The sequence below is a fragment of the Poecile atricapillus genome, chromosome 12 (genome assembly GCF_030490865.1).
Source record: "Poecile atricapillus isolate bPoeAtr1 chromosome 12, bPoeAtr1.hap1, whole genome shotgun sequence".
Taxonomy (NCBI): domain Eukaryota; kingdom Metazoa; phylum Chordata; class Aves; order Passeriformes; family Paridae; genus Poecile; species Poecile atricapillus.
In genome coordinates this window covers 16,573,558-16,717,736 of record NC_081260.1, presented here as the reverse complement: position 1 = coordinate 16,717,736, position 144,179 = coordinate 16,573,558, and the positions used below count along the sequence as shown (strand labels likewise).

Genomic DNA, 144,179 nt, shown 5'->3' with positions numbered 1-144,179 from the left:
TTGTTGTTTTGTTGTTGTTGTTTTGTTGTTGTTGTTATTATTGTTATTATATAAATATTATAGAGACCTCTCACTTTCCTATCAATACAGATTTTTAGAAGCAGTTTGATCACAGTTCTATATTCTCTTCTTCCTAGAAATATATGTCAATTTGCATTGAACCTTACTGGTCTCTGAGTTTTACAGCTTAACATGTGCTGATATTTTTGGCACTTTGTTTTGTCATAAGAAATACAATGTGTCGTGTATCTACTTGTATGAATAAATTTGTTTTTGAATTCTGTAGGAACCTTAGAAATCCCATAAAATTTTGTGAAACAAATATATTACCTTCTGTCCTCATTTCACAGTGGAATGGAGAATTAGAATCATAACTTTTTCTGACCTGAAAGATTTTTAAGAAAAAAAATATTGTTGAGCCTGCAGTATGGTTATTTCAAACAGAAACATTAATTTTATTTCTAAAAAATAAAAAAGGCAATAAAACTACCATCCACATCCACTTCAGTTTCCAGTGCAATCTTAGTAAGGATCATAATGCAAGCATTTAACTTCAGATGAGGAAATTTGGGCCGTGATGAGGATGTGGAGTAATGAACACTTATCCTGGCAGAATACTATCAGCAATATTTGAGGAGAGTTTTGTGTTCCATCCTGCACTGGATGTACGTTCATTTTCTTGTCCTTTACCTGCCGCAGCTGACAGGCCGAGCCACCCTGGCACGGCATTTTAGCAGCAATGACACAAATTGGATTTGCTGCCTGTCACCGAGCCCGCTCAGTCAGCCCATTCCACTGCAATGAGATTTACAGGACAAATCCAATTGGGACGGCTGTCCTTGGCCCTCAGAGGGTTTCCTGCACGTGGCTGCTGTCTCCTGGTGACCAGGTGAGTGAAGGATTTTGGGGAGGTGACCAAGGCGGGTGAATGGGGACAGATGTTCCACCATCCCCTTTTGGGGGACGCCACAGCAGGCCCGGCTCACCTCACAGCCCAGAGGTTTTTGTGCCGGGCCATCCTGATCCTCCACGATGGAAAAAGTCAACCTGTGGGTTCTCCTCCCCAGCACAGAAGGAAACAGCACAAAGGAGCTTTGTGGAAAAGGAAAACATGAGGAGATCGTTTACCGGTAACCGGCACAAAGTGGTGCCCTGGGTGCAAGGAGGTATCTGCTCCTTCACGCTCCCTCCATGGGCTGCAGGGAAATCTCTCTGCTCCAGGCATGGAGCACCTCCTTCTCCTCCCTCTCCCCTGGCTCTGCTGTGCCAGGGCTGTTTCACACACTCTTCCCCTCACACCCCTCTGCCAGGCACTGTTTCATCCTCCCTCAGAGTCATTTTCCCAGAGTTTTCCCTGCTGAAGCTGTGCCCTGAGTGTGGAGAGCAGGATGGAACTGTCTGGAACTGTGTCCAGCCCTGGGCATCCCCTGGCCTCTCCTCAGGGCAGTCTGCAGACCCCACTCTGCCAAAACCAGACCCCCCGACCCAAAACCATCTCCACTGCCATCAGACCTTGTCTGTGTTCCTGGCAGAGCTGGAATCTGCTGCCAAAGCTCTGCTGGAGCTGCCAGGGGGTCGGGGGGCTCTTGGGGGGGCTGTCAGTGAGGAACTGCCCTGGACCTTCAGCCATCGGAGACTTCACATCTGATGTGCCACTAACCGAGCCTCAAAAAAAGACAAAGAATGACAGAATGACAGAATGACAGAGTCACAGAGTCACAGAATGACAGAATGACAGAATCACAGGTGATGTTGAATTGGATGGGACCCATGAGGATCATCCAGCCCAGCCCCTGGCCCTGCCCAGACCCCCCAACAATCCCATCCTGGGCATCCCTGGCAGCGCTGTCCAAACACTCCCCTGGCAGCCCCGGGGCCGTGCCCATTCCCTGGGGAGCCTGGGCAGTGCCAGCACCCTCTGGGGGAAGAACATTTTGCTAAAATCCACCCTGATCCTCTCCTGACACCACTCCAGGCCAACGTGGGGCTGCTGGGTCCCGTTCTGAGGTGACCAGAGCGCCTTTGGCCTCTTTCATTAAATGTAAATTGACTCAAACGCTCCCTGAGCAAAGCAGCCCAGTTCTTGGCAGGCCATGGTTTGTCTCAGCTGTTATTGAATCCCTGGCCCTCGGCTAGAATAATTATCGTCTCAGGATGATTTTTAACAAAAGGAAGAATAAAAGTACTATTACAGGAAATGTAATACATCAAGGGCCCTGTCTTGCTGAAACTGCGGAAGAAATTAGGACCAGGTACTTTCCTGTGCTAATAAATACTGTAATTAAATAGAGTTTTCTAGTTGGGAATTTCAGAGTGGAAACTTTAAATTTATTTTAGGTTTATGTATGCTATGTGGAGAAAAAAAAGAACACTAGAATGCATTGCGGTAGTCACATATTTTCACTTGTAAGTTTTTTTTAAAAAATCATTGAGGTTTTATAGTGACATGAGTAATACCATTATAAACTTCTTTGTGAAAACTAAGTACTTTTGAAAGAACAGAAGGGAGAACATAAGCACGTATTAATATTGATGTTTTACTCAAATCTATTTTTGTTAGCAAGTCATAAGAAATGAATTGCTGTGAAACATTGGAAGTTCCAAACACTAGTGAGCAAGTAGGTTATTAATTGTATTTATTGGGGTGGAGAGATATTATGGGCAATAGAGAACAAAGGTTTTCATCCATAAAGAATGCATTGAGCTGCCTCCAGAGTGATTTAGTTAATTGATCTAAAAGAAGGTTGATTCATGATTAGCAAAAGGACAAATAAATCTCAATTTAGAGCTCTCAGAATGCATTCGCTCAATAAACTGCATCAGGAAACACAACTAAAACACCTGTTAAGAAAGTTGGAGTCCTTTTCTACTTGATGGAAGCAAGCACTGAAACACTTTTACTTTCCTTTTTTTTTAATCTGAAACTGATTTACTTGCACAGACTTTTAATTCTAGCTACACAAAATATTCACCTCTTGTGTTTGTGTAGAGAAAATAATCTATATTTTTACTTTAGGTGTGGGTTTAGCAGGTTTCCCAAGCCCCCAAGGACCACACAAGGATCTCTCAGCCTGGCACACCAGATTTGGGAAAGGTCTTTGACAGGTTTTCTAATTGCAAAAAAATATCATATTGTGGAACTGTAACAAAATGTAAATGATCTAAAAGCAAGTCCTTGCTGGAGTGGCTCAGACTTGTCTCTGTCTCTTCCCCTGCCCCTTCAGCCATTCTGTGTGTCCATCAAGGACGAGAGTGAAGGACATTCCTGCTGTCCCACCGTTGTCAGTCTGTCCTCCTGCCCTTTGTGTGCTCACACACCCAGGGAAAGGGAATGGGGAGGAAGGAGCCTTCTGCACAGCAGCTCTTGCAGAATCCCCCTCCCAGGAATGGATCCAGAGAATGGCCCCAAAACATTGTGAACTGCGGGGTCTTTTCACTCCAGAAAAACAACAGCAGGCAAGAGACAGACACTGAAAAAGCAGCAGACTGAGATATGTCCTTAAACACATTTCTCAGTGCCTTTAATGAGGGCCTGTGCAACCAGGGAATGGCACATCTCCTTTAATTCCCCCTTTTCTTCTGCCATTGCTGGCTCTATTTATCTAATTTTGCATTTGCTGACTGATGCTCTTGTGGCATCAAGAACATGGTTTCCTTTCTGGATACTTTGACAACACATTTTTTAAGTTTCCACCTGAAATTTGAACTGCTTAAATTGCACAAATCCATAGTCAATCCCTATTTTGACAAAGAGAAACTTGTTTTCTTTCATGTGAACTACCTATAAACACTTTGAGAGAGGAATTGAGAATATCCAAGAGGAAAACTCAAAATAAAAACATTTATATTTATACAGAGAAATGGTTGTTTATGTTTTGAGGGTCTTGCCGGAGAGTAGGAATGAAGATGGAATTTCCTAGGATTTAAATTGTCTGTTCCTGATAGTGGAGAAATTGCCTTATCTGTTTTCAAAATGTGACTGTGTCACTATTCCTGATGTAAGGATGGATGCAGGCTGGAACAACGTGCCAAGACAATAGAAATTACAAGGAATTATAATTATAAGGCATACCCTAAATGAAGCTACCTGCAGGAACACTTTGGAGGGGTTTAGCAAGTCCTGTTTGCAGAATTCTACACTCTCTTGTGTCTTTTAAACTAACTGTTGCCAATTAAGGTTATTAAATTCATTAATTCATTAAATTTTAATCTAAGTAAATCTGCTGAAGAGTCTTGATCTTCAAATTCTTAAATTGCTCGCAGTCCAAACAGAAGTGGGATGGCGTATCCTATACTATATGGAGGACTATATCAGAGGATTTAGAGTGCATATCAGACATATGTTTAGTTTAATTACGTTCCTTAAGAGCTGTGTCCCTTGCATAAATTCACCAGTTGCACCAGGGTGTGTTGGCCTCGATCTCATCGTGGGATTTGACTTTTCTCCTGAAGGGAAACAGTGCCACCTCCAGACTCAGCTGCTCCTTTGGAAAAGAGCAAGTTATTATTTCATTCCAAGGCATTACAGAAAACTGCTGGCTTTGAAAATAAGCCGGCATTTCTATTTTTCATAAATTGTGTATAAAATAGCTCTTGGAATAACTGCTGACACATCCTTATTGCATCTTTTAATGTAACCAGATGCCATTCTGACAGTATTAATGCTTAGTTCATTAAGCCTAATGATAGAGAAAAGCAATCGATATCTAACACTAGTTAATTTTCATTTGAAATTACACAAAAGTCAAGGATCTACAGCTGTAATTACTTCACAGGAAAACTGAAAAGAGCTATGTCATTTTCTTGACTTTATTTAAAAAGACCTTTATTGAAAGAGCTACTAAAAGGAAGGTAATAGCATTTTACACTCCTTTATCCTGTACCCAAGGGATAACTTTTCCTGTTCACCAGTAATTCTGATAATGTTAACAAGCCCTGTGGAAGACTATCATATAACTTGCTGTTCTAACAATAACCTTCAGCCACTTTTGGAAATGTGCTGTGGGTTGACAAGTATTCAATCATAATGTATTAACAGAATGAAGATATATATATATATACACACACTTTCTATCCTAATTAAATATAGCTGGGGACTGTGGTGCGTGCTGGGTTCGTGTGGCACTATCTGAGCTATCAAAATATCTGAGGTATTAATGCACTCCAGGGGCAGGGAGGCAACTCCCAGTGAACTCATTGAAAATGAGGACTCAGGCGTTTCCATTCCCTCTGCAACTTGTGTGTTTTAATCAAGTTAATGCAACAATTCCTTAAGATAAATCCAGGCAGCACAGGATGTTACTCAGCCCTGTGCCTGCCCCAGAAACTCTGTCCAGGGCACCTTTCTGAGGTGAGAGGATGGTGCCTCTCTAATTCCTGACCCAACACAGGGTCCAGTCCTCTGACCAACATGCTGAGCCTAAGGAAAAAAAAAATTGATGTCTTTAAATGCTGTGAAAAGGATTGCAAAATAATAAGGGAGTTTAAAGTACTTTCAAGTACTAAAGAGGAAATTTTAAGAGCATGAACATGTGTTAAAAAGTAAAGTTATCACATTTTTGAATGAGAATTTAGATAATAATTTCATGTTGAGAGTCATTTCCTGGCAATATAAATAAGGCCTTGGAAGTATACTAGGTAAAAGTGAGACCTCTCAAATGTGCAAATTTAGGTGTTCACAATTTGTGTACTAGAGAGGAGAATGTGATTTCTAAAGTTAACTTTGACAAATGAATTCTGGAAAATTTTGAAAATTACTTTCTGGATTAGATGTGAATTTCATCAAATAATGGATTTATTACATAAAAAATTGCATAGGATTTAATTTTGCCTTTTGGCAGCAAGCCAGTAATTCACATCAAGAAAGGATGCTCTTGGTAGATTATTTGAACTATTGGGAGGACCAGAGGAAACACGGATCAGAACAGGACCAGGGCTTTCCAACTGGAAATGAACCATTCCCATTATGCTGCTCTTGGCTGATAAAGCACCACCACAGAGATGAAAATACCATCATGGAAATGGTTTGTGCCTTAAAGCACATTCGTGCTGTGGGAAGAGGAGGGAACTTTTCCCCTTCAAATGTCAAATAAATTCCTTTAAATCATCTCACTCCTACTTTCTCTCTCATCCTCAGCCTGCTGATGTGCACCTGGAAACCCTGTGTGAGGTGACTGCTGGTGATTCCAGCAGAGCTCACCTTTGGGACACCCAAAAATCAGAGTGAGGACATCAGTCACTAAAAACAGCTGTACACAGTGATCTCTACAGGGAATCTCTGGGTGGTGAAACAGGAGTTAAAAAATAATAATAATAATAATAATAATATATATATATATATATATATATATATATATATATATATATATATATATATATATATATATATATATATAATGGTTAAATGGTTCCAATGTATAAAAATCATGCATTGGAATGAAGAGAGCAGCTGAAGTTTGTGTAGACCTGGAAACCTGATGACAGAAAAATACTTTCCCTCCTCTCCAGAGCAATTCATGACCTGCTCTCACATTGTATCCATGACAAATGTGTACGCTCCTAGAGGAACTAAGCTCAAAGCCACAATTAACTTTCTGTGCTGTTCTCACAGTGGAAGACAGAATGGTCTCATCACCTCAGTTCCCCCAAACACAATGAAAAACTGAGTAAAAATATCAGCCCACATATGCTGCCTACAGTTAAAAACCTTGTTGATGTGGCAGTAACTTGAATTTTCTATGTTGATTATATCCACACATTAAAGCTGTGTTTCAAATGCTTATTCACTTTATTCTGCTTTCCTACTAACACCTGATCTTCATAGTGGGAAATGCATGACCTACAAGGCAGCAGGTCAGTGGGGAATGATGAAGGGCTTAATTATTTCCCCCAGCTAGCATCAAACTATCAATTAGAAGCAACTTCTGGAAAGCCTCAAGCCCAAAGGGCAGAAAGTGAAGAAGTTCCTCAGGAGGATTTGAGTTTGCCAAGGGAGAAATATATGAGGGAAGCCTGTTGATAGTGAGGTGAGTGTTAAAATGTGTGGCTGTCGGAGAATAACTTCATTAAATTAGGATGGGGATGTTTAAAATGTCTGATATTTAGAAGTTGTTCTGAGGTGGTAATTCCCTGATGATTTATAGTGTTTCCAGTGAAGTGACTTCCAATATATTTTCTGGTGCTGTCTCAGTGATTTCAAGGTGTGAGAGATTTTTTTTACCCTAATATCAACAGTTTATTTATTACCTGTACTTTATTTGTTTTAAAGTTTCAAATATGCTAAGGCCACCTGAGTATTAAAGCGAGAGGTGTGTTTAATGTGATTGTTCAGCTGGCAACTGTATCAAATTTATTTTTGTCTTCCCAAATTCACATGGAAATCTGAGGTGCTATACTCTATCAGAAATGGCTATTAATAAACATTAGCTAGTTTGATGATTATGAATAGTGTCACCAAGCAATTAAAATTTAATTGAGCATTAAATAAAGTCCATTTACTGTAAAGTATCACCATTTGAGTTTGAAACACAACCTTAACAACAATTTTTTTCACAGAGCATTAATTGGCTTGTGGTTTCTGGTTTGAAAACAAAGGAAGGTATTTTCTGTGGAAGCTTAGGGAGATTATTAAAAGGAGGATGAGGTTAGTTTAGGCACTTTGGGACCCATTCTCCACTTTAGATGCAGTTTTAAGCTTTTCTCCTGTTTTGCACACCTCAGCATGAGGAGTGAAAATGAAGCTGGCAGGCCTCAGCACTGCAGTTCAAACCTTACATGCTCCACTCCTTGTTTCAGCTGTCCTAAAAAAATAACTGGTTCTCAAATTTTTCATAGACATTATCTAAGACACAAACTTGGCTTCTAAACTGTGAAGTGAAAGCACATGGGGGTGGACTGGTACAAAGTGCACCACCCACAGCAAAAACAAACATTCCTCTCTGTGGTGTTTGTTGTGATGATGCCTTAGGATTTTAGCTTTTATATTTTTCATATGTTTGTAATCCTGCAGTTCTTTAGTGAATAACTCTAAAGTCTATATTCAGAGTCAGCTGCTGCTTCCCCACTTTGGTCAGACACAGCAATTCCTCCCCAGGCCTGGCAATCAAGGACACCTCACTGCCCCAGGCCTGAGAGATGGAAACAAAAGTGAGTTTAGGGCAGCAAACTTGGGGTAAATGACTCCATTACCTGGAGCTGGAATTGGAAGATTTAGCCCCAATATGCAAATGGCACAAACTTATAAAAATATGAAAACTTGTGACCCACTGTCCAGTTTTTGAGTGCAGCCTCTGGGTGGGCTCCATCTGCCTTGAATGCACCTGAGGGCCCTTCAGTGACTAGAACTACTTTTTATTCCCTTTATTTTGTCTGCCCTCTGTTTCTAGGTAGCCCAAAAAGCCATCAGTGGGAGTCCCTCATTGTCTTCACTGCTCAAAGCAGAGGAGCAATGAGCTGCACCCTGATGCCACTGAGACCTTTCCTGTCTTCATCTTCCACCTTTATAAACCACCAGGGCTGGTGCACCTGTCTGGGGAGACAATTGGCACGTACACAGTGAAGGTGGACGGGCTCTTTCACTCTGAAAACTTGTGGGGTTTAAATAAAAACTCCAAGGCAAACATAAACCTAAAAACTCTGCTATTTAGGATATCTGCCAGCCGGCTTTCAAGGAGCATTTCTTTTGTAAAGCATCTCTTGGAATATGCAATAGGATTGGCTTCCTAGGAAGCTGCTAACTGGTCTTTTCTCCTCTGACTGTCCTGTTTCCAATACATTCCCTTCCTGCACAATAAATGTTTACTGAGTTGACTAGTAGGGTAGCAAAACTTAAATTGTCATAATATTGATTAAACCATCCTCATTTTCTCCACTGTTGGAGGAAATAGCATACTCTTACTGCTACTGACTTTATTCTGTGTGCAGATAAACTCCAAAGCCAGGTTTGGATTGCACATTAATTGACTTTTCTCTTGTAATAGACGTTATGGCATCTATACAGAGCTTTACACACAGCAGTCCCTTCCTGTAGCATATTTCAGAGGAGAGGCTGCTGAACTCTTGCAGACGTGTATTGACTGCTTTGGGCCTCACAATCAGTAAATTCTTGTTCTCCATCTTGAAGGAACACAATAATTCATTCTGGCACAATCCCCTCTGTTACTCTTTTTAGGAGTAATATGCGAATTTTTCAAATTTTCTCTTGAAACTTGTATTATTTCTGCTTGGTAGTTGAAAGACTTTAAGGATATTGGACACATTCCATTGATTGCTGCAATATTCTTATCTGCTGATGCTAGGTGGAGCATCTTGCACCAGTATGGGCTGTTTGAGATATTGGAGGGGATTATTGTGCAGCTGCCAAGCCATTCTGTTCACTCTTTAATTACTTTTCTGAGCAGAAATGACATATCTTTTCTTTTTTCCCAGAGTATGTTTAATATTTGTTTTATGATAGCTGAATAAACTGGGTATTCTCTCTGCTTCTAAAGGTTATTAACATTGTTTGAGATGTATTACTATCCTAATTGCATTCTTCCATCTCTTCAATATTTATTTTTCTGAGACTCACTGGGGTGAAGGTCCCCATTCCATTGAGTCAGGTGTCCTTGTTTTTACTGTGAGAACTTTGCAGACCAGGGCAGAGTCCTCAGGGTCAGGGACTGATCAAGCACAGAGGTTTCCAAAGCCTCAGGAAATGTGCAGCTGGTGCAAAGGGGGGTGAGAAAATGGAGTGTGGGTGTGAGGGGGCCTTTAGGAGCACCTGAGCAGAGACTTTTTTATAAATGAGCTCCCAAAGAAAGGTTTGTAAATTAAAGCAAGCAACCAAGAAATAACAGCTTTCCTTTTGAAGCATGAACTGGCATAATTAGTTATTAGAAGACAATAGGCAGGTTAAAAAACTCCGTAGACATTTTACTTTTCTTGTTTTGTTCTCCTTTAGCCAGATACTACAAATTTAGTTGTTCATAAGTTTTAGAAGTCAACTGATTCTGGTATTTTTGGTTTTCATCTTTAAAGTTCATTTATCAATAAATGCAACCATTGAGTTGCTTCTTACTGTTCATTCTCTCAGCTGACCCCCAAAAGAGGCAACTCATGGTGCCACTGATTTCTTAGGGTGGAACTGTGCTCCAGGTGAAGATAATGGTGGTTGTGGTGTTTTCCCAAGGACACCTGGGATTTTGTCTCAGTTGTGGAACTGTCAAATTTCTATTCTGCTATTCTGTTCTGGTGGGGGTTTTTGTACAGAGAATTTAAAACTGTTTTTCACCAATATTCTCAGTTTGAAAAATTCCATGAAAATTAATTGAAGATTTTGAAGAGGATTGAAATTAATATCAGCTTAATATGAGAAGCAAGTGCAGCTTCATTTTGGATGGCTTTTTCAGAATAGCACAAGGGATGGGTTGGGTATTTCTGGGCTTTTTAGCAACACAAAGATAAACTTTTGATCGGTTATCAGAGTCACATATGACTAGTCATGTCTGAGGAATGAGAAAAGACATGTGAGGGGTGAGAGACTTCTCTGAGTAGTTGGTTGGTAATCTGTTGTTCAAAAATAAAGCACATTTTTTGAATATACACAATTGCACTCGATATTGATTTTTGTCTCCCTGTGAAGCCCAGCTTTAAATCATCTAACCAAGCTTCTGATAAAAGAAATAATAGTCAAAATGAATGGTTACTTTGGCTAGTGGATTCCAAATTTTTAAAATGAACTGTATGTTGTAATGACTTTCGTATCTTGTATTGATATAAAATTAATCAAGTTTATGTCTCCTGTCAGTACTCAGCCATAATAAATGACAGGCTCTCGTGGTGCCAAACCATCCAAGAAATTATTTGATATAGGCTTTGTCAGAAATCTGCTGACATTCAATGAGTTCTTGACTATGGCTCAGATATGAAATTCCAGTTTTGTGTCATATATGCATGAGTTCTTCTTTCAGGCTGTTTTGGCTTTCTGCAGCTGTTAAAAGGTCAGAGGTAATCAGATAAGCCAGTAGGATGCTATCTGTCATTATAATTGACTTGAGCCATCATACAGAGGAAATCATGCTGAATAACAATACTGACATTTAAAGTGATGGTGTAGTGGTTGTATTATTACAAATGTAGCCCATGTTTAGTCACAGCAGATCCTGAAATTTCTTCTGTGCAGAATCAAGTGCTGGAAGGTATTAAATTTTTATGTCTGCTTATCTGAGAAGCATCTCAGCTCTCCAGAAATTATGTTCCCAGAATGATGTGATTTGGTTAATTCAGTTTTGAGATGTTGCCGTGCACAATTTATTTTATTTTCAGATGCATAATGGAAGTATTAGTAATATGTAACTTTTGCAGCTGGCATTTTGAATGTTTCTGCCAGTGAAAAATATTAATAAAGCAGTCAAAACTTGTTTTCCTCAACACTGTTGAATGTTTGTCATATGTCTAATTGAATTAACTCCAGGTATTCATATCTCTTGCTCTCTGGCGAACACACTGCTTAGAATTTATGAAGTAAAAAGTCAGGGTTCTTGATAGTGATTCTGTATTTTCTCCTGCAGAGCAAACTGAGTGTGTACAAAATGTCACGTGTACCTGTATTTTAACTGCAGAGACGCTATTTATTATTATTGCTATTTAATATCATTATGTAAATTTTAGTGCAGAGAAGTACAGCTGAAAAGTATTTGCAAGAATCACTTGAGGAAAAGCGCTGAATTTCCTTTTGATGTTCAAGTTTCTCTGTATATTTTTATACAACTGAGCATTGTTGATGAAAGGATCAGAGTCCATCCCCTTGCCACTGCCCTTGTCAATTTAATGTGAACACAATTCTATATGAGAAGAGCTTGGAGCAGTGAAATGTTTAAGAACCAAACCATCAGATATTTTGAGGATTTCTTTGGCTACGGTGATAGAGGAATCTTTTACTTATTTCCATACAAAAATGTTGATTTCTCTGTGAGTGTAACAACAGACACATGTCCTTGCACAGTGTATCAGCTTTTTGTGACTTATTCTTTGTGAGTAAATTAAATATTGGATTTTCATGGTTTGCTATAGCAATCAATTCTTAAACCTGAATTATATGCAGGACATGCAAGCAATTTTAGGATGTTGGGCATAACCTTCTACTGCTCTCACTTTTAACTGCTGCTCACTCATAAAAGGTCAAATAATAACATTTATTTAAAAAAATATTCAGTTTTTGTTCTATAAAGCTGATTTTATACAAATGTTTCAGCAAAGCAGCTGAGCTTTTACATGAAATAAGAACCTAAGCTGAAACAAATTAAACAAAATTTCAAATTATTGCTACCAAGAGTGACAACATAAGGTATTTAAAGAGTCATTAAGGTAGCTTGTCTGGAAATCTAATCCAGGGGCTTTGGTCTGGAACAGTGGCACAGTTTTCAGTATTGTCAATTACCCACCTTAAAGGATGTGCTTGCTGGGCTGTGGTGCATGAGAACAGGGATCTAGTAAAGCTTAAATAAGGAGCTGCTCATTTTCTCTTGGAAGTGGCTTTCAAATTGTTCTAATTTGTCATTCAAACTTTTCTGCATTGTTAGGAAGGTGTATTGACATGTTCTGCAGAAATTCATGATTTTATCTATACATCCTACTTCACCAACTTCATCAGTGGATGACTGGCATTTTTTGACACTGGCCTTTATCTTCTCCCTAGCAGCTCTGTGTGCTTCTCATGGAAGGGTAACCATACTGGAAGAAATCATAAATTTCAGTGTGACTCACTAAAAAGAAAATACTGTCCTTAAAATTTAGGTTTTTAAATGACAAGTCACATCACATTTCCATTTATGCAAGGCCTGTACCCTCCTCCAAATTGGAAAAGGCTCTCCTGTGTCAGTTAAATACCTCACTAATTAATCCCTAGGTAAAACAGGCTTTAGATGACAGCATTTAGCTGCCACTGTCAGAGCAGCTCTCAGCTGTGTGGTTTTTCACTGTATTCTGTGGAAATGAGAATGGTCTGTACTCCATGTGTGTGAATAATGATTCTGGATGGCCCTTCTTTACCATGGAACCATTCAGGCTGGAAAAGATCTCCAAAATTACTCAGTCCAACCTTTGACCGAACCTCCCCAGACTGTTTCTACAGAGTTTAGGACAAATTGTGAGATTTAGGCCCAGGGCTAAACTAATTCCAGTTTTTTCTTGAACATCTTCTTTTTTTTAATCTGGGCAAGATTAATGTGAAGACTTGTAAGGAATTTCATAGCTCTGACCAGACTTGTAGCAGCTTCACTTGAGCAACTGGTCTGCCACACTACAACCCTTGAGCATCTGCTCTCTGGTTCTGGGCAGGTTAATTCCAAGTCTGTGGAAATAACAGGTTTCCTTCCAAGGTTCATTTGGGGGGCCCCTGATGTCTGAAGGTCTGAGTGCATGGAGAATCAGTTTGGAAGTGTTAATTAGCATGAATTGGAGACATATGTATCAAAACATCCAGTGATCTATGATGTGTATGTATAATCTGACACTGAAAATATGCAAGGGCCACAGATCACTGACTGACTGAAAAGTGCTGTAAAACACAGCAATACACGGGTTAGTATTATTCTGTCTTTGCAGAAAACAGGGTAAAAATAATAAGGCTTTTGTTTGTTTGTTTTACATGGTTCAAAAGCAGACTTTGAGGCATACTTTCCTACACAGTTATATTTGAAAGTGCCATCAGTAAAGCTGAAGCCTCAGTGATCTGAGGTCATCGCAGTGGCCCGGCGTCTGTTCCAGCATACGGCAGCAGCTCTGAGCGTGGGGCAGGACATTTGGACATGAAGTTAAGAGATTTTCTATAAACAAATCAGCATTGTTCCTGCTCTGCCAGTCTGGGGGAGGAAGATAGGAGCGGCTGCCTCAGCCCCCTTTGCCTGGGTCAGCCCAAGCTGGGCTGTAACGTGGCAATACCAACACTGCAGCCTGCTGATTAGGCTGAGCTTGGACACTGATGCACTCCTTTGCCACTACTGAGCACAACAGTTGATAAGGGCTTTCTTTTATTTTTCTGTTTGTTGTTTCTTTTTTTAGTTATTTTTGTGCTCTTTTCCCTCTAAATATTAGCCCTGAAAACAGCTGATAAATTAAATGGCCTACCAGTTGGTGAATCAACATGTTGATAGGCAGCAAGAGCCAGAAACAATCTGTGTGAGACATAGCAATAAAATATGTTGATCAATTCATAATGAATATTCAGCCAGAGACATAACAACGGAAATTCATGAAGACAAATATGCGCTGTGCTTTGTAGCGTCATCTTTCCATCTGGAAAAGCCAGCTACTGCTAGATAAACTAAAAATAAAAACCTGCATCCCAAACTCCTCACAACTCAATAGTTAGGACATTGGGGTTTGTATTTCTGTTAACTTCTCACGGAGAACAAGCTGAGGTTGGGAGAGGTAACAGAAGTGTGATGAGTGGAAGGGGCAGAGAGGAAGTGCAGCTTTGAGAGTGCAGAATTTTCCCCCCAAAATGGTGGACCAGACATGAAGGAGTAACAGAGCAAAAGGGAGCTGATATGATCCCCTTGTGCACCACACAGCCACTGAAATGCCTCAGTCATCCTCATCAATAAGTATTTAAAGTCTAGCAGACCTCAGTATGAGACCTCCCTGACTTTTTTTAATGTTAAATATATTTTATAGGAGAACAGGGAAGATTACATGAGTATTGAGCTTTGAAGTTCCATAATATATAATTACATTGCTGCCTTATAATACCTGGTAATTTAATTTGTGAACTCTGTCTCGGCCCCATTTGTTCTCTTGTCCCACTCCTTCCCAAGGAGCTCAAGACCACAGTGATTGTCTGAAGCTTTTTCATGAGGATAAAGCCAAAGGCTGAAGAGTGGCAGCTCTGGGGGGCTGTTTAGAGTAGCTGATGGTTTCTTGAATCATCCATTAGCACTGATCAATTAATTTAATACCTAGGTTGCAGAAGTCAGTCTTGGAATTAAAGAAAGTTGTTGCTTGAGCCCCTATTTAAATATTCTTTGTCAATAAAGACCTCAAGGATCAGCAGATACAGATTGTGAATAGCAGTTATCACTGTAGTAAAGGAACAGATTTTTCATAAGGAAACAGTGTTGAACTCAACAGAATACATCAAACTCACTTCAGAATCTAATACTAAGTATCTTAAAAATCAGGCATGGCATTTGCTGCCCTGGTCATCCATGTTTTCTGGCATTTGTATGAGGAACCACTATTAAGTTGTGACTTCATTTCATGTTCTGAGTGGAATTTTAGGCTAGAGGCAAATCGAAACCAATGTCTGCTTCCAGATTTCATTATATTGAAATAATGAGGTTTTGACCTTAAATGAAAGAAATGTCATGGGATCAGCTGACTGCAATGTGATTTACATCCCCTCCCACCCCTTGTCATGGATTACAGAGAATTCCCAAAAATTCATGATAGATCCAACATATAATAAAAAATATAGTCCTTCTTAATTATTTTCTTGCAGTAATTGTTAAATTTACATCTTGAGGTGGCAGCTCTTTGAAAAGAGAAGTTTTCAGACCTCCCTTTTTGCCTGTAGGAGTTAAAGCTGGACCTTGCAGTGTCACTGGTGGTGCTTTCCAGAGGGGCACCTGAGGCTGCTCTGGGACGGTGGCTCAGCCCTCGGGTCCCTCCAGCCTGTCCAGGACACGAACTGTCCTACAGCAGCACGAGCTCTTTGCTTTATCTTCCACTTATTGACAGCTCAGGACGTGTCTGAGAGCTCTGCTTGGAGCCTGCTTTGAATTACTTCAACTTCCTAAGCCCAAATACGCAGAGATAACGCTCAAAGGCGTCGGGTGCGTTCTCAGCTCCGCTGGTCCCCCGAGCCACAAGTCAGGACTGTGGAATAATGAGGCTGCTGGTGCAGCTCTGCAGCACTGTCTTGATGCACATCCCAGCCAGAATGCCCATTCATCGCTTCTATTTGATGTGGGAATGTTTGATATGCAGAAAACATTTGCAGTATTTGCTAAAAGCCCTTGTAGGTGTAAAGATGATGTTATACTGCTGTAATAAATCACGTGTGGAAGTTCGGTATAAAAGGATGTAAAGTGCTTAAAGCCCAAATCATTTCTTCACTTGTTACTTCACCCTTCATGTTTATACACAATTTGCATCAGAGACTTTGCAAACCCTCCTTATTAGTGATTTGCATACTAAATAGGGGGTTAAATGAGGATGCATTTGTCTCCTTGTTATTCTATTACCAATTTAATAAGCAAGGGAGGAGTTCAGTAGGTATCCTGCATCTTGCAGTTCAAAAATACTGTGGTATACATCTTCTCTAATTTAAATTTTATTCAAATAGAATACTAAAAATGATCCATTAATTTTATTCCTTAACCTCACCTTCTTCCAACCTCTCTGAAAGACCAAGGCATACCCTTAGCCTTTGAATTCATGGGGCTTTTCCTTTCTCTTCTTTTTCCCTCCCATAAGAAAATAGGAAAAAAAGGTGTTAGAATGAAATAACCGTCCATGACTGAAGCTGATGTGATGATGCATTAGAGCCCTGAACTGGAACACAGGCATTGTACTATTTCTTGAACAGGACAACTATTTGATATCCTTTATTTTTGGTGCTTGCCACAAAGGCAAAATCGAGTAGTAAATAATATGCCAAGGTCATTGTGGCAAACAAATAGTTCCTAAAAATCTTTATTTCTACGTTGTTTCTATAGCACATTATGGGGATATGAAGCCATATTAGTTAAATTATTCCTTCCAGGAGAATGAATTATTCCTTCCAAGAATTTATTTCATTGCACAGGAAGCGCAAAGAGACCCTTGAACACAGTTTATGGCTGATGTCCCGTGCTCAGTACAGACAGATGCAAACTGGAACAGACATAAAATGGAATTTTATGTAAACAGCCTAGAAACCAACAATTTCTTTAGCCATGTAAGATATGACTCCTTGTCCTGAGTAGCTTAGAAGCTCAGAATAAATGTTACTGATGAAATGAGAAAAATAAGTGGATTGTCCATGTACAAAATCTCACTAGAAGCCAAAAGATGTTTCTAATTGATTAGCAGTAAGGTTCTACAGCTTTCCACTGGAATTAGTGAGAGCCAAAATCCAATTACCTTTGTGTTAGTCCATGGCCAAATGGATGATGCTACTGCAATAAGGCAATAACAGTAAGGAACTAGATTAGGTATATTCTGTTTTCGTGAATTTTCACTGCATCACTTTCCAGGGAAAGGTATCAGTGGTATTTTGCTGATACAAAGAGTCTTTTGTAGGACAAGGTTTGTAGGCAGAGCTAATGTCTTTGATTACACCTGATGTAGCAGGGAGGGTGGGGGGAAGAAATGCTAAAACCAAATGCAGACATAAAATCAAAAAGAAAAAAAACATTTTAGTCTGTAAAACACAATTTTAAAATTAATTAGAGTGAATATCTTGAAAGCAACTACGATCTAAATAAAGACTTAAATAGTAAGAAAGGTCAATAAAAGATCCAAAATGGATTCTGTTGTATGGTTGCCTGTTATATCAGCAGAATGTTTTCAGTGATATGTATCTAGAATGAGCCACTTAGAGATCCACATCTGAAATTTTCATTTCTTTTAGATGATATAATGATCTCGGAATTGAGTCAGGAAATGAATCGCTTATAATAAGCTCTGATGTAAGGTTTATTGCCTTGCTTTACAGCTGTTACACGTGTAATCATTACTAACTCAGGGCTGGACTGAAAATCCTGGGATGTCTCCTGGCACTCTGTGTCTGGGTATCTGTGCAGGGAGCCTGAAGGAGATGTGTGTGTCTGGTGGTGCTTTTCTCAAGTGCTCCCCTTCTTGTCAAGCACTGGGTCTCTTTCTGCAGTAAATGCTGCAGCTGCAGTGCCAGAGTCAAACCCGTCCTGATCACACCAGATGACTTTTTCAAAGTCAAAGAGAGTTTTCAAGCCCTTTTGATAGCAAGTGGCCAGGAGGCAGGGAACTGTTTTTCAGACTGCTTTGATTTGCCACCATATAAAAGTTTACCGGGGAAAAGAGTAGCTTTGTGGAAGAAAAATGAGGCTGCTGCCATCAGGACTGGTTCCTAATCACCTTTCATCATTAAAACAATTTCTCCAGACTCTGCAGGTTGTGTGCACTAGCACTAGTTCTTGCCAGCTCTCAAAAGCTGAATCTTAAATACCTTATTTCCTACCAACCAGAAACATGCCTGGAGCAAATGGGTGTTCAGTCACCTGAAATCAAACTCTCTCAATCATTCCTGTCGAGGTTACACAGCTAGTGAATCTGAAAAAACCTACAAATAAATCTTTTGCTTAATGACCTGAGCATGCAGGCTTGACTGAGGTTCTGTTTCCTGGTCCAATTAATGTTTAGAACACACCTCAAACGCAGGTTCTGTCACTGCAACTTTCTCATTCTTCTTCTGTAATACATTTTCTTTCCCTTTAACCAATAAATCAGTCTTCTGCTTCATCTAATGTTTCCTGCTTCGCTTGGTTCTTGCTGCAAAGGTACAGAAAAAGAGTGGAAACGAACACATCTTTAATCTGAGGCTGAGGAGAATTAATTCCATGTGACCTCTTGAGGTAAGGGCAAATTCAGCGAGCTATAAGGACTAGAAAGGTCACATAGCAGGGATCCCAAACAATGCCACCACATATATACAGGAGTAATGAGGAAACCGTGCTAATGACTTTGACTAATAAAATGAAGTGTGTTTGCACTTCAGTCTTTGGTTTCCCTTTCGTTATTGAGTGCATAGAAATAGGAACTGGGAATCCCTCTCAGTGGGAGCTGCAGAGGGAGGGTTGATATCATTTGGGGGGAAAAGTGCTGAATCTCACTGTACCACCAAAGAAGTGGCACGTGGTTCATCAAAGAGACAACCTAAGTGATATTCTTACTGAGAGAGGTTGTGGAAATACAACTTGTTAAAGCAAAATTTTAATTTAATTATCCCTTAATTTCTCTAATGCACTGATACAGTTTACTTGGCTTTGTGCCTTGTTTATTTAAACATTACTTATATACTGAAATATAATACAATATTGCCATCTAGTGAAAGGAGAAAAAATATCCAGCCAAAATGATCCTTTGATGCATAAGTGTTAATATGCTACTTACAAATTAATACCTAAACACTGGGATTGTGCAACTTTGACAAACCCATGCTGATAATTTGTAGTTTGATTTTGTTTCCTTGGGGTTTTATATTTTTGCATTCAGTGGGATTCTTTGATGGTTTTGTCACAAATTTTCACCTTTCTGTGTTTCCATGTGAGTGTTTGTGTTGCGTTACCTGCTAAATCTCCCACATAATTTCACTGTAATTCCATGAAAACACATTAATATCCACACTCACATCAGAATAGTTCCAAACCATAAGCAAACAAAAATTTCTTGCAGCTAATCACCAGGGTTACTTTGTTTCATAAGGAATTTTCCAGTTCGACAAAACTGTGCATCTGCCCACAATAACCACGAACACCTGAGTCACACAAGGTTTCCTCCCGAACAGATCCAGGCTGGGATTCCTCACGAGCTCCTGTTGCATTCTCCTGCCATGAAAAAGTTGCTCAATCTTTGTTGTGTTACCCAGAGCCTTCAGTGATAATCATAACATTCAGGAAGAGGCTGCAAATGTCAGATGATTTTTATACCACACAGAAAAATCTAAAGACCCTTTAAAGAGGAGAGAGACACTTCCTGCAAGGGAATTGCCAAGTCCTGAGGCTTGCAGTGTCACCCTGACTTTTGCCACATTGACTTTTTAACTGTTTGGGGGAACAACCATGACCTTGCATTGATAGTTTTTTTCTTTTTTTAGTCCACTAACAAAATATTTAAGGGCACATCTCCCAGTTACCCCAGTAATTTACTGCAAAAGGGGATACAGTAAAGAGCAGCATGAGAGAAAGTGCATTATTGGGGATTTTTTTCAGTGCAAATCACCAAAGTTTTGTCGTCTTTATCACCACTGTTGCCTTCCATGCAGAAAGGCCTTTTTGGGCCCTCTATAAATATGTTGGTGCTGATACAGAAGCCATAAAGAGAAAGTTTCTATTAACTGCAGTAGGAGAAGTAGAAGCCAAGTGTAACTTAAATTACAGCAAAGTAATATAATTAATTGTGTAAACCACACAAGGTGAATATTAAATGAGTTTGCAGTACAGGAGTACAACATTGCCCCTCTGCACTCCTCCAGATTCCAGTCCCAGATGATGATTTCACTGATCTCAGAGAAAATATGGGACTGATAGCTTAAATCTTGATTAACACACAGTGGACTTGCAGGCACGTGCATTATTTATTTGGAGCTCTGTCCTCAGGCCCCCAGTTTTGTCTGTTTAGACCAACCCAAAATAAATGTAAGATGACATTAAAACACATGTTAATGTGGTGCAAATGATTTTCCTTTTTTCCTGAGTACAGAAATCATAGAATTTCACATGGTTTGTGTTGGAAGGACCTCAGAGCCCATCCAGGGCCATGGCAGGGTCACCTCCCACTGTCCCAGGAGCTCCCAGCCCCATCCAGCCTGGCCTTGGGCACTTCCAGGGATCCAGGGACAGCCACAGCTGCTCTGGGCACCTGTGCCAGGCACTGCCCACCCTGCTAGAGATGGAGAGAAGGTAGTGGGAACAAAACCAGGTGGAATAAAATGAGTTTGATAAATATTAGTCAAGAAGAGCTGTATATTCTTGTAAAGAACTAACTTCTTTATAAAGATGCCACTCGAAAAACTATTTTATTTTTATTTCCCAAACAAAAACACTGATCCATCTTTTGAAACATTCCTTCCTTCTTCAGATGATTTTCTATTTTTTTTTTGCCAGAGGTATTCATATTTTGAATCTGGATTTTATAAAAGTTTTCAAAATAATCTATAATAAAGATGATAAATAGCATATACCTTTCATGTAATAACCATCACTTTTCGAAAGCACTGATTTTTTTCTAAAATTATGGCTTTGCATTAAGAAGTGAAGATGTCATTTCTTGAATTACACTGCATATGTTGGCAATGTTTTTTAATGTGAATTTAAAAATACAACAATTTGTTTAGAGAAAATGTTTCTTGAAAAAGCTCAAACAATTTTTGTCAGATGCTGACCTCAATTGCAAAAGACATTTTCAATTAAGGAAAACGTTTATATAGTTAGCAAGCTGTCATTCAGTAAAACTCATTTTTTTAATTAAACAGATGGTGATAACAAAGAAATTAATGAACACATACTTGCTTGCCTGCTATCCTAATTTGCATTTCTAAATTATTCAGGTTATGCAGCAATTAAGCTTTAATTGCTTTTAGACAAATGAATATCTCAGAATGAATGACAAATTATGATGAAATTGTCCAAGAAGCACGGTGTATTCTAACGCACACGCTATTTTATTTTTGTGGCAATTTTAGAACCTTGCAGTGCAGATTTCCTGCGCTGGCTCTTTGTTCTTTGTGCCCCTGGCCTGGGCAGGTAAGGGGAATGAATGTAAGATGTGAAATTTCCATGACTTGCTGCAGAAGGACGGTTTGGGTGGGGGTTTAGTGCCTCCAGTCCTCTGCTCAGGTAGGGAGGGTGAGGAAATGACATCAAGTGATCGTCACAACTCTTCCAGCTGGGTTTGTGCTACTTGGTTTGTAAGCAATACTTGAAAAATTATATCTAATTTACCAAGCTGGTTTAGAGGGGGAGTGCACCAGAAGCTGGATTTAAGACGGGGAACTCGTACAGTGTGAGAGTTAGTCAGGGCCCAAAGAAATCATCCACAATTACAATACCCTGGTCTGCTTCTTTCTCTCATTTCTGACTTCCTGCCTTTTCCTTGGGGCAGCTACATGAGCCATAAACACAAATCTTGTGATGCCATTGTAGTTCTTCCTCCGTTACATTTTTATTGATGAAACCAGCTAAACATCCAGCTCAGCCTCAGTGGGTATGAGCTCACTGCACAAGAGGGAAACAGATGATTTTATGGCTTTTTTATGCCCTAAATATAGCAGATAATGGCTTTGTGCATTAAGTTTTCAGGCTGGACAATTTAGCTGGTGGCTTGGAACAAGAGGCTGTTTAAGGTGCTTTTCAACCCAAACCACTCCATGGCTCTGTGGTGACTGGCACAAGACAGATATGTGAATGGATTTATATGCAAAATATAAAAGAAAAATGCTACGATTGTTACATATCCTATTCCTTGCCAAAGGCTGGGGGACGGGGACTTGACAGTACTGGACACAATATATGTTTCAATTACTTTATTTTCTATTTTAGTCACACTTTTAAACAGTCTATATTCCAACCTTAAAGCCAAACTGGAGAAGTGTCTTGATACATTTAGTACAGACTGTATTCAGAATTTTACTTTAGGGCATCTTCTTACCAACCCCTAAGCATTTAAATGGGGCAATCATCTAGGAAAACTATTCACTCCATATTTTCATTATATTTAGTGAAGAAAAGCATGAGCTGATCTAGCCAATGCAATTTAAATAAAATGGAGACTACCTGAGAGCTGCTGCCTGCTGATTACAGCACCATAAAGCTGAGTGAATCAACACTGGGTTTTCTGTTAGAAGGAATAAATCTCATTTGAAATCACATCAACAGGACAGCTGCCTAAATATCTAGAAATAATCAGGTATTGGTTTAGGCCTATGATTCTGATGGAGAGTGATAGCTGCCAGAGGGGTAACAGCTTAGAAAATGTGATAACCTGAATAAATTGGGTACTATAATCTGGACAGCAAAGCAGTGTAAAAGGACTCGCAGCTTGTCACTTAAAAAGAATAGCATTGACACAGCAAATTATTAATTTATTCTCTGTACATCATTTTTAGAATAGGAATCGACCTCTTTAATCAGGGCAGATAATGAAAAATAGAGGGGAAAATTAAGTACTCAACGTGACACGGACGTGTCTTCCTGTTTAGTTTAGTAGTGTCTAAATTAAAAATTAGGCTTCTGTCATAACATGTATGTCAATGACATTGAGTGTAAATTTCTGTTGCTCAAAGTCACAATATTAGATGTATCAGGAAAATTCAGGCTAAGATGTAGAGGACTAATGGTGATGCTTTTTTTGGCTAATTTCCATTCAGATCACAGAGAACTGAAGAACAAAAAAGTATTTTAACTGTTGCCTTATCTTTCTTATTTAAAAAGATTTATGAAACATGAAAAAACCTGACCTTGCTATCAATATCAAGGAGTCATTAATTATAGCATGCCAAAATAGATATGTTCCCTGATTTTTCATTTTGAATATGAATTCTGAACTTACTGGAGATCTTATTTCTCCTCTGAGTAGATACTCCTTGCCTAACTTTGAATATTACATTTTTTCTTCCCTTTAAGATCCTGAAGCAGAATCCATGAACTAATTTCACTAAGGCAAAAATATCTAATGATTGATTTCAATTAGTGCAACGCTACTATTTTTTTACCGTCCCTTCTCAAAGTTTTTTATGCACGCCCTGTGCAGGGCACCCATCCATCCTGTAGATATCCTCATCCAAAATGATGTACAATATTATTACCTCATCAGAAAAGGAGAAAATGATCTCCTTCTTGAAAAACCTTATGTCTCTTAATGGTTTTACATGATGGATGACAGGGAGTGTGTAGGGTTGGTGAAGATACAAAATGTTTAAGATTTCTTTCTCTTGGCACAGCCCCCACAAGGCATTAATAGTATGCATGTTTTTAGAGCTTGAAAATATTGCAGGCATATATTTATTTAAGAGCTGTCTAGAGAAACAGGAAATAGCCTTTTTATATTATATTAGCACTGCTCTGTACCAGGACAAGCCTTAGGAGTGTGGCTGCATTTCACGTGGCATCGTGACATTTGTCCACGTGCCCCAGCCTGGCCTTTTTGTGACTCGAGCTCTGAGGATCAGCTGCTCAAAACCATCTGGAAACATCTGTGATGTTACCTGGAAAAATCATTCTCAGGATCTGGTCTGAGCCCCTGAAGATGCCCAAGGCTGATTCTTGTGTCTCACACTGAGGCACAGCTCTGTTGTAGTTCATCATCAGTTTTCTACAAAAAGGTCTCGCCTGTTTTCTGCACCCAGCTTTGTTTGACAAAAGCATTAAGTGCCTTGAAAATGAATCTCTCAATTTCCCTCCAGCAAGAATTCCTACATCCACTTTATGTATAAAACTTTAATGCAAGTGTTATATAGTGAGCACTGCTCTATTTCTGGTATGGCTTTCCATTGCTTCTTAATAACAAGCTTTGTTAATAACATTTATTAAATCACCAATGCTTAAAATGGGCTGGGTGCACATGTCAGAGTAGCAAACATCTGCAGCTGCTTTTCAGAATGTGAAATCAAATATCAAAATGCTAAATTATGGCAATTCTTAGTATCTCTTTATTGCAGAGAGTTTTTACCTCTTGATATTGACGACTAAAGTAGCTTCACATCTAGAGTTTCCTTGAAAAATATTAATAAAGAAGTTAAGAAATTCCAGTATTTTTTTTCCCAGATATTTTAGTATTTGGATGCAATTAAGCTAGTCTATATGCTTAATGTGAAATGAAAATTAAATATTTGTATTAAGCACTAATTTTCAGCTGGATATTAAAATTATGGTATTAGCGATCAAAAATGTGGCTGAATTAGCAACACATGAAATGCAAAACAAGTTATTAGATTTTAGTTTTTCCACTGGTTTGAGTAAAACAACCTCATAAATCTTACAGAAAAGATAAATGACTGACCTGGATAAATAAAGGAAAAAGTTGTTGGAGTCATAATGAATACTTTCCCATCAGCCATTCATTATGGCTCAAACACATGTTGCCTTTAACAGGAGTGCATGATCTTGAATATTATTAAGGTTTAAAGAAATTTAAATGTGACAAGCTCAAGATTAAATGTGGCACAGAAATGAGTTTAAACAGCTAATTAGGTTCTGTTGGTCCATCCTGTGTTTGACAGATATGTAAGAGCAGAAATACTAATTAGGGGGACCGTAGCACCCAACAGATATCAATTTTATCATGGAACTGCAGTTTGTGCCACACATTCCACAGGAACCACTTCACCCTCTTTGAGGCACTTTGAAAACTAAAATCTGTGTGTTTCAGTGTCACAGTGAGCATCACTTTACATGAAGGTCTCCTCTCTTTAAAAATCTAAAGATGAATTCTTCACTTTTAGAAAATAATTCCATCAGATGCATAATTTGTCTAACTACAAATCTAATTTTCAAGTGAGGTTTATTTTTCCACTATATATTTTTGATTTTGATTCCACAGTGCTGAATATGAGCATTAAAATTAGTTATCATTTACAGTGCTGATTTAAAAAATAATTGGGATAGAAACTGTGTTTTCAAAAGGTGATGAGGTATCATAAAGACTATTATGTTAATATATAATTTATCTCATACAGTAATGAAAATTCATTAATGCTTGGTTAGTCATCTAATCAAATATCTCTCAACTGGTATTTATAACTAAAACCAGAAATTAATTCACTGGGTGATAAGAATGGGAAACATCATCATTTTCTTTTCAAACGATATTCTTTTAGTTAGGGTAACCCAAGTAAAAGCTTGTAAAATCCATCCCACTTTAAGTCAAACATTTCCAAAGCTCATATTATATAAAAGTGTAAGTACAGACAATGCAATATTGAATAAAATAAAATAAATCTAAATCCTGAAGTAGTCATGAGGCAATGTCCTGAGTCCCAGAGACATCAAGGTGGTGTCCATCAGCCCCACGCTCCAACACAAAGCAACATCTGTCAACAGCACAACGTTCCAGCTTGGCACAGGGAGAAACTGCACCCAGTTTCTCTGGGTTTTGGTTGCTGAATTGTATCTTAAGCAGAGAAATCTGTTCCTTGGCAGAGGAAAGAGGCAGATGAATTTGAAACTTGTGTCTTATTATCCAATCAAGCTTCAGTCTTAAAAGATTCTGCAGAGTAAAGCTCGAGCCATCATCACTAGAACAAAAGGATGGAGGCTGAAACAATCATATTAACATCTATCAAATCCTTGGACAAAAATTGACTTTCTGACACAAAGCTGCACAGGTTAGTGAATGAGCAGATGCCACGGAATGAGAGATTGATGCCTCAACAATAGCCTGAGGTCTGACTAATAATCCAGAACCAATTTGTCACAGATGCCAACTCTAAAGTATTGGTTAAGCCCTGAGCAAAGAGTCTGCATTTCAGCACCTCAGCGAGGTTTTATTTTGGCTGTATTGTTGTAAGCAGCTATTCCCAATGCTCCTTTAAACCTTCTGTTCCTGGTGCTTCCTTTTAGCCTGTAAGTGAATTTATTAAACTAAGAGCAAGCTCTATTTCCTCCAAAACAGAAATAGAAGTAGAAATTATGTACAAGCATTTCAAAATCCTCTGTTACTCCAAAGTGAGCTTTGGAGAATAGTGCTTCAGAGTTTTCAGGTACCACACTCAGATCAGGATTTCCTGTCTTAACTTGTCTTTCATATTTCATGACATTAAAATCTCATCACATGAGATTTTCGTCTTTTCATTCCAGACTGTGAAATAGAAAATAGTAAGGATGAGGAAAGATCCATCATTTTCTTCTATCTCCTCCTCAGAGTGACTAGATGGAGGTCAGGTGAGGAGAAACTTCACTCTCCTTTCAGAGATGTAGTGATTTATTTATACCCTTTGCTATACCATACAGGCCTTAACATATTTTTCATTTCTGCTTCCTGTCTGTATTCTTTCTCTTCTGAAATGAGTGTAGCAATTTAGAAATTGTAATCATCTTTCTTCTTCTCTAAACCACGAATAAGATATTCCTTAGCAAAGCACTGGTTGCAGAGCACTGCCTCGGTGCTCAGTACCACTTGTGATAAGAAATCAGGATACTAATTCTTGCACATTACTGTAGCCTTAATATATTGATCTAATAAAAATATTCTTCAACAAATACATAGGAATATACAGTGAGATTTTCTTCTCCTAACACAATTTGTTCCTAGGAGACTGATTCAATAAAGCTAGAATATCTATGTCTTCTAATGGTATTCTATTAATCTTCATTGGCAAGATATTTTTCTATTAATAATGTAATTTTTAAATGTAATTTTATGTTAATAAATGACATTTGCAACTATTTCCAAGTTTTAAAAAGAAATACATCTGGAACCCCCAGCACAAGATTCCAGACTTCTGTACTCTTTATCTAATCAGTAGATAATTACAATTAATAGCACTTGGAAGAGGAAAACAAGATAAAATAACCATAAACTAGTTAATTGGTTTAAAAGCAATGATTCAAAACCTCTGTTACATCTCTGTAGCACAAGGATACATCAAAAAAAAAGAAAGAGGGGTTATTTGTTAATGAAAATAACCTTAGTTCTGCTGTCTGGAGCAGAACTTTATACTTTATATTGCTCAGCACATGACTCAAAAATGCTTGAGTTGAGTGGCTGGGCAGCACTCCCCGTGTCTGCCAGTGGGATCTTTACATTTGATTTGATTCCATCCATGGAAATGCAGAATATTGGCACTGAGCCATCAAATCCAGTTTATTGATAAAGTTGCTGATGCCTATTTAACCCTGCCTTACATGGCCTGTGCTAAATTCTTTATCTTTTAGTTCTCACACGATTCCCACAAAATACTGACCCTGAGCTCTTCCTCATGGGATCTGCAGCCTGGAAATCCACTGTGCCTTGTCTGAGGGAGCAGAATGGGGCCGTGTTCTTTGAAGTTTTTGCTTGCAGTGGGTGAGATTTACCATGAATAATTCACTTGACAGATTTTTACCCCTTTAACTGTTCAATTATTGATCACAGAATGAAAATCCTCCAACGTACTAATTATTTTAAATGATTTGTGAATTATTATGGGTGTATTTTGCCCACAGATTGTGAGGATTGTTATGAATATTCAAAAGTTTTAGTATGAGTTGCATAAATCATGTGGGATTTTGAAGACTCATACTGTAACAGACAGTATGGCCTGAATTACAATCTGGCACTTGACATAATCATGTAGCTACACAATATGATATTGCAGTCAATAAACTTAACTTAGTAATAAATAATAGTAAACTTAATTATTTGGCCTAGAATTCACTTTTTACAAGCATGGCCACTAATAACTCCCAACTCCTGTGGTGAGCTTAGGAAGTGAGAAAACACAGGGAAAAAAACCCAACAGATTTTGAACTTTTCTGCAGGGAAATGACTGTAATAAATTGAATGCAAGATCCAATGAAAAGGAAGTATTATACAAAATCTTTGGGTGAGCTGATTTTACCCACTCCATGCACTCTACATGTACCAGGGTGGTTTATGCATAGGAGGAATTTAGGAAGGATAATTTAATTGAATAAGTTTAATTGAATAAATTGAATGTAAGATCCTGTGAAAAGGAATTTGATCTCTACAAAATCTTTGGTTGAGTTGATTTTACCCACTCCATGCACTCTACATGTACCAGGGTGGTTTATGCATAGGAGGAATTTAGCAGGGATAATTTGTTGACACCACAGGGGACAAGGGACACCAACTGGCAAGTTCTTTGCTGGACAGCTCATTTATATCCCATGGGAATCCAGCTGGGATGGGTGGCCCTTCCCCTCTGGAGCTTGCTTACTTCACCTTTCAGCAGGCTGCTGCAGTGTGTGTTTTTCCCTGGCTCAGACTGGGGGCTGAGTGCTCCATCTGCCATCTGCTCCCCTGGTTTTGACATCCTCTTGCACCTCCCATGCTGGAGGTGGTGTCAGAACGGAGGCCACAGCATGGAAACGCCTCCAGTGTTATTTCTGAGCAGTGTGAATGTCTGGAAAACACAATGGGAAATCATTTTATTGAAGGAGGATGAAAAGTTAATGAATCTATCTTGTCAAATGATTTTTCTTTCAGCTACAGCTGACATTTCAACTGTTATCTCCATTTACAATTTCAATATCTGAAATTCTTCTCTCCCAATGCTTAGTCTGAGCTGGGAATGTGCATCAAGAAGGTTTTTCAATACATATGAGAGTATTAAATGTCACAGCTCTGTGGGAGGCTTGAGCTTAGAATCTTGCAGAGGATAAATTGCAGTAAATGCCCTGCAGAGGAGCCCATCTCTCTGGAGACCAGGCTGCAAGGCTGGCACGCTGGGCTCTGTCTGAAGTCCCTAAAGTTCATAGTTTAAGGTACTCCTGGGGATATCTGTCACTGACCTCTCAAGTTAAATCTCCTTTACGAGCTGTTTTTGTAGACCTGCTGCAGTTCACTGATTTCAGGAGAAGTGGAAACCCATCCCTGCATCAGCCCTCTCCTGTGTTAGAGCTGTTGATTGCTTTGTTCCGGACAGGGATTCAGCCTTCCCCACAAACATTTCCAACGTCAGTCCTTCCCAAGGGCTGCAGTCCTCCACAAATTGCTCCAGAATTAGTCTCCACGGGGTCTTGGAGCTGGCTGACCTGAATCTTATCAGACACAGGGATAGCTTCTGGCAGCTCCTCTCAGAATCCATCCCTGGAGCCCCCCAAAACCACCCCAGAAAAACCCAACCCCTGCAGCAGCTCCAGCTGCTGGCAGCGCTCGGTGCCGTGCTCCTTCACCCTCTGATGTTCCCTGAATGTTGCAGCCTAGTCCGAGTGTTTGCATGTCCTTTTCACTTCTTGCTTTGTTTCCCATCAAATATTTACAGCTTAAGAAAAGCAAATTTGCTATAAACAAGTGCACAAAAATAAATCTGGTTAAAAAATACAACTAATCCCATGCAGTGTGGGCCAGGAGCTGACAATCGATCTTAGGCTCCAATGCCAGGGAGAGCAGATTTAAAATGTCAAAATGGTGCAAACACCATTTGAAAATTAATTTGGGTGCCTGTTGTAGCTCCCCAAAGTACAGAGAATTTTGCTTTAGTTTCTTGACCTGTTCAGCCTCTAAAGACAGGTGTAATTCACACAACATCTGGAAAGTTTTTTAGGATTCTAAAAGGCTGAACGTGTTTTGAGATCCCTTGAGAGGGATGTGCTCCTAAATATCGCTGATATACATGAGCAATGATGAAGTCAAAGAAATAATACTTTTTTTCTGCTTACATTGTCATCTTATAACTTATCAGCTTGGTACAGTTAAGTTGTTCTGGTCATTTTTATTTAAAATTTGTTATTTAATGCTAAGCAAATCCATTTTCTGACTGGCAATTGGAGCAAATTTGTGTGTTATTTAATATCTCATTTAGCACCTACATTTTACCTCTCTGCAAGCATTTATTGGAATCAGCTGTAAAAAATTTGGCTTTAAGAAATTGCTAGAGTGAAGCAAAAGAAGCCTTGTCTGCAAATAGTGATGGCATCACCAACAGCCCACTGACAACTGCTGACACTTTTTTCTTTCCCTGCTTGAACTTTGATATGCTGAATCAATAAAACACCCCAATGTATTAACAGAGACTATTTAGAGAGCTCTTAAATAAAAACAACTCTTTCCAGTGAAATCTTTGCAATTTCCCTACTTTATTTTAAAAAAAGATTCTTCTTTTTTAGCTTATTACCCGTTCCTTGGTGTATATCTAAAAATAATTTTATCAGGATTATTATTATTAGTATTATTAACTATAAATTGAGATATTTTCCCATGTTTCTAACACAGCATCTATAGAGACATTGATTTGTTTTTTTTTAAAAAAAAACAAACAAAATAAAACCCACCCAACCCTCAATGTCTTGCTGGTGATAAAGGAGCATGCAAACTATTAATTGCTTTTGACACAAAGTGACACAAGCACCTTTGATATATAATTGGGGAGCGATGCAATTTAACAAGTTTTAATTTCTGGTGCAGCTGGAAGACAATAAAGAGAAAGCAGGAGAACAAATTAAACACTATATAGGTCAATCATTCTATTAGCAGTCTTCAGGGAACACACATCTCATTTACATAATTGTATTTCTGCTGCAACCAGACAGACTGCTGTGCTAATACGTGTTCTTGGTGAGTCTATAAAAACACTGAGGATGGCCTTTCCTACATTAAAGTATGGATAACCAGGATTACAGGAGCAAATGCATTATTAATTTTATCTAATCAGTATTTCAAGGTTAGCTTGACCCAGTCTACAAAGGACTCAGCAGCTCCACAGGTAGTGGTCTTTTGAATATTTTCCCTTACAGCAAAGATTAAGTTCCTACATTTCTCACACTTCTATGCAAATAAACCAAATTTCCAACTTTTTGGTTTAAGTCTGGGAGAAGATTCTAGGTCTTCTGATGAATTTAAGCATCCCTCAACTGGGAAACTTGGTTGGCATTTACCTGTTTGTTATGCTTTCAATTTCTCATAGAAGATCCTCCAAGATAGAACTTTACGAGTCAAAATAGTTTATTTCTATTATTTTTGTGTTCAAAGCAGCAGGCTTACCACATATGCCATTATTGAAACAAATTAATCTTAAACTTTTAAGTAAACTTTTAATCTTAAACTGAAAAAATTAAAACTTTAATCTCATGATTAAAGCTACAGAGTGAGATTTTTGGCTAAAATTTGCTTTTTCGTTATTACATCTTGAGACAGAAATGTAATAATGAAAAGCAAATAAATGAACAGAAAAGGAAGATTGAGTGGTACTGCTCTGACCATTAAATAGCTTTATGTTAATTTACTTAACATTCTTCAATAACACCTTGGTGTTCAGGTTTTTTTTTCTTATATCTTACCTCAGTGTGCTGGATATGGTCTCTGTGTGCAAGCATTTCCCCCTAAAATGCATAACTTGGGGCTTTAATCTTCAGGGAAATTTATTAAGAGAAAAACACATTATAATCTCAGATTTAAATTAAAAATTAACTATAATCATAATATCATGAAGCATACACAAGAAGCAAAGGTTTCTTTCCAATCAGCTTTTCTAAATTCATGGGGGGAAAGTGTAATAATACAATATCAACCACTTCAGTAATTCTCAAAATCAAGGCAGAAAGCTAAAGTTTTAATTCAGACATAACAATTATCAAAAGATCTTAACAAAGATCATTTTCTCTATTAAATCTCAACACTTAATGCTTTTTGGGATAATTCATTAAAAACATTGCCAAGATATTGAATTCATGCATTTAAATGCACAAATAAGAAAAAAAAAAAAAAAACCATGTTGCAAATGTATTAAAGAGAGAACTGCTGAATGAAAAATTACTGAATTCCATTTAATTGCCACAGAGGTGAATCAATGCAGGGATAATGTTGGCTACAGCTCGCATCATCTGGGGTGGTGTTGAGTTTCAAACCACATGGCTTTGCTTAGGGATCAAATTTCAAATCAGATGGGTTTTCTCTGATCAAATTTCAAATTTCAAATCACATGGGTTGGCACAGGGATCAAATTTCAAATTTCAAATCACATGGGTTGGCTCAGGGATCAAATTTCCATCACAAATCACATGGGTTGGCACAGGGATCAAATTTCCATCACAAATCACATGGGTTGGCACAGGGATCAAATTTCCATCACAAATCACATGGGTTGGCTCAGGGATCAAATTTCAAATCACATGGGTTGGCTCAGGGATCAAATTTCAAATTTCAAATCACATGGGTTTGCTCTGATCAAATTTCAGATCACAAATCACATGGGTTGGCTCAGGGATCAAATTCCAATCACATGACTGTTCAGTGATCTTTCATGGCATAAGCTGAGTGTGAGCAATGAAGAATTGTTTTGTATTTGATGTTCAGCTCCAGGTGTATTCCCACATTAATGGTGAGTTTACACTCTGCAGTATTTGGCAAGCTGATCATTTCATTGTTTGAAAATTAAGAGCCAGCTAAATGTGCCCAATTTATGAATTGGACAGATTGAATGTCGTGTATTGAAGAGTAAATCTCTTTTGGGTCTGGTTGACTCCTTGAAAAGAACTGAAAATGACCCTGCTGTTCCTCTCTGGGCCATGAGGAATCAGATCCATGCACTAAACTGAGGACAGACAATCATTATTAAAACTCCTTCCCTTGGAGGTAGAAATAACCCTTCCATTTATTTGAGCAAGTTACCAAAAGCTGTTGCTTTAAAAAATAAAAATGGCACAAGCTACCCAATTAGTACCACTGGTGAATTTTATAATTGCATTTCCTCAGTAGAATTTTCCATGTGGAATTTAGTGTGCGAGGCTACCAAATAAATTAAAATCCTAATTACCAACAAAATAGCCTGGAGCAGAAACACTGGACAATAAGGTTTATGTTTTAATGTAGCACTCTGAAAAAACCTGCTGGTTATACAGTAGAATCTTTGCCCCAATATTTTATCAGTGCATATTTTAAACCAATTCCAGAAGCTTTTATTTAAAAAAAAATGTTAATGTGCAAAGGATTCTTGAGGGAAAAAAACAACAAAAACCAAACAAAAATCCCACCCCATCACCTTATGCTCCAAGTTTTACTTAAATATTATGATTAGCGAGAAATTTGGTGGCACTCCTCTTTTTAACTGCAACTTCTGGTAAATATAACAAATTATTTCCAATTAAGGGCTAGCAGAGCTCATGACAAGTGATGTTTCTATCAATTTATTACAGCAAAATCTCTCTACACTGGAATAAACGGGGTAGAATATTAAAATATTGTACCAGGAGTGTATGCTTAATTAAACTTACATTACCTAGGTAATTCTTTATAATTTAATAGTACAATTTTTCTTTTTTAAGTAGATACCAATTCTGCACTTGTAGAAAGGACAGACTTTCAACAGATTCCAGTATTTCAAATCTGGATCATTTTAACAGCTGAATGAGTTGGAGTCTTTATTGGGTTTTTCATTATTATTCACTCATTATTAGTGGTTAACAAGGAAATTGGCCTAAGACAAATCTTTGCTGTTTGTTCTGTTATGTAATAGGCAACCAAATGTCTCCATTGAGCTGGAATTCAGTGGGATTTTAAGCCTTTGTGGTTTATGAGTAACACTAAACATCTGGATTTGCAAATCAGTTTTATTTGTTGGAAAGCGAAAATAAATCTTGTGCAGATGATCATCAGCATCTTGAGCACTTTGCAGAATGAAGCTTTGTGGCAGGGATCTGTCCTCTGAGAAATAATGAGTCAGTCTGAACCCAACAGAAACAGGAAAGCTGCTGAGCTGAGTCATGATGTTTTAAAAGGCAGAATTTTCGTTAGATTAAAAAGAACTGATTTTAAATACAGATTTCTTGCTTACTGCTCACGTTGGGAAGGTTATTGTTAATAAAAATAGGCTACAGAGATAACAAGCACTGATTATGATTTAGCTGTTCACCTAATCAAGTTCTAAAGGAAGTCTGGTGTAATTTGTGTGGTATCATCTTAGGAAGATTACTTTTGGACTGCTTTTCTTGATGAAGTGATGTTAAATATTGTATCTGATTGTATGAATTGGTTTGCACACAGTCTTTGCCCTAAAAGAACACTTAATCAAAAAAGAAGTTGATAGTATATAATTTTCTTAATGTATGCATAACTATATTTTAAAGGAGTATTTTCTAAAGTGGCATTTCTTTTGGAAAAGACATCACACTGACTTTTCTAAAATCTATGGCTGTTTTAGAGAATGTGAAATGTATAGTGCATCTGACAGGTTGGAGGCAGGGAAATTTTTATTCTTTTCTTGAACAGCAAATTGTGGTAAAGCTGCAGAGATCACTTGTGCCTTTCTATACCCAGGCAAGGAGGAACTGCAACTTTCTCACTGGGAAAATGAGATTACTGAAAAAAATGGTGACAGGAATTTCAATGGAGACAAGTTTTTGGCAATTCTTTTTTTTTTTTTTTAGTATAGAGTTCTAAACATGTGAGTTCAAACATAATTTTCAGTAAGTTCTGGGGATGACTTAGCACTGTCAGTTTATCCCATAGCAGTGAGAAATTCAGCAATGTGGCTTTTGCCAATGTGCCATTGGACTTGTTGCCACTCCAGACTTGGCAGTGTTTGGAATTCCTGTGCTCAGCCTGGGGCAGTCACGCAGGGGCTGAGCAGCCAGCATGGCAGAACACAACATTTCAGACACAGATGGAGATTTGTAGTCGAGATACGATTACAACATCCATACATATTCATATAGATAGGTGCTATTACTGCTTTTAGTCAATATGGGTACCTCAGATTCCAATTCATACTTTTTTTCCTAAGATGCTTGGATAAAATAGGGGAAATATTACAAATAAAAATGAATAATTAATTTGCATCAGTAGCAGTAAAAAGATCTAATTACTGTTTTTCCTGCTCATGTGTTTAAAATCAGAGCATTTTCTTCAGTTCTTGGACTATAAAACACTGATTTTACTGTGCAGTTGTAGTGGTGAGCATGGATAGTGTAAAATTAAATGCAGCACCATTTATAGAGTTTTTCCTTAGGCATCTAATGAAAGTTCAGTGACAAGACCAAAAGCCTGATACATGATATATGTCAAAGAGAAAAAGTATTTGATACGAATGAAATATAGATATGAAAGTTACTCCATGTAACCCAGCTTCTGCAAGCCTGCAGAATCCACCCTGAGACATTTGTGAGGAAACATATGAACCAAAACCTCCCTGTGAATTTATGCAAAGTAGGAAATGTCACATATGGAGCTCCCAGGATGGGATGCAGGTTATGATAATCACTGCAGTCCTATCAAAGAGAGACTTGGAAATTTGGCATGCTCTGGACTTCCACAAAGCAGGGGCCATGCTCCTTCCTTAGTGCCATGTGCAATCCTGCTAATCCTTTCTGGATTTCCTCTGGGTCCCCATTTTCTCCCCCATAGTGATGATTCTCAGTCTTTACCATATTTTTCCAAACTATTGAAAGTGACAATGGTTGTGACAATGGCACAGCTCTTTTCCTTTTTACTTATTATTTCTTCTTTTGAAAGATGTAAGAGTGTTACAGGGCAATACAGGACACACCTGAGATTTATTGAAGGTCAGAGCTGTTGTTTTGTGGTTTTCATCCCTGGTAATAATCCTAGTCAGTACTGTGACAACATTTGATGTGTTAGGAAAATTGGTTATTGCAGAGAAATGCTTTTCCTAGCATGCTGATGTTTTCCAGGAGCAGCCTGAAGCTGCCATTTCTGGTTTCATCCACAGCCCCTGTTAGTTGTACAAGTTTTTGAATCTCTGGTATTAAATCCTAGCTAGCTGAAAGCAAGCTCAAAAATGCAATTGCTAACTTTTGCCTCTATTAATTGGTCTTTGACCAATTTCCCCAGTGCAGCATGCAGGATCTCCCCTGTTTAGATTTGTGGTTATGCGTTTAAGCAATGACTGCCTGAATATCCTGTGGAATGCTCATAAGGAATAATTTGATCATAAGAGGGTGGAAAAAAAGGCAGTGAGTGACAAGGGAAGGAGAGAGATCAAACCCAATGGACAGAACAGGAATCAAAGGTAAGAAAGGAAAAATATCCAGTCATCAATCTAACAGATGAGCTCTAAATTGCCATGGGAAGACGTGGGTCATCACAGAAATGAGGGCAGCAGCCCCTTTCTGACCCAAAATTTAAGTGGAAATACAATCTGCCTCCAGCTTTAGGCCCACTCTTAGTATGGCTTCATGCTCATCTTTCTGGTTTTTATTCTTTGTGACCTTCTGTGTCAGGTTCTCCACTAGAAAGCAATGTGGCTTCTAAATTTCAGCATCTTTATGATGTGCTTTAAAGCCTGCAGGCCTGAGCTCTTGGTTCCAGAAAAATACAGATGGAATAGCAAGAAGGGTACCTGTGAGCTTGGACAGCAGTTTTACCACTCTGCAATGTTCTGGAGTAAATTATCACTCCTGGCCCTTGTATCCATCACTGACCTGGACTGAGGCAGCAAGATTTTCAGTTTTGGTGATTTTTTTTTTCAACTGAGCCATGTCTAATTGCACATGGGGTAAATTTTTCTCCCACCACTACAAAAGGCTTTTTCTCATTAATGTTAATGAGCCACATGCACTTATCTGGGGGAAAGGCCTCTAATTAATTTCATGATCCTTCTTTTAACACACCGAGCAGAACTTCCTCTTAGAAATGGGGGAGGACATTTTGTTTTGCAAACTCTTTTGTGGTAGTTCCTCTGTTCATCAGAAAGGGCTTGTGCTGGGACAGGAGCTGGTGCTTTGGATTTGTGTAAAGGGTAAAACAGGAATGCTTTTGTTATTATATTTGTATTTTGAGGTGTCTATACATAAAAGAAGATAGAGCTTGTCTCACCAGCAAGATAATTCTATCCAGGAAATCTCCTTGCTGTCATGTTTGAGTCTTCCAAGGCTTAGGTTCCTCCTGCCCAGCATGTTAAGAAGTACCCTGAGAATTTGCACTACTCCTGGGATTCACCTTCAATATGATTTTTGCAGTTGAGTTGGAAAGAAGGACAAGTTCGTTCCCTTTCTTACATTTTCATGGAGTGTAGTGTTTCATTAAGCATTACATGCATATTTGTTCCTTTCTTGTTTTGAAGATTTTGAATCCTTTACAATGTTTTGGTTTTCCCATGAGTAAGTCTTTTCATGAATGGATTCAGAAAAGAGCCCCTAGGAGACCTTGTACCATCCTCATCTCGCTGTTCAGCAGGAACTGGCTTCTTATGAAAATGCAAATAGGATTAAAGCAGAATGCTCCAAGAAAAATGTCAGCCTCCTCACTGAATTTAAATTATTTTGTCCTAATTCTCAGATGAATGTGTACAGCTGTAGGAACAAGCTCTCTACCCTGTCTGGAAATCCATTTGGTGACAAATCACCTAAAACACAAAACAAACTGCCAGACATATGGAGGAGACAGCAGACTGTGAAAAAGCTCCTGACAAAGACTCCTTCCTTCTAATAGCAATCAGAATGCAGTGAGGATAATGAGGAGAAGTGGAGGGAAGAGCTTTATGAAGTATCAGTGCTGGGCTGAGAACAAATGTCTGTAAAGTGGCCACTAATAACTGCAGTTTGGCTGCCTGACAGCATGGCCTTTGTAGAAACAGAGGGGGAAGAACCTTCCTCCAGTTATAGGAAACTGAAATTTGAGAAAGGGATCCTGCAGCTCTTTTAAGGATGAACTTGGTAAACAGGCAATTTTCTAACCTGTAGAATTTCATAGAGATGTTCCTGCCTCTTACAGATGCAGGAATAATCTGTTTAACAAGAAAAGAGTAAAAATGCTTTATTGTTTTAATCAAATTGTGTAATTTATTAGATAATTTTTATTATAGAGAAGATAAAAAAGAAATGAAAAATGATGAAGGTTACAAATCAAATCATAATGACCCTCTTCCACTGATGTTCCTGCCTCTGATGGTTGATCAAGATACTGTCATGTTTTAATTAGAGGATCAGTTGGTAATATGTCAGTGTAAGGATTGATTAAACACCGGAATTGCCATATTAAACTCAGTCTTTCAAAGTATTTCTTTTATTTTTTTTCTAATTTGAGGATTACTTTTGTAGTCCAACAGCTTCAAGATAACTTTAAAAGAAGAGTTACTCAATCTGAGGTAGTACAATTTTTCTCACATTTGTATATGACTAAACAGAGTTCACAGAAACTCTGGAAGATTATGAACTGTATTGTCAGGTTTTATTTTGTTTTTTATTGTTAAAGGGTTTCTCAGTTTCTCTGGTGCCGTCATTAAGCATTATTTGATCTTCAGTGGCTTCCCTTGATTTGGAGGTTAATTATATCTTTAGCTATAAATATCTGTTAGAATTAGATAAGATTCGTAGGATGGTCATGAAAATGGGAAGTAAATTCTTCTGTGGGGAGAAATTAAGGAAGTACTATAAGGAGACAAGCAAAAGAAACTTAAAATATTTTCTGTTGTACTTTCTAAATATTAGGGAAAGGATCATTAAAGTAACTAAAAATCAAAATTAAATTTTCAAGAACTTATTTCAAGGCTCTGCACAGTTTTTAGGAATCAGAAGGGATGGCACATGCACTTAACAGCATCAGAACACCTGTGAAGTCTCATTCCTTCACTATCTAATGAGTTTCTTTCTTCATGACTTTGATATAGAACACTTTATTTGAAGTCACTTCATTAATTTTAAGTAGCCCAGCCCTGAACATATAGGACTTTTGAGAGTTAAAACCAACTGCTGTAGAAAGTTATTATCTCCCAGATAAAATAGCAGATGCTGGCTGACAAGATTTTCAGCTTGGATGTGTTCTGAGAGGGTCTGGTTTTCTCCCAAGGATCTGGATATTGTTGTTTTCACAGAGGAGAAAACTTTTATATCAGAGGGAAAGAATCAACTATGTCTGGTCATGTTCTTGGGCTGCTAGATGATGCTGTAAGGAAAATAAATCAGTGTACAGAGCTAAAGGTGGCTGGTCAGAGGGAATAGTCTGGCAGCTCATCACATGAGTTTTGCAACATGGATATCTCAGGTATTAAAAGAAAGTGGTGACAAACAAGTGAGGATGTGCTGTCATAAACAGGAATATCTGAAGGCCACATTCTGGACATGATTCCTGCACGTCTTTCCAAATATTAAGAAAGAAGGGGAAACAAGACATAAATATTTAATGTCATTTTAAAGAGAGGATGCTACAAAGCTCTCTCTGCTGTCATCTCAAGCTGTAGGACTGATGAGATAATACAGGCACCATGGCAAGTGACAATATTGCAATTACTCGTACTTAGCAGAAAAAATTAAGATCTGACCCTTGCAGTGGTGTCACCTGAACCAGCAAATATTTACTGTGGTTTGCACAGGCGGCAAGCAGAAACACATTGCAAATTTTAATATGTTAAGGATCATTAAGTTGATATTGTCAATTTGTTAAAGTGCCAAGTAATGGTTTTACAGGTAATTAGACTTTAACAGGCAGAAACAAATTAATGTCCTGCTTGTTTTTATGATGTATGTAATGATAGATATACCATCATCCAAGCTGTTGTTTTTAGGTACACAACACTTCTTAATGTCCTAAAGCAAATGAAATATTTCATGTCAGGGACTGATCAGTGACTGTATAAAACACATTAGTAGCTTTGCTTCTTTTAGCTCCTCTTAATCGAAGCTCATTGCTCATGTCAGGAAGATGGAAAGTCTCAGGTTATTCCTGCTGCATGGAGAAATGGCAGTGAACCTTTAAGGTCAGGGGGGAGGACAAGAGTTCCAGGTTATTACAATTGTTTCTCTCTGGCTGATCCTCACGCTGCCCTGGCAGATTTTGTTTGGTTTATTTTTCAGTGTGAAAAGGGAAAAACACACCTCAGGACAGAGCTGGAAAAGGAGTTTGTGGTTTAACTGTGTTTGCAGAGCAATTTGTCTGTTTGCCCTCCTGTACCAGGACCACTGCAAACCACTGAGGGATATTTAAGAAAAAAACTTAAGAAAACTTTAAGAAAAAAACTCTTCTATTGGTGAGAATAACCAGGGGTTTCTGCTGCTGCTGTCTCAGTTTCACACCCCAAGTGATGATTGCAGCTTCTGAGCTCTAGAACTCAGACTAAGGGGAGCCTGCAGCAACCATGGCATAAATCTGTGGAGATTCCTTTGCAGGTTGTGCTGGGCTCAGAAACAGCAGCTCACAAAAAAATGCAGCCTAGAAATTGGCCAGTTCTTATTCTTTTGCAACAGCTCCTACTTGGAGGTTTATTACAGATGAGGCCAAAAGGCTCTGTGGTTTTTAGCTGTGTTGTTATTTTTTCCTGCAGGAATACAACACAAGGAGAATGTAGATGGTCCATACATTTTTTTTATTGCTTGGAGAAAATCAGTTTTTTTGTTGTTTGTCTTTTAATAGCATCGAGCTTCCTGTCAATCAGCTCGATTGTTGGTTGAATTGATTACTAGTGAAATGTGGAGCTGTAGTCTGCAGGATGCTGCCTGTTGTCTGACACTTCAGAAATGAGATGTTTACTTCAGTGAATTCTCAGATGTAATTGCAGCGTTGCTATTCATGATGATACTGTTAAAATTATGTCACACCACTGGAACAGCAATTTTAAGTGGTGAATGATGATTTATCTGTGGCAAGAACTAAGTAAAATTATCATCTCGGTGCCATCCCTTGACAGCTACAAGACACCCACTCTTTTTCCTTTATGAAATTCAGAGCCTGAGCCTGGAAAAAAATTGTTGATCTGCAAAAGAGAAAAAAAAAAGAATAAACCAGAGGTTTTGTGTCTCAGCCCTGAAAGGATCTGCATCTTTAGGATGCTTTTTCTCTCATCCTTTTACAGGGCCCTGATTTGGTTGTGCTCTGCCATTCAGCTGGAATTAAATGGTGAAGCAGACCTTGTACTTTCTTGGTATAGTCAGTTTTAGAAAAACCTCATTATTGTCCAACACAGACATAGCACTGCTCATTTTATGGTGCAGTTGTTTTTATTGCATTTTAAATAAATCAGTGAAAAATAAATGCAATTTAGGCTAATGCCAGGTTTTGCATATCCAGTTACAAACCAGTGTGAGCTGAGCTGTGGCACTGGTCAGGGGATGGTTTGCTTTTAATGAAGAATCTAGGAATACAGCCTGTTCTCTATCAGATACTGAGTAAACATGTGCAAAATATGGCTTTCATTACTTGCTTTGGAAAATTGGGGATTTCAGCAATTTCTCTTTGAAGCTGCCCTATCCTGTGGCTTTTTCAGGAAATAAGAACAGAATTCACATCTTCAGCTCACTCGAGCAAGGAGATGAAAATTATAGCAATAACTGAGGTTTTGTTTAAACTTTTATTGCAGCAGATGATGGAGACATTCTCATGAAACAGAAGTGTGTGATAACCTTTTTACAAATAGTAATTGAGGAGTTGTTTGTCTTCACTATCCTTAAGCTGGACAGTAATTTTGCCCACAAGAAAGGGCTTACATTCCAAATTAGGGAAAAAAGTGCAAAAACTTGACAAAAATTTTACCAGGGTTCCATTATGAATAATTATCTCTGGGATCTCAGCCTGCAGCTAAATTCTGCTACCAAATATTACTCAAGTCCTTTTAAACATCTTATTTCTACTGTTTTGAGGCTGCTCAGGTGAGTCTGTCTCCCAATTAAAATAATTTTACTCTACTTTTGATCATGCCTCACCTGGATGTCACCTGATAATATTCGGAGTAGTTACAATGAGATCCATTGTTTTCTAGTCAAAAATTGTTACATATAAATAAGTAGATTTGTGGCCAATTACTTTTATAATTTAGATTCTTCTGTGTTCAGAGCCACCAGATCTCAGTACATTTATGTGACTCTGAATTAATTTATAGTTTATTATAAAATAAATGTAATTATTATATAATTATAATTATTATTATAATTTATTAGTATTTATTAGTATTAATTAATAATTTATATATGTAAGATAAATATTCAATGCTGGGTCCAGTGCCAGTCTTCTGCTTGTAAGGGGCATAAAGCCCTCACCAACCAGCTGAAAATTCAGTGTCACCCTTCCATTCACTAACAGGAAAATTTGGTCTCCATCAGAATGATAAAAGATAATGTTCCAACAAATTTGCCATGTTGAATGTCAAGATTTTACTCATCCTTTAGCTTTAATTACGAGAGAGACAGCACAGACCTGTCGTCGCTTGCATCTGCAAATTGCAGTTTGAGGATACAACACTTAACCTTTCATAATTCAGAAATAGTTTCAAAATCCTGAGGGAATAGGATGAAATAATTGTGCATTCTTGGTGGTGGGAAGAGGGGAGAAGCTTCCAAAGATGATCACCTTGTACAAACATCAAGATGCAGCGAGAATCAGCATTTGGGCACCAGATGCCTCCAAAAGCTACAGGCTGATTTTCAGAGTCAATTTAGCTTAAAAAAAAAAAAGAGGAAAAAAAGAAAAAGGAAAGGAAAAAGCCAGCTGCCTTTGGTCACAGTGCAGTCAGGCACAGAAATGTAAGGAGGCTGTGCTATCCTGCTTTAATTTATGGCTTTCAAGTTGTAATTGCTTTGTGAGTGTGTGTTTAGCATTTTGCTACAATACAGTGTTCCAGTATCTTCCCTTGCATCCTTGACCTTTGGGCTAACAATGAAGCATCTCTGAATCATGAACTCCCTGCCCTTATCTGACAGGTCTGACTTATTTTCTCCTCCAATATTCTTTTCTTCTAGCTGTTACAAATTGTTGCATGTCCTGGGAATGTCTGGGTTCCTGGCATTTAGATTTTAATCAGGGCCTTCTCCCTTTTTCTGACAGCACCATTAAGGGAAGATATTCTTCTACCTCTGTTACTGCTGCCCTTTATAAGTGTTTTTTGTTTCCTGATTGAGGGAAAAAAGGTGACCTGTGTTTTTATTTGAGCTGACACTTCAGTGTGTGTTCCTGCTCAGACACCTGTACCACCAGATCCTCCCTGACAGGCTGCTGCTGCTTGGCATGAAGTTGAATTTGTAAATTGGTGCACACAATTTCCTCCTGGTTTGGGGAGATTGTGGAATAGAGAGATACATTTAAATGATTTGAAGTAAAAATTTTGGTGCTTTATTTCTTGCACATTTGGGGACACTTTCCTCACTAATAATTAATCTTATTCTTTATTGTGCCCATTCTTAAGCACAGTGCAATCAAAACATTGTGTGCTGCAGGATTTGTGATGATACAAAACTTTGATTTACTGAGGACATCAGCTCTTTTTTATAACCTTTAAATTGAAGAAATCTATGGTTTATAGCAATCCAAATTTTAAAAATATAAATTTCAATAAATCCTTTCATATTTACTCATATTTTCGTATTATTTTGCTCAAGTTCAATCCTTGTTTGCTATTTCAGATAGCAAAAATATTTGGTGAAAAGGATAGTGTGAAAGTGCACAAAAGATGGTACAAGAAACTTCCACATCCAGTACAAAGAGCTGCTACTACCTGTAGCAAAATTGTGGTTCATATTGAGCTTTTGTGTCCCCTTTGGAATGACTGGGTTGTTGTTTTTTCCCCCCTAAGCTTATGAGAGTCACTGATTCTGTGCAGTTACAGACAGGAAAACACAAGCAGGGGATGATCCACGATCCAGTGCTTTGCTGGCTGAGATTCCTGACTTTCTCCATTCCCTTCATCCACAGCCTCAGCCTAAACTCCCAGCCAGAACCGAGGTTTTTGTTTCCTCAAGCCCAGAATAAGAATCTGCAGCTGTTTCTCTTTGCTGAGTCCCCCAGGAAGGGTTTTTTTATAGGATTATGGGGCATGGTCCCTGTGCTGTGCTTCAAACATTTATCACTGGTTCCCAATAAAGGGAAGAGAGGGAAGAGCCAGGGAATCATCTGAAAAGGGATTGCTGTTGTGTGCTCTAAAAAGTGCTGAAAGTGGGAATGAAAAGGTAGAGCTGGAACCAAAGAATAAGATCCAGGATTCCTAGAGGTTGTTTTCTCTGTTTGGACTTGAATTTGTGAATTCTTTTTGATTTTGTAGTTGCTATGCAATTAACAGAGGCACTTCAAAAGTTCAATGATTTTTAATTGTGAACAGTTCTCAGTGCCTGTGCAGAGAATCACTGTGTATTCACAGAGAAGCCATAATAGCTCAGAAAACAGGATAATGATTTCTCCACAGTGCTTCCCAAGGATAACAGATTTCAGACTTACAAATTAGAAATTGTCTTCTGGATTGCCTACTGGATATGAAATAAACTGGTCTTAAACGTTTCATGTCACTAAAATAACCATGATGACAGCTCTTACCAACTGACTGCACGTTTGGCAAATTAGTTATTTGTGAGATTTGGCTGAAATTAGCATCAGATTCTGACACCTTCAGTATATAAAGGGAAAGTTTATGAAGTATATAAAGGGAAAGCTGCTTCCCAGGAAGGTTCTCACACGCCAACTGCATCTCACCTGCAAGTTCTGCACATAATGTTCAAGGCTTGATCCATTGTGCAGTGCAGCTTCAATACCTTGTGGTCACTGTGGAGCTGATCTGGATTTACCAGAGATAAAATCTGGTAAATCTGGTAAATCCCACAGAGCTCCTGCTGCTTGTCACGGTACCAACACCACTGGCTTTGCATCAGTTGGGAAAAACAAGATTTTAAAGATGAAAAATTGTATTTATATTTATATAAAATTTTATTGTTATTTGTTATTTTAAAGATTTTTTTTTTTGTCAGAATGCTGAAAGAAAGCAGGGAAATCCAGTCCATTAATGATACAATATTGTAAGATGATTTGATGTGATGAAGGAAAACAGGAAAAGAGTTGTTTGCAGGAATATTTTCTGCTTAGGTACTGGGGCAGAGGAGTGGGGATAGGCATTTGAGATTTAGACAATTCAAGATTATTGAAAATTAGAATATTAATTTCCTGCTCTTAAAATTACCTGAGATTCTTGCCACAGAGCCCTCTAGAAGAATCGTCTCGAATAAGCCATTCTCTATTTATCACTTGTTAACAAAATATGCATTTAAATAATTAGAGAACACTGTCTCGAAGGGGAATATGACACCAGATATCAGTTAAATTTGTTGAGGGAAAAGCAAGATGCTACATCCAGAGACTATTGCAAGTATCTCATTTTCTAGATATTCCTGCTGCTAGAATTTCAGAGAACTCAGAGCTTTGTTATCAGGAATGGATGGGATGAACTGAAGAGTTGGCACACACGGTAAATGTTACATGAGAGAACATTCCAAGCTGAAATAAAACTGGATTTCCATGTTTTATTGTCACTGAGACCATGTGTAAATCTGAACATGGGAGCAAGAGATATGCTGTCCAGGAAATAAAAAGTATCCCCTTTTGAATATGGCTGTTGTCTCCAGGTGAGAGTGAGTTACCAGGGGATCTCAACTAAAAGCAAGAATCACTGGGTGAGCTAAAGCACATTAAAGTTCTTCACGGTGGAAGGGCAAGCAGTAATCCCCAAAGAGTGCTTCCACAGAACTGCAACATCCATTACTTTACAGCAGTCCCACTCCCATAAAAACAGATTCATAAAGTGAAATGTCATTTCTTTAGGTAATTCTTTTAAAGTATATTTTAAAAGACTCAGCTCTTCACAAGTCGTGCTTTTGGCATAATTAACAAGTGACCTTATTTAGCACCTGAATACTGCAGACCTGCTGCTTTAAATCCAGGCTGAGCTGTGAATTTCTGGCACCAAAAGTGGAAATGGGGGGATTTCACAGCCATCAGATGTCAGAGCTGAGGGAAATCCCTCAATCCCTTATGCCTGAACCCTTGGAGCCCCATGTAGACCTCAATATTTCCTCAGCCTCTTTGCAAAGCTTCTCACAGGTTGTGCCACAGCCCAACTGTGGATCCTTTAGAAAAGAGAGAGCTGGATCTGAAAAACATCTCAGAATGGTGGGGTGGATGCATTTCTGGAGGGAGTCTTTGTTACAATGCTTAAAACAATTGTTCTTTTTTCATCTGGGTCATATATTAACCAAAGCACGGTAAAACTATTAAATCAGGCATTTACTAAAAGGCCCTCAGAATTAGTTTAAAAATGGAGTAATTAGACCCATGCTGCGCTGGCATTACTTTTCTGATATTGCTTCCAACTGAAGCCCAGTTTCACTGCAGCACTTTCATTAGCTGCTCCATGGAAATTAGCTGGGAAAGAATGCCGTATGTTTTCAATTATATTTTAATAGTAAGGAGCAAGTTATTTTCTTCCAGACCCTAAGAGTTAGCAGTAGAATGTGTAGCATGCATAAAATCAGCTTTGCAATCATTTTCATCTGCAGAAGATTGGTTTGCAATAATTTATCTTTGTGAAGGGCTTATAATCAACTGGAATTTAGATTTACATAAGATTGGAGTTATTTTAAAAAATACCTGTGATACAAAGTAGGGCCTAGCACCTTTTGATGAGCACTATTAGCTGGATTCTGTGACTTGAATGGGAGTTGCAAAAAGACTCTAATGAGAAAGGTACTATAAAACCAAATTAACTGATGTTAATGACTGACAGCAGCTAAAAGAGCTTTCATCTTAAATCCGTTTACTTTGGTACCACATGAAGTACTGAAAAATGTAGCAGTTAAATTGTGTTTATGTTCAAATTTTAAAATTACAAAGGTAATAAAAAAGCCTAAGGAAAAATAACTAAATACCAGAACTACTTGTGGGTATACAGCTGTCTGAGGGGGGGGTTACATAAATAAAATTATACTGCAGATCAGAAATAGTGATTAGCTTCTCTGAATTTTCTTTATTTATATGCACTAACTACCTGTTTTGTGGATTTTCTTGATTAGATTGTGGATTTTTCCATTTCTAATGTGATTTACTCTCAGTGAATATATAGAACTTTGAATCATTGCTCCATTCCTTTTCTCTATCCACAGTCTGTTTGCAGTGCAGGAGCTGGATGGGGTTTGGAGTTAGACAACAGCTGAAAAACAGTTCACATCCAGCCCATACCTGCATTAATTTTGATAGATATCTCACATTTCTCAGTCAGTTCATGAAATTTACTGTCAGCACTGGAATGCACAAGGTTCTTACAAGGAGGAGGTGGCAGGTGAACCTGTAAAATTTGGTATCATTGCATGCCAAGGTTCCCATCCTGTGGCTGCATCAGTTTTCACATGGTCACATATTTTTACTTGCTGACACAACAAACACGAGGATCAGTGAAGCTTCAGTGGTTTCAGATTTACATGTTACTTTTAACACAGCACTCTCCCTATAAAGTCACTGGATTATTTTCTATTTTTCTATACAGCACAAATTCAATTTGGTGTCAGAAAGAGTTCACTGGGTAACTTGAGGGGAACCACCTTTGTGCTACCTCATTTCCCGCAGTTATCACCTCTTGTTTCTCTGTTCCTCTACATCTGCAATTCCTGTAATCCTTTCCAGCAGGCTCCTTCGAGAGATTGGAAATGTTTCTTCACTCTAAAGTAGTCAAATGGAAATACTGGCATTTAAAATGAATTCTGCATTCTCTGTCCAGGAACTGTTTAGTACCACTTGAATTAACGGCGGAGAGCGCTTGCTGTGATTATCCCACAGCCAACAAAAGGAAAAAGAGAGAGAGAAAACTGCAGCCCTCACTCAGGAGGAATTACTGGAATATTCAGGGAGATGCAGCCACTTTTTAGATCACTTTAGCTCTTGGGGGGATAATAAACTCTCAGCATTTAAGCACAGGTGACAGATTGCACATTTCTGGCCTGGGATCGAGGGCATCACCCAGCACGTGTGGGGAAACAGCATCCCCAGAAAAATTCTGTGGGACTGACAGAGTTTAACAGCTGCAGTGCCAGAGAACACAAAGATGAGGTTTTTTGTAACCTGAAGAAATATTAAATATCAAAAAAAGAAGTATTAGACTGGTCATTCAGTGAAGGTAGGAATCTGGTTGTTTTAAGAGGAAAGTAGCAAGGTTCGCTTGCTCAAAATATAACTGGGCAAAATATTCTGATTTTGTGACAAGAAATAAATCCAGGTAGTACAGAGCTTTAAAACTGAAGAAGAAACTGACAAATAACATTTCACTTTTGAATTCTTTTTGATAACTTCAGTGGTTTGGGAGTTACCTGAGAAGGTCTTACAGCTGCCAGATATTCTCAGTGTTTCACTTTGAGAGACATGTTTGTGTAAAGCCCAACTATCTTAGATTAAGAGAAATTTTTAAAAAGCTCTTTTTTACAGTACCAAAATTAAAATATAGATGTATGTTTGCAGGTGTGCATGCTTAAACAGACAGTCGTATCATAAATAAAAATAATGTCTAATCACTTCTCTTCTGCAGTAGCTGTTGCTCCTGGAGAAATTATTTCTTTACTGTGGATTTGTATTTTGAAAAACTACATGTGATTACTGTGAATGTGCTTGCTGTAAATTAGCCTCTCTTGCATGGCTTTATCAGAGAAAAAAAGACAAATTTGGGTTTTTCCTGCTGTCCCATGAGCTTCTGCTCCTGTGCTTGTGGGCTTCTGGGAGTCCACCACCCCACAGTGGCACAAAACTCAAATAGCATTGAACTCTCATAAGAACAGCTTTTATAACCTATTCCACCTCTACTTTTAAAACAATTTGCAAATAAAACATTATTAAATAATTTAATTCTTCCACCCTGCAGTAACTTCGTTAGTGGAAATGTCATTCCCCAAAGTTATACAAAGGGAATATCTGCAAAAAAAAGATGTGCCAAAATTTTAGGGATGGAAAAAGATGATTACTGATAATACCCTTGGCTGGCTCCCTGTCAACACACAAATATTTCATCAGAAACTTGCCAGGGTTTTGTTACATCTCACTGTAAATAACTCAATGAATTGTTTTCCCTCATGGATTGCTAAGGAGGAATTCCACACTCCAGGGAGCTGAATTTACTCTTTTTGTTTAATGTCATTGAATACATGAACTACTGGCTGTAAATATTTCCCAGCTTGGAAAGATTTTAAAACACTTTCACTGTTGTCGCTCCACTCTTTATTCATTATCACCTGAGCATTTTGAAGGGGTTCAGTATTTTAGTTCACAATAATTTTTTTTTGCTCTCACTGCATTTTATTTTTTCTTTTTAGTTCTTCCCAGTGTTGGCTTTAGGGTTTTTTTATTTAATTTGTATAATTCTTAGTTGTTTAAATACATCATAAACATTTCATTTAAAAGTATCAAAAAAATTCCACCATAACCACTCTCTGTAAGCACTGACAATATAATTAATTCTCTCAAGGCTGTTAATCAGAATAGAAGTGCAGACTTGTATTCATTTTCATGTATATATGGGTAGATGGGGGTGCTTGGAAGAAATTTGAAGAATTAATGGAATATCACTGATTTGGCCCCTTCTAAAGGGACATTCCTTTCCTTTTATGTTTTTATTGCATAATTACATAGTAACAATGTTCAGAGCTCAGCCCTGATAATGGAAGTAATTTGGGGAAAGTCTTAGAGGAACTGAATTTCTTAAAAACCATGGCATTTAAAGCCTGTTTCTCTAACTGTGCAAGAATCTGTTTGCAGACAATGGAAATGGAAGTGCAGCACAAGGGCAAACCTGAAACTTGTGTGTGTGCATCACATTTCATTATTCATTATTGCATGAACCATCTGAGAACAGCAATGATGGGGCAGGATTAGATTTTTGCATCCTGAGAGACATCATAATGCTCTCTAAGATTATTTTGTGGGACTTTGTGGTAAAGGTGTCTTGCCTTTAGGGAGTTTTGTTCATGTTTATGAGAATGTGTGTCATATCTTAATTTGTGAAGAGGCTTAATTGAGCAAAGACTTTTATTTTAAATTTGAACAGTTCTGTGGTCCTGTGGAAGTGAATTATGAACTGTAACTCTGACAGTAAAACTTTTTTCTTTCTTAGATGAGTGTAACTAATTGTTGCAGGTAATTCTGTGAAAGGGAAATCTGGGGCTGTTTGAAACTTTGGAGATATTGCTTTTTAAGAACTCCTGAACTAAATACTGATAGAGAGAGCACTGCTTGTGTGGTTGCACAGTGCCTTGCCTTGCTGAGCCCACCAGGAATCTCAGTGCCTGTTCACAGCAGGTTTTTGCTGCAGTGTTCTTTACAGTGAAGCTTTAGCAGTTTTTGCTGTGAGTGACAGAGACAATGGATGGGCTTGGTTCCCATTCCCACTGGCCTCCAGGACGCAGCACCTGCAGTTATTGGATCCCTCTGCAGCTTTCTGACAGATGCCCTGACAAACCCTGGTGGGCTCTGAAAGCTCATTTTATCTCCACTTACATCTCATCTTGATCCACCTAGGCAGCACTTATTTAATTCAAGAGCCAATTTTTCCTTAATATAGGGAAAACCTGTGTGCTCTTTACGGGATTCTGGGACGGATGGTGACAGAGCGCTGCTTTTGCTCCAGTCCCACCAAATCCATCAGTTCCTTCCCAATTGCTGCGAGTCCGAAATGAAGAACAGTAAATTGCTTTTGTTTCTCTCACTGTTCCTTGGTATTGAAACAGGAATGATTTATGAACTGCAGGGTGGAACACAGTAGAGAAAATACCTGCAGCAAAGTCCTTTGGGTGCTGCTGTTGTTCCTCTGGCCTGTGCCAAGGCAAAGCTGCCCCGTCCTGCTGATGTTTAACTCTGGCTGAGCCAATCTAACAGTGGTATTGCCCTTTTTAAATTATTTCTCCTGCATTAAATGCTATAAATAAATAACAGACTGATTAATCAGGAGTCTTGAAAGTGAAGGCTTTTTGATTCAATAGAATTGCAGTGTAAATATTAGACCAAAGAACATGAAAATTAATATTTGATGGAAGACAATAAAATACACCTTTCTCTCCAGCTTTAAATGAATGGAACAAAGACAGCAATTGCAATAAGAAGAACAAAGCAGAAAGAATCCTGGTATCAGATAAAAGATCTGAAGTCTCAGGAAAAACAAAAGCTGTCATTTTATCACAGTTGCCATCTTTTTATAAATTATTTCAGTATTTTAGCTTATGCCACCATCTACTGGTCACCAGCTCAAAGTGTTCAGCTCACTCTCTAGCAGATTCCCCAAGGTTTCACACAGATGTCTGCTCTTGACCTGAGCTTCAGGAATAGATTTTTTAAATGCCTTTTTGCATTGGCATAAAAATGAAAATTGGATAGAATGGTAAAAAATTGCTTTTTGATTAGACACATGCTTTTGAAAACTTCAGCAACTCATATTTCTGTGTGCAGTGTGGGAGCTGGTAAGAGTCACCTGTTGCTAGAAACTTTGGTGGAAATGTTAAAATTTAATTAATGTCTCGCATTGAAGGTTCCCATGGCACTTGCTTCATTTATAATTCATAGGATTTTTATCCTTTGGCATGAATTCATCTATTTCATGAGCCACATCTAAAGAACAGGGTTCTGGTGTTAACAATCTATTTTACCCTCACCTTCTGCTTTTTCAATAAGCCGAAACAGAGAAATGCCAAAACATAGATCTTGAAATGTCAGGCCTTTAGATAAATTTCTGCAGAATTTACAATCCGTTACTATGAATTTGGGGTCTTGGCAAGCATTTTCACTCTCTGTGTGAAATGTATGTGAGAAATGGGATGATGCAGCACCGAGTTCTGCATGACTGGGGAGGGAATTAGGTAATTCTGCTGATGTATGGATGTATTTCGTGTAAGCCATGAAGTTTACATACACACACCAAACAAATATAAGAGCCTGTGGTGTGATGGCACTTCATCCTTTTGACTGGTGACCTAGAGATTCTTCCCCAGCTCTGGCTTTCCTTTTCCTCCCTCTCCCAGAGACAAACCTCCCTTCCCAGCAGGAGAAGCAGGAGCAGGTAATCAGCCTTCTGGAAAATCTCTACCAGCAGAGCAGTTTGTCACTTTGGAATGTTAGCCAGAGTGAGGCAGGAATTGTGGCAGGAATCTCCCTCCTGCCCCACCTTTTGGTGGCTTCAGCTTGATCAAAAGGAGTTCTTTGCCCCAGCACAAGTCCTGGGTGCTGTTTCTGTGCACAGCCTGGGACATTTGTCCTGAAGGCCCTGAGTCTGAGTCTGAGCTTGAGTCTGAGCTTTTTCCACCTGGGAGGATGTGCAGCACTTCACAGCCCTCCCTGAGTTCAAGAGTGGGTTAAATCACCACCACAGACAAAGCCACGTTCACTTCAGAAGACCCCCGTGAACTTAAGCCAGTAATTCATTAATGGAAATGGAAGCCTTTATTACAGACTTTAATTTCCATGCAGCTATAACCACAAATGAGTGTGTGAGAGTCCATCCCCTGACTTCTCCTGAGTGGCTCATCCACCTCCCATCCCCTGGCCTGTGCCCTGGCAATTTCTGAGGTGACAGCAGCACCCAGCCTGTTCTCCCCGTGCCACACTCCCCATCACAGTTTCTATAGCAATAACTTCAGGGCTTCCTGCTAATGGACACAGCCAATTAATTTCCTGCCTGTCCTTTTTTTCCTTGCTTAGCTTTACTAATGCCAAAACTAAATGTCAAGTAGGAAAATCTGTTTTGTCCCTCTAGCTTAGAAACAGTAGATAAGGATAAAATCTAAGCCAAACACTGCGTCTCTGGAGATTTCACATATGACTAATTGCAATTTGGAAGCGTATATGCTTTTAATTAAGCTCTGTTTTTTACAGGCAGAACATACTCGGGACTGCAGTGGTGAGCACCCCTAGGGCTGTCAGGCTGTGAATTTGACTTTAAAAGTTGATCTGATAAGAGAGGGGGGCATTTCCTCCGTGCTGTCTTTTCCAGGCTTTACCCAGGGGAGAAAATAATCCGGTGTCAGGTCTTTAAAAAGCTGGGGGATATCCCTGCAGTCACACACCTCACTGGCAATTTGTCCTGCCGTGAATCACAAAGGTTTGGCACGATAATGTCCTGTCCAGGAGCAGCTCTGGGACTGTGCAGAGGGAAATCAAGGCAGTCTGATGCTGAGCCAGATTTGTAGCTAAATTGTTATTCCTTGTGATAAGTGCTTTGCCTCCTGCTTGTCACTGCGCCGGGCTGGGGCATGCATCATTCTGACAGGTGCTCTGGAACTGGGTCAGGGAGGTTGATGGGTAATTTGTGCTTGGAAGGCCAGAAAGCAGGATAATGGGAAGGGAGGTGATTTTGAGTGGTTCTGTCCAAGAGTTCATTGATCTGCTGGTGTGGATTATGATACAGCACTTTCACAGGCACACAGCTGCCAGCCCCAGCTTACACTGCTTTTTGTGGAAGAAAAACCCTGATGTATGACTTGAAAATAATGTTTTGTTTTTTAACTTCCTTTCTAAGAAAATTCAATCCTGGTTGGCTGTGGGGTTTTTTGAATCACTAGGCTAAGCCCAAGATTTTTTTTCTGAAAAATCATTGGGATATATTGAAAAAAAAAGGACTTTGCTTCATTACTGTGAATTTAAGCATTCATTATGGCTGCAATAATAGCAGAGAGATCACAAAGTACATGGAAATGGCTTTAATGACCCTCAGCAGGAAACTGCACTGTAAAGGTGATCAGGACCTGTGAGTGATTTGCATAGAAGTGCCAGTCAAGAACAATGGTAATTTTTCACTAGCAATTTTGGGATGAAATGAGTAGAATTCACACAATTAAAGCTTTAAGTATGCGGTTGATTAAGAAGGATCAGCTTGCAAACCCGTCTGTTTAAAGAGATCAGGTTTGAAGAATGAAGCCTTTCATCCAGTGGTTATTGGATCATTTGGAATGGCACCAGAGGTGGCTGGAATTTGCAGTTTAAAGCACTGAGATGCATGAGAGGTTTAGAAGCTGAGGGATATTCTGGAGCCTTGCCTGCCTGCAGGGCTGCCCAGTGACCAACCTTGCTGGCTCTGTTCCACACCACCTCCCTTTGTGTCACCTTGGCCCCAGCCCAGGGAATCCTTGGGTGAATCCCCCTGGCTCTCCTAAAGCTCCAGGGATGATCCTCATCCTGCAGGGAGGGCACTGGGGCAGCCTGCAGTTAAATATGGGCTCATCACTCACATCCTACACCAGGATCAGCTCATCCTGCCTATTCCTGGGACAGTAATGGAGCAGAAATTCACTGGCCTGTCACTTCTTCCAGGGCTGAGCATCGGCACAGGCAGGGTTCAGCTGCTCACAGAAAACTCCTCTCGTTTCTATTTCCTTTTCCCTTCTCAGGTCTCAGCATAGGCTGTGAATTAAAAATGTTACAGGTCAGAAGATGTGGACCAATGTCTTTTACTGAGAGTGATTAAAATTCAGAATGATTCTTGAAGATAAAAGTAGCAAATGCTTTCTGGGTTCTTTTTCTACAGCTGTTTCTTCCCTTCTTTTGTTTTCTTTTATTGGCTGCCACTGACATGAGGTGAATTACCAAGTTAGGCATACAACCTTGAAACACTGCTAATGAATTTCTAAATACACCAAGAGCATGATCAAAAGTGTGCTATAAACATAAAGAAACGTTCCATGGAGGTATTGTTTTGTCTTTCAAACAGCATTTTGGCTCCTGGGGAAACTCTGGAGGGAAGAAAAGCTCTCAGAGCCCTCAGAGAGGGAAGGAAGAGCCAGGATTTGGGGGGTTCTTGTCCTGTGTCACCGCTCTCTTGGGAGCTCAGGCGTGCTCCAGCTCCACTGTCACCTGCTGAAGGTGCCAGGGCATTGATGGAGGTGTTTTATCCCTCTTTGGAGCCCTTTGATTCACCTTTATCTTTACAAATCTTCTGCAAGGATGTCTTTATTAACCCTGGGCCTGGAGAAACGCCAGAAGTTGTTGGGCAATCCTAGAGCCGGGCTTTAAGGATGCCCTCTCTGTAAGAACCAAGTGCTGGAATAATTCATGATCATCCCAATCACCTGAAAAGTTTCAAGATTGAAGCTATAGATTTATTTAAAATGGGAGCTTGCACTGATGAAGGAACATGTGAGCAGATAAAATGCTTTAACACACTAGATTTAAAAGCTCTTTCACATCTCAGTTTAATTGCACTCACTTTACTGCAGGTAAAACTTCAATCTCCTCTCAGATTTCTAGTGCTCATAAGAGTCTTTTTTGTATTTACTTCATGAAGTCATAAATATTTTTATGAAAAAGAAATATCCTACAAGCAGAATCACCGTTCTGCAAAAGAAAAGCTTCAGAAATTGTTATGGAGGAATCACAGAGCATATTCTGGATAAGGGAAGTGGAATGAATTAATCTCTCTCAAACTCTGGTGATCAGAAACTACTTTATTACATCTGGGACATAAAGTATAATGCATGTCAGAACAGAACATAAATTCCTTTGACATAAAATTACAGTGTTTAATGAAAATAAGCTACAGATGGATGGAACTCCTCCTGAATCCTCTGTCAACCCCATACAATTCTGAGAATCGTTGGCAACAATAAATATGGAGAAAAAGTGAAGATCTTTTACTCAATTTTACACATCATTTACTGTTCCTGTAGAAGTTTCCTTTTAAAAATGGCCATTTTCCAATGTCACACGCAGTGGTTTGGAGGAAAAGTTACTTTGGGAGTTGTTTGGGCTGTTCAGAGTGAGCAGCTTGGGCAACACTGGGCCAAATAAATCCACAAGCTCCCTTCTCACAAACAGCTGCACACCTTTCTTCATGAGAATTGATATCATTTACTCTCACTCTTATTATTTATTACAGGACACACATGGAAACCTTCTGTTCCATAAAGGGACTCAATGGAAGAACTTAATTTTGTTACATAAAGAAAAAATTACCAGTGAGGGAGAGCTCAAAGAGAATCAGCAAGGTAAAATGAGCTCGTGGATCTGCCAGGAAGGTTTTGAGTACATGAAATAGATTTTTGTGCCTATTAAATCTTGTTTTAATAGGAGGAATCTTAAGGCACTCTCACTGCTGTTACAGGCATGGTGTGGTAGGCACCAACTGGGTGTGCTTGAGGTGTATTCCTAATTAGAGTTCCTATTTAATAGCTATAGATAGATTCTATCTGTAGCTGACAGAACAGCATTACGTGGGCAGGAAAGCCAAAATCCTGAATTTCAGATGTCTGCACTTCCTCAGAGCCATAAGATGGAGTGCACATGAGAATATTCTCACATCTGAGGAGCATTTCTGGTTTCACACACAGGCCAAGGGCTCAAAGGCAGCTTTTGACAAAGCACCCAAATACATTTCCTTTCTTCTGATATCAGACATTTGGAGTATTAAAAAACTGAAATTATCTCCATTTTTAACTGTTTAATTTCTGAAAGTAAAAATGTCAGGATGCAACAAAAGAGAGGTGTTTTGGGGAAGTTCTGTTGTGATTTGGGTGCATACTGATCCCATTTATTGTGTCATAGTTTTCCCAGAACTCCTTGAAGCTTTTCTGAAATTTTATTTGCACTTCAACTCAGAATATTTTTATTTTTTAAAAGGTTCCAGTAATGCCAACTTTATATCTGTATCAGTGCATACTTAATGAAATTATTGAGCAGCCTTGTTATTATGAACTTGAGATAAATCCTCTGCTGTGTCTGTCTCTGTGTAGGGACATGTGGGCCAATAATTAATGAAAACAAAACTGCTACTGACAGGTGGACTTTGAGAAGCAATCTTGGCAATAAATGCAAACTTCAATAGATATCTCACCATTGATTCATAAAGTCTTTGTGACCAGCAAAAAACATTTGCATGAGCCCAAGAGGATTTTTACACCTTGGCATTGGCAGGTTGCAAAATCTATTTACATATGACATTTATTTGGAGATTTAGAAAGCTGAGAAAGATGAAATATCCTGTTGGATTTAGTCTCTCTGTGTTTGTTGATTAGATTTTCAGTTCTGTAGTACATTGTTGGGGAGCAGAGGGAAGAGGTTAAAGGGATTTTTAACATTAATTCTTTCACCATGTTCTCCTTCTTAAAATGGTGATGCAACTGCCACTTGGGGTTATATTTTTCTACTGAATTTACTGTTTAATGACCAGAGCCTGGTTTTTTTTCTCTTCTTTCTCCTGTATGATTTTGCAAGTGAACTACTGAAAGCTGAAAATCATATTGGTTTCCTTGCTTCAAGAAGTTTGATTTCTGGTCATGGGGGATTTTTAAAAAAAAATAAAAATAAATAAATTTGTAATCTCATCACTATTTATTCATCTGAGTATTTTCAAAGTACTTAAAGAGTTAATGTCATATTTTAATTCACAGATTATATTTACACATTGTATTTATAGCATAGGGCTCTTAGGTAGACAATATTGCATGGTATTCTTCTGATTTTGTCCATCAGTGTTGTTCAGAATATCGAGATTTTGGGTTCATTTCTATTCCTAAGAGAGGAATTGGATCACAGCTTTGCCCTCCATAGCAATTTCTGCACTGAAATTCAAAGCAGTTGATTGAGTTTTGTTCAAGCAGAATTCTCGGCGTGCAGTTCAGCTGAGAACTGAAACTGGAATTTCGAAGCGTGGCCGTTCCTGTGACTTTACAAAAATCCCCCCTGAGCTGGGAAAGCATCAGCTGAGCTGGGAGCTTGTAATTGATGCCAATAGAAGGTGTGCATTAGCATCAGTGAGCTGCTGCTGAGTGCTAAGGTCAGCTGTGCATTTCATACTTCAGCTGCAGAGGCAGAATTTTATTGCTTTTCACAGTCATGGTGCAGTGGAAAAGGTGCTTTATGATGCCACAGACAATTAATTGAGGTACATTACCTAGAAACTAAAAAGGTCACACGTGGAATGTAATTGACACCTCATAACCCCTATTAATGATTACAGAAATGCAAATTAGTACTTTTCAGTTTCCAACAAGTAGCATAATTCTTCTCCAGCTGTGAATTATGTTTCCATTTGCTTACAATCTTTACTCTTTAAAATGTTTAATTTACCTTTCCTTTTAAAGTAACCTCAGTCTACATTAAAAGTTATACTCTATATAAATTATACTATTCAGAAGAAGTCTATTAAGCTGCAATTATTTTTCTGTGCAATAGGCATAGAGAGAAAGGACTGATACAAATCACACATGTAATGCTTCAGCAACCTCCCTTCAAGGCTACAACTGCTAAAACCTTTATGGGATTGCAGAAAAATGTTTTTCCTTCCTTATGAAGACAAACTTGAGAACCAAAGAGAATTTAATGTACTAAAGAGTAAATTACAGGTTTATTTAAAGGTGTCTTGTTGTTATTATTATGGTGTACAAAAGGAGTAATCCTAGCACAGAGGATGGGGAGTTGATAACTAAGAGTTAGGTACTGGGTTTGCTCCAATCTTTGTGTCTGGTTGTGTGTGGTCACTTACACACTCAGATCCTACTGATTTTACTGTAAATAATGTTACAGTTTATTGCTGCTTCCTGGTGACTGTTGAAACATCACAACATGACGTTAAGGTGTGACATCACTGAACTGTGAGATTTCCTTTCCTCGCAGGCTGTAACATTTTTAGTGCTGGCCAAGAGCAAAGAAACACTCAGTGGAGTGTAAAAATTCTTTAAAAAATAATTTTGTTTCAATTATTTAATTTTTTTTTGGGTGTAGCTGAAATGTAAATCCTCTGCTGCCTCTCTGAAATAAAGTGTGAGGGCTCAGGGCTCTGCTCACACGTGGTGAGACCTCATTGCACCAGGTCTGAAGCTGCTGAGCCACACTCAGCCTCAATAACCAACAGCACTGAGCAAATCCCCACTGATATAAAAAATAAAAAAATAATCTCCAGCAGCTTCTGACCTTTCCAAATCTGACCTTGCAGAAGAATTTTAGAACAAGGCCATTGATTTATCAGCTTTTCCCTACTGGTATGTTGATTGATAAAGTCATTTGATGGAAGAATTTCTTCTGAGGATGTCTAAAACTCAAGGTCATGCTGGAAACAATTTTATTGGTTTGAGTTTTAAACATTGCACGTTTATTAAATGGTGCAAAACCTTCCCCTCAGTTGTTGATAAATAGAGCAGAACCACCATGGCTCATTCCCCATTTGATTCATTGTGTTGCTTCCCCTCCTTATTTAGAAGTCACAAAAACTTCTCCTTTTGTCTCTTCTTTTCCTGTAAGACCACAAGAAGTCTGTGCTTGCACTGCACAATGCAGGAGCGTGGTGGTGATGAAGTCAACTAAAGAATTTCCCTAAAATTTGAGGGTTTAGAAGCCCTGCAGTTCCTACTGTCCTGTAGCACTGGTATTTCTTCATTTCTCTTTCCAAAATAAAAGATTTCTGAAGTCCAGCAGCCATTCCAGCCCTGAACATGTATTAAAATTAATAAATACCATGTTTATGTCATTGCAATACTTTTCCTATTAGCAGGCAACTAAAAATTAATTTCATTTAGTAAACCTGACAGAGTAGATGACAATTTGAATTGAAGCAGTTATATCATCGAGTTGCTGTCAGTCCAAATAAATGAATATGCACTGAAAAAAACACTTTTTCTTAAAAATGTTATGCATTTCAGTATCCTAATTAGCATATTGAGTTTTAGTGGTTTTGGAGTAAATGGTCACTGCTTCCATCCCCCAAAGAAACAGGAGTCCCATGTAAAATTACCACATGCAGACAGTATTTCCCTTTTGTAAGGGCAGTATTGCATATTTTTTTTTCCAGTAATATAATTTTCTGTTAAATCTGTTACTGTTGAGACACATAACGAGCTTTCAAACATTAAAAATACCATAAAAGTAATGGATATCTAGTCTAGATACACCACATCTTTCTTTCTTTCATTTAAAATGTTCCTTCAGCTCTATTTTGAATTGTCTATCCAGTGCAAAAAATAATTTCTTTGGGGTTGAAATGCAGTTTTTTCCCTTTTCCTTTCCCTTCCTTTGAGCTATCAGCCAAACACTTTGCTGTTTAGGGTATTTTTTTCAAGTCAAAATTAAATTAGTGATATTGTAACTCAATACTGTATATAAAAATTGATTTGTTTTGTAAAAATAGCTTGGAGTGCCATTCCAGCTGCACTGGCTAGACTGGGTGACTTTCTGAGCTATCACCTGTGGCAGACTAAACATGAAATATATCTGTACTGAAATTCAAGTGTTGTCTCAAATGCCACTGGGCAGGGAGGACATGCAGGAGGCTCAGGGGGTTTATATTCCAAATGTGGATTATCACCCTTTGGGCTTTGATCCTCCTCAAATAATTTGTTTGCTTCTTTGTTCTCGTTTGATCCTGTTTGGTTCTTCACAGTGGGAGTTTCAGATTTCTTCTCCTTTTATCCTCTCACTTCTTACCTGGGAGAGGAGATTGAGCCTCACCTGCCCACAGAGCTCCCTCTCCTTCCTGGGTTGTGCTCTGAAAAACTGAGAAATAAATGATCTCAGCATTCCTTGCTGAACATTCCTTAGTGACCACATTAGGATAGGAGTCTGCTTCATTTTAAAATGAACTTATTGTTTTATGAAGTGCATCTGGACTTCTCATAGGTCGTGAAACATGGAAAATAAAATCTGTTTACAGAAATAAAATCTGTTGGCATGAGAAGATGCCAACACTGTAGTGGACCTTGCATTATATCTGTCTCTGGAGGGCTGAATAAACTCAACAGTCATAAGATAATTATAAGAGTTTTATGATGACAACCTAGCAGAGAAAATAAAAAATAAAAAAATAAGTAAAAGAGGCTTGACCATGAAAAAAAGAGATGAAATACAAGGAGGTACCAAACAAAAAATATATATGTGAAATGAAGTTCACACAGGTTGATGGTTAAAATTTAACATAATTACATTGTATTTTAGATTTTGTTGGCTTTTAGCCTTTTTTACAGGACCCTCAATTCTCTAATGATATAGGAAATAAAAACCTCTTTGGCATTTGATCACCATGAATTTTAACTCCATTGCTATGTCTGCATGCTAGATAATTGAAATGTGAATTTATATACAATTGTCATCTCTAAGTTACTAAGTATAGAGTGAAACAGATTCCAAATAAAATGTTGCTTTCTGATCTGACAATTATGTTGTTGGAGGGAAGAAAACAGGAAAGCAGTCTGTAATAAATGCTCTTGTATACACTTGGAGCTTCATCCCTCCTGCTTTGCTTCATGGCCCTTTTCACTTCTCATAGTAAAGCATCAAATGAGACTTTTATATTTGATTGTATTTTAAGGTTCAAATTAAGTTTGACAAGTTCCTCAGAGGAATTACTTTTTGGGTTTTTTTTTTCCCCTGCTCTGCAGTGTCTCTTTTAGCTCCTGACCTCTCCAGTCTTCCCCAGTTTTACAGGATATTGTTAATGAAGTGTGTACAATGCTGCTCGGGAAGAACATGCCATAGTGATTTTTCTTTATTCTTGCAGCGTGTTTGATTCCATCTAGCAGCTGCAGGCCCCTTTTCCCACAAAAGAATCTGATTACAGAGTGTGATTAAAATGAGTTTTTCTTTATATGGCACACTGTTTTCCCCAAGTGAATCAGGCAAGCACATGTTTTTCTGAGCATCGTGCAATACTTAAGGTTGTAAAGACACAATCATCACAAGACTTTTTATTTACTATTGTTCAGCACAAACAGTGTAGAGTGAAAGAAACTAATGAGGTCTTTGATAATCAATTCTTATCAAAGATGCCTTGGGCAGAATGGGGTTTTACAATTATCATCCATTTTTCAGTAGCTGTACATAGGCTTTTATTTTTTTCATCTAGAAGTGCTGATTTTATCTTTATTTTAAGAAAGATTAGCTTACATTTGAATGCTTGAAATTAAAACTGTTCCCACTTGGACTGGTTTCGTGACAATTGGCATTATTTTCCTGTGCCTGATCTTACATGTGAGCGCTGTCAGATAAACTGAGCTTTAGGAGGAGAATCTCAAAGGCAGGAAAGCTTTTGGCACGTAGAGGTTTGGAGGATTTGAGGGCAGGATGTTTGTTTTCAAGGAGGCTGTGAGAATAGAAGGTAGGTAATGCACAGAGGAGCCTCTAGGGAAGTGATATTTCCAAGCTTTTTGGAAGAAAGCTCCTGTTTAGTGAGGAGAGGGAGGCAGGGAAGGAGCCGCTGAGACTTGTTATGTAAACAGCTGCATCCAGATACCAGCTCTGCCTTTTAAATGGACCAGTTGGACACTGAGGGGTTTGGGAAGCTGAGGAAATGAATCCATCTGGGGTTTTGTCTCTCTTTCCATCTCTACAGCTTGTGCCACAGAAACAAATAAGTTTTCTTTTGGAGTTTCTTTTGCCCCCACGGTTGTAATTATTGAGGAAATGTCTTTGGTGGGGGGGTAGGTGTGCTGAAAATACAAAAAAAGCAAAGTTTGCCACGTAAAAGTGGTGGTTCATAACAGATTATTAATATATTTGTGGTGTTTTAACTTCTCTACAGAGCACAGTCAAATGTCTCTGAGCTCAGACTTAGCTTGAGCTGGCAGATGGCAGTGAGGAATAGTTACCCCTTTAATAAAGTACAGCAGAGGAGAGGGTCAGTTTCAAGTGCTCTAACACTTCACTTTCCCCAACATTTTTTAAATTACTGTTTTTTATTTAGAGCTGTCTTATAAAAAGTATCAAGCTGATTGTAAATTGGTCTCTGTTTTCTGTAAGAAATAATTAATAAGCTGCCTTTTTGTAGTGTTGTGCTTGGGAACCTCTTTCTGAGTTCTGGAAGTGGTATCATTGAATTGTCTATTAATTTGAGGTGATGAGGAGAAATACATATAAAAGCAAATTGCAGCTCTGTGTTTACAGAGAGGTAAGGTGAAATGAATCCTGAATCCTGGAAAAGTTGCATCCAGTATCTGGGAGCAGTCGCTGTTCCCTGCTGCAGGGGAAGGATGATACTGTGTTTTATCCCTTGTAAAAAGCAATGGCAGGACTGTGTGAAGTTTCCTTATCTTTCATGTAAAGCACCCTGAATTCACCTCTGGCTCTGTTTCATGACTATCCCAGTACGGAAAATGGGGAAACAGGGAAAAACCCATTTTATATTTTCTTTATGGTTTAACACCTATGGATGTGTTGTGTGCATTTTCAAAAGGGCAGAGCTGAACAGATTTACCTCTCATCAGGAACTGCAGCTTAAAATTGTCTGTATGAAGCCAGAGGAGGCTGCTGTGGGCTGCCTGGCTGGCTGGTGGCCTAAAGGACCAAAATAGAGCTTTCTCTTCATCCACTGCCCACATCACTGGCTTTTCATCCCAAGCCTTTGCAGCCAGAGAAATGGGTGCTGTGATTTGAGCTCAGCAAAATCAAACACAAACAACTTTTGATTTCCATGTGCCAAAACCCAGGACAGGCAGCAGGGCAAGGATAGCAGATGCTGCTTTGGGAATATTCACAAAATATTTCTGTATCTCAATAACTTTGGTTCCAATATTTCCTGAGAGCCCAGCAATGCCTGTGTGTGTGTGTGGGGAGCGTGTCCGTGAGGCAGTTCCATGAACAAATGGAGGAGGCTCTTGAGAGTATTAAAGAGTGGATTTATATTTTAAGGATAAATATTACTACAAGGCAGCCTCGTGTTTTCTTAGAAAGAGCCAGGATTCTCCAAAAATTGTCGCATAGCTCCATCTTCTGAGCAGAGCCTGAATGGCAAACCGAGATGAGCTGAGCTCGAGTCTCGCTCAAACCCCAGTGCTCAAGACTTTACAAGGACTGGGGGATGAGAAAACTTCTTTTCACTTTGCTGAGGAAGAGGACTCATTATTAAGAAATGGGTCTAAGCATGTTGTGTCTGCCCTGAGTTCAAAAATCATGGGCAAACATCAAGCAACTGTAAGGAAATTCAGACTGAAATATCCTACGTGGAAAATGTAGTGTGTGTGACCCTGTCAGGGAAAACATCCCATGTTACTGCCTGGATTGGATAAATCCCAAGTTCCCATAAGATTTGAATGTAGGCTGTTCACTCCTTGGTTTGTACAATTTGCAGACACCCAGTACTGATCAATTGAGATTTGGGTTTTAGTGTAGCTGTGTTATGCAAGAAATTAAAATTTATATTCTATCAGGAAAATAATTCATTTTCATTGTGACAGCTGTAAATAGCTCTAATTTTGCTTTCCTCCAAGTATCACTGCTAAAGTTATGGGAGTGGCTTTCTGGGCTTATGCTCTTGGCCTAAAGATCTCCTTCTAGACACAGACGTGGTTAAGCTGCATCTTCAGCCTTTCCCAGAACTGATTTCATGGGTCAGTGAAATCCCTGCTCCCCATACATTATATTTACATAAAGCATCATTGCTGCTGCAGCTCATGTAGAGATTATCACCCAAACCTTCAATTCCTCTTGCTTTCTTTGTTTCCACCTTCCTGTTTAGATCCCAATTTCCCTTTGTGGAGTGTTGGTTTCCTTTCACATGGTTTTTCACTGCTGTACAAATAATATGGAAAAACCAAAACAAACCACTTAAAGTTCATTACTAAAACCACCATACCCTTCCCATCCTTTCCCTTTTCCCCAAATCTCTATTTATTTTGGTGTTGTTTCCATAAAAAGATGCAGCCTTAAACTTTTAATTGAAGAAGTGCAGTTGCTACTGCAGCCTTGCCATAGGAATGAGACCATCTCATAACACACACATGCAAATATTCACATGCTCTGCCTCAGAGACTGTGGTTCATGCTAGGAAGAGCTCCTGAATTTATTACCCTGGTAATGGAGCAGCTTCCTGCAAGATAAAATCATAGCCTATTTTTTTCTGTCTTATTTTTTACATAAGCAAAGTTCATGACACAATTTCTTTAGAGAGCTGTAAAGAAATACAGGAAGTTTTCTAATACTCCTTCCGAGCCTTTATTAAATTACAGAGATGGCAGTGTGTATTTCCAGAGATATTTAAGGGGATTGTTTATATCTAAGTGTTTTTTTCCCTAAGTGTTTCATGTCTTGTTTACTGATTTAATAAAATTTGCAGCTGAGGAGGGGACAAAGGCAGGGGAGTTCTGTGTCATCTCTCAAAGATCCCGTGTGTTTGGATTAAGGTACCATAGGCTGGAACAGTTTTTTGGTGATGGGTTTGTATTTATAAATATCTTTATTGGCTCAGAAGCTGCTTTCCCTCACTTGAGGCTTCTGCCTTCTTTTTCCCAGGAGAATTCAAATTCCTGGCAAGGCTCAGTGGGTCAGGCCCATTGGCACTGGCAGTCTGTCTGTCTGTCCTGATGTGCTTCTTGGCCTCAGTTGCACATCGTTTGTATTATTTTGTGCTGGAATTTTAAAAATGGGCATTCAATGCCAGTGCTTTCCAACCAAGAGTAAAACATATGAGGCTGTAGTGGTCACTGGCAGCAGTGGTGTGCAGCTCTGGGAGAAAAGCATCATCTACAGCCTGGGTGGAAAACAGCAGGGAGCTTCTCCCTGCATCCACACAAACCCTTATTCATATGAAAGATTGCATGTGGCTGTTCCAGGACCAGAGCAGGATGACAAAAATAGGGGGGAAATGTTAAAATTTTTATATTATATTTGATATATATATATAGATATATAGATATAGATATAGATATAGATATAATATATATAAAATATATATAATATATATATAATATAATTTATCACTGATAATATAAAATAACTATATAAAATAAATAAATAGGAATGTGTAATAAAAGTTATATAAATAGATATAATATAATTATATATAATTATATATATCTATAATTTATCACTGATGATAAATATAAAATAAATAAATAGGAATGTATAATAAAAGTTATATAAATAAATATAATATAATTATATAATATATATAATATAATTTATCACTGATAATAAATATAAAATAAATATATAAAATAAATAGGAATGTATAAAAAGTTATATAAATATATATTATATAATTATATATAATTTATATATTTATATGTATGTATATATAATACAGATAAATATGGTAATAAAACATTATATGTTAATATATCTTATTATGTATAATATAATTTATGTAATGTTTAGGAGTTAGTGTTTGCTGCCAGATGTTCTGGGTGGGTGTTCAGACAGCTTCCCTCTGGGACAGGGAGAGCAGCACCCACCTCCCACTCCCCAGAGCATCCCTGGGCAGATTCTCTGTCTGTGCTTGGCCCTTTGTGTTCGCTTCAGATTCTTGATCTGCTGGGAAATTAAAACATTTCCTTCTTCTCAGGTGACTTCTGGAACCCACGAGCTGGTTCAGGGTTCATTCCCCGTTTGCTTGTCAGGGAGGGTTTTGTGCATCTTTTGTTATTTCAGATTTTAAAAAAATGAGATTGATGCTTCTGCGTCTTCTGGATTTGAGAGGATGTAAAATAAAAACCACAAGGTTCTAAAATACAGTCCAAATTTTCTTAGCAGAGAAAGTAAAGTTTATTTGAATGTAGCATGCTATATATAAACATAATTGATTTTTAAAGTTAAAAATGTTCTTTTTTTATAAATATGCTTATGAGATTTTGTTTATTTAGAGGCATTCAATAAGTTTAAGACTATAAATTTGTTTTAAAATAGCATATTGCTAAAATCTGAAACCACAGTATTTATCAGGAAAGTTGGCCTACACATTGAGAGATTTTTGTCTCTGTCCTGAATTTTCTGATACTGACAAAACAACAAAACAAACACTGAGGTGGATACTGACCAAATATTGTGCTTTACAGCATAGAATATCTTACATACATTCTTTTTTTCTAGAATACACTTTCAGCATTTGAAATTATAAAAAAATGAAATTAAAGCAAAACAGTAGAAATTGGCACACAAGAGGAAAATATCATGCATGTGGAATGCTATGTGCTGTTTTCAGGCGTTCCTTTTCCTGTTTGTTCTTGATTCTTATCATTCCACTAATTCCAGATAAAACATAAACATGATTACATAAACGGTATCTAATGTTACACAGTGGGTGTGGTTTATTCCTTACCATATTTCTACTGTACATGAGAGAAAGCTGGTAATCTTCAGCTGAGGTCAAAGATTGTCATATCAATATGATATAAAAATTTCATTCTGTAAGTTATATTCAAGGAATGTAATTATGTGATTGTTTTAAAATTTAATGCACAGTTATTATCCCAAGAATAGTCAGATTAGTTTAACACATACTGACAGATGGTTAGTGGGCAAAGAGAAATCCATGAATAACCTGAAACACAGAGCAGCATTAAAATATCACACATCTACGTACTGAAAATGATTGCAAATTATGTTTGCATTATGTTTTGACAAAAGAAATTTCTTTTTGCTGGCACACAATAGCATAAAGGTACCTTAACCCTACCACGACTTAACTTGCATTATTCAATCCAATGCACTGCTCAAAATGGATATTCTGTCACAGTTCTAGCAGTGCTGGATGCTAAATAACAAATAAATTATTGGTTTCTCTGATTTGATTTTGAAGTTAATTTAGGAGTTTAATTTCTGAATATAGAAATTAAGATGCTTCTACAGGGAATATTCTGTTGACAGTAATATTTAACAGCAAATATTTCTTTCTGTGCAGTTCCCTGTTAGAGGTGTTTCATAGTTATTTTCATTTACTTAAAATAGAAAAGCTTTTTCTATAAACTTTAGCATTCCTGACAACATAGAAAGGAAAAAAAAAGTTTTTGAAATCTTATACACATCTCTCACTGCTGCATTTTATAAATAAAACATACACTTTTGTAACAAACCTAAGCCATTCAAACATTTTAAACCATTTTACTGGATTTTGCTTATTAGGCATAATAAAGAAATTCACTTCTGCAAAGTTCTCTGATTTTTGTGATGCAGGAAGACACTTCTGTGCTGTATTAGTGTGACGGCTCAGGGATGAATATTGTCTATTCAGGGCTGCTGAGGGGTGTGCAGTCTGTGCTGCTCCTGGAAATGTTTCTTGTCCTCTGAGACTCCACTCAGCTCAGTTTCACGATAATTTACAGTCCTCAGGGCAACTTCACAACAACAACACATGCTCCAGCCCTCCCAATGTTGACAGGAACTTCCTAGAATGGAAAAGGAAAACAGAAAAGGAAAAAAGGAGGAAACATTTTTAGTAGCATCCTATGGATAGGACAAGAAGAAATTACTGTCAGATTAATAGGAAAGCAGCTTGTTTATTCAAACTGATGTCACGCTAAAAAAAAATTGGGTTTAACTAAGGTATGAAAACACAGTTTTGTTGCCGCTGAAGATGAATAGATCACATGGATACAGGTCGAGGTGTGGTGAAAGAAAGAGGAAGTTTATTTTTCCCCCCAGGATTTATAGGCTCCTGACCACAGCCAGGGATGGGATGGTCAGGATAACACTTTCTCACTGCACTGGCCATGAGAGATGCCCATCACAAGACGTGTAACAGAAAGAATGTACACATATCTATGTTTACAGTTACTGTCCTGGGAAAGTCCTTAGAAAACCATGTCAGCAAGCTCAGAAGCTGAGTTTTCAGGGCGACACAGTTTGGGCTTTTGGCAAAATCCAGCAGCCCCTGAGTTACAGGGGTGTAGCCTGGTGTTGTTCCCTTGGCATGTTCCAAAGGCCTTCACATCCAATGCTCCAAAAGCCTGGACTGTGTGGCTGCACGAGGGTCTTGGCGCTCCAGGTGTTTCCTCTTGGTCTCAGTGGGGAGGGCCATAGATATGAAAGTTTGAAGGTGCCTCCAGAAGAGGCTATTGCTGACAAACACACCAGCCCTACCAACAGCGAATTTAGGCACTTCAAACACAAAGTGGTTTGTGCAATCTGCTTTGCTTGGCCCCACGCATTTCCTCCACCACTGAAAAGTTTCAGGTGGTTATTTTACAGGAGAGGAAGATGACGTTTTGTTCAAGCCCACCTCCAGTATTGCTGCATCCCCACGTTTTTCATGTCGTTTTTCGCCAAAGCGGCGACAATTTCACAGCTATTTGGACAGAATTGTTCCTGGCTGCAGGAAGAGCCCCTGAGGCGTTTGTGTTCCCATTACCTCTGTCCACTCGTTGTTCTGAGCATCGTAGGACTCCACGGTGTCCAGGTAGGAGTGCCCATCGTAGCCCCCCACCGCATACAGCCTGTCCCCCAGGGGACAGATCCCCACCGCGTCCCGGGGCACGCTCAGAGGCGCCACTGTGGTCCAGGCGTCTGTTTTGGGGTCATACCTAGGAAATGTGGTGATCAAAACCCATAAAAATGCATGGTGGAGACACGTTTCAGATAAAATTGCTGACACACACTTGTTTTCTCCTAGGCTGCTGTTCGCTTTACACCAGGAACGAGCAGAACTGAGATGTGATTTGGTTTTTGGTTTGGCCACTAGAGGGGCCTTCAAGCACATGGAAAATGCTCCTGTTTTAATTTTTTGATTACAGTCTCATCACTTCAATTACATTAATCCATCAATACATTTTAAACACTAAATGGGACCTGAGGGAATGATAGCATGGCCACCAGTTGACTCAGCAGAGTTAATTTCAATATATTTGTATTTTCTCCTTCCATTAAACTTTTGGTTTTCTGTTTATTGTCAGAAATAATGTTTTCAGAGAAGTTTACTATAAAAGAAGTTAAATAACTTGTGAAGTAGCTCTAAGTTTTTCACATGAAATACATAAAATCTTACATTAATATTGATTTTACTTCTGAGCTATTCCAATATAAATTTCAGTGAATTCCAGGTAGTTCCTGCTTTACCCCATCAAACTGAGAACTGAATTTGGCCATTGTTGTTCACAGCAGGGTTTAACACCTGAAAACTGAAAAACTGAGCAGTTTTCCTTTCTTTTCCCCAAATGACAAGACTTTGTGATGTTTCTTATATTTTTACAACTTTCATCAGCGTCAGTCAAATTCTTGGAAGAACAACTGAAAAACTATTTAATTCCTACAGTACGTGGCACAAGCAGCCTAAATCTGAATTCTGGCACTTGAGAAATAGAAAGGTCACATGTTGAATTTGTCTCAGTACTTCAGTTGCTTCTGTAGCTCAGGCAGAAGGGAGGAATTTGTTGCTGGGGTTTAATTCTCTTATTATCACAAAAGTATTGGAAGCAAGTTATTCCTGCTCCACGTATAATTTTTTTTAAAAAGGCGGAGTATGTTTTACAAACACAGCATTCCAGTTGTGAAGAGAATTTTTTCTATAATCCCTTCCCAGAATGTAAACAGAAATGGGGGGGAAAAAAACCAAAATAATTTCTTACCTCTCTACGCAGTCGGAGAGGCGGGAGCAGTGGTTGGAGGCGGGAGCATCGTGGCCTCCCACGGCGTACAGGAAGCCGTTGTAGGTGGCCACGCCGACACCACCTCTCCTCTTGGACATGGAGGCACACAAACTCCACTTGTTTGTGTGAGGATCAAAGCACTCCATGGATTTCAGGCAGGAGCTCCCGTCTCGCCCACCGACTGCGTACAGCCTGGGAGAACAACCCACAAGCAGGCAAACCATTTCAGACTTTATTCTCCCACTGATAAGAATTTTATCTGGCTGGCTTCATTCAGACCTCTTTAAAGTTGTCATTACACCCGTTATTTGTTGTGCTCGGGGACTTCCTCTGCTCAAAGGCTTTGTGTGTTGTATGAAGTTATGTTCTTCACTTACAATGGAAATGTTCAAGCAGACACATACGAAAATTAAGCTTAAGAATTCATGTCAGGTTCTCTAAATGTGAGCAATAGAAAGAGTTGAATTGAAAGATGCTGCTGCATACGTTTGAAATATATAGTAGCATTCCCTGGGACAGGATTACAGAATAACTGACATCACATTGAAAGTCTTTCCCATGCAGTTTACTTTAATAACTTGAATAGATATCAAAAACATATATAAAACATATATTAAATATATTTTCTTCTGAGTCTGCATTTCAGAAAATCTTCTGGACACCTTGTGTCATCTTGTCTGTTCAGCCCAAAGGCACTTAGCTGGAGATTTAAACAGCTGATGTCAGGGCAACTTGTAGGAATAAATTGTGATAATCCATGTTAAAAAACATCAGGTGTTGGGTGTGCTGGTTTTTCTGCTCCCTTTCAGACTCTTGTTATTATTTTCTGCCATGGAATTTAATTTATTTAGCGTAACTTATTACAGACCTAGGGAACACGTGGATGTGCCCAGAGTAAATCACATAAACCAGATCTGCTGAATTTTCCTTTTGAAGTGCCTGTTTTATTTCTAGAGACTTACAAAGCTTTCAGACTTCTCTGGTGCATATTTTAACTAGAAGATTCTTGACCCATTGGAATAATAAAAAATCCCCATCTCTCTCTCTCTCCTAAGGTTTGTTCACTTGGTAAAATTGAGTTTGGTTGTGCAGTTTGTGGCCTGAGCCATATAAAACTTGAGGCTTTGCTTTATTTTCTTTCCACATCATGCCATTGATAGAGTCTGCTTGTTTACACAGCTTTCACAGGGCAAGGAAATCTCTGTATATACAAAGGGATTGGTTTGGATCCTTTGTTTTCCATAACATGTCTACAAACACGGTGGTGCTTCCCATTCTCTAAGGAAAAGACCAAATATAGCATTATTGATTGATGTTTTCAATGGAGCATTTATTGGTCCGAAAATGTTGGTCCATAGATATGTAAAGACTTTTCTGGTGGGGTTGAACAGGAAAAAATATGGTGTGATTTAGGGAAACAGGAAAAGGAGAAGCATTCTCATGGCTGGACCGCAGCAGTAGCACTGAGTAATGGACATTTGATCTGGTATGCCAGAAATTACATCAGCAGACTAACAGACGTGATTTAAGCCCTGCTGGAGACAGTTTGTATCAGCAATGATTGAGAACAGAGTCGGGATCGGGCTGATTTCCTCTTTGACAAAGCAGTTTCCTGCATGTTGCTGCTCTGGAAGGCACCAGCAGGAGTTTCTGGTGGAGTTTCTGCTGAGAACATTTCCTCTGAGCTACAGCAGGGACCTGGAGAGGCGCTTCTGCCTCTTGTGGACTTGTGAGCTACGATTTGAATCCTGCCTTGTATGAACACAAACCCCCAGTTTGCATTTACAAATATCCCTTTGCTGACATCTTAGTTTCTGCTTTTATCCTTCTCTTCCCTGGGAATTTACAAGGTGATCAGGGAAGCCAATGGCAAAGGTTCCAGGTAAATGCAGTTGCCTGCCTGTAACTGAGTGTTCCCTACAAACTGCTAAGAGTTTCCCACAGGTTTAAACAAGAAATGTTGGCTCAAACCATATTCTCCATAACCTGAGGCCTTTTACTGTTGTCTGCTCCCATGTAAAAGGGTTTGAGTGGCTTTAGCATCTTAGCAGAATGGTTGAACACATTCATACTTGATTTTGTGTATTTAAGCAAGAGATGGAGGGCAGAACAAATCTGGCTAGGATAAGATTTATAAGAGACTGTTTATTCTATACCTACTTATTAAACTTGTCTTCTTTCCCTTAAACACACCATACACCCTCAATATTTTAAAAATTGGCTGTGAATTTCTATGACAAAGGAAAGGCTTTGTTTCCATACCCATTAAGTCTATTTAGACACAATAAAGTGTAAACATGAACTTGGAATATTTTTTAAGTAGTTGATTTTATATCCCCATATTCTAGGTAAAATTTTGATGTGCATGTAATAACATTTTCACATTGCTACAATTTAAAAGGGCTGAAATGCATTTAAAACCTGACTGCAAGTTTGAAACCAATTTACCACACAGCAGAGGAAAGACTTTCTTTTCTTATTTCCATGCATTATATTTTCTCTTTTTTTTCCTTGAGGTCATTAATAACCATAAGCCTGAAAATATAATTTAAGAAGCTGCATTTCCAGGGAAGGGAGCAAATAAAAAGCCAGGGAGAGGTTTTCCTGGTGCCATACTTGCTGTTGAGTGCTGCGACCCCGACGGTGCTCCTTGGCGTGGACATGCTGGCCACGTAATTCCACTGCCGTGCCTGCGGGTCCCAGCGCTCCACTGTGTTCAGGTAACTCCACCCATCGTGGCCACCAACTGCATACATTGGTCCTTCCAGCATTGCTACTCCTTGAGAGACAGAATTAGGGAGAAATTATCTCCTGGTTTCAGTGACCGGCGGCGTATTCATTTCGTACGTTAATTCCCTGCGTGCAGATAAGCAATTTCAGCTGGTATTAAACGGCCTGAAAGCTGCCTTTTCATTTGGAAGAATAAATAAAGATAAACAAGCACTTCACATGCAGTGTTCTTCTAAATAACCATTATCTTTTGCCAAAAGATTAGAGGAAAGCTGCTTTAGTTCTGATGTTCTCTTCTTGGACTTTTATCTCTTTCACTTCTGGTGACCTTGCTCTGAAACGAATTTGAGCCCCTAACTGGGAAATGATGTTATTCTCCTACAAAAAGGCAAAACTTGAGTCAGACAACGAAAAATATGCCCAAACCAAAAACCTCTCCAAATTCTGGCCCAGCTGAAGCTCTGTAGAGCTGCCAGCACGAAGCCTGGGTGGGTGGGTAGCTGGCTGTCCTTTCCAGCTGAAGCACCACAACATTTTAATGCCTTTTGGATAAGAGCTGGCTCCTATCTGCTGTCCTTGAGGCACAGGAGAGCCAGCTTGGCTGTCACTGCAAAGCTCTGCGTGGACAAATCCTGGGCCATTGTGCTTCTCCAGAGAAGGGCTTTGGTGCCTTCACTCTGGGAGTTGCTGCTGCTCTTTGCTCCCTTTGTTAGGTGAGGCAAAATCTTTCAATCCAGCTGCTTAAAAGTTTTCTAAATCTGTCTTTCAGGCCTAAATATACATGGCCTGATTTCTTCAAAAGCACCAACTCTGCACAGAATCTCCCTGAAGGTAATAGGGGCTGTAAGTGTGAGGCAGCTTTGCAAACCAGGCACAGATTGAAGTCAAACTTTGGGCACTCAAATTTATGGCTGTGACCTATTTGTTGGGGAGAATTATGCCCCTGCAATCAGGAATTTTATAGATTTCAAGGAAAATTATTTCATCTGTTTGGTCTTCTTCCCCTTTGCCACCTACTAGTATTTGGTTTCATATATTTTGTGCTCTGGTAAGAACCCTACACTACCCTTTCTCTGCCAAGCAGTGGAGAAGGTGACATAGGCCACAATGGTTTGCCAAGTAATTCTGGATCAATCTTCCTTTATTTTCCATAAAACTAAAAATATTCCATGCCATTTGAACATAGTGATGATTTCAAGAAATACCTGTTTCTGTGCCTTAAGAAAAAACAGCTTTTTCATAAGGTCTGGGATATGTAAATGGTTCAGAAATCATCATATTCCCTCTGTTACAGTCTACTCATCTGTAAACTTAGCCTTATTTTGTATAGTTCTGTAAATTAATTCTAGATTTCATATTCATATTATTCCTTCAGTGTGAATAATATTAAGGATTATTTTGCAGTAAAAAAAAAACATAGATACTGAGCTATGTCAGGGCTCTGGTAAACTTCTTGTAATAACAACATTAGAACTGGTGAAGTTGTACTAATTTCCACCCATTTTTCTTCAGTGCAGGTAATGCCCTGAACTGAATTACAGAGGTTATTGATACATCTGGGCTTAATTCATAATTTAGTAAAAAAGATAAATTATTGTATTGTAAATGTATGCTTTGACCATTAAATCAGGTGAAGAGTTGATTATTTTCACTATGGCTTATATTTTGGAATTTCCTAACAAGCAAAATTAACTCTGGAAGACCAGTGCTAGGTGAATACTAATAAAATCATAAAATTATGACAATAGGCAAACCTCGCCTTGAAAAATACCCTGTGCAAGTATTGCTGGGTGTTACTAAACTCTGTTAGAAGTTTTCTCAGCAGTTTTTGAGTCAGCCACACCCCATCTGTGTGTGCCGGGAGGCGTTTGCAGAGGCAGAGCCCCTCTTACCCAGGCCGTGCCTGTGTGTTGACATCGGGGGCATCACGGTCCAAGCCTTGGTGACAGGGTTGAAGCACTCCACGATGTTGGAGGTTTTCAGCCCATCCCTGCCCCCCACGATGTAGAGCTTGTTGTCGATCACCGCAACCCCAAACTGCAGCCGCCGGCCGTTCATGGTCCCGATCTGGATCCAGCTGTTGGTCCTCAGGTCGTATTTCTCAATTGTGGTGGTGCCTGGGGGAAACAGAGGAGGGAAACTCCATGGAGGGAGCAGTCAGCAGCCAGCTCAAAACACGATTAAATGATAGAATATTGAAATTCTGTGTGTGAGATTTAGCTGTGAACTTCAGCTCTCAGGTGAGCCTAGTGAGAAAGCTGCATTAATTGCACACGTGATTGGCGAGTCTAGGAGAACATACTGGTGGCAAGAAAGGAGGAATTAAATTGCAACAATTTTTGTAGCACTGCAGATTTTGGATGTAAATGAAATCTGTTACTGTAATACTGTGAGAATAGGGGGCTGTGAGTTTGTTTCAGGGTTTCTTTATATTCCTTATGAATACAGTGCCTCACAACAATCTATTCTTTTACCATGTTTATGCCTAAAGCATTAGAATACTAAAACCAGACTCTGTGTATCTGTTCGAGGAGCTGGACAAGCATCTCCAGGAATCCTGTGGGTATTTTCCCTTTTGGGATGGAGTCAGGCAGAAGACAGGGCTGTGTGTGAGTGCACATCTGGTTCCCACAGGTATCCTCCCCGAGGCTCACCTGTGCAGCTGCTGGGCTGCTGGAACACATCAGCCACATTTCCTATTTCTCTCAGGTCTCTGGACCTCCAGTAATGTTTCTACTGGAGCTCTTCATAAGGCAGGAGCCCTCTGCCATTCAGCACTGACACTTCCCCGTGCACTGGCTCCCATCACCGCTCAGGAGCCAAAATTGCTCCTCTGAGAGCTGCACATCACAGCGAGGGCACGGCTCAGGAAGAGCCGAGGCAGAATTGCCAGTGCACCCTGGAACTCCAATTCAGCTCAGTCAAAGGCAGCCAGATGAGGAAAACAGAGCTGATTTCTTGTTCCTTGACTGGGATGTGAGAGCAGACAAGTGGTGTTTTGAAGATAACAACAGGGAGCTTGTGGCTAAGAAATTATTTTTACAACAGGAAAACAGCCATGCAATAAAGCAGAAAAGAAAGATAGGATTTGGTTTAGAGGTCTGTTAGAGATCACCTGATGTACTCCAGAAATTCAGTGAAATAGGAGTTTATCTCTTGCTATCTTTTCTCTTATCTATGTGTTTTTCCTCGTGCATAGGTTGGGAAAGAGACTACCAGCTCCATCTTCAATAAAAGACAGAAATTCTGCTTTCTCCCCTTTATTCAGAGCAGCTGGGTTTCTTTGCCTGCTCTTTCCATCTTGTTATTCTGTTTGCTGCTCTTTGCTTTGATTCTTTCTCATTTATTCTATGCTAATATGTGAGTGCCCCAAAGTTTTCCACTTCAAAGGAAATCTCTCACACTGGAAAGCAGGGAAAATGCAGTCAGGTTTAAGTGTGTTCAGACATACCCTGTGGGCTGTAATTCTTACAGAGGCTGGAAGATTTGAAAGTCTCAAAACTTAACGTGGTTTAGGCGCGTTCCCATTTTTCAAAATTCCGCCCCAAAAGTACCTCTTTGATCTTCTTTTGATCATTGGAATTTGAGATTTGTCTTCATACTCCACCTGAGATAAGCAGAAAGGCAAACCTGGCGTTGCCTGAGACGCCAAGCCTGGTGTCTGCCTTTATCACAGGCACTGTGTTATTGCCAGGGGTGGGAGTCACTCCCTTCTCAGAGCTGCTCCTCCAGTGCATCCTGGCCTCTTTCTGCTGTTTCTTTATCTCCCAATCCAGCCCAGGCTCCAAATCTGAGTCAGAGCTGGGGAGGATGGCAGGGAGGAGCGGAAGTGCTCTTCCTCTTACCCATCAAAAGGCAAGAAAAGTTCAAACAATTGGCTTCACTCCAAGGTAAGAAGCGAGAGGCACCAACAGGAAGTGCAGATGTTGACTGAAATAGCCCTTTCTTTGCATAACCTTTACTAGGAAAAACATGATTGCAAAATTGTATACTTATTTTAGGGGAAGATCGTTTAAAGATTACCTGGTATAATTCATAAATACTCAGTATCGCTAATGAATCTATTTAATTGCACCAGATTAACTCCAATTTGCTAAATTGTCCTAGGAATGAGTGTTTTCATGTTGTGCTGGCGATGGATGTGTATTCTGCTCTTGATTTGATTGCACAGAGATAGGGAGGGAGCTCTGCAAGGTCTCTCATACGGGGAAAAATCAGTCGTCAGCAGCTTTTTGTAAACCATGAAATGGATTATCTTCTTTGTGATTCTATTAAAAGTGAACTCACACAGCTAAAAGTAATTCTGTGCAGCAAGTCGCTAGACTTTAAACTAATTAGAGTTCTCTGGCTCCAAGCTGTGGGTTTGAAGTTGAGGTTCCTGGAGAAAATGATTTAATATTCTGCCTCCTAAATAGAATAGTGCAATGTTTAAAGCTGTAACCTGATTGCAGCTGTGAAAATCAAATAATAGAAACTGGAATATGTTTATAATAATTAACTTTTGACTACAAACCTGAAAAAACCCCGTGTATGAAGTCCTGGAAAAAAGCTGCGTTCATGAAAAATACAAATCTTTCCACCAGAAATGTAATAATAAGGATTTATAAGCATTAGGGAAGAGTTCTCTGCAGTTCAGTGATGCTTTTTGGTTTTATTTTTCTGCTTCTTTGAAATCTTAGCTTATTATTTTGCCAGAATATAGACTACAAGGTTCAATATTAAACAAACCTTGAAGCATTTTAAATATTCACTTCTTCTTCTGATTTGTAAATTCAACTCTTTTTCGCAAAAATTCATAATAAGCTTTAAAAATTTTAAATTTTTTAAAAAATAACCATATGAATCAAACTTTAGTCTGCACCTAAATATAATTGCATTTTTTCCAAGTACGATTCCTGCAAGAGGAAAGAACTTCTGACACATCTGATTCCGTCCTGTGATTTGCTTTTTCTTCTTTTTTACCCCTAAACTGGTCTTTTCCTAGGGGAAATATTTAAATAAAGGTCTGGGTGTCTGTGATGCAATTAATTAATCCAATCAAATTAACTCGTGGGCTTACCTTTAGTGGCATCCATGCCTCCCACAGCATAAAGGGCTCCCACTGTGGATTTTCTGGGCTTGGTTCGAGGGCTCTGCATCATGGAGCGTCTCTCTGGGAGCAGGTGATACTTCATGGCCTCCATCAGGAGTTTCTGACACTCAAGGTCATCTGCAAACATTGGGCTGTTCTCCAGATCAGCCAGTAGCTAAGAAATGGGAAAAAAAAGCATCTTGATATATATCTAAATCATTAAAATTACATGTACTTGAATAATTTAAAGTATTTGTAGCTACAAACACTCGTTTTAAGCTCGCCACTCACTTGTGCTTTGCTGGGAACTCTGCTTTAATGCAAGCAAAACTATATAAAGTTGGGGGAGAAAAGTCTATGAGTGTGATGGCTTTGATTAATTTTTTCCTACCTCTTTTTTTTACCTTTTAAAATGGTTTAAATCAGTAATTTTTTGTACTTCCCCCTCTATACCAAAGTCCTTAGGTGAGTAAATAAATCTACCACAGAGCACTGAACATCTCTGTTAACATTAGAAAAATATGAAATGTATTTAAAATTAAGTGTGCATAGTACTTTTATACGTTATTCAAGGTAGAATATTTACAGCACCAGTCATGTTGATTCAGAAAGTGTCCTGACTGACAGTCTTGATATTCTCTATCCATTTCTGATGAGACAGAAGGATTCCTCTATGACACAGACACAGCAATGTCACCTTTCTGTGAAACAGGGTGTCCAGCTCTTGGAACCTGATGGATGAATTGTCTCTTTCAGAATTAAGGGACAAGTAATGTCAGTGCTCAGAATTGCCAGCAAAAAATTTAGGCCATTTTATATTTGTCTGTTTTTTATGGCAATAAAGGAAGGAGCATTGTGGCTTATCTGTCCTGCAGTTTGGTAAATCTAAAGAAATATCTTTGCGTGGTATCTAAATTGCTGTGCTGGAGGAGAACTGTTACAACCCAACAAAGGAACACTTGGCTTTTGGAATAGACTGACATTTTTTAGAGGTAATTCTGAGCCTGATAATTACACAGGCACTGAGGGATTTCTTCTCAACTGTGTTTAAAAACAATAAAGATATAGTATAGTGTAGCATCTAAAAAAACAAAAAGGGTGAAAAAATACCAATAATCTCCTGTCCAAACCAGAACCTTTCCACAAAACTCTCCTCTCTGCCTACAGGATGCTCCAGACAAGCGTTTCAGCTGGCAGAGTTCCCTGTTACCCTTCCTGTTCCCACCTGGGGTGGCAGCAGGGGCAGTCTGATGTAGGAGAGGAGCATCCCCAGGTCCCGCTGCCGGTTTTGCAGGTCGTGCCTCACCCACATCATCAGGGCCTGGAAAATTGCCTCTTCATCTGGCACGTTGATGTCGTCACTTGACAAGAGCTTGGCAATTTCATTAGCTGGGAGCAAAAGAAATTCCTGGTTTTTTATTACTTCTATGAAGTGCTCCTAAAAATAAAAGAAGATTTCAATGCACTGGTGATTTTCACAAATAGAAACAGCTTTTTCTTAGATAACGTCGGCTTTGTGAATATTTCTCTCCAGTTCCACAATACAGGGAAATGCTGTGGGTATTCTAAAGACCCCTGAATGTCCTTCTACCATTTGAGGGAGATTTTGGTTGCTTTTCTGCTGCTCTTGCAGAACTGAGGAATAATGCTCATCCTCACAGCACCATGCTGCAGATGTCTTTGTCAGGGTTCTTGTCAGCCTGTGCTGGCTTAGGGATTTGCCACTGGCATTTTGTAAATCAGTGTGATCTTAGCACTGGGGCTTGATAGAAATACTGTTTGAAGGTATAATGTGCATTTTAAAAATGCCAAGTGGGCATTAAACTAAAATGTGCCCCTTCTGTTGCAGATTCAAAGGTTTTGAGCCAATTGCACCGAAACCTTCCAATCCTTTTGCCACGAGCTGTGCCAGCTGCTGGCTCTGTGACTCTGCTCTTAGGGCAAGAAAATACAGCAAAGGAAATTCAGCTTGCTTTTCTAACAGCACTATTTGGGCAATACAAAACTGGAGAAATCCCAATGAAAGGATCTCAGCCTTTTAGCTGCTGCTGCTGTGATAAAACTCCCCAACTCCAGAAGTGACCACATGTATCTAGAGTCTTTCACAGAATTATTTTTTCATTAAAAAAAAAATGTACAATTGAGTTACAGCAATATCAGAGTGGATATCAATATATATATAATATCAATATATATATATTTTCTCTTTCCTTATCAAATTCCAAAGGAAAGAATAAATCTGGTGAAGACAGAGAGGGGGTCATGTTGCTTGCAAAGAGATGCATGTAGGAATTCATGACTGCATTTGAAATATAATTTCTATTTATGTACCTAGAATTAATATATCTTCTTTAGGAACCAGGTTGAAATAGGGCAAAGGTTAAAGAAATTATAGTAACTGATATTTTATTGTTTGTTTTCAGCAGTTTCTTCACTTTCTGTGTGACTCTTTTGAAATATAGCCAGGATGCAAACCCAGAAGCATCGCTGATTAAAGGAGATGTCAACTTTGGTCTGTTATGCATATCCTGCTTTAATACTTGTGACATTCAGAGAGCAGGGACAGGAAGGCCAGTCCACTTCTAGTTACAAATATAGCACAAGTTGTTTGTCAGAACAAGCTCTATCTGCACGAAAAGATACCAGGCAGGAAATTGTTAATATTCTACCTCAGTGGCCAAAATATTGAAGGGGAAGGTCCCCTTTGTGTCTGGTTGTACTGAGTGGATCTGGTGTTTACTGAAAATGTAATGGGCTCTGTATTTACAGGACAGCTTTCTGCTCTTTCCCCCAAGTTACACATTTTCACCAACACAAAACAAACCTGAGTGTTTTACTTATCCCCCTCCACAATTTGTATGTGCCTCCACAATTTGTATGTGTTTATGTGTTTTTATGATCTCCTGCTCTCCAAAGGTTTTCTGTGATATCACTGCAAGGGTTTGGAACAGAATTTTATTTCAGAGGTTCAGGTTTCCTCTTCTCTTTCGAAGCTGTCAGGAGCAAATGTGGTGAGTTTTCAGTCTGTTCCATGCATGAACTGGAGGTGGTTCTAGAGGTGTTAAAAGTTGTTTTCAAGGAAAATAGTATAAAACTTATGCCCAGTGCTGCTGAGTGTCATAGAGTCATCATGATCCTTCATTTTAGGACATTCTTAAGCACTCAACTCTTAAATCTGTGACACGTGCCTTCAAAAAATAATAAAGGTTTAACTCCTGGGAAAGACTGGGGGATTCAAATGGTTTAAAAAAAATCTATAAACAAAAATTATTGTCATAATCTCTTCGTTGTTTACTGTCTCAGCATTTCTCACTGTCATCCTAAATCCAACCATGTGATTTTATTTCAGTTTTGCAGAAATCTGAACCACAGTTTTAAATGCCTGAAGCTGCCGCCCCTGTTCTCACGCTGGTGGGAGGAAAGAGGCAACAGTAGAGGGGGATTTCCCGAGTTTGGATGAGTATAAAAAGGTTTGGAGCAGCAAGGACAACACTGTTTTACACAGGCTGAGCAAACCTCTATCTTAAATGCCCCGTTTCACACTTTGAGATGTAAAGGGGATGTAATTGCTGCTAAACAAACCATTGCTGTGACAGGGAGGAGCACAAGCAGTGCCCTCCATCTGCACATGCCTCTCACCCCTCTCAGCAGCTGGACATGCACAACCCCTTGCTGGAGTGTTTCCAGCATTATGAAGCCTCTAAACCACTCCTGACATCCTCCACTAATATTTCAAGCATAATTCTGCCATGGGTCTCCTAAGCAGGAGTTCTTTTTAGATCTATTTATCTGTAGCAGTTGCCGTTCTTTTTGTGTGGTTTAAGCTGTGATAGCACATCTTGTTGCCCTGAATATTTATCCCTCAATTTGTTTTCATAGCAAGTTGTCTCGTTTCTCTGTTTCCCATGCTCTGAATATTCATTTCTTGCTTTGAGCCAGAGCAGGATTATCTTCCAGTCAGGGACCTGCTTCTTTTTAGCATTCCAAGTCTGTCCAATACATTCTTTATTTTGACTCTCTTTATGCGTGTCTCACCTTAAAATCAGCTTTAGAGTTTTCTTTGTGTGGAACCAAAGGCAGAAGGATGGCCCATTGCTGTTTGTCTCTGGAAATGAGCCGTGCTAAGGCCCTGTTACATTTTTTGGCAGGAGCAGGTACCGCTCGTATGCAAATCTAAGTTCACTGAGGACGCCTTCCTACAAGGCAAAACTGTGAAATGGGGAGCACCAGAAGTGACTCTTTCTGCAGGTAAAAGGACTATTTCTGTGGCTGCAGAGCTGTCAGCTGTTCACCTTACCATGGTGTAGGTGTGGGCCACCTTCAGGAGCTCGGAGCAGCCCTGGGCGTCCCCGAAGGAGCGGATCCCCAGGCAGTTGGAAGGGTGGAGCTGCTTCATGAGGAAATTGCAGCACACCTCAATGACCTGGGAGAGCTGCAGAAGGCATGCAGCAGCCAGCAAACTCTCTATAGTGTCTTCCTTTAACTCCAGGATACCTGGGCAGGTTTTATTTAGGAAAAAAAAAAGAAAAAGAAAGAAAGCTTTAAGTCATTTCCCTTGTGTTTTCATTATTTGTCGCTCTTTGGCTTTTCTCTGAGATGCCCTGTGGTTCACAAATTCATTTTCCTTTCACGCTGAGGGATTCTTTAAACAGATATTTTGACTTACAGGATTTGGTGGATTTTGAATACAGAGATTGGGACATTTTTGTTGAAATTTTAACAGCTGTAGAACCGATTTGAATGATAAAAAAAAAAAAAAACCCAAGAAAAAAACTGTGATTAGGGAAAAAAACCTTTCCCAAAACAGGGCTCTGAGGAACCTGATCTCGTGGAAGGTGTTGGGGCTGGAGTTGGGTGTTTATTTTAGACTCCCTTCTAACCCAGAGCATGAAAATTCACATATTAATGAACAAAAATAGATGCAGTATTTCTAGAGGAAGAAAGTTTCTATTTCTATTTTGGTGTGAGAAGGCAGGAGGCAGCTCTGGGGCAGGGTTACCTGTGTAGGCGTAGCGCACCAGAGCCTTCAGCGCCTCGGGATCCACTCCCTCCATCTTGATCTCCTCCTGCTTCGCTTCCCGCACGTCGCTGGTGAACATCGCAGCAAAATAATCAGAAACTGCACTGAGAACCAGCCTGGAGGGGAACAGTGTTAGCAGGACAGCAAATTATTACATCATCATCCCAGTACCAGGCAGAAAATCCAGCATTACTGTGTTATAAATTGTGTGTACAATGGAAATGATTAGCATAGGACTCAAATCTTGCAGCGGCGAGCAGTGAAGTTAAAAGAGTAATTAGTAATCTAATTTTCTCCCAGAGTGCTTATCTGGGCAGATTTTCTTCCCTGATCTTGCTATGGTTTGACAGCAGCGAGAAGAGAGGGTGGACAGTGCCAGTAGTTTGCATTTGAATTTCATTGTGTTTAAAATAATAGCTCTAAAATGTTGATCACGTGATTTTATTCCACATTAGCCGGAGTCCTAATTATAGTAACTCCTCATTCATAACTAGCCAGGATATTCATAAATTGAGGCCGCTTTTTTTTGGCAATTTCAGGCTTACAGGGTGCTGGGAAGTGTACCTGTGGGCTGGAATCTTTTGGTCTCCGGCGATCAGGAGCACATCACAGAGCTGCTTCTGCTGCAGGTAATTCTCCATTTTGCGGAAGGTTTGCTCCGCATGGTTCGTGGACTGGAAATACTCGTCAGAGCCATTGGTGCTCATCCCAAGAGAGCTGCTGGTGGTGGACAGCCTGCCAGGGACAGAGAGAGTGATGAGCAGAGCGTTAGGAATTCATTATAAATGCTGATTACGCCGATTTTTGTACTCAAAAGGCAGCACGGGAATTTTTTAAATGATAAAAGTCCCGCCATCCTGGTCTCACCACGCCTTCTTCCAGCTTTTTCTCTTTGGCAGCTGGAAGTTTTCATTCATAAACCTGCACATGGGCTGTGCTTTACTACAGTTGTGTGTGGTGGGTGGTGCTCCTGATTTGTCTGCTTCCATCAGCTTGGAGTGGATGCAGCACCAACATGATCAGTGCAGCCTCCTGAGCCCCCACAAGCAGAATCCTTAAAAAAAATCCTCTTTTCCTGTGGTACTGATAGCTAAAACACCTCTTGGTGTGAAATGCTGGATATTACATCTTTAGGTCTTATTTCTCATCTCTTCTTACTTTGTCCATTAAATTATTTGACTCAATAGTAATGAATCTGAAGAGAATTTAATGAGCACCCTCGTTCCAGAGACATTTCCAAATTAAAAGCTCATGGAATCTGGACATTACGTGGCCTTTAGGATCTGAATGTAAATAATGGAGACAAATTAATTTCTCTGTCTTTCACAGAAATGTACAATATAGATATATTCCTCCCACTCCAGAATTCTGTTAGCTTTCCCTCTTATAGAAAACCCATTTTGTTTCAAAACATCATTCCTCAGAGCCTTTAAATATGGATTTTGATGTAGATTGAAACTCCTTTCTGACACTTTTGTTAGAAAAATCTTTATTTTTCTATTCATCTGTTTTTAGTAAATAATAATGCATTTGTTGATATAAATGTATATCACACAGCTTGAAAATGCTGAAATATTTAACACTACTTTAGCTAAAGATTATTTAGAAAAACATTTTCTCAGCTTAATAGAATATTTTTTTAGAATGTCTAGCACCTGTTTTTTTTTTAATTTCCAGGCCCAACAGGGAAATAATGACAGCTGGTTGACTAAATTTCCTGGTTATCTTTGATATTGTTAATGCAAATTCATAAATGACTAGGAGAGATAAGATTTCTTCATTAAATTAGTGTATTAAATTTAGCAGAATATTGGATTACACCCACAATTTAACATCTAGTTCAGAAAACAGAGAAATAAAAAAGGGTTGAATTGGTAGTGTCAGAAAACAGAGATGTTAGATCATGCATTTTCCAAGACCATACCTCATTACACAGCTCTCAGAATTCAAGGGAAATAATTAAAAATCAAATTATAATGTAATATTGAACTGGGACACAGCAGTTTTCCATCCCCTTTGCAAAATGTTTCTGTCTTTATTACAATTTCAAATTCATTTTACCTTAGCTTAGTTTAGTTTTAAAGAAAAAGGAGAAAACCAAGTTCACCTCTAATGTGTTTCTTTTGCCATTTAGGACTTACAAAAATGAATTTGTCTCAGGGTGTTTAATGACTCCACTTTCTTATTTGCTTTCTTTCAATGCTTCACAGACAATGACAAAGCTGCAAAATTGGATTATATGCTCATTAGTTTTATATCAGCTACTGGATGCCAAATTCATACCCTGGGATATTTTGCTGTTTACCTCTTAAGTGTCCTTTAATGGTTTTCAGAAAACTGTTTTCTGGAAAAATCTTTTTTTCAGATTCAATATATCCACTTTAAGTGATGCATCTTAGTACATTGCACTTAGCCTTGATGTTTGCAGAAAAAAACTCCAATAATACTCAACCATCCCTGCTGTAAATAAACAGTACTGGTCGTGTGAAATAAATAATTCCCCATAGCATGTATTTATTTGTGGTTAGAGAATCATTTCCAAGGGAGTGAAAGTCTAATTATTTCATTTAATCTTGGGTACTTTTCTCAGAAGTTAAATGGAGTCACATTTAACTACAGCATAAATACCACTAATATAATTAATTATTTCAAAGGCAAAGGTCTTCAGAGACTGAAAAATACTGGAAGCAAAAGCAAGTTCACCATTAAAATTAATAATATAATTTCTGGTTTATCTTCAGCAGCGGATTCAAAATGGTAGATATATTATGGAGGGGAAAAATTAAATTCAAAGCTAAATATTTATATATTTTCCTTAGTGTATGACTGTCAGACTCAAATATTGACCTTCAGAGTGTAGTACTGGGTAACAATGAGCTAAAGAAGTCAGAGATCAAAATATCCTAAAGGAAGGAATCAGGAAAAGCTCTCTGGAGTCTGATGTGGAATTCTGGCAGAGGATGCTGAGGGTGTAGCACAGGTAAAGATTTATTCTATAAAATGTGCACAAGTCTGGACAAACAAAAGCCGAGTATTCAGGAGTAAAGGTTTCCAAAGGTTCATTAGTCAGGGAGGAAAAATATCAATGTTTTGGTCTGAAGAATCAAAAACCCAAATTGTTTCATGTCATTTTTGTGTTGGTGTTCACTGGGACAAGGAGCTGTAATTAGCATTCGTAATAATGGCTTAAAAAGTGGATTAGCCTGGAGAAATAAACCTATATTGAAATTATTCTGAAATCACTGACTTGTATGAATTTCATTTTAGGTAGGGAGCCAAGTGAAATCATTCCCGAGTTTTCCTGTAAGGATTTGTGAAGGACAGTCAAAATATGGTCCCATATTTTAAAAGAAACATGGAATTTTGAAACAGACAACATAAACTGAAAACCTGAAGAAAGAATCAAAAAGCATTAAGTGTCTCAATGATACGAAGGACATAAATACCAGCCAGCGTGGCTGGTCAGAATGAATCATGTCAGAACATTGTATTTTATTCTTTTTTTCCAATGTACCAAAGCTTACTGGGAGAAAAACATGAATTGTCAGAAGTCATCTCGCCTTTTGGATGACTTCTGACACTATTTCCCGTGACATCTTGAAAATCGAGCTGGGATGGCAGGTTTTAAGTGTAATAAATACAGGAGATATGAATAACTTGTTTGGCCACGCTTGAAATCTGTCAGGGATTCAGTTCCAAAGGCAGAAGAGCTGAGAGCATTCCAGGCAAATCCTGCTCCTGATGCTGCTACGTGATTTTATTGCAGAAAATCATGTGGTGGAAAGAGAGTTTAATTGTTATTCATATTTATTTTATTTTATTTTATTTTATTTTATTTTATTTTATTTTATTTTATTTTATTTTATTTTATTTTATTTTATTTTATTTTATTTTATTTTATTTCATTTCATTTCATTTTATTTATATATTATTTATTTATTTATTTATTTATTTATTTATTTATTTGTTATTTTTTAAATTTATTTATTTTATTGCTATTTAATTATTATTGTGGGTATATCATCGCAAGACAAAAAAGTTTTTGGGAACAGAATTTAAATTCAGAGAGGCATCTTTGTCCTCATTGAAATTTAGGGAAATTTTTACTTTTTAAAGAGCTGCTTACACCTCTCTTCAAATAATGACCTGAATGAAACACAGGGGAGGAAATGCCAGGTAACAGTGAGATTGTACTGGGTCCTAAGAAAGCCAGGACTTACAAATGGTGTGTGCAGGTAAAAATTCATCTTTTCTGTAAGTAGAATTGAGTTTTGTGATTCATTCCAGGCCTGCAATTCTTTAAATTTCTGAATTATGTTAAATTTCTTTTCTGTCATAATGAAGAACTCTTCACATTAATCAGCAGAGCGCTCTTCATTAATCAGTATATAAAAGCTAAATCCAGATTTCCTCATTATTGGATTAGAATGCGATAACACATAAATGCCATTTATTTTTGCCGTGCCCTTTTTCAAAATTCAGAGTTTTATTAAACCTCATTCAGTGTGCCAGTGGCCAAAACCAGGAAGCAAACCTGATGATAATGAAGCTTAGAAGAATAATATTGCAAGAAAACAAGGTTGTTTATTGGAGCCTTTATAATTCTGTTGATATTGCTGATGCTATTATTTATTATTTTTATGGTGACCATTTCTCAGGTGAATGAGCCTATTTAAGGTGCTGTGATAGTTGTGAAAGTCAGTTTAATCAGGTTCAGTTTTTGGTGCCATTCAGGGGTTTTGTTTTGGGGTGCACAGCCCATCCCAGCAGTGACCAGCAGCAAACTGGGAACCAGCAAAGGGCAGCGGCACGGCCCGGATCTCTCACAGCCTGGAGGGCAGGGGGCTCCAGCCCTGTGAGCAAGGCAAAACTGCAGCTCCACCACTTCACCTGCTTCGTGCAGCTTATATTTTATTTCTTTTTTAATATTTCCAGTGCAGCTCATCATTTTCCTTTTCTCCTTTTATTTTTGCTGATTTAAGAGAGGTGCAGCTCAGCCCCTTTCCCCAGGCAGCTCCGTCCTGCTCAGCCATCTGAGCTCTGGCTGCTGAGAAAAACCCTTTTCCCACAAAAATCACAGCAGCTGTCACAGGCAAACCCCAGCAGCTGGCTGAGAAACGAAAATATTTCAGTTAGGAAGCCATTTCTGAGCACAGATAAAATAATGATAGACTTGATGTGCTTGTATTAATTGATGCTGATAAAATTGTAGCACATCAGTAACTGATGTCCCAGCCTGTGCCTTGAAATTTCTGCTGCAGTCATCTTCTTTATTTTTTATTATTTTTATATTTTTATATTTTATTACATTTTTTTTATTTATTGTGAAATTTTTAGGGTATGGGTTAAAACATTTTTCCTAAAAGAGGATGGGAATTGTTGATGACTGATGAGGTTGTAACATTAACATGAGGTTTTAATAATGACAGAAAAGGATGTAGCAACGTGAGTTTGTAATAATGATAGAAAATGAAGAAATGAAATAATGAAATAATGATAGCAAATGAAGAAATAAGTAATTAAAATTTATAATTTATTTCAGTTAAGGGAGAAACTCCTGACTTCCCAACTAATCTGAAAGCTCTGACAATTCCTTTAGAACTTGGAGCTCTTGAAACTGCCTGTTTTGAGCAATTTTTTTATTGCTAAGGTTAAAATAAACCTGCCACTTCTCTCAGTTGGTGTAAGTTAAAATAGCTTTTCCCATTTGGGATTACGAGTGTAAATGTGCATATCATCAACTGCAGGAGCTCCAGCAAAACACTGAAACCATTTCAGCTGGTTTTGGGTTTTGTTCTTCCCCCAGACATGACAACGTACAGACAGATGTCATCATGATTCATATCAGGATGAATTTGGGTTGTGACATTTTGAATTCTCCTAGGAACAGAAATAAGGGATTTGTTGGGGTAATTCCACTGGAAAATGGAATTTTGTGCCTTCTCTCAGCCATGGACACATCGTGATTTTGAGGTACAAAGATGAGTTAATCCAAACACTCTCTTCGGTCTTCAATAAACTGTTTCCCTTGGGAAATTGTATATCTATTAATTTTTTAACAGAGGAATTACAAAATTATTTTCCAGTCTCTGCAGATTAATGTTTGAACTCTCTTCATTGCTGATCTTTTTCTGCTTTTCCTACTCTTGAAGGATCTCGTGTCTACAGAAGGGTTTTGTGCTCACTGCTTGTTTTATGCAGATAATTAAGAAACTGAATAATCCTACATACATAGAAAGGAGTTTCTGATGGTTCTCTTCCTGGTACAGAACTAATCTGAACATGAAACTTTGCTATAAACATTCTGATGCATGACTTAAAAACACTTATTTCTGTGGCATAGAAATTGGAGCTGTAGCAGCATCAGCCTGGAGAGAACACTGCCTATTTTATTTAAAAGGTATGTGCCTGTATTCAGGGATGAAATGAGTGTCTCACAAATCATTTCAATTAATGCCAGTTTAAATCATGATTCAGGAACATTATCCTCCAGGAGAATTAACACTGTATTCCTTCACGTTATGTAATAAAGAACAACTGAGTGAAACCTTTCAGGTACGAGGATAAGAGTATTTAATTTATTACCATCTTAAAATTACCTTTTGTTCTGATAATGCCAAGTGGTCACTGCAGTGCATGAATTCCAAACTCAACATGATTGTGTTGGAGGGAAATTAAAAGTGAAGGAGAAGCTCAGGGAGGCTGAGTACTTCTTCCTCAACTTCCTGGGAGCAAGTGATAATCTTTCTAAAGAACAAAAAATGATGTGACCAGAAGGCATGATATAGCACGATTTGAGCTGTCAGAATGTGCAAAATGAAAAATAATAGCTTAATGCTGGATCTGGGCCCGTGGCATTTTTCTTTAGAGGACGTAGAAAACAAAACACAGGCCAATGGCAAAAAGAACTGGTTTTCACTCCAAGCAAAGCTATTGCCAGATAAAACTAATTAACTCCATGTTTGTTCCTTCATTAAGCACTTTTCAGAAAGACCCCTGCTGGAGAGAGGGAGGGAAGAAGACCCTGCTTTATTATTTCCCTTTTGACTATCACTGGAAAAAGTGGAGCAAAGGGGAGCAAGGGGAGATACGAGTACGAGCCAAAACCAAATGTGAAGTGGTTGTGCCTCCAGTGAGCAGAGCTCTGAAAAGGCAGAGTAACAGTCTCAATAGCAATTATCCCTCTCCCTACCAATCTGAGCCTTGCAGCTCATCAGATATGGATCCTGCTGGGAGATTTTTTTAGGATATCTTGATGTATTAAACCTCAAACCACTGCCAGAATACCTTCATACATGCTTCTCACTTCTTTTTTGATTTCCATCAAAGGCAAAGGGACATTATTTTTCAGCTTCTCATGACCATTTCATTTTTTACATTTTTCCTTTCCTACATTTATCTGGATCCTAACTAACAAATAACGAGACTTATCACGTTTTCCCTTTCAAGTGAAACACGATCCCCTAGATGAAGGCACCACTTCAAATTTCATTTTGCTCTGTGAGACACCTCCAGTCACGTTAAAATCTCCAGGCTTGTTCCAAAATATCTCCTGACCTGATTCAGCTGATCTGCTGGATACCTCATTCAAAGCTAAACACTGCTGCAATGGGGAGAAAAAGTGATTTTTAACCTATTTAGCCAGAGTGCCCTGTCATAATTACAGATTTATTAGAAATGAGGGAGAGAGGATGTGTATAAAGGTCTGGGCAGCCTCACAGATAGAAATCACAGATGAGAAGTAGACTGAAGTTTTCTATTCTGTTTGAAGGTTTTGTAAGGCACAGAAATTTATCTCTGATCAATTCTCTCCTTCTCTTAATTGTGCAATTACACCCTGAGAGAGTTTCCCTGTGTTAAAGCAAATATTTCTATGTGTCCCTAGGTACAGATATGCTGATACCAAAGTACTCTCCAGCCAGTTGTTATCTTCTGAGCTTCTGTGTCAGAAAATATAATTCAAACCTACATCTGGAAAGGAATTCAAATAACTTAACCTGCTGTATTCATTTCTGGCTCAATTGAGGGCATGTTTTTCCAGGCACTACAACCAAACCAGCATATTGTGAATGCCCTTCCATATTTGCTGGAAGGAATTTTGGATGTTATGAATTATGGAGACTGCTGTGCCTTAGCTCCTGTTCTGACCTTTGGTCACTGACTTGCACTTTTCAACAACTGAGAAATATTTTATTTATTATAATATATTTAATTTATAATATTTATTATATGTACATCATTGCTAATGTCAGAAATGAACACCCACTGAACATCTCCTGTGCTTGCTCAGAAAAGAAGGGTGTTCCTTACAGGAATCTTTTACTGAGGAAAGCTCTTCTCATAAGCCCACAGCACCTTTGTAAGACAGAGAGAATTGTCTTTACATTTACAGACAGAACATTAGGTCTGCTTTAATTTGACAGAATAAAGTGTATTTAACAGCATTTCTGACAACCTGGCTTACTCAAACCTGTTCTGTCCATGCCATTAGTGACTTGGCATTTATCTGGAGAGATAATAGTGATAACTTGCTCCAACAAGCCAGGGTCTGTGTCAGCCTCACTCACTGCAATTGAATCGGAATAAAAATACAAAATCTGAACACATGCAGCACATTAAATCAAATGAAAAACAAGGAAAGGCTAGAAGTGTGTAAATGATATGAATTATGGAAAATATTGCTTTTATTATTAAGCTTATTATTATGACAGGTTTTTTCCTGGAGTGCCAGTAATATTCACCAGGCTGCAGAGAGGCAAATTTGCATTGTAATGTGGTTATACAAAAAATAACACAGCGATTTTATGCATTTATTCAATAAAATATTGTCCTTCCACTCCTGACTTTGTTACTTTATTGTGTTACAATCAGGTTTGAATTCACTTTAACACCAAGTGGGAAAGTATAAGGATACTTTAAACAGCTGAGGAGTAATTGGGCTGCATTTGAATGAGGAAGTGAGAGGAACATTTGAGCTCTCCTGCTTTGTGGCATCCCATGGGAGCTTCCTCCTGAGCAACTTTATTGGCTTTTTGTATCACCGAGCCACTCTGCATCTCCTTTTTTAGCAGAAATTTGGATCCTTTAACCAAATGAAAGAAATTAAGGCGAAAGAAATTAGTCCTGACTTACAGCCTTGTCCTTGCTGTGCTCATCTCAGCAGTTCACTGTGTTGTGGTGGATCTCCTGCAGGATCACCAGGCTGGAACCTGCCAGGAGCTTGTCTTGCTCTGCTCCTACATCCCCTGTGCCAGGCTGCACCAGGGCACTGCACAGCTGGCAGATTTTACTGGGTCAGGCAGCGCAGACAGAAAGGTCAGGAAGTGCATCCCAAGCCACTGCAGCAGCACACAAAGAGGAATGGCACAGGAGGGGATTCCTGCCTTCAGGTGTGGTTTTCCATAAACTGGATAATGAGCTGGAGAGAATCTTTTGTGAGTGACTTTTGTGAGACAGTAGTGAGAGCCATGACCCAGCACCAGCATTTTTATCTTTAAATGATCAATATTTATCTGCTATAAACATGATAGGGCACTCCAGGGTGTATATTTTTGTTCAGGGTATGTATTTATTCTCTGCCCTGCTCAAAAGGGTGGCCAGAAATGGTGGTGGCATCAGAGCCATCCCCTCTCCTTTGCCTTTTCACTGAGCACATGGCAAAGCTCCTGCTCTGCAAAGATGAATGTCTAAAACATGAACCCCAGTGGATCAAAACCAAATGTTTGAACAAATATTCTCTGCAATCAGAGCTTTTATCTGATGGTGGTGGCAGAGAGGGAAAGAACGAGCTCCCACCAGAGACGTGGAGCATGACTAAGGTGAAATTACTGAGGTATTTTTGCCTGCATGTGTAAGTGCCTCTCTGTTTCTTCTCATTCTGCAGCGTTCTGCAATGGTCTGACATGGAGACAGAGCTTTCCTGAGCATCTGTGCTAAGTGAACACTGTAGAAGAGGTTTCCCTAGCAACTCAAACCATATGTAATAGCTTAAAATAGCTTTTCTCCAACTCCTAGGATTTCTTAGTGGTTTGCTCACAATTTCCATTTAAACCAAGGTATATTTGCCCAGTTCAAAAAGGTTCTTCATTTTTTAAACTTCTTTTAAAATGAATGGGGTTTGAAAATGCTCATTTCTTGCCAGAATGCCTCCCTTCCTCTTGACTTGTAACTTATCAGGGAAACTGAAGCATGGCAAAGGGTGCAAGGCTGCCCACTTTCTCAAAATATTGCCTTTGTTTGCTGTTCAAAACATTTTATTGGAAGTATGTTGATCTCTACTTATTGTAATGGGAAGCTCTAGCAGAATTTGATTTCTGTGATGTCAGTACAATGAGAAGATAAACTGTGCAACTATGAAATATAATGAATCAATCATAGTGTACATGAATTCCACTTTGCATTGCAAAGCTGTTTGCAGGCAAATCTGCTCCATTCCTGTTGTGTCCCCAGGAAAATGCTCTTTTACATGAGTGAACTGTGATACCAAGAGGCTGGGTGGTTTTTTCTGAGGTAATAAAAGAAGCAGGCAACAAGTCTGAGGCATAACCCATACACTGATTTTCAGGTCCTAGTCATGAAGCTAAAAATTTAGGCTGAGAGCACTTGAATTTGATTAAATCAAATGTTAATATCCAGGTAAGAAATCTAGATTCTTGTCCCCAGGTTTTCAAAACATGTACAGCAAAACTTTCTTTTCCACTAAATATGTTTGTTTGGCCTAAATGGGTTTTATTGGAGAATGTGATGAGGAAAACTTTTTATACTGTAAAGCAACATGAGAATACAGTGCCTATTTCCTGACAAAACACTTTGAAACTGTATTAATTCAGATGCTCTAGCATATATTTGAACCTGAAATGAAGGCAGGATGTCCCTGTAAAGACTTTTAGTTATCCTCTTGTTCCCTGTGAGCAGCAGACAGGTTTTAGTGAAATATCCGGGCTTGTCACATAGGATGGAAACAATTACTACAATGAAATCAAAGATGTTTTAAGCTAAGAATTATTGGATGGGCAGAATTTTTGTAAAGAGCCAGGCTCTCTGGTCTCATTCTGGCTATTTTAATTTGCTTTGAATTGAGTTTTGAGTGTTAAGCATTTGCTTGAAAAAGGAGGGGAGGAGGTGGTCTGGGAGCAGATTTGCTGGCACAGCAGGGTGGGAATTTCCAGTGCTGGTGTTTCTCTTGATGGAGTCACTGAGGGGGAATCTGATGTCACAGAGGAATAAATTTGGTGATAACTTTGTTTTAGAGATTATTTTCTTTTTCTTTTATGTCCTATACTTATCTTCAGCTCTTTCTGTCACTCCCAACAGAAGCTCAGCTCATTTTTAAATTATTTTACCCTGCACACCAACAAGTGCACAACAAATAGACCAAAGTCTTATTTAATTGCCTGATATAATCATTATCTAAATAATTCTCTACATCTATTAGAGAATTATTTTATTCTAGCAGAATGAAAGAAGCTAAACCAAACTGGTCTGGTTTAGTTGGGCAAATTTAGCTGTTTGATTACAGCAAACAAATCCCTTTATTTTTTAAATGTGTAAGATTTTAGTAATTTTCCCCCTTAAAATATTCCAAAGTAAACAATTCAGCCACAAACCAAGGGTGAAAATAAACAGTTTCTTTCTTTTAGGATCCTGTCTGGCTAAAACTTTGAAGCCAAGCAAAACCTTCTCCCCCTTTTCCCAGAATTTTTTCGCCAACCATCTGATTTCTTGTTGATCTTTCAGTTGCATAATCTCAGTGTGTCTGTAAAAACTGCTCTGCATGGGGAACATGTGTTTAATCATCTCCTTAACTTTTTCTGGAGACATTAAGAAGTGATTTTAAGAGCAGTAATAACTCTTTAAAAAGTCATTTAACAGCTGTCTTTGCAGAGAGCAAGCTCAATGGAGTGAAAATGAGAAGATAATTGAATCATAAAAAAATTGTTTTGAAATGACTGGAATTATCCTAGATTCTTAAATTACTATTAAATGGTATTTTTTTCCCTTGCCTGTAATAATTCATCTTTGAAAGCTAGGCTTGCTGAATGTAGGCCTGTAAAATATTGTGTATTTTCTAGTAAGTCAGATTATTTCTCATTATAGACTTCTTGGTGGGTAGACAGGGTTAGACTTGATGACACCCAGAGACCCTTTTCAGCTTAAGTATTCCTATTATTCTATTTATCTAGCTATGGAAAAAAACAAAACAAAACAAAACAAAACAAAACAAAAAGGAATAAATATCTAGTCTTTCCATTGGGTGAATATAAAATTAATTTCAAAATAAAATTCTACTCATTCCTTTCACCTTTAATAACTATTTCAACCCACTTCAATACCCGATTTTTTTGCTTTTTCAAGTTCTTCATAATAGAAGGTGAGAGTAGGAATTCATCCCAAGGATGCCTTTGAGACATTTTGATTCTAATTTCTGTACCAAACGCTCCTGTGTGAGGTCACAGCATTTGTTTAGTCAGAATTAATTCATTGGTCACTGTTGATTGCATTTGCACTTGGCCTCAAAAGGCCTGTTCCTCTTCATGAATTATCAACTGCTGGAAAAAAAAGTGATTTTCCTCTTAGATTTTAATCCTGCATCAGAGACCACTTACTATAACTGTATAGATTTTCCACACTTAGCAAACATTAGACATCAAATTTTCTTGGCTACCCCCAGCTACCATATTTCAACCAGTTGTGAGTGAATTTCCATAAAATGCTGTCAACTTCTGTCTCCTCTCAAATCAGCTACAAACATCTTAAACAATATAGTTTCAAACTCATATTTTGACCTTTAGCTAAAGATCATTGGTAGAAGAAAATCACTTTCTGCTTCTCCCTGAGGTAACAAGGAAACATTTTGGTTATCCACTGCAGGCCTGCAGAAAATCATCTTTTTAAAACATACTGCTGGAATTGATATTAAATTGTTATAAACGCGAAAGAAACAGAATAATTCTCCACAAAACACAAACATCATTTCTCTTCCTTGTTGCTACTTCTTGCCAAATTATACCATGTAAAATTCCTGTAATTATTATTTCTAAGCACTTAGAAGTAAAACTTCAGTCAGCAAGAATTTGCCAAGAATAACACGTCAAAGTAAGCTGAAGTGCCTCTAACAGGTTTTACTCGAAATTATGGAGAACAGAAGAATTGTCAAGTATACCCTGAACATAAGAGTATTATTTTTCAGTGTTTTATATCAGATAATGTAAAGTTCTACCTCAAGGACTGGCTGGAGTAACCCATTTTGGAACAAGTGTGACACTGGTGTGAAATCGTGCCATTAAATTATCAGTGGTTCACTGAGAAATAGGAAAATAAATCAAACTGGGGTCCTAAGGAACTTAGCACTGAAGTTCCTCTATAACTTCTCATAAATTTCCTAAATTACTTGTAAAAATAAAGAGAAATCTTTGATATTATATATTATAATTGAGGATGCTGCCAAGCTGAGAAGAGCTGTGGGTATGGTGGGGTATTGGATCAAAACTGAATATTAAATCACTAAATCAGGGTTAAATCAGAACTGAACATTAGCTCAGCCGGTTGGAGGCATTATCTGATAAACACAAGATGGAATTTATTCATGCAAAGTGCTGGTTTTAGGAACAAATAACTGCAAAAATGTCCAGATGGTTTGGGAACAGGTCTGTGGTACAGAGGCAGGAGTTTCACATGAATCACAAGGCAGGCATGAGCAACAGCACCACGTTGTTGATAAGAGAAAAACAACTACTGAGGACATTTAAACAGATTTGAGTCAGGATGACACAGAAGGAATCCAGCTCTCCACCAGGACTGCCAGGAACACATCCAGGTCTGGCCACTGAGCTGCAAGTCCAGACAGATCAGCAGTGAAACATCAGAGCTGCCAGGACAGGAATTCTGAGACAAGACTGCAAGAATCACAGCTCTTTACACTGACAGCAATTTTTAAACATATAAAAAGGGTGTAAAGAAGAAAAGTGTGGCAATAAGAAGAATAAGGAGACCAATATGGTACCTATACTGATGGGGGAAGACCAAGGCATTAACGAGCTTAAATTGTACTGTAGACAAGCAAGGAAGCTCCTAAACCTGGTTGGGCAAACTTTGGCACAGAAGGATTGAAATGCTGTCTGACTACATGTCCAGAGTTCTTTATCATGCTTCTAAAATACTTAGCTGTTAAGATTTTCTGAAAGTACTTTTCAAGATGCTGGAGGTTCAGTGAAAACCAAATTGGAGTAGTTCTGTTTTAAAGAAAAAGGCCGCTGGGATGTGAGATTAGGAATTGTCATTTCTAAACTTTACCTTGGGCATCAGAGATTGTTCATGGAACTGAATTCTTACCCAGGACAGGGAAGCAGTGCTGTGATGTCCCCCCCTGAATGCAGCCCTTTATCACCTCCCCTGCACAGGGCACATCACCATCCTCCCTTTTATTCCTGCCATTCTCAGTCATTCCTGTGCTCCTCTGTTTATTTGGGTACCCAGAACTTCACTGGCAGTGCCAAAAGCTCTCTCGATCTGGTTTGACCAGAGGTTTGACAGAATAACTCATATTATGTACCATTTTCACCAGGAAAATTATCACCTGTTTTCTTTTTCTTTATTTCACACTGGAATGGGAGCCAAGGATGTCGTCTGCTACTGGATCTAAAAGCAGAACTCGAGGGATAACTCAGATAGGAGACAACATCTGAAATAGTCATGTACACATATGTGTGTGTTTATATGTATGCCAGAGACACTGAAGAAAATAGTCTGATAGCTATTTCCATATGTCTGCCAAAAAACTGTGAATTTTCAAGTCTTAAGATGAATGATCAAAATAGCTGTACATCAAAAATAGCCACCACAGAAAAGGATTGCCTTTGGGAGGATGCACCTCCCAAGTATCTGTTTCCATGTGCATCAGTAATGACTAAATGTTTAGATTACGACATCTAAAGATTCTATTAAAATGAATTAGAAATATATTTTATCTCATGTGGGAAATTAGAAAACACTTGTCCTTAACAGAACTAGAATTTGTCCCAAACTAGAGTTTGTCAGCATTTTTTCAGCCACATAATTAGAAAAAAAATAATGCAGAAGAGAAAAAGAAATGATGAATGGATGCTACATTTAGTACTGAAATCTAAGTGCCTTTGGGCAACTAGGAAATACTTAACCAGCACACGTGGTCTGCAATAGCACACTTGTGGAACCAGAGCCCTGGCAGGCGTGCAGGAATGGATGTGGCAGTGGGGCATAAATTCAGAAATTAACTGGGCACTGTGCTCCCATGGGGAAGTCAATATCTGTGAGTCCAGAAGATTTTTAGGGAAGTGATTGAAGAAATTCAATATCAAAACTCTTCTTTAAGGAGGCTTCAGTGCACATAGGTGTTCATGGGGTGCACACAAAGTTTCTGTTGCCTGTCAAAATCCAACAATCAAATCCCCCAGTGTGTGCTGATGTCTCTGGATCACTGCCTGATCATTTTCTTTGAAAGAAATGGAAATGCTTCCCTGTCCCCCTGGCAGAAGAGCCTGAACCTCACAAGATTCCAGACAGGACAGATCAGGGGTGTCCTGAGCAGCTCGAGTGCTCAGCCCCCCCAGCCCTGCCTGCTGAACCAGCAGCCACCCACGGTGATTTCCCATGGGTTTTTACAGAATTCACTTCAGCTCCCTCTTCAAGCCAAACCTGAAATCTCTGGAGGTGTTTGCTCTTCCCTGGCATGGCCATTTTCCACAGGTTTAGCTTGCTGCTCACCCCAGTAATACCAGAAAATGCTGTGTTGGGAAATACACTCTACAAATAAAATAACTTGGTGGTGATGCAGGCTTTAGCTGGTTTCTTTTCACCCATGAAGAGGTCCCTGTGCTCATTCAAGGAGCAGATTGGTGAGAATCAGATGAGGTCAGTAAATACAGATTGTTCACTGTTCATCTTTTTCCCAAATTTCAGATGTAACTTCCATAAGGATCTTAGAGCAGCAGGTCAAGGCTGCATTTCTGATGCTCCTGGGAGATTTTGAGCTGCTTCCCTGAGCAGCACTGGACCAGACAGCCCCAGGATGCTGAGATGCTTTCCTTACCCTTGTACCAATAAATAAACCATTTGTTTATGGCTCGGAATGCATTGGTTGACCACACATTAACTGGTTATGATTAGGACAAAATTAATGAATTTTAGTCATTTGAGCCTCATTTATTTTGTCACTTGTCATGGGATATGATTCAGAAGGAAGCCCATGGATTAGAAGGATTTCTTTAAGGCTTGCACTCTTTAATTTGGGGACAGAAATATCAAAATGAATTGAAGAAAGCAGAAATAAGTGTATTGATGATCGTGTATTCCAGATGGAACTGTTGGTTGGAACTTTATTATTTAACCTTCCTCCTCATTAACCAACTTTATTTCATCAAACCCCAGAGTGCTCTCTGTCCATCCCTGACAGCATTCAGTCCTGAGGTTTCTAGAGAAAGCTCAAATTTATTCTAGAGAAAGCTCAAATTTTTCTGAAGAAATTCAGAATATTGTTTTTACTTTTCCAGTTTTCCATGGGAAGCATTAAACTCTTAGTAGAAACTGCCTTCAAATTCTGCCCAGGGTTGAGGTATTGGGCAGATTCTCTCTAATCTATCTATAGATTTTCTACTATTTTGGATGTCCATGTGACACTCAGCAGAGTGCTGAGATCCACCAAAAAAATGGGATTTCTCCAAGCAGAGGAAAATACAGTGGTTTAGAGACAGCTGCTTTGAAAATGTGGTGCTTTTGTGCTCCAAAAGGCAAATCTGGTGTGCTCAGGTGTGGATGTGAAATTTGGCTGCAATACCTGAGCAGCTCCTGCTGTGCTGGCTTTAGTGAGAACATGGGCTCAGGGGATCCTGCAAACACCTGATTTTCACCTGGTGATCACCAGCAGAGCCCATTGATTACCATTGATTGGGACTATCTGGAACTTCTGAAGGAAAAAGAGAATTGGAATGATTTAATGGCATCATTTCAAAGATGAGACATTGTTTCAAAAATATATCAGGATATCTATCAATATATATGTATATCGATATCTACATCCTAGATTTAGGTAGATGTAGATAAAAGGCTGCTTCTCCTTATTTCTTCTCAATATCTCATTTCTACCCAACCAATTAATGCATTAATTAATGTCTGGCCTGTGCTGGCTGCTGTAGGGGAAGGGAACAGTGTTTTACTTAATGATTTCTGTTGGTACATATTAAAGAAATTTGAGCTATGTTGTCCTTAATGGCCAGCTTTATTTTCTTGAAATAAATTTTAATTATAGAGAAACTCATAGTCATGAATCACTCTACAAACAATCTATTATCAAATCAGCTTTTTAAGATGAATGTTAAAATAGATTTTAATCTACAACATGCAATGATGGCTTTTACTGAAATCTCAAAGAAACCCACTTATTTGACCATAAAAATATATGACATATGCAGTTCCAAAGCCATCCTAAAAGCTGCAACTTCAAACAGCTCAAGAGCAGAACTTAAATTGGAGTGGATATGAAGGTACAAAACTTCAGGAGGCCTTAGCAGAAACTTTATATATAGCTGGAGAAAATGTCACATCTTATTTTAGAATGAAGTGGTTTATTACCTCCCAAACTGAACCAATTCAGCTTCTTTCTACCTCCTTCTTCACATGGTGTAGAATCTTATTTGGATGAACAAGCGTTCCTTATTCAAATTAAATCAATTTTCCTTCTCAGGTGTGTCTAAAATCACCTTTTTTTCAGGAAATTTGTGCTAAGGGTATGCTGCTCCCCATTCCAAACCTTGGAATCACAGTCCTTTCCTCAGTGTTTTTATTCTGTAATGATTTTATCTGGTACCTATTGACTACTGGGACTGGTTTCCAAGTGACATTTTGGAATGCAGTTTTTGCTGTTCCATCTGCAGATGTTCCCCTCAGCAGATGCACAACTTGAAAAATAATAACTGCTAAAAATATGCAAGCTGTCAGCTTGGTTTCTACTGAGAGAACTGTAACTTCAATAAAGATAAATTTGTATTTAAATGCAATGTAATACATTTAAATTATGTCCAAAGACTCATAGCAATCTCATCAAATGGTGCAAATAATCGTATCATTAATGCTTGATTTGAGCCCAAGGTGGGGAAAGGTGGGGTAAAAATGTTGCTGGATAAGATAAAAATACTGACAAGAGTTTTGAAAAAAAGAAAACATGAAAAAACTTAATTAAATAAGTAGTACTAATATTGTATTCTTTGTTATTCACAGCTTAAAAATAGCTCTTCCTTTGTGCTTACACCTTTAAGGTCTCAGAGCTGTAATGTTTTTTCACCTGACCTTGCAGAAAATGTTTGTCTGAGCATACAAAATGAGCTGTGAAAGTACAAACCTTCAAACAAACCTTTAAAAAAGCAAAGAATGATGCTTCCTTTCCACTCAGTTCAAGGTTAATTTTCCTTGCCGGGAAGACAGTAAAAGAAAATCAGTGGGAAATTTGAGAGATCATTGGCAAGCACAGAGCCCGTGCACCTCCAGCAGCTCCCATTTGTCAATGTTGCACCCATTGATAAAGTCAGAATGAGGACAGGATGTCAGGAGGCTCCTTTTTCTCATTGCACTCACACTTAATAAATCAAGAGAAGAAATTGAGATGTTGTGGATGTTGATAGAGCAAATTTGACAAACTGGCAGATTTTATGCATATGGAAGAGTTATGGAATGATGTACCTTAAGTAAAGATCAACATTTCATGACAATGTTCCTGTTCATTTTTCTGATGCAGAAGGGTTCCTTCTCATCTGAGTGTGGGTGTGCACACACACATATATATAAATAAAGTGAGATTAATGCAGCAAGGAACTCTGGCTAAAAACAAAGACAGTTTCAGGGAATAACTTGGAAACAAGTCTGGCTTTCCAAGTGCAGACTTTAAAACTCCTACCTCTCTGCAGATTCATCTGCATTTTGTTCTGTGATCATCTGCAGCTCCTGTGAGGTTTTACTTGAGTCTTCTTTAGCAGAGTTTTCCTCTGTGCCGCTTTTGGGGATGTCCTCGCTGGCTCGCAGCTGCTCGATGAGGTTCTGCTGGTGCCAGCTGTGGATGGATCGGTGATGCACCGGCGTCGGCCCCGGCACGGGGGCCAGGATGTTGTGGTGGACGGGGCTGCTGTTCTTCTTCAGCCCATTTCTGTCCCGAGAGTGGCTCTTCAGCCTGTTCTGCACCGGGGTCCCTCTGTGCTCGAATCCTTCCTGCTGATGGCAGCCCCCGGAGCCGGCGGAGCCCTGCGAGGGGTGGCTGAACCACCTCCAGCGGAGCCTCAGGATCTGCTTCACATCAAACTCCTTCTTGCCAGACACTGACATCTTATTTGGGGGGTTATTTTTTTTTTTTTTTTTTTTTTTTCTTTTCAAACGGAAAAAAAAATAAATACAAAAGCCTATTCTTCTGGGAAGGAAATGGATTCTTTGTTATCTCTTCTGTTTCAACTCCTCTTCTTAAGAAAAGCCAACAAAAGAACAAATCTCGGCAGCTCTCTCCGTGTCTCCGATTAACACACGGCGAGCTCTCGCAGCCGATGCTGAGCTGCTGTTAACTGCATAGGTGGGAATCCATCCTGACAGGATGATGAGGTCAGACCTTAAACAAGTAAATCAGCTTAGCACAGGAAAGCAGCGAGCACGACACTGCCAGGCTTACACACTGCCAGCCCCAGTGCGCGGCTCCGCATTTATAACCCAGCCTCACATGATCCTCAGCCAGCCCGAGATGCAACTTAAGATGCAGGGAAGCATGCACAAATAAAGTGACAAGACTTTCCGTCTATCTCACGGCGTTCTCCATCAAGCCTGTTAATTAGCAGCGCTGCTTTTCGCGGGAGATGAGGAGAGGATGCTTTCCGGAGGATTTTTTTGGTGGCGATTTCGCGCAGCTCACGCGTCTCCTTAAGGGTCTGCGTTTGTTTGTCTTGCTGTGTAAAAATTCCTACAAATGGCCTCGGTGTGGTAGCACTTAGCTAAAGGAGAGGCAGGGTGCAGGACTGGCTGTGCTGCCTCACCTACAGACGGATTTCTCAATAGAATTGCAGGGCTTGGAGAAGAGAGGGAGGGAGCTCAGGAAAATCGGAGATGTGCTCCCTGAATGACTGGCTCTGTGGAAAACACAGTTTCCTGGCTAAGTGCCTGTGTAAACAGCCTTTCCCATCCTGCTCTTGATTTCTCACAGACAGTGAAACACTTGTGGGTTTTTGTTTTTTTCTGAAAACACCTTTCTTTTCTTTCTTTTGATAGCGTGCACCGTGTTTCCAGCAAATTTAATAGGGGATGATGTTTTCATTCCCATCCCTTGGTTACCAGGCAGGGCTGTGAGAACTGTTCCCTGTGTGGTTTGAAATAAGGTACACAGGATGTTTTTGTGTGCAAATTGAAAAGAAATTAACAGACTGGATTTTTTTTTATTTTTTTTTTAATGTTATGTTCTCCCAGGTTGGCTATGATGGTCTATCAAACTGTAAGAAGTGTGCAGAAATAGAAGCTGTAACACAGAGTGAGTAGAATATGATTCAGAGAGGACCCCTCTTTAACACACCTCTCCTCTCAGACCTCCTGACATTAGTTTCCTTTTCATCTGTCTTTTCTGACAATTTTTCTTCCTTTTTTTAACTGAAATTCTATGATGGGACATTGAACCTTCAAATAAAATCTGCTTTTTTTTATTCTTTTGGACTGAATATAATACAAGCAAGGAAATGTGAAGTAAAGTTAAAAAAAAAAAAATAAGAAGAAAAAGCAAAATGAGAGGATAGGACTAAGGAATTGCCAGTTTTTATCCTGATCTCCATTGCTCCTGTCCTATTCATGGTATTCAAGCATGGGATGTGCAGCATCATGGGCTGGATGAGTGTGAGAGCAATTACAGGATGAGTGAAGAACTCATCAAAATAACTGAAAGATCTTTTCCTGTCTAGATCCATAGAGGGGAAGACTTTGCACAAAAGAAAACCTGTGTGAAAGGCTTGGCCATAAAAGGCAGAAAGGAAGAAGCTGAGGGAAGATTTGACAGACGTAGCCAGTGCATATTTGTTGCTATAGAGAAGATTGAGGCTGAGCTGCAGCAATTAAATGTACATTAACAAGATTTCCTTTGAGATCTTCTAGGAACAGAGAGAAGCTACAAAACTTATTCAACTTCTAATAAGTCACATTAAGAAGAAGGTGAATAAAGGCCTGTTTGTGCATTTGATAAGGGGGTTCAGTTCAGGCTTGTTGAGGATATGAGCTGATAAAGAAGCTGCCACCAAACTTCAGGGATATTAAAAGATTTACAGACAGTGAGTGGATCAGTGAAAAGGCTGGGCATTGAGCAAGAGAGATTATTGTATTGAATTATAGAAGTCAGTTTAGAATGTTTTCACACTTCAATGATGATCTTTGACAGCAATCTAAAATTTTCTGTAGACCCAAGTGTTTCAGGGATTTTTTTCTTGCATTACAAGTTTATAATATTCAACATGGCATTTCTTTACTTCTCAGTTTCAGCCTGTACACCTAAGGATGTTTTTCTTTTCAGTTTCAGACAAGTAATGAGAGTTAGTGGCATGTCTGTATGTTCCTGAGGATTGCCTACATGGCAATTTGACTTCTATTTTAGGGGGGGAGTCTCCATACACCAAGTTAATGAAATAATTTATGATGAAGTCTTGTAGAGGTGGACAGAGAACACAGTTTCTCGCTCCTGTTTAATCATTGAGCTATCTCAGCAGCTCTGTCAGCTCCTCTTAGCAACAGCTCTGATACATTTAATCCATATTTTTCCACCATGTCACAAAGCTTCTGTCGGTTTCCTTCCCTTAAATCTCTTTTGCAGGAGTCATCCTCTGCTCTGAGATATCATCAAAAGCATATTTCTTGCATTGTACTGGGGGATGTACAAGCAGCACTTCTGCTTGTGAATTACTCCTGTTCCTGCTAACTCAGTTTTGGCACAGGTAGTGAATCTAGCTAAATTAAAATAGTCAAACTGGACATTTGCTGAAGAGACCACCTTGCTCAGAAAGTCAGCTTGAGTCAGCACAGAATATGTTTCAGGTGGGGCATAAGGAGATTATATTTTTACAGAGCTTGCCAGTGTTCTGCCTAAAATTTCAGTGTGCTGTACCAGGTCAACAAAAGTGATTTGATAACCAGAAATTTCAGACCTGAAATTATTGGAAGTGTAGCATATATATGTATAACCCTGGAGCAGCTTTATGCCATGTACCTGCTTTTCACCATTTACATTTCTCTTCTGGTGACAAAATTAGTTCCCTTGAACCTGAGTGCAGTGAGTGTTTCCTTCTGGGTGATTTCCTCCTCACACACTTTTATGTGTATTTCTGACTGGGTTCAAACTTCTAAATGAGAAAAGAGATAACATTTTTCTCTTGTTATCCCTAATTTAAGGCCTTTGGTCTCATTTAGGTGAATAACCCCATAACAGCACTATTTTTTCCCCCTCATGGCTGGAAATCTGCAAAGAATGGGATTTTCTAGGAATATAGAAGGGCCACCACAGGGTCAGGCAGCTGGAGCTTCTGATGGATGAAGGGAGGCAGCTGCAACAGGATTTGTTCAACCTTGTGCAGAAAAGTCTCAGGGGCATTTTTGTGCTGCCTGCAGGTCCCTGGTGGGAGAGCAGAGTCAGCAGAGCCAGGCTGCTCCAGAGGACACCTCTGGGGAGAGCAGGCACGTGTTGGGCCATGGGGAAAGATGAGTAAGAAAAACTTTCTACCTGTGAGAGTGATCAGGGATGTGGGAGGAGGCTGCCAAGAGAGGCTGTGGCATCTCCTTCCTCAGGGAAAGTGACATCCACTGAGGGTGGGGATGCCCAGAGAAGCTGTGGCTGCCCCTGCATCCCTGGAAGTGCCCAAGGCCAGGCTGGACAAGGCTTGGAAAAACCTGGGACAGTGGGAGGTGTCCCTGCCATGGCAGGGGTGGCACTGGATGGGCTTTGAGGTCCTTCCAGCCCAAACCAGTGTGGGGTTCTGTGATCCCCAGTGGAACTGGTCCTGTGTCACTGCTCCAGCTGGAATTGCTCTGAGCAAGAGATCAGCCTGGACGAGCTCCAGAGGTCTCTCCTGAGCTGCTCTTCTGTGACAGTGTGACATGCCAGGCACTCTTTGATATCTTTATCTCATGGCAGAGCCAAGTAAAATCCATGTGGTTGTCAGCTGAGAAGAGCAAATCCATCTCCAGAGATCTCCCCTGCAGCAAAGCATCGCTGCCTGCAGGGGTGGAGCGTGACCAGCTGCTCAGCCCAGGCGAGGCTTGACAGGACTTTGAGGAAAAATAAATCTTTATCCACAAAAAACCCTCCATCCCACTCAATGCACACAAGATTTGGAGAAAGATCCTTGCTCCTGTTAGGAGAACACATTAAATTCGATGGTAGACTGGCAGCCAGCAGGAAACTGGGAATGATTTGAAAAGCTTTGTATAAACAAGTTGAGCTTGCAGATAGTTTGGATGATGTGTATTAAGAGTCTAAATAGGGTTTTGTAATCATTTTAAGGTTACATGTGTGAATGCCTGATGCACTGCTAGATTTAGAAAATTATAAAAGTACTTTGGTCATAATCTGCCTATAAAAAGAAGTTGATAATTTTGTCACAAATCATGCTTTAAATAGGCTTCAAAAATGACTTTGAGCTACAGCTGCCTCCCAAGTTTGTCTGCCACCAAAGCACCTAAGAGAAAGGAGATTTGTAATGCATTTCAAAATGTCTGAATTTTTCAGTTAATAACTCACTAATTTCTTTGAAAATTGAAGCAAGTGGGATATACCCATGCAGTTATGTAATGTTTATTCTCTTCTCAATAGAGACACAGAAAATTATTATTTTTCCTTCTTCTTTTTGCCCTGAGCCTGGTAGTACAGTGCATGTATGGAAAGCCTGTTAGAAAAATCTCACTCTGCTCCAACAAACCTATAAAAGAATAATAAAAAGAGGAATCATCCACCTTTCTTGTAAAATAATCCCAGAAAAATACCACCTATGGAGTCCAAAGCCTGGAGTATTGCAGGGACTAGCAGCAAGAGCTGATAAAGTCGTTCTTTGCTGGATATGAGACAGACAATAAAAAAAATTGACTTTTTTATTGAAGTCAAGGATAGCTCTGGAACAGAGTTCTTCAATGCCAGGTGACTGAGTCAAATAGGGAAAAATCTGCATAGGCTGAATGAGACAAGCAAAAAGCAAGATAAGCACAGAAAGTGAAGAATGTTTTGTTATTTTTTGAAGACATTTTTCGTCTATAATGATATTACAATATTTAGAAAGTCAAGTTAATTACTCCTATCAATATTGTTTACAGAGTTTGCATGGAGGGAACAGCATAATGAGATTTTCCTTGTGCACAGATTGTTGATAACTAAACCAAGCCCTATTAAAAAACAGCTCCCTCTGTGCCCAAGCTGTGTTCCCCAGGGTCTGCACACTTTGTGTACTCAGCCTGTGCACTTCCACTGCAGATCAGGCCAGATACACAGAACTTGAATATTTTTATTACCCTGTTTTGAAAAATAATGCCAAAAAGAGCTGCCATTAGTCCATCCTTTGTGCAAGAGATAGGCCAGGAAACATCTGCACAGCACAGCAGCAGCGTTACAGGAGCCAGAGTTACAGGGAAAAGAACAGGACAAAACCCAAAACAAATACCTATATTTAAAATCTGTAGGAAAATCTGCTTTCTTTTCAAAGAAAACTTTGAATGCCAAAGACACAAATGAGTTGAAGACAATCAGTGACTTCCCCTGCTCCCCACTAAAGGAGGCAGGAGAAATGATCCACTTAAGGGAAGGTGTTGACACATTTAAACGCAATTGCTTCCTCAAATAACTGGGAACTATCCTACAGATTGCAACCCACCTACAAAGCTGTGTGCCAAAACTGGAAAAAAAATCACAGCATTCCCACAAGATCCAAGGAAAAAGAATGTGAGACATGAGCCTGGTATGAGTAAGTCTGATGAAGATCTTGATAAACAGTGGCGAAAGTTGTCACCCTCAAAATGAAACCAGAATATTGGAGTGAAATAAGAAAGAGCAAATGAATAAGAAAAAGCAAGAAGGTCTCCCATGGACAAGGGCTTGAAAGTGATGCAGCAAAAATAAAGCTCAAATTCATGACTTGAAATACCTATAACATGTCAAGAACAAGATATAAAAGAGTGGAAAAAATGTGGATTGATGCAAAGATGTATAAAAACTCTTTGCACTGATTTTTATTTCTGTGAACTCTCTTCAGTTCATCAGCATCTTTCTCGTGCTGCTGGGGCAGGGTTGTGCAAACCTGGCAGTATTTATATGTGTCAAGTTAAAGGTGACTGCTGCTTACCTAGGAACCACTAGTAAATTACTAGTAACTACCAGTAAGTAGTAGAATTGTAGCTGCAAGTTGCATTTATTACATGAAACAGGTGGATCAAACAAGCCTATGATGGCTTCTATTCCACAGATGTAAAAGGATCGTGGTAGTCAGGTTCTTGCAGACAATACTTGAATTTTCTGCACACTCAGTAATAACAATAACCCCTATTTAAGCCCCAATTGTTACTGTTGGGTATGAAGGAGTATGGAAAGGACCTGGCATACCCTCAACAAAGCCCAGAATGTAGATTTGACACTTGTCAGTACAGCTCTGTATCATTTCCCATCTGAAAGCCTTGGCAGAACAAGGACTTATGCCCAAGGTCACTCTTCTCTGGGAAGTTTTTTAATGTGACTCTTGTTCATTGTCTCTTAAAAAGTAATAAATGGCACCTTTAATTGCAGGAGAGGGGAATCCTGGAGGCAGCTGTATTTCTGTGCCTTGTAGAATGTAATTGTTCTTAGCATCTCAGTATTTCGATTTTAATCCCACAAAGGTGTGCTGGGGCTCATGAAAGGTGCTGTATGTCAATAAAGCCCCCTCAGATATGTGAATCCCTGACTTCAGGAGAACTCTTTGGCTGTTCCTGGGAAAATGAGTGGCCTGGGGCAGGTGTTGGAGAGGGCTGGGACAAGTGTTTTGTGTCTTTCTCCTGAATGGCTTCTCTGACTTGCAGGGCACACGTGGGTTGGAACACAGGCACACCCCCAAGCTCCCACCTTGAATCCCAGGGATTTTTGTCTCTGCAAGGGTGCAAAGAGGAATTCTGGAACAGCAGCTGCTTTGCCTTTACGTCAACAACTCAACAGTGCCATTTTTTACAAGTTGAGGCTCTTACTGCTGGCATTTGGTAGAACAATAATCCATCAACCTTTTCCCTACCTTCATCTTCCCTCCCAGCTGTCATCACTTTTCCCACCAATTTTCCCAGAGGTTTATCTCTCCTTTGTGATTCCATAAGAATGCAGGGGGCAGAATAACTTTTAAAATCATGTGTTCAAAAAGCATCATAGTCAAAGGTGATCTGAAAAAGTGCTGTGAAGCAATATCCTTGTCAGCATCCTGTCTCCAGCACCCTGACACCGTTCCTTTGCTCATGTCGCCTGTAAAAGCACACAATAACTCAATTTTTACCTTGACAAAAAAGCCATCCAGATCCACATCACAATATTATTGTTGCTGAGCCTGCTCTAGCTGCTATCAGATGCCAAAACACCTTGAGGCTGCACTTTCACTGTGTGATACTGGCTCGGAATATAAAAATGCAAAACTACATTTTAAACACTCAAGACCTAATCTTCTCATAAAAAAAAAAAAAAAAATAAATAAATAAAACTTTGGTTCTTTCATCTTTGCAATTTTTAGAGTGGAGAGACTCAGCATTTCTATTTTGGTGTGTAAGGAATTTTTAGTGTTTTCATATTTTCTGGGGGAAGAAATAGATGTACATGTGAGTACTGTGCCATAAGATGAAATCTGGGAATTGATAGGAAAATAGAATATGTTTTATCTTCATATCTATTTATTAATAATAAAAAGGTACTGAACAACATAGTGATTATATTTGCAAGTGAGAGCAAATTTCAGGGAGAGAGGGCTGGCATGGAACCTCCAGAAAACACAGATTACTGAATCTAGCATACAATATTCAGAGACAAAGCCTATTAATGACAGATCCCCAGAGGACCAGAGATACACAGCCTGCTGAAGAGAAACAGAAGTACAGAAACCAACACATTAAATTTGACTATTTAGCATAAAATGGCTGAAAAATCCAGTTATGGCCTAGGAGAGGGGTGTGATTGAGAATATCACCTCTATTTTAGTGTAGATTTTAATTAGTGTTTAATTAATTTTAATTTAGTGCTGTTTTAATTTTTTTGCAGAACTTCACCAACAATCTCATTTGATACAGCTCCTTGTGTCTTAACCTTGAACCTGAGTTTTGCTGTGATTTCTGCCACCCCAAACCCCAGTGATGTGAGAGGAATTCCTGTAGGTGTGACAGAGTCTCAGTGTTAAAAGCTGTAGACAAAAACTTTCAATCCATTTTCAGTTTCCCAGCTCGGTTTGGGCTGTTTTGGGTGGGATGCAGGTGGTCCATCCTGCCTGGCTGGGAGGGCAGCAGGAATTCCTGGTGCTTGGGGGATAATGTCAAGTGGCAGCATTTCCTGAAGGATGCTCTGGTGAACTGCAGCAATGGATGCAGGACAGAAATACCCATCACTGCTGGGTGCTTGTGCTCTGATGAGATCTGGCAATGGAAAGTGGCTCTTTTCTCTTTGATTAAGGAAAATACTTGCAGCTGCATACATTAACTCTGGAAATTCTCTAGCAAAGACAGCTCTGCTGTAATAAATTGAATCATATTACAGGTACACTACCAGAAAGCTGTTTCAGGAGAAATTAAGGCTAGCAAGCCTCCTGAAATTAAGCTTTTGCTGAAATAAATTGGTAATATCTAACTAATATAGTTCAGCATATGTCACAAATGAGAGAGATGCTCTTGGCTGATTGTGACAATTTAAAAGGCTGTTCGCATCAAATCGTTTTGAGGTCTCAATTTGCACATCAGGGGTTATAAAGAACTTTAACTTTGCTTTGGAACACATATTAAGTTGTTTGGCACAGTTGGAGTGACAGTGTGTGGCATTAATTTCCTAAATTAAGTTACTGCTCGTGCACTTGTTAGTGTGTGCCTGATGGCTTTACACTTTCTTGAGCATTTAGGAATATTGGATGCTATCACCATTTTCATGTAAAATACAATTGTCTTTAAAGAACTGAGCCTGTTAATGTGGTGGTGCTAATGTGGAATTAGTGATCACAGGAAAAATAAAACTCCCAAATTCCACTGCTCTAAAATACTCTATTCAGCTAACCATGGAAACATGCAGAAAAGCCTTGGACATGGGGTTGCTTTTTAATCACTGCCAGCAGCTGATTATATTAGTGCTTTATTTCATAATTTTATGTGTCACGTTAATGAAAATGTTATGGGAGAAAGCAGTGGGGAAAGAAAAGCTATTTGCCTCTCCTTACTTACTAACTGCTTCTTGCTGCTCCATTGAGGTGGTTTTTCCCTCTGAAATTGCTTTCTGTGTGCTGGAACACAGCTCATTGTTCTTGTGGCTGACAGTGCAATCATTCTGCCCTGCAGACCTCTCACTTACAGCGAGTACACGCCACAGCAAAGGCACTGCTGGGCCACCAGGACACCCAGTCCTCTGGAAAATAACACATCTTTTACCTTCACCAGGAAACAATACTGAAATTCCAAAAATCTGTGTCGTGAGTCACATCATTTATATAGCAGGATCTTTAATAACCTTCTTTTCACCAACTCGGTCAAGTCCAAGATGCTTTAATAAACAAGAGAAGATTATTCTGTCTGGCCTTTTTAATACCATTACAGGAACAATATTCCTTCTGACACAACTCACAAAATTCCAGTTGCCTTTTCACCCAGCTCAGCAGCAGAGGATTCTTTATCTTAAATATCTTATTTTAGTCAATATTTTGATTAACACTGCACGAAACTTTCTGTAGCGCTGCCAGCACGTAGGTGGCTGGTTAATCTGGCTGCACAAATCAGCTCAGGGCTAAAGCACAAAAAAGCTGCATCTTTAGCTCCACCTGTTAGAAGGTTTAATGTCAGAGGTGTCCTGAAAGCCAAAGTTCAGCCCCCTTGCCTGGCTGTGTCTGAAGAGGGAAAAAAAACTGTGTATTTAGAACAAATAGAGTATTTGAATTCTCAGCATGGAGGAGTTAATAGTTGTACTCAGTGCTGCTGTGATTTAAAGAGAGGCTTTGCTTTGTGTCCCCCTTCTTCAAGCTGTTTGGAGACATGATTCACCTGTGGTGCTGAAATATGTCAGCAGGATATAAAAGCAAAGGGGGAATGAGGGAAAAGAAAAGGTCTTCACTAATCTTTGCAAATTTTAATCTGTTCCTCAACTGCTGCTGGTCCTCAGCCCAGCTCAGGTTTTGTGAATCAGCCCACAACACCCACGGAGAGTTTTGCAGTGCAGGGCACATCCCAGCTGAGCCTCTCAGAGGAGGGATGTGGGTTTGAAAGACACAATAAAGACTTTTCAAAGCACTGGAGGTGGTTTGTGAGGTACCTGAAGGTGTCACCAGGCAAGCAGGCTCTGCCTGGCAGGAATGAAAATGCCTGAAATGCTGCCTGGGCCCTTCCAGGGAGCTTGCAAGGCACAGACTTGGAACCATTTCAGCCCAGGGATTAAAGAAACATGCTTTGAAAAGGAGAAATGATAAAGAAAAAGAGAAATTAAATAGAAGGTTGGAATTTTTTTTTCGTTTTGTTTTGTTTTGTTTTTTTTTTTTTTTTTGTTTTTGTTGGAGCCTGTTTAAATTACTGTCAGCAGTGTAAAATGATGTAAAATGGATCAGAGCTGCCATCTCAATTTTTAATGAGATCCCATCTGAAACGGGAAGATCTCAGGCAAGTGGTCCAGGTCAGTGCAAAATTGTCCTTATGTTCTCTTTAGTAAGCTTTAAATACTTGATATAGATCATCCATTTCCCTGCAAAAGAGAAAGCTTTTGCATGAACAGACCCACTTTCTTTAACTCCAAACTAAACTCTCTTTTTTTATTGTGCTGGGTTGTGCTGTCGTTCCTGTAAAGGATTCAGAGCTGAATTCCATAGCGTGACTAAAGCCTTTCCTTGCTTTATTTTGTTTTAGCTCAAGGCTTTAATATTATTATTAATATTTTATTCTTTATTTTCTCTCTCTTCCTGATTTTCCTCAAAGCCAGCTTTGCTATTTTTCCTACATTATTTACCCCTAGGCTGAAGGCACATTTTCTACCTTTTTAATTTAGCAGTGGGATATGAACACAGGCAGGTGGAAATTCCTGTGTTGTATTATGCAATCCAAAAACTTCCATTGATAACCTAACACAAATAATGCCACTTTGAATTTGGAAATCCCTGAATTGCTTGTTTTTAAAGCAAATAAACATAATTCAAAAACTTTTTTTAAAAAAAATCTTACTCAGGAAATCATATGATCCACCAGTAGAGTCACTGAGTTTGTTCAATTCTTCAGTCCTGTCAAAAACCTATTAGGTTCCAGTGGGCTCTCCCCAGCACATAAATCTTGCCAGGCATCTCTTTCTTAATTACATGGCACAGGCTGTCAGCTTGCAGATGCTGAATAGTAAATTAAATTGTCAGAAAGTTTCAAGTGATTATTTGTGCTACTGAAGCCGTGCTGCAGAACTGGAAGTGCTTTCTTGGCTACTTTTGGGCACAGCTTTCATTACTCACAGTTGTGAAAACATTTTTGGGTGGGGAGAAATAAGCCTGTATTCAACATCTACAGACTACAGTTTGATCAGCCATTAAAGTCAAGGTAATGAGATACTCCCTGATATTTTTAAGTCTTGGAGGTAAATTTCAATGTCTCACTTGTCTCCTTGTACCAAATCAGGTCTGTGAGGGTGTGCAGCTGCAGATAAGAAATAATTCAATTCCTAGTAAGCAAGAGCAATCTGTTGAGAAATTGGGATTTTTCTGCTGAAAATACCAGAGTATTGGTCTAGAAGTTATAATGAGAATATGTCCTGGGTATTTTTCCATTATCTTTTATCCAAAGCTCTGAAAGCCTCTTCAGAACTCTTTAAATGATTTCTTAGAAAAGCAATACACCCCTCTCTTTACTTTGCAATATATAGATTAACTTCATGCTCTCTCTGACCCTTCTCTCTTTAAAGCAAAGACCAGAGAGCTGATTACCTCAATAATTAATTTGGCCTGACCATTGTCCATGTCCTTCTGTGAGTCACCCAGAAGGAAATACACTGGGACAGAAAATATATTGACTATTCCAAGAGGTGTCTGTGCTCCCAGCCCAGAGCCACAGGCCAAAATCTCCATTCTGTTTCCAGCCAGGATACATCCCTGAGCAGAATAATTCCTCAAAAGAAAATAATGCAATGTTTCTGTCTCATCAGCACACTCTCATCATGGCAAGGGTGACTTCAGGGGAGAGGTTTTAGGGCAGGATATTTGATTTACTGGAAAATAATTCCATGGGCAAGAATAGTTTGGTGCAACTGTTCAGCTACTTGGTTTTTATTGTTAAAATAAGGTACTCATGGAATTTCTTTGCCTCATAGAGTTTCTTGTATTTCAGGAAATCTGGTTGCCAATTAATTCATCTGGGTAAATATCTCCCCTTATAAAAAACACACATTCAGAATTTTTTTAGTGAAGAGGCAGAATGTTGTGCAGCTTGTCAGGCTGTGGGGGTGCCTTCAGAAATGGCTGATGCCAAAGGAAAACACAATTCTGTAAACACCCTGATTTAAACTCAGTCTGAGCTGGGAGAGAGCAGAAACTCAAAGGTTTTGTGTTTTCATCAACTGCTGAACTGGTTCAGGTAGATAAGAACTATATTAAGGATAGATAAGTGGTTCTGTGATGCTTTTTTATTCTCTTAAGATAAAGACCATCCAAATAAAATGGGCATATTTTTGTGTTTGTTCTACTTTCTTGTTAGCACAGAATCTCCAAAGCTGGAAGATGCTTGTTTCCTTTTGGAAATGTGTCTCTCTGCAGCACTTACACTGTGCATAATTTGTGTGCATGTTAAATATATATCTATATCATTGCTGTACATTATCACTGAGACATTGGCAGCTGATTGCATCAGTCATGGGAGAATTTTCAAAACTGCCACAATTTTAGTTCTGTTGTGGGATAGGATGGAAAGTTTTTGGATCCTAAATCTGGGAGTGAAAATGGCAACATTTCTACTGAACTGTCTTCTGAAATTAATTTCTTAAGTTTCACTTGCGGCATATTTTTGTTGAACTCCAGATTATTTTTTAGGATTTTTTTGTAGCATAATGGAATATCCTAAGTGGGAAGGGACCCACAGTGATCACTCAAGCCTAAATCCTACTATCTTTGGAAAATTTGGCATAATTTGAGCAGTTCTGCTGAATATTTCCAGTCTGCTAAACCAGGACAGAGTCCACTCCCCCTTGGGGTTATTTTTTTAATGTGGTGTGTTTCAATATAAACCTTTCTCGAGGGTGTGAGAGTTGCTGTGAAAGGAGATGTGGGAATAACTGACTTTGCCCTGTTAATGTACTCAGAAAACTTCCCTGGTTCTGAGCATCCCAGGGCAAAACCAGACACAAACTCTTCCCCCAAGGTCCTGAAAAGCCACCACAGATGGGAGAAGGAGGAGGGATGGAGAAGGAAGAGCCAAATGTCCCAAAGACATTTCCTCCCTATTTTGACCTGCTGAAAATCCAGCAGTAACCATTGGAACCTGTGAGCACCACTCTGTCCCTGGGATTTCTGAGAGCCTGAAGATTTGACAGAGGTTTTAAAGACAGGCTCATTGCTTTAAATCACTGCAAACAATGTGTCTTTAAGAGTCCTCTGTTCTGTTGCTTGTGCGTGAGGAGTGTTATCCTTGAACTTTCCCCTGAGTGCTGCTAAAATCTGCTCACAATAAACACATTTGCAGGTGTGCAGACATAGAATTATAGGAAGTGCAAACAAGACCCCTGTGTAAAGCAGAGCACGCTCAGAACCAGCGAGGTTCATGATTCAAGTAGCTTAAAAGACTTTTTAATAGCCAGTGAAGGAGGTTGTTTGCTTTGGGAAGGTACATGCAATAATAATGCATGCACTTCGTGCAGAAAGAGACGAGGCAAAGCAATTATTCTGCTCTTAGTTGATGTTATTTGTATAATGAACCACCTAGAATGAGGGATTTTGCCAAAATACCTTGTTTAAAATACTTTGTCAGGCAATCTGAATTATAACTTATGCATTAATCAGCCAGACCTGATGTGCTTCATTTTTTTTTTTTCCCATTATGTCGCTCTTGCAGCAATGAGATCTCAGAGATCTCAAACTTTTGCTTTATATAGCCCAACATGAAATTGCTGAAGGCAACTTCCTCCTATTCCTTAGGATTTCACCATCCATGAAGGGACTAAATTGAATTTAAAATAACATTTAAATTTTAAAAAAAATTGAATTTAAAATAAAATAACAGCAAGGCCATGGTGCTGGTGTGTGCTGGAGGATTTCCTGAGCAGTGCAAAGGTGAGACACAGGCAGTTCACCCCAGGCATGGAAAGGTGAGGTGTGCAAGGCACAGTCTGTGCAGAGCAGTTCTGCTCTGCTGGAGCCTCACCAGCTGCCATGGGGATTATTGCATTTGCTTGACAGTGAACACTCTGAAAGAGCCATGGAAATGTCCATCACTGAGAGGCTTTTGAAGATGCTGAGGATATTTCTTAGCAGAAGTGTCAGTGATTGTTCAGCTGCCTCTCTCGTTTTTAGCTGGTTCTAAGTGTGGATGGTTTTTGAAGACTGAGTGGAACAAGATCAACATTCCTTGGAAAAAACCCTTTATATACTGTATTTCCTGGCATTCTCTCCCTGTGTAATAGGATGTTTGAGCTGATGCAGATTGTTGGGGTTTTTTTTCCATTGTATTGTATTTAAATATATTGAGACCTTAGAGCTGGGAATTGGAAATCCAAATTCAAAAGCTCTAAGAATTGGAATACAACAATAAAATTGTGCCATTGCTGCAGTTTGTGAATGACATTCAAGCTCCATTATAAATTTAACTCCTTTCTGTGTTACCTTCTGTATTAAGAAAACCTGTTCAATAGGTCTAGGGTTTTTTCACGCTGCCCTAAATTTCATATAATTAGGGCAACTATTTCTCCAGCTCAGAACTTCCAGTGGAAAAAGAATTATTTATTGGGAAACTGCTGGTTTGAGTTCTGCTGAGGTCCACAGGGGCACAGGGCAGTGACCAGAGGTGCTTTTGAAAACCCACAGTAACAGAACTGCCTTTTAAACTCTGCTGCTCGCCTCAGAAATGGCATTCTTATCTTCTGCATGCTTGACTAGAAGTATATAAATATTGCATGCTTGATTTTAAGCTAGGAAAATTCATAGTGGAAATGTAGCATTTCAGTAGAAGAGAAGCCAATACTGAGGTCAGAAGAGCTGGAGTAACAGCTCTGGAAGTAAATGCCAGAGCAAGGACTGCCTCCTTTTATGTGGGATGGATTTTAATTGTTTTTATTATTATTTTTAAGGTGAATATGGTGGTATGTTGCTTTTTTTTTTTTTTTTTTTTTTTTTAATAAGAGCTTAGAGATTTTTTGGAAAAGGACCTTGGTTTGAGAGCAGCTTTTAAACTTGAGCTCCAGAATTTGGCAGCAGGCAGGAGTGTTGCCACGGCAACCCATTATCTGAGGCTGTGTTACTGAACCTCCTGCCAGTTCACCCACAGTTGAATGCTGAAGGCAACCTTAGAGGCTATTGAATGTTCTGTCCTGGAACAGTTCAGCCAAAAATAGCCTGGGACTTGGGAACAGCAGCAGCTATCTGGGAAAAAGAGTGGGGAGAAAAGTTTTCCCTTTTAGAGGTGGATGAATGCACTCAGTCTTGGTAGTGAATTTCCATCCTCCTGCTTCAAGCATTGGGTGTTTCCTGGCGAGAGGAGGCGGCTCACAGACATTCTCAGTCTGAGGGATGGCCATGGGGTTTTGTTCTGGAGTTTGGGATGCTGTCATCCTCCTTTCTCCTGCACTGCTCTGGGTGGGGCTGGGAAGGGCTGTCCTGAGGGAAGGGCTCCCAGCCCCATCTCTCAGGGTGCCAAAAGTGCTGGGAGATGCTCTGTGAGTCTCATGTGCCACCACTCCACCGCTTCTGCCCAGATCTGTTTGTAAAATCAGCCAGCTGGTTCTAGTGAAGCATCCTCAGTCCAGCCAATTTTTAATATCTGCAGTCCTCAGTATCATCTGTTCATTCCTCCTTTTTTATTCACAAACAAGCACATTAAATTGTGCTTGTTCAATTAAAAAAAAACAAACACCAAAACCTCTAAAGATGTAGAATGAATTACATTACTTGTGCTCATACCCTTACAGGCAAAACTTTCACAGCTTTCTGTGTGTGTGTTTGTTATTTCTTGGGGAATATTTGTCTCAATTTTGGCATTCTGCTCTCCAGACTCCTGAGAAGTTAACCCAAACACCTCTCTGCATCATTCTGACTGCTTCCTAAACTGTTTCTTTGTATTTAGAAATACTTGTACTGTGATACACTTGTCAAAATGTTCTCAGAAAATAAGCCCCAACTAGAAGTGCCTGTCAAATAATACAAAACTGACAGTTTTAGTCAAATTAATGATGACTGATACCATTTGCCACAAGCATCAAAGCTTCCAGTAACATTTTCTTCCTGGCAACAAGCAAAACAATTTTTTTTACTTTTTTTTTTTAGTTGAATTACTTTTTTTTCCATTTGGTTTTATGAAATGAACAAGGTTGACTTCCTATTTACACAAATTCTTTGTTATTTATCTCATGATCTAGTTAAATGTGGTGCTGTTTAACAAAACTCCACACCCCTCATGACATGAAACTTTCTACTATTAACAAGCTGAAATATATATATGTATAATGTATATTATATAATGTGTGTATTAATACATTATGCATAGGATACATAGTTTCATATAAGTTTATATATAGAAATTTCCATATTTTAAAGTAACTTTGTGGGTGATCTGTAGGTGGAGGAGTAGTGCTGGGGATTTATCTTTCAAACCTATGCAGGATTATGGTTTAAGGCTGAGAGATTGCTGTTCTGGAGCTGAGACTGGGACAGAGGAGGCACCAAACAGGAATTACTGCGGAATTCCTGCTGGATTACAGGTGCTCTTTAACAGAAATTCAAACAAAACACTGGCTTTTGATGTGAAGGTATTGCAGTAGTGCAAGAGAGAGGAAATTTCATTGGATTTCACATTTTTAAATGCTTTGAAACAAGTGAAATGTGAATTCCACCTGGAGTTCATTGTCAATTTACTTCTGCTACATCGAGGCTACAAACCTTAGTGATGAGCACTCCTTGCAAAAATCGGGATATTTCCTCTGAGGAACTGAAGAGCAGATATATTTAATGTAGCTAAGTCAGTTTTAGATCCTTCTGCAGGAAAAATAAAAACCGGGGAGAGGGGAAAGTTCTGTTGTTTTGGGGGAATTTTTTCGAGCGTGTTCTGGAAGACACCATGAAAACAGAGCTTGTTACAGCCCCAAGGTCCTGAGCTACACCTCAGCTGAGCTCAGGGCTGGGGAGAGCAGCCAGATCCCCTCTGCTGCCGCAGGATTTTGGGGCTGCAGAGAGCTCCAGACCCCGTGAGGTTCTCTGGGTGTGGGCAGGCAGGAGCCCGAGCTCCCAGGGACAGCAGCTCCATCCCGGGATGGGAGGCTCAGGAGCAGGGCCAGAGCTGCTCCCAGCACCCAGGGCAGCTCCTGCTCACCCAGGGCAGCTCCTGCTCACCCAGGGGATCCTTTCTCTAAGGAAAACAGCCAAAACAGGAGCCAAGGGCTGCTCAAATCAGCCTTTTTTGGTTTGTTTTTTCCCCTTTTTTAAGCATAATTCTTCATAAAGCTTGTTTGGAGTGGCTCACCTGCCAGCCACAAGCTATTCCAAAAAACTTTTTGTTTTTCAGGAGGCTGGATTTAGGGATCCTCCTTGCTCCATTGGGCAGCGGGGGATCTAAGGGAGGGTGACAATCTGTGGTAAACTTGTCCTCCTTCAGCCTCTCTGAAGAGAGAAATTTTTTGTCTTAGAGAGGATCAATCCATGGAAAAATAAATGGAGTTGCTGTCCCATGGGAGCCAATACAAGCCTGCCAAAATCATAGCGAGTTTAATGCATGTATGGTAAAGTTAAATGTAAAAGTTAAATATAAAAATAAACCCCATCAGGTGTTTTATCCTTTCAAATTCGCTATTTCAGCTCCTGTAGCTCTGGATCCAGGGAAGGGGAAGGGGAAGGGGAAGGGGAAGGGGAAGGAAAGGAAAGGAAAGGAAAGGAAAGGAAAGGAAAGGAAAGGAAAGGAAAGGAAAGGAAAGGAAAGGAAAGGAAAGGAAAGGAAAGGAAAGGAAAGGAAAGGAAAGGAAAGGAAAGGAAAGGAAAGGAAAGGAAAGGAAAGGAAAGGAAAGGAAAGGAAAGGAAAGGAAAGGAAAGGAAAGGAAAGGAAAGGAAAGGAAAGGAAAGGAAAGGAAAGGAAAGGGAAAGGAAGGGAAAACCTCAGTGATTGTCATGTAGAAAAGAGCTTTCTCTGCGTTGGGGGTGAGCAAAATCCAGTCCTCCACACAGCCATGCCCCTGTCCATGGAATCAGGAACATGGAGCTGAGTCCTGTGCTCATGGACACTTTAACACATCCCATTCCTCACTAGGCAGCTCCTCGTTTTTGGAGCAACACAATGGAATTTTGGTGTTTCCCTGCTGAGCTGGGCCATATATGACACAGGGAGGCTTTCCAGGTGCAGTAGAGGCTTTTAGAGGAGAAAAAGGCTGAGGAAATCCTTCTTGCACACTAAAGCAGGTGGATTCTGTCTTGGTGTAACATTTGCACTTCATTATTTGAATAAATTAATGTTTTAAAGCAAATGCCCAAGGATATTGCAATTATTTTTGCAATTCATACATTTATTCAATGCCTATCAGAAAAGCTCCTGTTAAAGCCAGGAGGTAATCTGGGGTAAATGTCAATTACTGCTGGGTTACGTTAGGTCTATAGTGGATGCATTTTTAAGACATTTTAATATTTAACATTTGAAAACTTCGACTGCCAGATTTTTAATGATGCTGCTACTGGTTCAGCTGTTTCCATGTCTTCAAAAATTAAAAAACATTTCAATATTTAAAATAACTGTACTGCTCGTTTCAAGGCATATGTTCCTGCATATGTTTGTGGCTCTGTTTTTCTGAATGTGTAAGGTTTCTTGGCATATATTGGTATTTTATTCTGAACCTGGGGGAATTAATGTTTAGAGTCACTGTTTGAATTCATTTTGGGTTTGATTGTTAAGAGCTCCTCTGGGAGTCGGGGAAGGAATCCCAAGGAGGTATAAATGGAAACAAAGGTAGGAGAAGAAAGAAAGGCAGATGGTGGCAACAATGGCTTATCTTTTTTTAGATCATTGCTTTAGTACAAAGGAGACTGTCTTATAAATCCTTTATACACTCCACATTCATTTCCAGTGATAGAAATACCATATTTTCATATTCAAAATACATTTTGAGCCACGAAATTTAGCTAATAAAACCCCCTGAATTAATTAATGCAACGAAAAGCCTCTCATTGTCTTGTGGTGGACTGAGCATCTCAAATTCCATGGGTCTGCAAATTAAACTGGGAGTTTTTCTGCACCAGCAGAAAACTGGTGATGCCTTTGAGAGATCTTAGATTATTTTTGTTATTTCTTTATTTTTCGTGACTTGCTGTTCAATTTATTCTGTTTCTGTGTTTGAAATATGTGTTTTTTTCTTTCCCAAAGGAGCAATAGTTAACAGGCTCAGAAAGGAATCAGTTAAGAATGTCTAATGGTGAAGTTGTAGGCACTGAATGAACTGGTTTGGTTTTCCCCTGGCTCCAGTATTCAGGCACTTGTTAAATTTTGGTCAGTAGTACTAAATCAAATGTTAACCATGTCACATTTAACAAAAACCAAATTATCAGTACACTTTACAATTTGTATAATAAATATTTCCACATTATTCTCCAAGCAACCTGTCATGGAATGATTGCTCTGAAGAGAAAGTGCCCTGTATTTATTTCAGCAGGGATTTTTTTTTCTTTTCAAGTCTCTCCAGAGCGAAATTAAAATTTAGCACATGCACATTTAGCAAAAATATTTTCATGTCAGTGTGTCACTCAACACTTCTTCCCTGTTATCCATGAACTTTATTTTTTTTTCCAAGTCACATCTCTGGATAAAAGGCAAAATCTCAGCTTTTAGCATTCAGCAAACAGACCTCAGCTTTATTTTTGCATAAAATGAATGAATTCCATTTTCCACAAGTGCATCTCTATTCTGACAGGCAGCAACGCTGTAGCTTTGTGGGTTACTTTTTTTCCCAGGTTCAATCAAAGGAACTCATTCCTGAAGTTGATATAGAGTGGAAATTAATACAAAGCATGTCCATTTCCTATTAAATGTGTTATTCTGGCAGAGGAATATTTTCATCTCTAGATCGCAGCAGAAATAATTAAAATTCAAGGCATTAATTATACTTTAATTAAACCAAGCCATATTTCATAGGATTGTTTTGGCAGTATAAAAGTCTGTCTCCTCAACAGCTCATGAGGTGCTTATGACAAATTATAAAGGCACTGAAGCCAAGTAGAATTGTTCCAGTCAATTAAGTGTGTCTGTGAAGGGATGGCTACACTATGTAAAGAGGGAAAAATATAGTGGTATTTTAAGGTTTTCCAGACTTACAATATTGAATTGGTTCTTTTTTTTTTTTTTCTCTCCATGCAGTTTTAAGAAGTCCATTGGTTTTGGTTTGGCCAGTAATTCTATTAACCTGTTAGACAGTAATGACACATCCACTGATCTGTTCATTTAGATTTCTCTGGATGACATGGCTCAAAATGCTGCTTCTCTGAATGAGAAAACGAGTTTAAAAGCAGAGAATGTGCTAAAACTTATGGCAAACAATGCTTTGAAACTTAGTGGGCCTCTAGTTTATTCTTCTTTGTCTTTGTTTTCTCCCTAAATATTTTTGCACTCAAATGTAGATGTGATCTATAAACGTGTGTGATTTTATGATTAGAGTTGAAATTGTAAATTTTTTTATATCCTCAAAAATTGTGGGATTTTTTTTTGCAGGAGGACAGGTTTTGGGAGGATTTTTTTTATTATTATTATTATTTTATTTTATTTTATTTTCCAGAATGTAGGCAGTTGTTAACTGCAAAGTTTTTTATTCCTGTGGGCCACATTACACAGCAGGCAGCCAATTTTCTGTAACTGGGAGGAGTGCAAGGCAGTCACAGGTACAGCAGCTTCCACACTCCTTACCTCCATGCTTTAAAGCCTACAATTTGGTGAGAAAAAGACATAAATACATGCATTAACTGCTCAGATTTGTACTCTCTTTAACTGGTTTTGATGTTTGTTTTTTAAAGCCTCCTGTACTCTTTGCTGTACAAATAGCAGAGGGCACAGTGAGCACACCTGGATGAGGCTGCTGAGGATTTTAGGCAGCAGTGCAGCATTTTACATCTTTTCCACAGGGTTAATTAACTGTAGGCAAGACCTGGGACCTGGCAGCTATCTGACTTCTCCCTCCACTGAAATTAGTGAGGTAAGCAATTAAATCTCATGGGACTACTCAAGGGAATGGCTTTCTCTTGCACAGCAAAGAGATTCTGTGTTACCCAGGCAAACAATAAAATGGACAGGTGATAGAAAAATGTGTGAAGTGTGCAGAGTATTGACAAGGTATTGATCAGCTCATGCTTGAAAATCTGTTAGAAGAATATATTTAACTTTAGTAAATAGGAATAAGTCTCTGAATCAGCATGGAGCTGTTGGGGTATGTCCAGCTTATTTCACATTTCTCTTTCTCTGTGGTGACAGGGAAGTTGCTGAGCTCAGTTTGTTGTAAATGGCTCTGTCAATCCTGTGGATGGTGCTTCCTCTAAAGGAGCTTTCCATGGGAAACAGAACTGGCCACTGCCGAAGGTGTTTCTTGTCAAATCGGCGTGGATATTTTGTAACTCAATATAAAATGATTTTAAAGGCATGTCAGCCACATTTACAGCCTGCTATAACTGTGGGGACTGTTCAAGCTCCAGCTGAATTTAATCTTTAGTGCATGAGCAGGTCCAGGTTGGATCCACATCAGGGATCCCACCAGAATAAATCCTGGGAGTAAACTGAGCCACAAAAAGGACACGTGGCTTAGCAGGGTGTTTGTCACAGCTCACTAAAGCCTTCCTGTTCTTCAAACTCCCAAGAAATTCCTAATTAGCATTTGTATACAAGTTCGTTATAGACCTTGCGTGGCGTATGGCGATGACAGCAGGGGGATTTGCACAGTGCTGCTCAGTAATATGAATGATCCCACATTATTTCATTGTAATCTTTCATAAGAGTCTCAGTTATTTCCCAAGTTTCTCATACCTGGCAGTACTTAATGAGTAAGTCTTGGCTGTGTTCAATGGAACTGAGCTTTTTAAGTGGAAATTGCACGAAAGATGCAAATTGAAGTAGAGCTTTGGATTCTGATATGCTTTCTTTTTTTTTCTTTTTTTTTTTTCATGAACCTGCCATGTTGTTGAACTTTGATTCAGTCCTTTTATATGAGACTCTTATTCTTAGTTTAGGAAAAAAAAAAATCTATTTTTACGTTTAGAAGGAATTGATTAGCTAAGAAAGGTCAAGATATGCTTCTCAAATTGATCAATGATTTAACCTGTTGTATTTTCTGCAATTATACAGCATGGAAATGTCATTATATTACATCATGTAAACACCTTCTAAAGTGTCCTTCCATTGTGCTTTGCTAATTTAAGTACAGTTAGTGAACATTTAGGATCATAAGAATCATTAAGGTTGGAAAAGGCCTCCAAGGCTGAATCCAACCTTTAAACACCCACAAAACCATATTGTGAAGGGCCACATTTACTCGTTTTTGAGCACCTCCAGGGGTGGTGACTCCACCACTGTCCTGGTCAGCCTGTTCAATGTTTAACCACTCTTTTAGTGAAGGAATTTCTCCTAATACCCAGCCTGGCAGATGTGGAGAAGATCCTGCTGGGGGCCTCGCTGCCTCCTTTGGCACTTGGGGCCCTGGGATTGCCCAGGAGGTCAGAGCTGGTGCTGAGAGCACCAAGGTTGTGGGGCAGAGCCCTGGATGGGATCTCATTCAGTTGAGAGCTGGACTTGATGAGCCCTGTGGGTCCCTTCCAGCTCAGAATATTCTGGGATTTAATGCATTGACTGCCCGAGCTGCGGGAGGCCTGGTGCCACTGACCCCGAGCAGTCTGGATCTGATGGTGGAACCATCTCACGGCACCACACAGCCCTCCCTGGGGTCATGGCTCTCCATCAGGCTCAGAACAGCACAGAGTGGCTCCTCACACCCAGGGCAATGCTCTGACCACTCTGTGTTGTGAGAAAAGCAGGCACAAATTCTGCTTTTCCCATTCCAGTCTCATCTCTAATGGGACAGTTTCTGGGTACTGTAGCTACCAATGTCGGTACCAGACTCTTCCTCCCTGGAGGTCAGGTTAAAAATCACCCAGTTTGAAAGTCCTGGATAGGGAAAATTCTCATAAATTCTGAAATACTACTAGAGAGAAAATCGAAATGCACGGCCTGGTTGAATAGAAGAGTTTTGAGCAGAGCTTTTGAATCATGAAGGGTAATTACAGGGGTGAACATTTAAGTCTCATATTTGCGGCTTAATAAAATATTGCTTTCTGAAACTCTTTACCAGAGTTCTCAGAACTGCTTCTCTGCTGGAGATAGCTCCATGTTTATCCCTGACTTCTAATATTTTTTTTCTTTAATTCTGTTGCCTGTAGCGTGAAAACAGACTTTGTGGATTAATTTAGTTCTAGGCTGCTTTTCCTACTCAAGTCCTGTTCTGTTTCCCCTTCAAACTCTTAAATCTCCTGTTTAAATCATGTACTGAACACAGAACTTCCCACGAAAGAAAATGTTCAAGGTTGCTGTTGGAGGCAATGTGAAATACTGAAGGGTTAAAGGGGAATCCTCTAAAAGGAAGAGTAGAGATGTGTTTGAGTGGTTTGGCCACGTGCAGAGAGATAAAAGGCTGGTTTAGAGTGAAAGCCTTTCCAACACGTGGGAGAGTGTGTTAGCAGGACTGCAGTGCCTCCTTGGAAATGACTCAGAGCTGTTTCTGTTTAATTAGGCAGGAGAGCTGTGACCCAGTCATGGCATGTGCCTTACAATAACAGGAGTTTGGAGCAAATTGCAGTGAATGTTAGAGCTGCTGCAGAAGGGAAAGCCAAGCAGAAATTTGAAATTATTTCTTTTCTTTAATTAGAAAATAGGTTTCTTTCCCTTTCTTCTTATAATGTATAAATCATTACTATTTCTTATTTCATTATTTCAGCCCTTTCCTCCCCCATTGGAACTGCTGTCCCTGGTTGCTTTGCTTCCTGGCCAAAGATAAAACTGCCTGTGAAGTCAGCAAAGCCTGTTAAACAAGCTGTCAAAACACAAATTGTTTCATACCTTGGAGCTCAGTAAGGAAGCCAATTTTATCCAACTTAAAAATGAAAGTCTTTCAGTGTCACCTTGTTGGAAAACCTGGAGATAGACTGCACAGAGCTGCTGCTCATCATGATGCACCTGTAGGCGATCCAATTTCTGTAAAGAATTGTGGAGGAAGCATCACAGTCACAGCAAAACTGCCATGACAAAAGGCAGGGTTGTTTTTCTTCAGGAGCAGGTTTTAAATTAAAATGAAAAGATTGTAAATGGGGCTCCTGGTGTTAGAGAAGGATTTGGGTAGATCCGTGTCAGACATCCTTCGATGTGGTTGAGAAGCCTGAGTTTCAGATATGTGAGAAAATAGCACCTTGAGTGAAAACTCGAGTACTTCAGAGCAAGTGTTTGACTTGCTATCTTGGCAGTTCTAGCAAGGGCTCTCTTCTGAAGTCTGACTAAAGGCAGCTTTTTATTTGATGAGGGTTTCATGTTAATTCAATTACATCTGTAATTGCATTCTGCTTGCACACATGACGGTGTGGGAGCTGACTGAAAGGTACAAGAATTAAATGCTGGTTGTGAGTAGAGGCAGCAGGTTTTATATTATTTTTATATTTATATTTCAGTAGGAATATCTTCATCTTAAAGCTAAAAGCTCTTGCCATCAGTTTTACCTAAAATTGCAGCTAGTGGAACTTAACCCTGTTCACATGAAAGTCAAGGCCCAAACTGAGAATATTGTTCTTATTTAGATATTTGATTCAAGAAGGTTTGCTTAAATGCCTCCAAGCCAGAGAATATTAACACAGAAACAGAGAATATTAACACAGAAACAGAGAATATTAACAAAAGGCACTTTTAAAATAACCAATAGCAAAAGCACTATCACTTTGTGATAACTCTACCAGTCTGTCTTTGCTGCAGCACTAATGAGTACTGACAGCTTAGAAAAGATCTAATTATAGAGCAGGGATTCCTTGCAGAAGTTTTCACATTTTTAAATGCAAATAATATCATCTGGGGTAAAAAAGCAAAGGGTAATGGTTTATTCAAAACAAATGTCTAAATAGAAGTTGACATTGATGTTTAGAAAAGATATTTAAAAGGAAAGAAACTTGCTGTTGACTGCTCATGGGAATGTCAGGAGAGAGAAAGGGACAAAGCTGGAAAAGAAATAATGAGTGTTAACCCTTAAGAGGAGAGCAACTCAACTTTCTAGAACATCCCAGAACAAAAGCCATTCTAGCTGGGTTTGGCTATTCTAAGATGTTCCCAAAATCCCTCCATAGCGAATTAATAGTCCCATATGTGGCATCATAGCACTGAAAACATCTCTCTTTGTAGTTCTAAAATGTATCTAGGTGCCAGTATTAACTGTCATTAAAACATGGCACCTTTTCCAGAATATTTTTCAAGGAAAGACCTAGGTAGGCTTTTTTATTTTATTTTTTTTTAACCAGCAGGATCTGATTCAAGATGGGATTGGCTATGGAAATACATTTATCTGATGTTGCATCTGAGGTGGGAAGAATTAATAGTGTGACTGATGAGCAGCACTGAAAGTTTTATCTTTGCTCTACAACCAGAGGAGCCAAGCTACAACTCCTCATTTCCCTTGTTTCTTATCTGCTCTCATCTGTCATGCATCACAGCTCCTGATTGATTACTCATTTTATCCATACATTAAGCATGCACACAAGCACCAATAATTATTGAATCTCTCTGTTTGCAGCTCCTGCTGCCTGTCTGTAAGTGTCTCACAGGATATTTCCTGATCTGCTCATCCTCTTGTGATATGTGATGAGAAGGAAGGTACTTAAGAGGAAAAATAATTGGTTAAAGTGCAAAATGAGGTAGAAGTGCAAGCTCATCTTTAACCTTGAGGGAATTTATTAGTAGTTACACAAGGCTTGGAGGTTGGAACTTTGCTGTCCAGCATATTTATAACATCTGGGATTAAGATTTGAGTTATGAATTGTTAACATTTCCAGATGATGCCGAGCAGCAGATTATCACACTCAGGCCCTGGCAGTGATGAATTGTAGATTTGAACAAAAAGTCAGCAAAGTTCAGGAACTGGGCAATAAAAAGGCCCCTGAGATTCAGTACAGAAAAATGTCCAATTATGCCCTGGTGGAATGATGGGCTCTGGGTCATGGCCAAGAGTGAGATCCTGGGTTATGATTGTAACCTCATGGAAATATAAAATTATGCATCTCCCTCCCAAAAAAAAAAATAAAGTAACTCTGAGGGTGATTTGCTTTGCTGTTGCAGGATTTGCTGATATCTGATTGTGGTCACTGAGGGGAGAATGACATTTGGGGTGTCCCAAAGGTGCTCTCCCAGTGGCACACCCTGCTCTGCAGTCCCTCACTGCTCTGTGGACTCAAATACAACCAGAGCTATCAGCAGGCCAGCCTAAAACAGATGAAAAAAAAAAATGTAAGAACAGAAGGAAACAGGCAAGTCTTACAATTCTGTCTAATTTCAGACTGAATTTATGGAGTGAAAAGAAGAACTCACACCAGATTTCTCTGTGCAGAGCTATTGGTTTAACAACCAAAAAAAAAAAATCCAGCACATGTTGAATTCTTGTATAAAAAATGGACCTTGTGGAACTGAAATCCCTGGGTGTACGCCATCTACATCTTATAAATGCACACTGGCAAAAAAAAAATAATTAGATTGAGCATAAGGATTTATGCACAACCTCAATAATATATATTAAAGCAAGGAATGAATTATTTGTAACTTAAACAAACCCACAAAGCACAGCAAAGGAAATATCACAGATTTCTTTATTTTTTTTTTTAAATCATTCCCTCCTTGACTCCAGAAATAGCCTTTATATTTCATTTTCTAGTTATATTGACATTGTTCCAGCCAACAAACCCAAATGATATGGAAGGATGGCAAATGGAATCGCTTGGAGCACTAATGGAAGAATTCCTGTTATTTTTTATGCCTTTCAGCTGAGTTCAAAGATTAGTGCTGTAAGCACAGCTAAAATGTATCAAGTGGTAGAAAATTAATTATGAATGTACTTTAAGTCGAGGCTGTTAAACTTCAGTAGTTTTTAATGTAGAACAAACAGTAATGAAAATTATTATCATTATAGATGCTGACAAAAGAAAAGCCACTGAAGGACCCAAACAGAGTCATGGCTGTGACACATTTTCATGGGTTTGTCTGAGAAAATGAGAGCCTTTTGTTGCTTTTCAGGAACAGAAACCCCTTGGTCCCCCCATGGAGCTAAAAGCAGATAGGATTTTAGAGCAGAGGATTTTAGACCCTGAGAGCTTCTGAAGTTCCATTTAGTTTTTAGTTTAGTTTCTGAGCATCATCTGTGGTTTGTATGCTAATCAGCCTTGGTCAAACCCCTCAGGGCTGAGATTTTATTGATCCTCCTGACAGATGTCCTGTACTCTAGGGTGAATTGCTGCTTAAGCAATAAATACTTTAAAAAATATATTCCCCACAGTCAGGGAAGAGTGATTAAGACAAAAAAGCTTGACTGCTATTGTCAGAATTTGCAAGCATTTGTTGCTATGGCTGTAATTAAAATCCTGAATGAAAATCAAGCTTTTAGGCCAACTTGTGCCATCCATAAAAAAAAAAAAAAAAAACAACCAAATACCAATTTATTCCCAAAAATTGTCTTCAGCACATTTTGTTGTTTATCAAAACAAATACTCATGTAAATACTGTCTTGATTTTGTTAATTATATTCCCACCAATACACCAGAGACTATTCTTTCAGAATATTAATTTCTTTATGTAAATTAGGAAGGAGAGTTAGAAATAATGCTGCTGTTGCAAACCATTTATCTGTTCTGTGGTGTAAAGAGATCCAATTTCAGCTGATTGCAGGATGATAATTGTGGTTACTGTTGTCAGTAGATTTTTTAGAGGGGAATAGGGTTTGTAGCTTGTGCCTTGCAGGACTAGTATTCTCAAATGGAAAATTTTTTATGGACCCTGCTCAAGAAATAATTGAAATTTTCAGTCAGAACCAATTCCCATTCTTGCTTCCAGCAGCCCTGTGCTCACAGGATCATTATTGTGCTTGTCATGCCATTTCTCATTCACCAGACACAAAGTTTTTAGATTTTTTCATACCAAAACATGGTCCAGGGAACAGGATTTTTGCTCTCTAATAAATAGTTTTTGTTCCAGCGCTGGGGCTCTCTGTGGCTGTTCGTGGGCATATGGGCTGGCATTTATTTAGCCCATCAGATTTTCAACAGTGAGGGAACTATTCCAAGATCAAGGGTGAATAGTGCACAATAGGTTGTAGAGAAGATGTTTGCCAGGTTTGTACTTTGTTCTGCCACAATGGTGAGGTTTGCTGTAAAAGACTTTGGCACAAAATCTGTCCAATGAAACTTTTCTGTTTGAAGTGTCTGTGTTACAGATCAGTTTGGGAATAACTATGAAGCTGCTTAGAAAAAATAAAAAAACTGGAGGAAGGAGAAAATTCTCCCAAGCAAGCTGTCAGGAAACTGCTGTGCAGCCTTAGGGAGAAGGAGTTTAGGCAGCAATGACTGTCAGAAGCACAAAGAAACACGAGCTGCTGCACAGGAGCATCTTCTCCTTGGATTCCAAAGCAGCCCAGGCTGGGGGAGCTGCAGAACCCTGCCAGCTCCACACAGACAGAGCTGCTTTGGGGAAAAGGTCCCCAAGGGACAGGGTGAGGTTCAGGCTGTTGCTGTGTGGATGCCTCACATCCTTTGCCAAGGTGAGGGCACAGCTGGGTGTGTTTGCAGCACCAGCAGCAGAGCAGGGATGGGTTGGATCTCCCAGGCAGGAGCTGCTCACAGAGCCTGGAGCGCAGCACATGGGGCTGTGAGCTCAGCAGAGCCCAGGCAGGAATCCTGTGGGATGGGGATGAGCTCTGGGCTGGGATGGGCTGGGCTGGGCTGGGCTGGGCTGGGCTGGGCTGGGCTGGGCTGGGATGGGATGGGCTGGGCTGGGCTGGGCTGGGCTGGGCTGGGCTGGGCTGGGCTGGGCTGGGCTGGGCTGGGCTGGGCTGGGCTGGGCTGGGCTGGGCTGGGATGGGCTGGGATGGGCTGGGATGGGATGGGATGGGATGGGATGGGATGGGATGGGATGGGATGGGATGGGATGGGATGGGATGGGATGGGATGGGATGGGATGGGATGGGATGGGATGGGATGGGATGGGACGGGACGGGACAGGACGAGCCATGGGACAGCCAGTAATGGTTTCACAAATGTGCTGCCATGCCCTGAGTCTGCTTGTGTGGCACAAAGACATCAAATTTTCTGTTTCTAAACAATCAGTGTTCCAAACCCTTTAAACATGAGCTAACCCTTTCCCTGTTACATCACAATACCCATAACAAACCTACCGGTACCTCTTAAAACAGAGTTAGGACATTTACAAAGGTCTGCTGTGATTTAATGCTTCCCTCAGCAGGAGCAGCACTGGCAGTCAATTAAAATGCTGAAGGAGAAATTAAGTGAAGGAGCAGATGAAACAAGCAGATGAAAGACAAGTAATTATTTCTTATCTAGGAAATACTTCTTCAAACAAAATAGGTTTGAAAGAAGCATCACTGAGATGTTTACTTGGAGAGAAAATTATTCCTTAAATGACTGATTTCGTATTTCTTAGATTTTCAAATAAGGCCTCCAACTGTTTGATTCCTCCAGGAAGCTAATTCTCCTTCAGCAATTCAGTAAAGGAACCAGCAAAATCATTTTCAGTGTCTATTTAAGCAATATAGAACCTAAATCTTTTTTATGAAGATGTTGCCAAACACTAAACTATAACAAGGAAGTAAATTTCATATAAACTCTCTTCGTTCTACTCTTTTGGGGAACAAGAAAGCTCAGTTATATTTTTATCATTTTTCAGTTGCTGTAACTTTTGTCTGACTTTGAATGCATAGAGCTAATGGCTTAAAAAAGCAGCTTTATGATGAGAATAAGTATCCAGGATCCAGGGGTAATTGTTCCTAACTTGCTGTTAAAGCATGCAGTGACTTTAGTAGGTTACATCATGGCATGTCTTATGTATTCAGTCTTGTCTAGAAGGAGGTTTTATGTTACTGGAAATGGAGACACAGTGGTTTTATTTCCTATGTTTTCCAGTTTTACCAGTTCTGTCCAGTTCGTGTTCTGTCCTTAAGTGCAAGTCTTGAAGATGTTTGTCACCAAATAAATGAGCTCCTGTCCTTTGTGTAGGTAGAGATCTCAACATGTGCACAGCTTTTCTGGTGCATTAAGGTCATATTCAAAAATTATTTTAAGTTGGTGGATTAAAAAATATCGATCATCAAACTATATCAGCAACATTAAATTCGTTTCCATGGCCTTTCTTTTTCCTGACCTTCTCAAATAATACTCCAAAATGCATTAGGATTTAAAGGAATTCAACTTTAAGCTTTTCGTGATCACGTGTTTACTATTTTTAGACAAATATTCAAGTTAGGCTTCAGAACTTAATTTCTGAAATAAGTTATTTGAAGCATGACCTGAGTTTACTTCCATGTATGAATATTATATGAAAGGATTAAGACTAGCCTTTGGAATCCTAGTTCTCGTACAAGACACCATTCCTTTTCTCAGGCAGCTTTGATCTGCTATTCTTTAAAACCAGGCAGATTTGCCTTTCTTTAGTAGAGGTTTTGTACTGGATATCTACTTAGGAAACTAAGTGATATATTCAAATTCTTAATTAACACTTAGTGAAAGACTCTAATCCATACAAGATGAATAAACATCCAAATATGAATAACTTAGAATAACTCATCATAATAATAATAATAAACTCAGAATAACTGAGTAAAAGATGAATAATACAAGCTGTGCTGCAAACGATAAAAATGTTGCTGTCAGCAAAGAAACAGAATTTCTGAAAAAGTACTGAAACCATGTTTGAAAAAAAGCCTCCAGATACATTCTAGGGTTATATAAGAATTACTTCTTATGTCTTTTCTACCTCTGTTCAACTTCAGAGTGGTTCTTCCTCCCAAGACTGTCCCAGTTCGCAGCTCATTGCCAATCACTCCACATTCAATTCAGCCACACCAAATGTGGTCAGGGGTTTGTAAAACTGTCAAAGGGACAGAAAACGTGGCATTTCTGTCCTGGCTCTACTCCTCTGCAAACTGCTTGTCCCCACTGAGGAGCAGCTGGAAAGGAGGCAGGAAAACAGAGAAAGGAGTAAATTGCAAGCTGTGACAGCACCACAGCCAGGCACGCCTGGGGAAGTGGTGTCCTGAGGGATTTGGGATGATAAAGTTCTGAGCCAGTGCAGGGGAAAGAGTTTGTGCAAAGTCTGAATGAACAGCAGTAAGTGGGACTTGAGAAAAAAGGAAATAGTTTAAGCAGATAGGGAAAAAGAAATAAATAGATTCATCCTTATGATTTTCACCCCACAAGGTGACGGAACGTGTTTAACCCAAGCCCCACTGAACAGACACGTACAGAAAATGAAAAAACACTTTGCTGACTTATTGACAGATGGATCAAGTCAACATTCAAAAGTGACATATGGAAAAAGTTCTAGTTTTTTTAAAAGATACTTTTTCCTTATGCATTCCAAAGCAAGAATGGAAATCAGGACAGGATCTAATATCTCACATTTCTTGCAGAGTTTCTCCTCACAGGTGCAAAAGTCCTCGCAGCCACCACAGATTATTTGTTTGCTCTGAACCATTACCTCTGCCTGTCAGTGCTGCCTGCTTTCTGACCTAAGCACACAGTTTGCCTGCTGGATTACAGGAGTAGCTTCAATCCTCTCCTGGTATCTCCAGGGACTTTCTGTGCGTGGTGTCAGCTCTCACAAGCTGATAACGGTGTCACAAATTCTTTCCCATTTTGATGTAGTGTAATACAAGCTGTTGTACAAGTCTTCATGTCTCAAGCTTTTCGATACAGTACATTTATTTTGTAATTCTAAGAGTTCTCAGACACCAAAATGAACCAGACAAGTGTTGACAGCATGAACAGTCGGCACAGGGAAAAAAAAAGCACAAACTGGAACAGAGAGTCCTGGAATTGTAATTACAGTTTTTAGTATTTGATTTTTTTTTTAAAAAAAATACATTTTTATAAAGTTAAGATCCTTAAATCCCTTAAACTAAAAGCTGAAAATTATCTGCACTGCAGTTTGCTTTTCTCTTTGGATTTTGCTGGGTTTGGGAGGCACTGGCATTCCTTTGTAGCTCATCCTGTCTGACAGCAAAGCCACACCAAATCCTCGTGGGCCAGGCTGGCTGTGGGAGTCACAAACTGCTTTACTCCCCAAAACACATGGCCTGAGGTAGTTCAAAGAACAGGGAGAACATTTCCTTCTGCTAGAAAGGTGATATTTTCAAGCTGTGGATGTGTCTGGATCATGAACAGACACAATTCTCCATTCCTCATGTGATCCCACACTGCTTCCTCTGGAGGACTCCAAACCAGGTAGACTGTTGGTTCCCAATTCTTATGCTTGGGAAAGTATGAATAAGTAGAAAAAAAATACTTCAATCTTCTCATAGCAAACAGTCTTTTCCCTAATATTGGTAAATGTGTGCCAATGATTATTAAATGTTACTAATTGAGAATCCCATATGGAAGTATTTATTGGAAAATCGTCTTTCTGCTCTTATTTTATAAGTCTTTGTACATCTGCTTTTATGAAAATTTAATTTTAACTATCATTTCATAGTTGACCCTGCCTCTAGCAGGAAGCTTGAGCTAGATGGGCTGGGACCTTCAGAGGACGTTCCCAGCCTGAATTATTCCATGCTTCTAAAATGCTACACGTGAAATTGCAAAGATCCACGAAGCAGAGGTGATAATCCAGGTTCAACCCAAGGAAAAGACCCCACAGAATTGCTGCAATTAATGGGATTTATCCCTTTCTCAGTGACTTTAGAATCCACCTATTTATGAATAATGGTAAATTTATAGAGTAAAATTTACAAAGAGCCTTAGAAATGCTGTAACCTTTAATTATGCTTTGTTTACTGCTTTTATTTGCATTGATCCAGCCATCTTTAGCTGGAGTTACAGAGTGAAACCTCCCCACTCTCAGTTCAGAGAGCAAGGCAGCCATCTGAGATTTCCTAGAGTTCCACCAGAGCCGAGCAGACGGCTGCCTGGAGACGCTGCCTTTTTTCCCGGTGCATATTTTTGCAGGTTATTTTTAGTGCAGATATTTGTGGCGAGCGCTCCAGAGTGTTTGGGAGAAGGTGCTAAGCTGCATTTGCATGCAGGGAGCGGCAGCAGCTCTGGCCAGGCTCTGCTGCTGTGGCAGATGTGTGTCCATGAGCTGCAGGAGGGAAGGGATGGGGATTCCAGCTCTTCCATCCCGCTGACCTTGCTCAGCGAGCCTCGTCTGCGCCGTGTTATCCCAACCATCACCCACTTGGCTCTGGTTGTAAATAGAATGTGACACACAGACTTTGATGGAGCTGATCTCCCCTTCTGGGTATTTACACTCCAGTCTGTGGGCTAAATTTGGGGACCTTTCTGTCTGAAAATTCTCCACAGAGGATATACAATGAGGGAGAGGATAAAAACCACCACTAAAACTCCTCCAAGGGATGGTGTTCCTTGATATTACTATTCCTTGGACATTTTCCATGTAATTTATAGTATCTTCAGCTAGCTAATGGAACAGAACTGACACTGTCTTAATATTTGACAAGCTAATTATCCCACATGTAGTAAACAAGGTTTTATGTAAAGACTTCACATTTTCTTAAGTGAAACAGAAGCAGACAGCCCTGTTCCTTTTCTGAGCAAAACAGTCAAGTGTTGCACACTTCACATTATGCAGTTTTATTTTTGATGTTGTAGTCAAGTAATTAAATCCTGCCTTATCTGGTTGACTTGAAGACTCATTGCATCAACCTTTGGAGTTCTGCTGCTGAACACGTTTGTGGCCACAAGGATTATTCTGTCCAGATATGTTCTGTGGCCATGTGGGTAATGAAAACTTCTAAAAATAATTTATAAATGTATAATAATTTCCTAATAGCTATGTATTTTCACATATATATGATAAAGATGACTCACCTTGTCTGTGCCCTACAGTAAATTGGTTTTTGTTCTCTAAAATGGGCATCTGTGGATTCAGCTGTTTCACATATCCTGGCATCACTGCCTATTTTTATCTTCTGTATTTACAGAGAATGTAGCTGACCCCATATAGCCTGAAATCAATTATGTCTCATCAGAAGAGACAGAGAGTTAAGGAGCTTTTCTTTGCATGGCTGTAGCTGTGTTAACAAGCAGTTTCTAAATGGAAAATGGTCAATTCCTCAAAAGTTATTAGTTCTTGTTTTCCTGCCCCAGAGCATGCTCCTGTGAGTACAGAATACTTATTAGACATGGTTTGTAAAAATCCCACTTAAAATGATGCATTATCTTGCTCTATGCAGACTTTTCTGAGGTGTGTTTTTTCTTTGGTAAGTTTTTTACACTGTGAGTGAAGGCAATATCTTCTCGTTGCAGCCTGAAATTGTTCAGATTTTAACAAAAATAGTTAAATTTCTTGATTCTAGGATTAAAAAGCAATAAATATATTGGCTGCTTTTCAGTAGATGGAATGATATGTCTACCAATACTTAATGATAGAAATCATGAACTGCTTTAAAAAAAATTAAAATAACCAGACAGGTTGTTCTATAATTGAATCTAAATCTTCTGGATATCCATGCAATATTTACAGGAAGAACAAGGGGATTGCAAACTTCCTCCTCCCTGTGATATTCCCACACTTATTCTCCCAATGTGCTCCAGTGGGGATCAGCTCTTCTGCATAAACAAATCAGGCAAGAGCAGTGCTTTTTATTGATGCTGCCAGCAAGGTGGTGGAGGCTTTTGGAATGAGCTCTCCTAAAGAAATCTCTCGGAACTGATCTCTCACTTCATGCAGGCGTATGTGCAGTCAGCTGTCATCCCTACCTACAGAGCTTTAGTGTACCCAGTGCTTAAAAAAGGGGTAGAACTGTCTAATTATATAGAGAAGTCATGAATCTCGGAAGCAATTGGGTTATTTTCTTCATGTATTCAGCTTCTCCCCTATTTTAACTCCTTTTTCACTGCCAAGCCACTTGACTTATCTGATAAAAAATAAAAAGCGCAGTATGAGAATTGCTTCAGCATCCTTTTCATGCATCCTTTTCATTCACCACACTGCTATGACACGTCTTGGCATCATTTGCTGAATCTGAGCCTCAGAGCAGCCCTTGAGGCAGGGCTGGGGGCTCTCAGCTCTGCTCCTCAGCTGCCTCAGGATGTATTCCAGAGCCAGGAGTGCCCAGCCCAGCACGGAGCATCTGCTCCTGGCAGCATCTCTGTGTGCCCAGAGCTCCAGCCACACACAGCTGGAGCTCCTCCCTGTCCTCCCGGTGTTGCAAAGGGAAGCACAGTCAATTACAGACATCAAAACAAAGCCAAGAATGTCTTTATTGCTGTGAATATCTGAGGATATCTTTAATGCTGCCTGATGTGATCGCACATCCCGACTGATCTGTGTCATTTCTTTGCCCTTTTTCAGCCAATCTAAGTTGAAAATCCTTCTGCACTTGTGCCCCACTCTTCAGTTCTGTTGCATTCTCACTATTTTACTGTCAAATTTCTCAGCATCAGCCACGGTCATTTGCTCATTCTTGTTGTTACCAAGCTTTATGAATGAGGGACCTTTCAGCTGTTTTTTCCTCACCGAGGAGATGCTTTGTAAGATCCACTTCCTCTGCTCATTTACAATAAACTAAAGCCTACTTCAGAGGTGTGGTAAGCACTGAGGCATGTGAGTACACTGTCTAGTGGAATCCTTTTGGATGAAGTCATTTCTTTATCTACATTATAAATTAAGGAAGTGGTGAGGAACACATGCTACTGTAGTTTAAAACAGAAAGTAGTGTGAGGGAAAAGATAATGGAGAGTGAACAATGGAGACAGGGGAGCAGACAGACAGACAAAGCACCCAGTTGAGTGCAAGATTGCAATCATGCTGATTATTTTCCTCCTGTACTTCTTCTTCCTGGCTTGTTTTTTTTTGGTTTTTTTTTTCATATGCTCTTAAAACCATTCATTGTAGGACATATCCACTTTGCCTGGCTTCACGAGCCTTCTGAGTGCCATTCACAACAGCAAGTCTAATTTGCTTGTCCTAAATCACCCTCTGGAGGGACCTCTCTGTTCTGCTGAAGCACCTAGAGAGGATTGTTTCATATTATTGGTATCTGGAATTAGTGTGCATATTCCATATAATGCACCTCCATCTCTTTCCTGCTGTGTTTTCAGATAAGCATGGAAAGCATCTGTCAAAACTAGGGAATTGCTACAATTTCAGTAAGATTTTATTGAATAGGAACTCAAGGATATTGGAATTCAAATGAAAATGCAACACTAATTGCAGCAGTTATGATTTCTAATATTATTTTCTTTACCTTTGAGAAAGTTGTTTGGGGTTTTTCAGTCAATGTGGAGAACATAAGATACGGCTGAAGGAAGGATTGTTAGTATATCCCTTTGTGCAAGGACTTACTGTTCTGTTCATTTGAGCAATATTATTATTATTATTATTATTATAAAAACATCAAGAATCAAACTTTAATAAGCATCTATTTTGTCTTGACTCATGCAAGCGCCTTTATTACCTGCAACGACGGAATTCTTGAGATTCAGTGCCTGCACACTCGAGTATTTCAAGGTTAAAAATGCAGAGCTCAGAACACCAACTCTTTTCCTGTCCCTTCATGGTTGCATTTGATGTTTCCTCACTGCATGGGCTCCCAGAAGTGCTGCTCCAGCCCTGGCAGGCTCAGAGGTGACACTCCTCCCAGAGCTGTGCTCTGTCCCTCTGAGATTCCTAAAAGATTTTGGCTGAATCGTTGGCATTTCTGTGCGGGCTGTCAAAAGCCCCAAAGGCAGCGGTTACAGCATTTCTCAGATGTATTGTTTCCGTGATAAGCTCATGGCTTTCCTATGAGTTACTCCAAAGGCTCAAATAATAAACATGCAAACGATGTGTCAAGATAAGACCCAAATTAAGCTTTTTATCCTACCTTGAAGAAGCTCCAATTGGAAGTAGCCAACTTTCAGATAATGGCACAATGCTGCAAAAGGATCTTGACTTGTGGAAGGCTTTAAAATAATAGAACAAGCAGCACACGGGGCTTTGTTTTCTCACATTTCAGTGACAGATTATTTCAGAGAACTCTCTAGCCCATTTCCTATTTCCTTTGGCCTTGGCCTGCTGAGTAATATTTGCATTTTTCCCTACAACATATCTCCTCTCTGGACGGAAGCTCCTGATAAGTGTTTTCCGTTGAACTTCCTTCAGCATCCACATTAAACAACGCCTTTGCCAGGGACCATTTCCTGAGGCCTCCACTTTGTGCTGCTCAGCAGCATCCAGGTCGTGCCTGTCCTCTGCCACGGCGTGGAACTCGGCACTGCAGGACATTCCCCAGTCCCTAAATATCATTATCACAAAAATCTCTCCAGATATCAAAACTCTCCTGGAAATTCTAGAAATGTTTCCTACAGGGTGATTGCAAAGGTGAGAGGGAACGGTTCTGGAGAGTTGGAGCTAAGAAGTAAAAATTCTGGAGAGTTAGAGCTGGACTTTGAGGGGGTTTTGTGAGCTAAGGATGTCCTTTGAGGAGCAAGATCCAGGTACAATATTATGAATTTTCAGCCCTGGTGTTGGTAGGCGATTAGAATCGTAGGAGACCAGAGAACACGACAAGGTGAATTATAGTGAGACTCTTTGATAGCAGCTTTCATCTACTTTACAGAATAATATTCAGCAATATACCCCTTTCCAGCCTGCTAAAACATTTATCTGTTTCAGCCCATTTTCCTCTGACTCAATGGTTTTAATAACATTTCAGTTATAACAATTAAGATTCAGGTATTTTCATACAAGTTTAAGCGGCAGCTAATGATTTATTAGAGTTTTACTGTGAAGATAAAGTTGCTAAGTGAGCTGTATTCACGTTGAAATTAACTTCAAATTTAAAAATCTCTTAAAGCAATCCTTTCAAGGTGGCATATAAAAGGTTGCCCTTTAAGCTGGCACATAAAAATTTCTTTAATTTCTCTTCAAATCATTCTTTATAAATAATCCTAAGGTAAATCTGGCCTGTACTATAATATTCACCCAAAAGACCTATCTTGAAAAGCTATTTTTTTCTAAAAATGAAGTAATGCCTACAGAGTAACTTTTTTCTTCTTCTAAATTTCTCCTTTGCTAAAAATTGCAAGCAAATGCAAATTTGTTCAATGCATTTCTCCATGTACTGTACAAGTATTGCAGTGTCTCAATGAATTTGATTATAAAACCTGCACCATTTTTCCCTACAGGAAAAAAAAAAAAAAAAAAGAAACATATCCTCTTTTAAATGTGCTCCTTGAGTGCATTTTTCATACAAGAGTTTTACAAAGAATTACCCCCAGTGTAATGTATTTTTGCTCATGTACTGATGCCCATATTCCCTCAAAGTCTTGTGAAAACTGATAAAAAAATATGTAGTGCTGCTTTACCAAGAATAATTTTTAAATCTTAGTAATTTATCTTGAGAGAGTCCACGATCAATATCATACAGCACTGTGAGCCTGCTGCTTTATTATCCTTTTTATCCAAGTGTGGAGAGATAAAATATTGATTTTTGTTTGCTGTGTGTGCTGTAAAAACAAAGGAGAAATGTCATTTTTGAATGCCAAGGTTATATGAGTATTGTTTTATTGATTTTAAATAAAATAAAAGTTATGTAAGGCAATAGTTGACATTGGTTTGGGGAAAAAAATAAATGCCATTGAAATAAATTTTAAAAAAGCCAAGCAATACCTTTAAAAATAATTTATGGCAAGTTCATCTCCCCAGCTGAGCTTTCAAAAATTGTTTTGCCATTGGATTCAGAGTAGTGTAGTATAGATAATACTGCACAAACTTTAAATAAGGGTTGACAATACGAAAAAGGAACAGTACAGCTCTTTATTTTGGTGATTTCCTACTTGTGGGGGTTTTTATTGTGATGACCCAATGCATTGTAACTGACTCCTCTAAGAAAAAAATTGAGGGATTTCATATTTTCTCTGTTTTTCTCTATTATTAATAATTTATTCAAAGGTGGTTTTTTTATTTATTTTCTCATTGAAGTAAATTTTCTTCATTTCAGAATTGCCATTTGTTTAAATCTGTGGTGTCTTGTAGGACTAAACTTGAATTTTAACACAGGAGGAAGGAAGCCACCTGCTGCTGAGAGATAGAAAATAGAGTTTGCTGTAACTCAGGGACAGCCTTTGATTAGAGAAAAAGTACAGGGAGAAATTCCATATTTAAATGCATTTGGAATTGAATTTGTGATGCTGTGCTAAAGGAACCACAGGATTTGCTGTGCTCTCCAAGCACAACCATGCACTGAACTGCAGTCAGACCTTAACCTTTAAAAAAAAGGAAGGATTTTTAGAGACCTTTAGTTCTGAATTTGTGTTTTGCTCCTTTTCTCTTTAACTGTGCACTCCTGAAATGTCACACACTTTTAAATTACTGGTGAGGATTTTCTGTAACCCCAAAATGCCAAGAATTTAGCTGCTTTTACTATGAAAGTGCTGTGAAACGTCAAGAATTGGAAATGTGGGTGGAGATTCTAAAATATATCATTTTATATATAGTTTCCATATATAGTGATATATATATATAACTGCTTAGTGATCCTCAAATTCTCAATTTCTTGCATATTTTTATAAATGTATGGAGTAAAAAACCTTTGTAGAAATGCCCCAACAGACTCTGAAATAGGCAGATTTGAGAAGTCAGATAAAATAACCCCAAACCTGTTCATTTCTTTCAAGTTTTGCTGACCATATGCTTTCTGCCCAGAAAATTCTGGTCATCTACTGAGTTTTTCAAACTAACTTACAACTAACTTTTGGTGATCAAAACCCCTCAGTGTGTCAGCTGGGTAGGAATTAGCATCTGCCATCTGTCTTCAGGGGGATCCTTATCATGGGGGAAAGAATTCCTGTGTGTGCTTTGGCAAATGCAATAGGATTTCATTCCTTTTTAGCAGTTCTTGGGAACAGGAGAACCCAAAAGGTGTCAGGAATGTGGGAAAGAGAGCTCGAGATAATCAGTGAATAGAGAAGAGAGTGTATTTGTAATGTTTAGGTTGTCTCTTTTGTTGAAACACTAAATGAAAATTTTATCTTGGCAAATTATCAGGACTGTCCTGTCATAAAATAATTCTCTGCAAATTGTTTCCCGTGTTGCTATTCTGATACATTCATAAATTCCCCCATCACCTTGGCACAGATAATCAAAAACTTATTTCCCCATGTGGTTGTTTCTTTACCTGTAGATAAATTTTTACATGTCCATCAAAAATGATGAAAATTTGAAAAAAATAGAGTCCCTTTCTTCTGGAAATCACTTTATTCTGCAAAGCCATGCAAGTGCAAGAAGGTTTGAAGGAGGACTTGAGTTTTTAAGATGGCAAAAGGGAATGGGGGAGAATTGCAGGAAGGGAAGAAAGGAAGTTTTGAAACAGCCTGAAGAGGAAGGAGATGAATTTTTAGACGAAGGGCAGAGTGAAAGTATTCTGTTGTATGCAGGAAATGTTTTCCTCATGGCTTGCTATTGTTATGCTATCGCTCTTGTGTTGACAGAAATGAATCTTTTTCTATCATAACTGATAAATAGGTTGAAAGATACACCTGCCATCAGTTTTCTGTGTAATGAGAGTGACTTACTGGGTTGTAAATTTCGTCTGTCTGTGAAAGAGGCACATCTGTAAAGGTGAGGGCTTTACAGATTCCAGGTTACCTTTTTCTCTGTAGATAAGGTCATTTATGAAACTTCAATAGTAATTAGAAAACAAGATACTTTTCCTCAAACCTCTTTTGTGTCTCCAAACCTTACTGAGTTACATATTTAAGGGACAAAACCAGGTTAAATCTGTTGGGGTTGGACTCTGATTTGCTTTTCATCTCAGTGTAAAGCAGAGCTGTGTGATGGCCCATGTGCCTTTTACATGTAATAGGCACTTTAGAACATTGTAAACCACTGTGAAGCAACACAATAAGCTGTTTTCTGAATTTGCATTTCCAAAATTTCCTAGTTTACAATTTTTTTTTTACAATAAGTGTTCTAGAAGCATGGGAGCTGTCACATTGCTGTGGGAACAAGCACTGGTTATAAAGGTGCTACCACTTTTGAATAGAAATAATATCCTGTGAGTTCACAGAATCAAAGAATAAAAAGCAGAAAGTTATAAAATACCAAGTTCCTGCAATGTGAAAAATTAATTGTTGCTACAGCATCATGCCTGGCTAAGCTGCCATGGCAACAATTGCAAAAGACACTCCCTGATCAAATCTCCCCTGAAATGAAAGATGCAGTTTGGAAGTGTTTGCTGCAGAACCACATCTCTGGATGTGTGGATTGCAGCAGCAGCTGCAGGATGCTCTCTGCACTCATTCCCTGCATTGTTTCTGTGTGCTCACATTCCCATGGACATCCTGTTTAATCCTGAGGAAGGCGCTGCTTTCAAGAAGGAAGGGACAGTTTGGGAGATAAGTTTCTGTTTCTGCCACAGCTCTGGTTCTTATTTACTCTCAGGGAACAATATAAA

The 144,179-nt window shown here is 39.1% G+C and overlaps 1 protein-coding gene across 2 annotated transcripts; it reads right to left on the bottom strand.

Moving 5' to 3' along the window:
- Positions 1-66,456: 66,456 nt before the first annotated feature.
- On the bottom strand, positions 66,457-139,725 carry KLHL4 (kelch like family member 4). Of its 2 annotated transcripts, none has more exons than XM_058848212.1 (11): positions 139,608-139,725; positions 83,681-83,851; positions 83,096-83,232; positions 82,394-82,590; positions 79,322-79,534; positions 78,085-78,271; positions 74,918-75,142; positions 72,912-73,074; positions 70,275-70,487; positions 69,062-69,233; positions 66,457-68,099 (listed from the first exon to the last, which is right to left on the bottom strand). In XM_058848212.1, the coding sequence occupies exons 2-11, from the start codon at positions 83,821-83,823 to the stop codon at positions 68,040-68,042; spliced, it is 1,710 nt and encodes a 569-aa protein (XP_058704195.1). In that variant the 5' UTR covers positions 83,824-83,851; positions 139,608-139,725; the 3' UTR covers positions 66,457-68,039. The 2 variants fall into 2 exon arrangements, with proteins under 2 accessions (XP_058704195.1, XP_058704194.1); XM_058848211.1 differs by lacking the exon at positions 139,608-139,725 and adding an exon at positions 102,039-102,781.
- Between the last annotated feature and the right edge of the window lie 4,454 nt (positions 139,726-144,179).

Bases quoted from the DNA above. Each gene is read 5' to 3' on its own strand.
- KLHL4 (XM_058848211.1), bottom strand. From the start codon at position 102,460: ATGTCAGTGTCTGGCAAGAAGGAGTTTGATGTGAAGCAGATCCTGAGG. The intron at 79,535-82,393 runs GTAAGGTGAACA...TTTTATTTTTAG, and splicing joins TGGCCCACACCTACACCATG to GAGCACTTCATAGAAGTAAT. The intron at 78,272-79,321 runs GTGGGAACAGGA...CCCATTTCTTAG, and splicing joins TGCCCCTGCTGCCACCCCAG to CTACTGGCTGATCTGGAGAA.